Source organism: Panicum virgatum, chromosome 9N (assembly GCF_016808335.1).
Source record: "Panicum virgatum strain AP13 chromosome 9N, P.virgatum_v5, whole genome shotgun sequence".
In the NCBI taxonomy this organism is placed as follows: Eukaryota; Viridiplantae; Streptophyta; class Magnoliopsida; order Poales; family Poaceae; genus Panicum; species Panicum virgatum.
This window is the reverse complement of record NC_053153.1, coordinates 45,191,933-45,335,521: the sequence shown is the minus strand read 5'-3', so window position 1 is coordinate 45,335,521 and position 143,589 is coordinate 45,191,933. Positions and strand designations below refer to the sequence as shown.

Here is a 143,589-nt window from a genome sequence, read left to right as displayed (position 1 = left end):
ATATTCCCTTTGTCATTATCTGGTACTGCTTTTTCATGGTTTTCGGCATTAGCTCCTAATTCTGTCCAAACATGGTCTCAATTAGAGCGCAAATTTCATGAGCATTTTTTTCAACGGTGATAATGAATTGAGGCTATGTCATTTAACATCGGCTAAGCAAAAGCATGATGAGTCTGTTGCTGAATATATTAGAAGATTTGGAGATACAAAAACCGATGTTATAGTTTGGTTATTTCTGAAAAGGATCTTACCGAATTAGCTCTTAATGGTTTGAGGACTCATATTAAAGAAGGATTAGAAGGATATGAGTTTCTAACCGTTAATCAAGTGTTGCAAAGGGCTTTGGCTCAAGAAAGCCGAAGTAAGGATGCAAAGTTTAAATCCGATCGTCTTGGTATGCATATGCTACAAGGTGAAGCTTCAGACGATGAGGATAATGAGGTATATGCTGCTGAGTTTGTATGGTCGTCTAATGATAAGCCCAGCAATTGTGCTTCTTTAAAGCCGATTCCTAAAAATCGGCAAGATGAGGTTAAATTCACTTTTGATGTGATGAAGTGTGAAAGAATTTTTGATGAGTTGGCAAAGCTTGGGAAAATTAAGTTCTCTCACACTATTCCATCAACGGATGAATTGAAGCGGCGCGCATATTGTAAGTTACATAATACTTTTTCTCAGACCACTAATGATTGCAATGTTCTTCATAGACAAATACAATCGGACACAAATGAAGGACGATTGGTTGTTACTGCAATGCAAATTGATCAAAATCCTTTTCCTGTTCATACACTTGAGTTGTTAAATCCAAAAGTGTTGATTCGGCCGCATCAAGCCGAATCGGCTAAAGGGAAAAATGTGGTCATTGGTGAGGAAAGGCATGGGAAAGAGGTGCTGCAGAACAAGACTCCTCGAGTTACAGCAAAGGCTTCAACGCTCAGGGGGTAGGACTAGGAAGAAGGGGCCGACAGCAAGTCGACCGGTTGGACCGATTCAAAAAGCAGTCCGACCGGTCTGACCGGTGCTAGGACCGGTCTGACCGGTGCGCCCAGTAAGTCTGGGAGTTCCTCTAAAAGCAAGACAAGGCTGAGTTTTAAGGAACTCTTGGCCAAATATGAGAAGGAGGGGACTACTCAAAAGGGGCAATCAAGCAAAATCAAAGATATGAAGCCCTCATCGAAACATCAGGAGCAATCGGATTCTCGTTCAAGGCAAATTGATACACCATCCAATGGACCGATTACTCCGTGGTATTGCTGGTTTCCTTGCTCTTATATGCCTATGGTTTCCTTGCGCTGTAGTCTGCCCGGCAGGAGACCGACCGGTCTGACCGGTGGGCCTGATGTAGCGAAAATGACCTCTCATGCCATATTTCAATATAATATTTTGGTGATTGATGTAGACAACACAACACTTGGACTAATATGATTGTTAAGATGACCATTCTCAGGCTTTTAGGTTCAAGTGATGACAAAGAGAAGATAGGCGTAGCTAGACCCGAAGGGCCGCACCTACGGTGGTTCCAAAGTCAAAGAAATCAAGACAGAGATACTTTAGTATCACCGGTTGAACCGACGCTGAGAAAATCACATACGTCGGTGCATTGACTTGGAGCACACCAGGGATTTTGGTTTCACCGGTTGAACCGACATTAGGGAAGTTGAATACGTCGGTGCAATGGACCAGAAGCTGAGGCAAGGTCTATACACCGGATGAACCGATGATTGGGTCTTGGTGAACATCGGTGCAGTTGTCCAGAGAGTTGTTTTCAGAGTTCACAGGACAACTACACTCACCGGTTAAACCGACGCATCATCGGTTGATTGCCCGTACACGTAACGGCTAGTTTTTGAGGCGGGCAGTTTAGTATCACCGGTTGAACCGACGATGGCTATTGGAGGTGCGTCGGATTAACCGGCGTTAAGTATTTTTCTGGCAGCTTTTCTCCAACGGCTATATTTGCTTGTGCTGCCTATATATACCCCCAAGGCCGGGTCATTTGAGGTTGTTGGAGACTCTGGAAGTTCTATTGAAGATCAACATCAACTCCATCCACCATTTTGAGCTTAGTGCCACATTCAAGCTTAGAATAGCTTAGTGCTTGGGAGGACTTGATCTTGCGAGATCAACCTTGAGCAAAGTCTTGCTGCGGCAAGCAACCGTGTACTCGTCGTGTGACCCTCCGACTTGGTGTGGAGCAGCAACAACACTTTGTGCGGGGAAGGAGACCCCTCTTGGTGAGAAGCTCCAATAGTGAAGACGGTGCCATTGGTGATGCTTTGACAGAGACGGTGGCGGTGGCCTTGTCCTGGTGACTTGGCGCCACTTAGCCTTTGCTTGCCGGAAGCCTTGGTAGCGAACGCAAGATAGTGATCAAGCGAAGAGACTTGGCATCACACTTATTCTTGTTGGACAAGTGGCCGTGGACGTAGGGAGGGACTTGGTGTCCTAACCGAACCACGTTAAATCGTGTGTCTTGGTGTCTTCACGGGAGTTTGCATATTCTCTCCCTTACTTCTTTACTTACCGTATTACGTTTCCGCATTTACTCTATCTTGCGTGCCTTTACTTTCCTAGTTAGTTTGATTAGGATTAGCCATAGGTTGCAAGTCTTTTAGGGGTAAGTAGAGAGTAGAATAGATAAACCTTAGTCATAACTAGCATGTGTAGGACGTGTTAGGTTTATCTCATGCAAATAGATTGAGCCCTAGGATAGAAAGCGATTAGCGACCCTATTCACCCCCTCCCCCTCTAGGGTCGGACACCCCGGTGATCCTTACACCTGACCGGTCTAACCTGTCCAAGAGGAGTCCGAGTAGAATTAGGGTTTTTGTAGATTCGGATCATTAAAAAGGAATCCTTGCGGGATAAGTCCACCCCACCCTATAAATATAAAGGGCCACGGCTGATTGAGAGATCCAATTGATAAAAAACATATCAATATATTACTTTTCGTTATTTTGCATTACTTTTTGTCTTCCTCAAACCCTAGCTCTTCCAATCTCCATCTACTATTATTTTTGCGTCTCCGCGATGTCTGAAGGCGTTTTAGGTGGCCTGCCGATCCTAGAGCAAGCCTACACGTGCCTGCCCTGACGGGGTCCCTCCCGGGCGGGCGTTCGTTGGACTTCGCCGTTCTGCACCGGCGAACCGGTCTGACCAGTTACCCCGACCGGTCTGACCGGTCTGAGCATCGGCGCTGCGATTGTGCCGTCGCCCACCGCGCGATCAAGCGCGTTCGTGTGTTGGCCCTAGATTGGCGCCAACACATATGTAGGGAGAAAGTACATTTTGGTGGCATTTCTTCTTTTCTTTCTAACCGTTGTACCACAAATATTAATGACAATACTTGAGTTTGTTTCTTCTTAAAATAATCAAAGTATACATTGACATAGTAGGGTTTGCTTATTCTAAAAGTACACATTTTATCTTAAATTTGGATTATTTTACAAATAGTTTAGACTTTACTAGATTGATTCAGAGCACCCTTAGCTGGTCAAAGGGGAGATGAGAAGACAAACAGTGCTACTAGCACAATTGGTGTTTGGCCGACACGACTCCAACACTGGTGTATTGATTTCTCATTGATAAGTCGAGAAAAGTGCATACCCGAACAATTCAGATCCCCAAAGCTGAAAGACTCTTCATCTTCCCGCGATCCACTATAAAACCACAGGCACGTGAGCATTTCCCACATCACGCAATCAAAACAAAACCCACGACTGAAGGAAGCTGCTTCTGAAGGCCCAATTGACCCACCATGGCTTGCATCAAGATCTCCGCCAACAAGTCCAAACTGCTCAAGCCCAAGGTTTTGTAATGTTACATACTCTATATTTTTTTGACATAAAAATCTTTTGCACTAACCATAATTTATCAGAAATCTCTCTTAAGTCCCACAACAACGTGCAGGAAAATCACCTAGTACTTCTATAAAATTATATCTATATTTAATATTTCAGAGAAAACTAAGCTATTTTTTTAGTAATGTAAAAGAGAGCAACCCCTTGCGGAAAGTGTTATATTACCCTGAAATGGGAGGAGGTCCTCCCATCTGCTGGATATTAAGGTTCTGTTTGACAGAGCTCCTAGAGCAGCTTCTATGTTGAATTCAAAAGAAGTCCTGCCAAATAGTTTTTTTTAGAACGGAGCTGCTAGTGCCTGGACGTCTGATCTGGGTGCTAGTATTGGATGATTAGATAATGTAAATTTTCCAATGCATCATATAATTCATGTTCAATAATATCTAAAAAATATATACTCCGGTGCAAACTTCGAATGCATGAAAAAACCCCACTGCAAAATGTGAATGTTTCACACAACAATTCAGTTAATAATTTCCACCACGACAACCTGTCTTCTATGACAAGTTCTTGCAATTTGAATATCACCAGTTAAAACTTCTGGAATAAATGTAGCACAAAATAGATGAAAAATAAAGCTAATCCCAACAATGATCCACCGCAGCATCACCAAAAATATTGCAACATCACAGATCAACTGTCAGATATTCCAGAATAACAACCGTTGAAATATTATGGGAAAGATAACTCCCAACTAAAATTCTTCTTACTGTAACATCCAAATTACATGTTGCAACACTAGAAACCACCAATTCAACATCCTAAATCACCTACCGCAACATCCAAAATCACAAATTGCAACAAAAAACCTTGGTTCTTTGTGCCTTCTTGATAGAGGAAATAGGTGGAACGAGGATGATGTCTATGGTGCTCAACTGCACGTCTAGCTTGCCGATAGCCAGCTTGGTAAGTTGTGAAGCTCCCCTTCATGACCTTGTCTGCTCATAGTCTTACCTTTGTACGCCGACGCCACAGAGGCTCCTTGCTTTTGTGCGCCATCCACTATATATACGCATCAGAAACCTCATCACAGATTCTGAAATGATGCGTCTGTGATTACAGCACATCATTGACACATATTTCCGTGTCTATGATATGTCCACTTCAGAGACGTGGGTTTGCGCGTCTCTACTAATGAACATCAGGGGCCTAAGCACAGCAGATGCCGAACACTTGAGTGGCAAAGGAAAGCAAGACCGTACTTCTTTTGCCAGGCCTGTTCTTACATAAGCATGTGTCAGTGATGTTGATCATAAGAGACGTTACTAACTAAAATGCGTTTGTGAATCCAAGACGCGGTCGCGCCGTAAAAGATTCCACCACTAAACCTTAAGTTTTCTCCTCTCAGTCCGCCCCCTCTCCCTCTTTGGTCGTGCCACCTCCTCTCCTGGTCGCCCCTTACCTCCCTTTCTCTTCATGCTCGGCCCTACATCCCCATCAATGCACCCGGCCTCCGCCACTGGCGACGCCCCCCCTCGACAACTCCACACGCCCCCCTGCAACATGGGGAGCGTGGCCTCAACTTGACACGCCTCCCGAGTGCTGCGGGCACGGGCCGTCCATCACCACCTCCCCTACATCTCTTGCATCCTCGTCGATCTGCTTGCTGCCGCCGCTATACTTCCCATTGCGCCTGCATCCGTGGCCACAAGCTCCCTTCCCTCATCTCTCCTGTGCTCTGCCTTCCCTCCTCGATCCGTTCACCCCTCTCAGCTGCGCTCTCCCTTCCCTTCCCGATCTACTGCAAAGCCTGCATTCGTGGCCACAAAATCCCTTCCCTCGTCTCACCTGCGCTCTAGGGACGACACGATGATGTCGAACGGCATGGCAGGCGCGCTGGGGCAGTGCTGCTGGACTGCATCTGCTGCGGGAAGAACTGGAAATGGCCGGCGCAAGGGCGCGGGCTTGAAGACGCCGCGATGGATGTGGAGAAGGGGACCTGTTAGCCGCAGGTCGAAGGGGTCCTTCCACAAGGCTACGGTGGGGTCCGACGCCACGACACATGGGCCGCCGAGCTAAGCAGCGCGGGAGCCGCTGGGCCGAGCAGCACCACAAGCACGGTGTGGATGAGCGGCGCCTTGGAAAGATATCGACGCCGAGCTGTGCCCCGAGCTGGTGCACCACGGAGTACACCGGTATCCCGGTGCCACCCTACACGCGGAGGACGTTGAGTTACATTTAGCGATTCTAATTACCTCATCCACTACGACAGTTAGTGCTTCTAATTACTACAATTGTGCCCTTAGCTCTGTTAGCGAGAAGGAATTATTGGATTATGTAGAGGTGCTTAAGAAAGTGCAAGCCTAGCTTTGGCCAAATTAATGGTATGCAGTTCATTTGTGCAAGCCTTGTTGCATGTCAGCTAGCAAATTTGTTGGTAAATTTACTTGCTGGGTAGCTTCATTGGTGAATTACACACAACTATCTCATGGTGCTACTCAGTTGTTTGATGATTATAATATTGCTGGTGTTAGTTACCTATCATAGTAGATCAGCTTGTTCTACCATCGTGTTTCCCTGGTGCACCATATGGATGCTAAATTTTTCTTATTATATAGCCATGTCTCATGTCTGCATTGCTAGTAACACTAAGTTTCTTGCTTCTCTGCAAGGTTAGGACTAGGGGATAAAACAATTCTTAAAAAAACTATGGGATGAAACTTCCTGCAGCTGATCGCATTCGGTCATTTTTATGTGTAAGGTGGAGTTATTTTTCAAGCTCAAGGTATTTCTACATCACCCTCCTTGAATCCATTTACTTTTAGTTGTGTTATTTTGCTCTTCTGATGGTTTCATGTCACATCTGCTGAGTTAAACTTACATGTATCATATTTCTCAGTGGCGAAGCTAGTGTAAAGTGGAGGGTGGTGCAACAATGAAAAATGGATAAATTGTTTTGGCAAGATAAAGTAGTCCACTAATAATATTTAATAAGTTGGTGTAACATAAACAAAATAGCATTAATATAGGTAAAACACATTAATTTGACTTCAAATCTTCAACATCCATGTTTCAACAGCCTAATAAAGCAAACAGATGATTCATAAATCAATCTAATAGTATTTTTCAAGGAGAAAGAATGTTGCAAATTAAAAAATACAATCCATTACCTTTAATCTTCATCATCAAATCTACGATCTTGCATTGGTAACTTTCAACATCTCTTCTTTCTCCACATAGCAAATAAGGCAAATGCTCATGAACTTATCACCAATGCGATTGCGCAAAAATGTTTTCACAATCTTAATGGCTGAGAAACACCTCTCAACTGTAGCAGTAGCAACAGGTAACACTAGTACAAGCTTCGGAAGTCTATAAACCATAGGATAACGATTATGTTTTCCAGTCTCCATTTTATGAGAAAGCTCTACAATAGTTTGTAGGTTGGATAACCTATCATCATCTCTCACATCAGATATGTAGAGGCCAAGCTCATGGCTAAAGTCCCTCAAATCCCCAGATATCAAAATCATGTGGATAAAGCTTTGCTAAGCTCATCAATTTTTCCATATCAAAATCATGAAATGAGTCCCTTGGACTAAAAGCAGCTGAGCAAAGAAGCAGTTCAGAGCTTGTCTTATTGAAACGGCTGTCAAGCTCTTGAAGTAGCCAATCAATAACACCATTAAAACAATCTACTTTATAGAAATGCTCGTTCGTAATTCCATATTTATGCCTCCGCTTCTTGTGAACAATATATTCATCTTCCATTTCCAATTCGCTAATATCATTCTTGTCACAAAACTCATAGACATCATCTAATATTTTTCCACACTTTTCTCTTTTAAGATCATCCAATTGACATCTAGTTGCTTTCACACATTTAATAGCATTTACTACGTCTTGATCCTTCCGTTGCAATGCTAAAGACAAGCTGTTTGTGATTCCTAATATGTGGGTTTCAATTAATGGAGGAATGTCTGGCAATGGTGGATGCTAGAATCCATCGTGGAACTTCGCATATCCAGACATGGGAAGGCTAGCAATTAAGGAGAATTGCAAAGGAGGGAATGATCGGTATTGAAATGTCACTATTCCATAAGGGCACAAGATTTGACAAAACTCAACACAACTATATAGGCGGCAAATGTATAGGTTTGATCATGAGAAGCATTTTGGCCGTAGTAGAAATTTTGAACCACTAAGGAGTAGTGAGACTAAGGGTTTGGAATTTTTTTAAAAAATAAAACTCTCCAAGCGATGCTCAATCAAGAAGGAAAGAAATACTTCAATCTAATTATATCACACTTTCCAACAACTTAGGCAAGATCTTTCTAAATTGATGATCCCACAAGAATTGAGTACTAGTTATGGAATAAAACTTATGCTTGCCAACATGTGATATGGGGAGCTGTGATTAAGTTTGTGGCACAAGGTTAATTTTATCATACAAAAGAGGCTTCAACAAAAGATATGGACATTATGAAATAACCTCGAGTGGGGCGAGTAAGAAAGAAGTGCAAACCGGTGTTGATGACTTGCTTTGAGCTTTGCCATTGGTACAGAGAGTCGTGTTCACTTGTGAAGTCATGGAAGCACCTAGTCATTCAAGTTGTGTCCTCCCCCACGCTTAGATTTTGCGACACTTGGTGCCAAAAATTGAGCGCCTGAGGTTGTACTCTCTTTTGATCTTTCTGCATTTGAGCCTGGAAGTGGGTCTTTTATCCAATTGTGCAAACTCTTCGGTCATTTAAGTTCCAGCCTGAAAGGTTAGTAACAAAAACACCCGAAGGGAATGAGTCCTAGTATTCTGTCTTAAAGCTCTATTTGATTTTATTTTAATAGAAAGTAAAAATTATTATCTTTTTTTTTTATTTTCATTTTTAAAATAGAAGTGAATTTTGTTTTTTTCTTTATTTCTAAAAAAAATACGGGTTACCTCCCGGCAGTGCTTGTTTATGGTCAAAAGCTCGACCTTGGGAGCCTCGTCTTAACGTTGCAGCTAGCTTGGTGTTGTGGCTCCCTCCATCACCAGTCTTTGGATTAAGCTCATGTATCTAGCTGTAAGGTTTACACAACAAACCACGACGAGATTTGCAATATTTATTATAGACAAAATCATCCACAACCACCCTTTTGAAATTTTTCTCATAGAGGGGCAAGGGATGGCTGGACTCGGGGTGTGTGCTAAGTGCGGGAGGAGATGGGGTCTCCTCGAAGGAGTATGTATCTTGTGGTTCTTCCAAGATAAAACTCTCATGGTCATCATTGACTTCCGTATCCGGGATGGAGTTTGCTACCTCAAGAGTATCCATAGAGTAGATATTTTTAACATTATGCTCTAGCGTATAGTATTCATGAGGTGCATCAATGCCTTCAATATGGAAGTCCTTGGATTGCTCCGGGTCAAGAAGAAAAGATGTTTCCTCAGAGTCACTAAATGGGCCAAGGCATTGATATGATTCCTAGAGTTTTGAGGTACTTGGGGAGATAGGAGCTTTGAACTCCTCATCAGAAAATTCAAACTCTTCCTCCAAGAATTGGAACTCCACATTGTGGAATGGTGAATCCTCCTTTCCTTGATTAGTGTTGGGCAAGGATTCTTCATTAGGATTGGGAGTCACTACCTCAGATTCTCCATAAGCATCACATTCTTCTCTTGGTAACGATGAGACATCACCATCCACTATTGATTCATCATCGTCAAACATGGAAAAGAAGAAAGGTTGATGATCATCACTGAAGGGTTTAGGATTTGAGGTGGTAGGTTCTGGTTCGACAATCTTTTGTGGGCAAGGTGTTGGAGATTGAACAAAATTTTTTGCTCTATTAGCGGGCTCTTGAGATTCTTCAGGTAGATCTTCGTATATTCCAGTACACTCGGTATTCTTGAGGATCCTATCAAGGATGGCTTTGGCTTCGCTTACCGTTTTGTGCAAGAAGGACCCCCCGGAGGCCTTGTCTAAAAAGGTTGCACTATTTGTTCTAAGGCCATAGGCAAAATGTTGTAAGTGCATAGCCTCGGGTATACCCAAGTCTGGCCCTGAAGAAATCAGCTCGGTATAACGAGCCCATGCGGCTCCTAGTGATTCTTCCTCTCGTTGCTTGAAAGAGATAGCTTCCATATGAAGGGCAATGATCTTCCTTAAATGGAAGTAGCAGAGACAAAACTTCTCTTTTAGAACATTCCAATCACCCCCTATGCTTCCTACGGTTGTGGAGTACCAATCTTTGGCACGACTAGACAATGAGAATGGAAAAATCTTCCATTTCACAGTTTCATGGTGCATGCCTGGTATTGAGATGATAGAGCAGTTCTGCTCGAATTCATGTAGGTGAGTGTAGGGATTTTCATCCCTGCGCCCCGAAAAAGATTGTGATCGAACCATGGCTACGAGACTAGGGCAGATCTCATAGCCTGGTGTAAGGATGGGATGACATGAAGGTGGAACCTCACGATGACTACTACGGCTTGGAGCCGAGAAGTCATGAAGGGTAATGGACTCCATGGTAAAGGTGGATGATACAAGGATAAACTTGTTTATCCAAGGGATATGACGGGAGTGAAGAGGTCTAGATAAGATAGGTAGAGGTGGTCTAACGTCGTCTTTCTAACTACTCCTATCAAGAATACTTGACTTGTACTCTAGTTGCTTCGGCGGCTGGAAGAGGAAGGACTTCAGAAAGGGATGAGAGGGGAGTCTAATGGCAACCTGCAACAAATGCTATGAAAACACCCGAACGTGATGGACTATGAAGGACGGACAGGGCTGTCACCATCTGCCGCCTACCACTGTGGTTCCATGGGGTGGAACACAACCAAAGGTAACTATCAGGCCTAGGCACCGTGCCTACACTATCAAGTCACTGACTTCTGTCTCATGTTAAGGCAAGAAGAAACCCCAAATGGATAGAACTTGCTACCCACGCAGACAAGGGATCCCACAACTAGAGAGACCAAGTATTCAAGTACTAATAAAGTAAAGGAGAGAAAGTAATATTACTGACGAAAGAAGAGGAAATTATTCGAACCGGAGCTTCATTCCTCGGAGGTATAAAGTTGGAGAGGGGCCGACACTCTGGCTCCTCTCCGGACTCTCACCTCGCCTCTCTCCCTATTTTCTAAGATAAGAGGAGTGCTACGCTTCTCCTTAGACTTGCTTCAATTCTCTGTGCTTTGGAAGTGAGGTGAGGGCTGCTATTTATAGTGCTTTGGAGGTCGGTACTTGAGCCAATGCGTGGCTTGTACGCAGGTACTTCAGTTGCTTAGCTTCCACGCAAAGGATGAGCATGTGGCGTGAAAATATCAGGCCGGCCGGCCTCCCTTAGGCCGGCCGGCCTCTGGATCCACCGACTTTTGATCGAACGCCCAATATTCCTTCTTGCAACGTTGGTTGGAGCAACCACCAACTTGAATCGATCCAATCGGCTAAAAAGTGAGGCCGGCTGGCCTGGGATTTTCTCCCCAGGTGTCGGATCAACCGCCATTAATATTGTGTTTGGACGATGTGGAGTTTCTCTTCCAAGGCGGTTTCTAGTCGGTTGGCCATTATTCATGTGGAAGGTTGGCCGTTCAATCCATGTGACAAACTCATCCATCCCTCCACTTGTGTTAAGCTTCATCCAATGGTTGGCATTGGTTCCTCTTGTGTTTCTTTACATGTAGGTGCAGATGCAACCTTGGATGATCAGCCCAATCTTCGAGTGGCCACTTCGGAAGCCCATTGGAGGGACATATGAGGCCTTTCGACTTTAACTTTGCTTTGGGCATGTGTCCAAGTGTTTGGGGGTCTATTAGTGAGTCCCCAATGCAATGATACTGAGTGGAGAGTAATTTGAGGAAGGTGCTGGGCCGCCCGGCCTTGTCCAGGCCGGCCGGCCTAAGTCAGGCCGACCAGCCTGACAGGGCCGTGTCGGTGATCTTCTCGGAGGCATAACTTTTCCGTCCGGACTCCGAATTGGGTGATGCAAGTGTCTATTTTGATCATCTCGACAAGCTCTTCGACAAGATGATGTCAAAAATGTGATTTGAGTAACTTTTGTACCATTTCCAAGTGTCATTTGTACCGAGACGTCTGAATGGATCTTCATTTGTACGGCGTCGACTGCTACTTCACCAACAATGGTATTTGTGCACCATATTACCTGTATTCCTCACAAAACATGGTGGGACACAAAACTCATGGAACTCATTAGTTTAAATAGAACTTTATATCAAAACTTCTTCAAGTTCCCGCATTAATGGCAATGGTTGGCGGCCAAAATGAGCGTATAATGGCCTTCAACACTCGCTCAAGTGGTTTTTCTTTTCACTCAAGGGCCCTAAGCCACTCTTTTTCCCTATACTCTAAAAGCTTATGTGGAACTTTAGGTGGGGATAATGAAGGCTCTCTTAAGCTATGTATGCTGTCAAGTCAAAAATTGGTCCCAGCGAAGATTATGACACATCAAATTCCGATCATTGGAAGAGGAGTTTTCAAGGGTAAAGGAGAAAATGGACGCACACCTAGGAAAAACACAAGTACAAGATATGTGGTACAAATAAGTCCAACATATCACGTCTTGAGTTTTGGAATAAAATATGGTCTTAAGTATAACTCCTTATTTTTAGATGGATCCTCCCCTTGAGACACTAGAGACATGGAGCTCTTATGTTTTTTTTTTGCTCGATAGCTCTGGTGGTACCTCTCTTTTTTCTCTTTTTTTTTGAGATCTCCATGCCTCCTTTTGTAAACAAATATTGGGGAAATTTGTGGAAGGTGGATGTATGAGTGGAGTATTTTTTTTGGAAAGACCATATAAGTGGATAGGTTCAAGGAACATGAAAGAGAGAAGTATGTTTTGGGTCTGGTGGATGAATATCTAGCTAGGTGGATGCTAGAATCTGAATTGGAATTTTAGCATGGCTAGATGAGGAAAGGCTAGCAGTCAAAGATAGACACAAAGGAAAAAAGATCAGATTGAAATGTCACTACCTCATAGGGACTCAACGTTTGACAAAACTCAACTTAGCAAAAGGTAGCATTTGTAGAGGGTTTGATCATGTAAAGATATTTGGCTCTGGTAGGAATTTTAAACCATTAAGGAACTTGTATAAGACTTTAATTTTCAAAAAGAAGAACTCTGAGATTTTCCTTACTGGGATCAAAAGCAGATTTAACTCATATCTTCACTATCTCACATTCTCACAACAATCTAGACTCGGTTTGAGGCACATGCAACTCACAAGCTCAAAGAGTCTAGGTAGAATCACAACTCATGCCATCAAATTCAAAATTTCAAGGAGAACGTCGAGTTGCAACCAAGATGCTTGCAAGAAATTAACAGAGCAACTATTCATCATTTTCTTTAAGCCAGGGTATAAACAAGGTTCTAGCATTACAGCACAGGAGTGAATCTTATTTGTTGAAAACAATTCGGTTTTGGGTTTTTAAGCAAATTTGTATGCATGTTTTTATTTATTATTTTTTAATTGATATTTATTAAAAGGAAAAAAGACAACTCTTTTTTTATGGCATTGGCAGCAGGAAGCATGATAGGAATGTAAAGCACGAGGCACTTGAGGCACTTACCTAGCGGATTTTCCCCAAGCTTAGATCTTGCTGAAGATTAAGCTTCAATGGCCACCATAGGGCTCCTTGGTATTCATTGTTCCACCTTTTTACTAGGGATTCTTAATGAATATGGCAAGGTCGCTTGTGTCAAGCATCAGCAGGATCTCTTCGATTGTGAGTGAAGCTTCACCCATGAGCTTAAAATACAATCTTCCTCCTTGCGATTGATGTTGAGCTGAGTTTCTCAATCTCTATTCTTCGATCATCTTTGCGCTTGCTGTGGAACTGTCTCTCAAATATGAGAGGGTATCCATGTCCAACTGGTGCGACGAAGTGTTGCGGAATTGTCTCTCAGAGTTGAGAGGGTATCAATGTCCAACGTGACGAGGTTGTTCGCATTCGCTGTGCTTATGATTGCCCTTCATAGAGGGTTCTTTGGGAGAAGCTCTATGTCTAGCACGCGAAATCCACTGGATGAAGATATTCCGGTGTGGGGATCAAATCTTATTCCTTTAACAGTGAGCGCGATACGCAAGACACGCCGCCAAGGGATCAAATATCTTCTGCTCCTCATGGTACGAACCTAATCGTGTCCACCAACTCCAGCCACGTTGTAGTGGGGACAAAGGAGTATGATTGTACTTGATCTCGAGCAGTTTTGCCGATAATTGCTCTATGATCACCCAAGGGGTTTGCAAGCTGTTGAGATCCACTTGAGAGTAATATCGTTTGTGTCATGGATGCTTTTTTTCTCTTCTCGGATTGTGTTAGGTAGGGTTGCACTGTATTGATAATAGGTTTCCTTTCTGACATCACAAGAGGCGTTGAGCCATACTGCTGTCAGACTCACTGGGTTCCATCTTGGTTCCCGGTCTCCGGAGAAGGTTTCCTGGTAGACTTTTTGAAAAGTCAACCGTGCATAGGGTGGTCAAGCTCTAGTGATCCAAACTCTCAGTGTGCCTTGCATATCATAAGGAATCCATCTGGGTACCTTGTCGCTGTTTGAGTGCTGGCCTCAATCTAGTTCCATGTGCAAATTCCATTGAACTAAGGGGTGTTGGTGTCAACATTCTTTAGTCTTTCCTGCAAAAGGTTATTGAACTAATTCCCGAAGGTCCAAGAGATATCAGAATCTAACTTGATGAACCAGGATTAGTTGCTCCTATGCTATCCTCAAAGATTTAGTTTGCATGGTCCTTATTTGTTGCCATAATTTTCTTGGCTATCTCTTTTTATTTATTGTTCACCATTTGTGTTTCTTCTTTTTTTTAGCATATCTCAAGACAAAGTCTGAGGACAAACTGCAACAACACAAGGTATCTGATTACAAAAATGAGGGGTGTTTCCGTAATGTACTCACAGCAATATGTCTCCTTATATGTTGTGCTATGTTGATGAAGTGTGGCTTCTGACCTTGCTTTATCTTCATAGTGAATTGAACTTGATAAACTTCCCACTCAAATGAGCTTCCTGCATGGGTTAGTCCACACAAATACACACGTGACATCTATGCACGTATTTTGCTCCTAATTCATTAACAATTTTCAACTCCATGTCGAATTTGATTAAAGAAGGCTAATTAACCTAAGCACCACACTTAATTTATATGAGCCTATAAGCATACTGTAAACAAGTACACTTAAACTAGAGCAAACGAGAAAGATAAAGCATGATCATGGAAGAGCTCAACTCATATGGAAATAGAGATGAGCAAAGTTATGGCGAACCTCGGGCGACCCCCCAGAAGGGCTCAGTTTTGGGTAAAAAGCAGGACCTCTCACGTACTTGGATTTGTTTGACGCCAGCAGTCCGAGGACGGAGAACCTATCGGACTTGCTGCAGCGTTGATTCCATCTTGCATCTCCTGATTATATGGTAATTCCTCTTCTTGTGCATTGTGATCACTATGACCTTGAGACGATCACATTGAACAACCCGCATCGAAGTTCCTGCAGCTGCACAGAGGGTTTTTCATACATCCTAGACTAGGAATCATAGTCTAAGTCCAAATCATGGTGGAGTGTGATGTGTTTTTTATTTGTTTTTTTATATATATAAGGGGAGATGGTGTGTGGAAACAAATAAGTTTTTTTCTTTGTTTTTTACAAGGGGATGAAAAAAATGGGCGGTTTTGAATGAAAAAAAGTGATAATAAAAGACAAATGATAAAATAATATCCAGCTCGTTGCTTCCCCAGCAACGGCACCAGAAATGCTTGTTGGCATTTCATAAGCCTTTAGATTAATTCCGCAAGCGCACGGAACACCATTGTAGCATTTCACTCAGGGGTATTCTAGAGTATCGTATTTCCTATGGGAAGTAGTTGAGCAATGGATACTATATTATCAGTCATCTAAATGTTATCAGCTATTCCAAACAAATGGTATGGAAGGAAGGTAAAGATAATGGCACGCATCCTCACCACAAGGATATAGGTAGCCTGGAGTGAAACAAGACAAGAGTGTGGTTCCTATGATGGGTCATTCTCATGCCAAGGGGGCAGGAATGTAGGTTAAGGTAGCACTGTACGAGAGGTATAGCCACCGTGAGGGAGACGACTTGCTATAGAACCATATGGCAATAGGAATGTAATCTAGCATTATCTTTCATTCACTTTGGCGGCCTAAGAGAATGACTCTGACTGGGGTGAGAAGAGAGTCCAACGTCCGTCAGCAACTACTGCTATGAAAGCACCTGAACGTGGTGGACTACAAAGGACTGACAGGGCTGTCACCACCTGCCGCCTGCCATTGCGGTACCGTGGGGTGGAACACAACCCAAGGTAACTATAAAGTCCAAGGACCATGCTTAAGCTATCAAGTCACTGACTTCCGCCTCACGTTAAGGCAAGAAGAAATCCCAAATGGATAGTACTTGCTACCCATGCGGACAAGGGATCCCGCGAACGACAGAGAACGCTAGAGAACAACCCAGCTACTTAACTCTACAACTATTCTAGTACTAATCTATACATTAGAGAGTACTGCGGAATGTAAACAGGGCATGGAAGAGATGCGGAGAAGACCACTATATTAAATAGGAAAAGTCTTACAAGAAAGTAAAGATACAATGGAACTCATACGAAGATTCCTGAAGACAACTCCGGAACCGAAGAGAGCTCCTGACTATACTCCTGAAATAACCTTTGAATTATGTGGGGAAGCGCCACCCGAAAGGGCGCCTCCCCAAGTGGGAGAGAAGTGGTGAGGGATGGTACAAGTGAGAGTGAGGGGAGAGGGGTCTTATTTATTGCTTGGCGGTGACTTGGGAGAGTGGAGATGCTCATGGAATCCAAAGGGAACCTTCTCCTCCAATCACTCTCCTACTGCCACCTTGCATGAGTTCCACCGCCTCTAACCTCCTCACGTCGGTTACTTGCCGCCATAATAAGATGGGCCAATTCCGTGGAAAAGTTGGGCCGGCCGGCCTCACCTAGGCTGGCCGGCCTATGATTTTTGGCCTTTGTTTCGGATCTTCTGGATTTAGCTCGTGGATGCCGTCAACTTCCTGCACAAACTGGAATTTATCGATTTCGCCGAAGTTGGGGCCGGCTGGCCTAGATGAGGCCGGCCAGCCAGATTTCCACCAAATTCACCCATCCAACTCCTATTGTGTAGTGGATGGTTAGCATAGATCAGCCACACTTGGTTTCACTGAATTTGATTGAGTTTGCTTCGAGTTGTGGCCGTCCAATCCATGGTGGAAGCCTTCCGGTCATATCCTTTGTATTTGCTTGTATATCCAGTGCATAGGGGTCCATTGGAGGGTCCCCAGTGGTATTGTGGCAAGTTATAATGTGTTTGGCAAGGATGTGGGGCCGGCCGGCCTATGTCAGGCCGCCCGGCCTGGCAGGGCCGCATCAGTGATTTTTCCGGAGGCATAACTTTTCCGTCCGGACTCCAAATTGGGTGATCCAGGTGTCCATTTTGATCATCTCGATGATCTCTTCAACATGGCAATGTCAAATTTGGCATTTGACAATGTTTATGGTGGTGTCATCTTATATCCATGTTTCGTAATCCTTGCGTATGCTCCATTTAGTGTTGTTTCTTGCATATTCTGAGTATAATCCTGCAAAACACCTCAAACCACCAAAACTTGTGGAATTTGTTAGTTTAAAGAAAATAATGCATAAAAATATGTTTATACCCACTTTAATTACTGAGAAGTTGGTGGTTGATGTTGTCATTAATGACCACCAACAAAGGCATGCAATTAAGGGTGTGCAATTTTTTTAAATCTATTTGGCATTCGCAGTAACTATATCAATTGAATGGAAATGAGTAGTAAATCATAAGTAAGAAGAGCAATATATCACAAGACTAGTAGATAATAAGACATGACAAGAATACAAATGCAAAAAAAATTGACAGCCTGTCAGGCATCCTCATTTATTACTAGAAAGGTGTGCAGCTTTGCCGCGCAGGACCTATATTTCGTGTTGTAGGACTGTAGTTGATACAGACTTTAGTTCTCAAAGAGTAGTAGTTATTGTATGCAAGACAAATCCCTCGCTTTGTTATTTTCTCATAGGTGTGTAATTGTGTATATAAGTCCATTTTTGTGCTTGGTATATATTTTGGGCACTCTATTATCATGATGCTATTATTTAAGTAACATATTATTTTGGGTATCAAAATTGAACTATGATATTTTTTGCTATATTTATTATGATTAGGTTTGCTATGGTCTGCGCTATTGATTACTACTGTAATCCAGCAAAGTTTGGATCCCCATAGCAAACCACAACATTCTATATAAATACAGAGCGACGAACATGCAAGTAAGAGAACTGAGCTCACTTAAATATAAGTACTACTAGCATATACTATATCAAGTATAACACTATAAATAGGAATTATGAATGCTTACTTAAATCCGAAGAATGTAGCAACAGTTGTAGAGGTACATGCAGGGAGAGGAGTGCCGACACACCGGCACTTCCCCCGAACTACCCTCCACTCTCTATCGCTACTCTAAGCTCAAGCAAGGCAAGGCTTTGGCTTTGGAACGAGGCTCTAGGTTCTCCCTTGGCTAGTGTTGTGCGTTCGGTGACACTTGGTTGTGTGTCCTCATTTGATCCCCCTCTCATATTTATAGGTGTGTCCACCGGTGTGCCCGGCCAGAATTCAAGGTGGACGTAACCATAACCGACATTGGGTAGTGATGAGGAGCTGCCACGTGCAAGATAGAGATGAACGGAAAGTACGTCGATTTGGCCCAACTGGTGGTTCGGCCGAACCACCACCGACTCTGTTTGCACCACCCTTTGGGTGAGTGACTGCTAGATGGGCCCTCAAGATGGTTGTGGGTGATTGGGTGTTGTCCTAAGTCAGTTGCATGCTCTAGTGTGCCCTTCAATCCATGTGGCTGGAGAGGTGTTGCCTTGGATTGAGAGTGTTCCTTTGCTCCTTAAGTGTGTTTTCACCCTTAGTATACCTTCATACAAATAAACCCCTACTACTAGGTTGATATTCATCTTTTATGTATTCATGCATGAGTTGACGGTCTAAAATTAGTAGTTAAGAGCCTTCAACAACACCCCCACACTTAGCCATTGCTCGTCCTCGAGTGAAGGAGAAAGGACTAAGGTAGAACATAACTTCCAAAGATATGCAGTGAGCATAAAAAATATTCCAAGCCATACCTTCTACTTGTGAACTTTAAAGCGTCCATCACACCATCTTGGGTAGTTGAGGCATGGAATGTGTTGAATCAAGTCACTTATACTCCATATGGTGGTACGATATTATGTTTTTCTAGGATCTTATATTGATGTGTTACTTTATTTATGAAAGTTGTGTCAGTATTAGAAATGGCATATTGATATAGGGTTCATAGGTTGTTTCATTACAAAAATAGGGTCTCAGTTTGTGGCAGGTTAGTTGTGTAAGATATGAAGGTTCTTGTCAAGGATAACGTATCATGAGGTGGAGCATGGATTGACTTTATAGGAGAATCAGGCTCCTTTTGTGAAATAATGGAAAAAAAAGGGCTGAAGACTAATTTCATTAGAAAAAGGAGTCCATTTTGTAAATTGATGAAGAGAGGGCCGGGTTGGTCCATGGGTTCATTTCGTGAGAATCCGAGGTTTATTTTGTGAAATGACCAAAGACAAACAGCAGGTTAATTTCAGCAAAATCTAAGGGGTGGGGTTTGCAGAAAAAACTGAGTAGGCTCTCAGACTGTGGGTTTATTTAAGTGAAGCTCTAGAGGTTTTAGGAAAAAACTGTGGACTTGCTGGACTGCCGGTTTATTTGTAATAAATGGAAGGGCCATTTTGCAAAAAAAAACCAAGATTCGCACGAAATGGACCGTCCGCCCAGTCGATCCGACAGCCTGGAATGGCCCACGATGTGGCCACGCTAACTGGCCCTCTCTTGATGCAGGATTCGTATATAGAGATAGGTAGCTTGTAGTATTTTAGTAGATAATAATTTATCTTCTCAGCATTTGTAATGCAAAAATTTGAACAAGATCAAGCATAGCTATTATATATTCAGACCAGAATGTATACTAAGCTGATATTTATATACAATAGCATATACTTTACAAAAGTTTCTCGGAGGAAAACTAATCAAGAGCAGCTATTATTCTTAGCAGATATCATAGATAACTAAAAGTAAGAAGGAAGAGTAGCTTACCAATATGCAAAGCCTGTAGCGGGAACCAATTTTGGTAATTAGCCTATTAGTTTTCGTAAATATGCATACTCATTTTTATTTGCAGATAGCAAACTGTAATGGGCATCAAGGATTTATTGTAGTAATAAACAGTTCAGATTGAAAAGTAAACTGAATTTTCTTATAGATGCTACGATTCTAGGAAAGCTTGATGTCCAATTAGAGAAGGAGTCCTCTTCTGTTCAAATCTATCCATATACAAATCCCTTCAAATTCTTCCCAAGGCCTACAGTGCCAGATCCAACCGCCACCACAAACACGGCGCCCCAAGCCGCCGCTAACACAACCCCTCCACCGGTGCCGCTCTCCTGCCTGTGGACGGCCGTGTCAGGCACCGCCCGGCACCGCCCGGCCGCGTCCGGCCGTGCCAAACCAAGACGCACCCAGCCGCACTGCGCCAGGATCAGATCCGGCTGCTGGGGGGAGTGGATCCAGGCACCAGCCCCCGGTGAAGCCACCATCATTGTGGTGGATGGGGGAGCCAGGAGAGATAGGATGGGGGAAGGGCCCTGCCGCCACCATCATTGTGGCTACGTGGCCTCCGGCAACGCGCTCCGGCATTGGCGAGGAGCCACCAGGAGTGAGGGTGGGATCAGAGGAGGGGTTGGAGAGCATATATATACTAATTGTGCATGCGACCCATAAATATACTCTTTTTGTAAAACTAAAAACGGCCGGCGTGGCTCAGCAAATTAATGAACTCTCGACGATATAGGCAAAATAAATTTTTCACTAATCATCCAATTTTGATCTTTATTTGGAGCAGTGGAAAAAGTCTGATCTGGCCTTACAAACTTTGTAGGATGTCGATCGATCATACTTACGTACTAATAACCTTATAAGAGCCGAACGAAGGAGCTAGAAACAACATGAATTTAACTAGTGGATGTATCTCATGTATCTCCGGATGAACTCATCGATCATGAGCTTGTAGGCCTTCTCCGTGGGGTGGTAGCTGTCCCAGAACACGTACTGTGACGGGTCCGGGCAAAGACGGCTCCCGATGTTGCAGAGCGGGCCCACGGCAAAGCCCACAAAGCCGCAGCACGAGTCCTTGCCGTTGGTGAACCCCAGGTCCTTGTAGCGTTGGACCACGTCAGCGAGGATGGAGTAGAGGTCAACGTAGAAGATGTTGACGCCGCGGAACCTGCCGGCCAGCTTGGCCACCTCCAGGCTCAGCTTGCGGTTGAACATGAGCGCCAGCTGGTTGCGGTCCGTCGCGCACTGCGTCTTCAAGCCGCCGGCCATGCGCCGCTGCGAGGGCACGCACCCCACCGGCGGTGCCCCGGTCAGCGCGATCTGCCGCGCGCCCTCGCCAATCAGCCTCTGCATGCATGCGGATTGGTGGGTGATCATTCACCATGCGAAGCAAAAAAGCAAAGGGGAAATGAAGACTTGGTCGTCGTAGCAAGTGCAAGTCATGGCATGCACCTCGACAAAGGAGATGGCTCTCCCGGCCATCATGTCGGCGTACTCGGGCGAGCTCATGCTGTCGGCGAGGGTGAAGTGCTCCACGATGTCGTTGCTGCCGGAGCAGACGATGAAGAGGGCCCTGTCCGGGATGCTCCCCACCTTCGCCTTGTACTCGGCGAACAGCTGCAGCTGCCGCTCCATCGTCATGGTCGACTGCAACAAATTAAATAGGGAGATCGACCCACAATTTAGATATGGACCGGTTGATCGACCCAATGCAAACATGTACGGGTTGGGTTGGTCGATCAATATATAGGATGTCCGATCTCTACTCACCGATGTCTTGCATGTGGCATTGTTGTAGCCGCTCCCTGCCGACGCGAAACTGACACCGGTCTTGAGGTCCTCCAGGGTGAGGCTCTTGTTCAGGTACGGTGGGAGCATCTCCTTCACCCCAAGTGCGGACGCTGCAAATATATACAGGTCATGTACGTACGTTAATACAATTAGCATGTGGTGGTGTGGTCAAAATGTCTATTATAGCAAAATAGATGGTAATCACCTATGAAGTCCACCGAGATCTTGCCGTCGGAGAACCTGCCAGTGGCCTTGTGGCCAGGGTACTCCCTACCATACGGTGGGAAGTTAGCCTTGACGAGGGTCATAAGGTAGTTGTTGTTGCCGGTGTCCACAATAGAGTCCCCAAACGCAATAAGGGCTGGCACTTTGGGTCCACCTGGTGCCACCACTGGAGCTGGACGTGAAGGCGGAGCCGCCGGCAGAGGAGGTGGAATGTCTTGTTCAGGTGGAAGAAGAATAGGAGATGGAAGTGGTGCTCCCAAATGTGGGGCGGGAAGACGAGTAGTAGGAGGTGGAGCGCCTTTCCGAGGGGGAGGAATAGGAGTTGGAGCTGGTGCAACAGACCTTGGGGGAGTACGAGGTGCGGGAGATGGAGCACGCTTCGTCCTAGAGGGAGGAAGAAGGGGAGCCCGAGAAGGAGCCCCCATTCGTGGAGGACGAGGAGGAGTTGGAAGTGGTGGCCCCAACTGTGGGGGAGGAAGGCGAGGAGTGGGAGGAGGAGCTGCTTTTCGAGGAGAAGGAAGAAGGGGAGCATGTCGAGGAGCCCCCATCTTAGAAGGAGGAGGAGGAGGAGGAGGAGTTGGAAGTGGTGCCCCCAACTGTGGGGAAGGAAGGCGAGGTGTGGGAGGAGGAGCTCCTTTTCGAGGAGAAGGAAGAAGCGGAGCGCGTCGAGGAGCCCCCATCTTAGGAGGAAGAGAAGGAGTTGGAAGTGGTGCCCCCAACTGTGGGGAAGGAAGGCGAGGAGTGGGAGCTGGAGCTCCTTTTCGAGGAGAAGGAAGAAGGGGAACTCGTTGAGGAGCCCCCATCTTAGGAGGAAGAGGGGGAGTTGGAAGTGGTGACCCCAACCGTGGGGAAGGAAGGCGAGGAGTGGGAGGAGGAGCTCCTTTTCGAGGAGAAGGAAGAAGTGGAGCGCGTCGAGGAGCCCTCGTCTTTGCAGGAAGAGGAGGAGTTGGAAGTGGTGCCCCCAACTGTGGGGAAGGAAGGCGGGGAGTGGGAGCTGGAGCTCCCTTTTGAGGGGAAGGAAGAAGGGGACCACGTGGAGGACGGGGAGGAAGAGGAGTTGGGAGTGGTGCCCCTAGTTGTGGGGAAGGAAGGCGAGGAGTGGGAGGTGGAGCGCGTTTTTGAGGTGGAGTAATAGGAGTTGGAAGTGGTGCACGAAACCTTGGAGGAAGAATAGGTGCTGGAGATGGAGCACGCTTTGTCTTAGCGGGAGGAAGAAGAGGAGCACGAGCAGGAGCTCCTATCCGAGGAGGAAGAGGTGGCGTTGGAAGTGGTGCCCCCAACTGAGGGGAAGGAAGATGGGGAGTGGGTGGTGGAGCTCCCTTCCGAGGGGAAGGAAGAAGAGGTGCCCGCAGAGGTGGACGAGGAGTTGGAATCGGTGCTCCTAGTTGTGGCGTAGGTAGAGGAGTGGGTGGTGGAGTGGCTTTCCTAATGGGAGGAGGAAGAGGAGCGCGAGGAGGAACTCCCCGTTGAGAAGCAAGTGGGGGAGTAGGAAGTGGTGCCCCAAATCGTGGGGGAGGAAGGGTAGGAGTGGGAGGTGGAGTGGCCTTCCGAGGGGGAGGAAGAAGAGGAGCACGAGAGGGAGAACCTAATCTAGGAGGTGGAATAGGAGAAGCCGGGAGTGGTGCCCCCAACCGTGGTGGAGGAAGAGTAGGAATTGGAGGTGCGGCACCCTTACGTGAGGGCGGAATTAGAGGAGCGCGAGGTGGAACCCCTGATCGAGGAGGAGTTGGAAGCGGTGCCCCCAACCGTGGGGATGGAAGTGGAGTGGGAGATGGAGCTCTCTTCCGAGAGGGAGGAAGAAGAGGAGCGCGGGGAGGAGGAAGCGGTGGAGTTGGAAGTGGCACCCCTAACCGTGGGGGAGGAGGACGAGGTGGCAGAGTGGGAGGTGGAGCGCTCGTTCTAGTGGGAGGAGGAAGAGGGGTGCGAGATGGAGCTCCCAATCGAGGAGGTGGAAGAGGAGTGAGAGAGGGTACATTCAACTGTGGGGGAGGAAGAGGAGGGGTGGGAGCAGGTGCTACAACTGCACCAGCTACAACCATAGCTCCGGCGAGAATGAGGGATCCAATGATCATGAGGTAATGTGGCACCACAAGGGTAGTGCACGCCATGTTTTGTTGTGAGTTGCTTGCCGTGAGAATGCTAGGACAGTGCGGGGTGCAGTGCTAGAGACACCTCTATGAATATATAGGGCTGGCCACCTCATGCTTACCAAGTAACTCTGTCTAAATATGGCAGTTAGATCCATGCATGCAAGATTAATCGGAAGACGCAGCTCTATGTCCATGGAGAGCTCACATCTGGGAACTGATGCGGAACAACCGATCCTTACTCTATGTTGAGGCGAATACGATTTGTTGTTTGACCGATTAATCTTAAAACAGTAGTTTTTTATACTCTCTCACTTGTGTCTCTCGTTTAATGCATTGTTGTTTGAACCATTCTCCGCCATGTGCGGTCTGTGTTAGTGGCTTTGTTGGCCTGGAACCCGTGACTGATTCTATCCCCTAAAATCCTCAAATGAGCAGCACGTGTCCATCTCGTTGTCCATCTCATCTTGTTTTCATGCATGGCTTGCTGCATGCTTCTCGATCACCAATTGTCCAATTGGAACTATATTGTGTTTATTCCCAATACAACTAAAATAACAAATTGAGATTAAGAGTAGGAAGGTCAGATCACATCTAAAAATGAATTGGAATGTGAGAATGAATAGATTATTGTTATAATTGTTTTTTAATGCTAGAACAACTGCTATTCTGAGATGGATGGAGGGAGTAATATTTATATATATATGCAGAGTCATGACATCGATCAACCTCCCACTACTATTTGCCTCCCTGCGTGTACCTCCCTCACTTCACGCTTCAATACCAAATTGCTGAGCCTAGGTCCCAGAGATCAGTCGGCCGTAGCCACAAGCCAATAATAAGGCCCCAGATCTAGATACAGAGCATGGCTACCTGCTTGCCCAATAAATATCTCAACCTCGTATTGCCATGCATGTATCGTTTATTTTCTTGATGAGACTGTATATGGTGCAAGCGCCACCCGGGCTGAGTGTAGCGAAAATGGCCTCTCATGCCATATTTCAATATAATGTTTTGGTGATTGATATAGACAACACAACACTTGGACTAATATGATTATTAAGATGACCATTCTCAGTCTTTTAGGTTCAAGTGATGACAAAGAAAAGATAGGCGTAGCTAGGCCCGAAGGGCCACCCCTACGGGAGCCGCTCCTCGCGGGTCTCAGGGCAGCGCCCTGAAAGCTCTTCGGTCCAAAGGACAAGAATTGAAGAGACCGTGAAGAAAACCAAGTCAAAGAAACGCTGATTTGGACGTGTTGTACTGAAATCAGTAGCACCGGAAGAACCGATGCTATAGGCATCGGTGCATCCGATGGTTGTCGGATGATCCGATGGCCTGGCTTTTGATGCAAGTATGTGAGGCACCGGTTGAACCGACGGCTCCACAAAAGGCATCGGTGCATTGGGCATACTATGTTCTAGAGACGATGTCAAGCGCCCAGGAGAAGATCCTTCAGCACCGGTTGAACCGGAGAAGCATCGGAGCAAAGCACCGGTGTAATGACATCAGCTGTCAGGAGTTCAACGGCTACTTCGGGTTATGAGTGACCGGACGAACTGACGCTTGCTCAGCCAGAGTCATCGGTTCATCCGATGATACGCAGATTTTTTGCTGACCGTTGGAGCAACGACTACAAGACTTGGTGGCCTATATATACGCCTCACCCCAGCCATACATACTCAAGAACACCTCCAAGCCATACAAAAGCATCAAGATCATATCCTTAGCCCTTAGCACACTTTGAGAGTGTTGTGTAAAGGCTTAGCTCTTAGTGAGTGTGATTTCAAGGCCTTGAGCCTTTGTGTTGTGGTTCTCTAGTGAACCAAAACAAGAGCTTGGTGCGCCGGCACCTTGGAGCTTTGAAGCTCGCCGGCAATGTCATCGACCCTCCGACTTGGTGTGGAGCGGCGACGACACTTTGTGCGGGGGATGTGGAGACCCACATCCTTTGTGAAGAAGCTCCTTAGTGGAACCCGGTCCAAGGTGACTGTGATTGTGTTCACGGAAGAGACTTGGTAGCCGAGTAGCAATACTCTTAGTGAGTGCTACAACAACGTAGATGTAGGTGTGCCTTTGTGGTTAACCGAACCACGGGATAAACACCCGCGTCAAGAGTTTGCTATCTCCTTTCCCGCTCATTAACCTTTCGCATTTCATACTAGCAATTTGTGTGCCTTTACTTTCATAGAATAGTTTCTTGATAGGAAAGGCTATAGGTAGCTAAACTCTTTTGGGATAGGGGTTTTACACTAGAACAACCTAGTTGCATATCTAGATAGCATGTTTTATTTTAAGTTTTGTGTAAACTAGTTGGAACTAATAAGTCTAAGTTTTTATTAGTGACTAATTCACCCCTCTCCCTCTTGGACCAAGAGCACCCGATACTTTCACTGAGCGCTGCTGCATGATGAACTGCGTGTTGTTAGGCACCTGGATGAAGGTGGAAGCCCTTTGGGTCATGAAGTCATTGCAGAGACCTTCGGTGAAGGTGAAGTGATGGACGATGTCGTTGCTGCCCCAGCAGATAAGGCACGCCACCCAGCCCGGAATGCATCAGCTCCCCACTAGGCCCTGTTTAGTTCCAAAAAAAATTTGCGCAGTACCATCACATCGAATCTTCGGACACATATATGGAAAATTAAATATAGTTAAAAAAATAATTAATTACACAGTCTAACTGATTAGCACGATCTGAATTTTTTAATCCTAATTAGTTCATAATTAGACATTATTTATCAAGTAACAACGAAACGTGCTACAGTACCAAAACCCAAACTTTTTCATCAACTAAACACACCCTTACGTTATACTCACTCCATGAATGGCTGCAGCTGCTGCTCCACTGTCATGGCCGACTGCACATCCACCATAAGGCCCTGTTTAGAGCTTTACCCGTAAAACCTGTAAACACAAAAGAATGTCACATCAAATGTTGGGACACATGCATAGAGTACTAAATGAAGTCTATTTATAAAACTTTTTGCATGGATGGGCTGTAAATCGCGAGACAAATCTAATGAGCCTACTTAATCTATGATTTGCAACAGTGATGCTACAGTAACCATCCGCTAATTATGGATTAATCATAGATTAATTAGCATCATTAGATTCGTCTCGCGATTTACAACCCATCTATACAAAAAGTTTTATAAATAAATTTCATTTAGTACTTCAAATTAGTAAGATTCCAATGCAAAATTTTTACATACAAAGAACTAAACACGGCCTAAATTGAGGCCTAAATTGAGAAATTTGTCGGAGGCCTCAAAATCTGCATGGACGGAACTGCTCACCGCAGTCCATGTCGTCGTAGCTGCTGCCTTCTGATGCAAAGCTGACATCCTAACACCGGTCTTGAGGTCCGTCCATGGCGTGGAAGGGGAGCGACTCCAAATTACTCAAGTGAGATTTAGCTTTCCCCAAACTTTTGTGTGGCTGGTTATTTGGAACCTTTGTTGGACTGCAGATCGATTGAAAAAAGAGGCACGCCTCATCATGAGCGCTGCCTCTATGTGATCAAGAGGATGAAACGGCCCAGCACATCCTCACTACGTGTCTTTGAAAGACAGTTTTGGTTTGCCATTCTACAGCCTCTTAGCAAGTTTGACACCAACAAGTACTACTTTTGCTGATTGGTGCCTTGGTGGATGAAAACAAAAAGGAAAAAGTCTATATCACCCCCTCAACTATGGGGGATGTACTACATAACCCACCAACCTATAAAACAGTCTATATCACCCCCTAAACTTTTCAAAACCGATCCAATTACCCCCTAAATCGGTTTTGAAAAATCATAGTAAATCACAGAAAAATCATAAAATGGAAAATCCAATTGTGTTAGACTCCAAATGAGTAGATCTACACAGTGAACATATAATATGGTATGTTTTAGTATTTTTTTTATGTAGCTTTAGATCTATGCTTTTCTTCATAGCTGTAAAAAAATATACTGAAGCATATCATATTATATGTTCACTGTGTAGCCCTACTCATTTGGAGTCCAACACAATTGGATTTTTCATTTTAAGATTTTTCTATGATTTACTATGATTTTCCAAAACTGCTTTAGGGGATAATTTGACTGGTTTTGAAAAGTTCAGGTGGTGATATAGACCGTTTCATAAGTTGGGGGGTTATGTAGTCCACCCCAAAGAGTTGAGGGGGTGATATAGACTTTTTCCAAAACAAAAAAAAGGGTTCAGAAACAGCATAGGAAGGGGTTTAATTCCTTATGTATCCTGGGTTCTTGGACCCTTTGGAAGCACAGGTGTCAGTTTTACAAGTGCTGGACACTTTGTCCCTCGAGCTTTCCTTTTGCTTGACATGCTCTCTGAGCAATCAACCTACGCTTGCACCAACACTTAATTGTACTGTCGGTTTAACTAGTGCCTCAGTCAATTCTTCACTTTGATCGCCGTGTCAATATCCAATTGCACCGACGCCTCTCTTCTATAACATCTGTTGATCCAGCGCTACTAGCTTACTTGGTCGCCGTATCAATTCCGAGATGCACCGACCCATTACAATTTGATGCTGTCAGTTTAAATTTCTGCTGTGTAACGAACATGGCACTATTTATGCCATTTCGAGTGATTTTGGTGATCGAATGACAACACAACACTTGGACTAATATGATTGTTAAGATGATCATTCTCAGGCTTTTAGGTTCAAGTGATGACAAAGAGAAAGATAAAATAGGCGTAGCATGGCCCGAAGGGCAGCCCCTACGGGGGTTCCGCTACCCGGTTAGTGGACGGGGGTCGAGGGGGAGCCGCCCCTCGCGGGTCTCAGGGCAGCGCCCTGAAAGCTCTTCGGATCAGGAGCACCGGAAGAACCGATGCCAAGGGCATCGGTGCATCCGACGCTTGTCGGAAGAACCGACGCCATGGTACTTTGGTGCAGAAGGGAGTCGAAGCCAAGTCAGCCTATAGGCACCGGTTGAACCGACGGGTCAAAATGGGGCATCGGTGCATTGGCCGTCCTTTGTACCAGAGGCGATGTCAGTGCCCAGGAGAAGTGTCTTCAGCACCAATTCAACCGATGGGGGCATCGGTGCATACCACCGGTGTAATGACGTCAGCGTCCAGGAGAAGATTCCTTCAGCACCGGTTGAACCGGTGAGGCATCGGTGCAAAGCATCGGTTCAACCGGTGGTCTCTGCGTCAGCCATCAGGAGTCCAACGGCTACTTCGTGTTATGAGTGACCGGATGAACCGACGCTACCCCGCCAAGAGGCATCGGTTCTTCCGGTGGTACGCAGATTTTCAGCTAACCGTTGGAGCAACGGCTACAAGACTTGGTGGCCTATATATACGCCTCACCCCGGCCATTTGAAGATTGCTGGAGTTGCTGGACATCCCACACACACCCAAGAACATCTCCAAGCCATACAAAAGCATCAAGATCATATCCTTAGCCCTTAGCACACTTTGAGAGTGTTGTGTAAAGGATTAGCTCTTAGTGAGTGAGATTGCAAGGCCTTAAGCCTTTGTGCTGTGGTTCTTTAGCGAACCAAAACAAGAGCTTGGTGCGCCGGCACCTTGGAGTGTGAAGCTCGCCGGCAACGTCATCGACCCTCCGACTTGGTGTGGAGCGGCGACGACACCTTTGTGCGGGGGACGTGGAGACCCCCATCCTTTGTGGAGAAGCTCCTTAGTGGAACCCGGGGCCAAGGTGACCGTGATTGTGTTCACGGAAGAGACTTGGTGGCCGAGTAGCAATACTCTTAGTGAGTGCTACAACAACGTGGATGTAGGTGTGCCTTTGTGGCTAACCGAACCACGGGATAAACACCCACGTCAAGAGTTTGCTATCTCCTATCCCGCTCTTTAAGCTTCCGCATTTTATTCTAGTAATTTGTATGCCTTTACTTTCATAGAATAGTTTCTTGGTAGGAAAGGCTATAGGTTGCTAAACTCTTTTGGGATAGGGGTTTTACACTAGAACAACCTAGTTGCACATATTGATAGCATGTTTTAGTTTAAGTTTTGTGCAAACTAGTTGGAGCCATAGGTCTAAGTTTTTATTAGTGCCTAATTCACCCCCTCCCCCTCTTAGGCTAGAGCACCCGATCACTTTCATGCTGATCCTTGTCCAAATCAACTCAGCTGATCTTTGTTTTTTCACTATGATTTGGACACCTTGATAGCGATTTGGACATCTCGACTATAGATTGGACTCCATCCATAGGACCTAGAAGTCCTACAAACATGCACTCACAAATTTTGTTAGTCTTATTGATTATATTGTCACACAATCACCAAGATCATAACTATAGCCTAACGGGGCCATGTTTCTTAGATGCCTGGGTCTGGGATTTCAATAGATCCCTTGGGCTTGAGGAGGTTCAAGAATGGGAGGCTCTAATTTCAGCCACGAAGGGGAAATGTCTGAATAATGCACAGGATAAGGTGTTATGGGTTCTGGAGAAATCTGGAGTCTATTCGACCAGATCTATGTATAGGTTTCTCACTTTCAAGGGGGTGATCAACAAAAGAATAGAGATTTTGGAAAAATAGGCTACCCATGAAACTAAAGTCTTCATCTAGCTTGCCATCCAAAATAGGCTGCTGACTGGGGTTGCTCTGAAATCCAAGAAATGGAAGGGGGGTCATAGGTGTCGTCTTTGTAATACACCGGAGGACATTAACCATGTTTTTTTCGGTTGTTTAGTAGCTTGTTTTACCAGGTCTTGCCTGAGTTCTTTGGGGTGGGTTTCTATCCCGGCAAAACTTGATCAATTACTAGAGAAATGGGTCCCAATTGGAGGGGAAAACTATAATTTCAAACTCTTTCTCTACGTGGTTGTGGCCTGGGTGCTCTGGACAACTCGTAACATAATGATGATTTAGAGGGTGTTCCTACAATATCCAGTTAAAATGATCTTCAAAGTTACCTCATGTTTGCAGAAATGGCAACCACGATTGAAGGCTGCTGATCATGCTTGACTGGACGATCTACGCAGAACGGTGGGGAACTGGCGGGAACCCTTCTGCAATCTTCCCAGAAGCACAAACAACGCGGAGGATGTCTTCTAGTGTTTTGTTTTTGTTAGCTTTGGTGTTAGCTCTAGTCGAGTTGATCTCATTTTGCTTTGATCCTTTATTGTAAGCTGGTAACCCCAGCACGACTGAATCTGTTGTTACCCAAACAATATTGCTTTCTAAAAGCAGGGGAAACCTCTATCGAAAAAAAAAATCCCTAATGGCATTGTCTTGCCATATAAGGCTTGTAAGATGTCAGGAGATAATTTAGTTGTGCAATTCATTATTTTTTGATCGGTAAGGCCAGCTGAGGTTATTGTTTTGGCTATTTTGGCCTTGTCTCCTAATGTAATGATGTGGAGTTTTCCTGCCTGTTCAAGGGGGAAAGGTGCAATCCCAAGATGGAAAAATGGCTGCTATGTAATTAACTTTCCTATTGCACAACAAAAGGCCTAGCAGAAATTTTGAGACCCGGTCCTCAAATAAGTTTGCCAACACGAGTTAAAGGCACCACTTCTTTTTCTCAAACACGCAAAGAGAGCTGCACGTCCTTTTGTTAGAGGGGAAACACCAATTTTGACGTGAACAATTGCAAAGCGTAACTATTAAGGAGGATGAACTGTACACATTGTTTACCAGGATGCTTCCACAGTGCATTTCCAACAGTATCAGCATGGAACTCACTATATCAATTCATTGTCTGCTACATGGATCTCACCATTGTATTGTTAGTGTTCAATTGTTCTGTTGGATGCCACCGCCACCATAATACTGTTTTGTTGTTTGCCGAGAAAATTCAGCAAATGTCATCCCTTCTCTTAGCCTTGATGATAGAGGGGGAATTTTTTCCATAATATCTTGCATATGTACATCTTCATCACAAGAGCCCGCTGATCCATTACTGATGATTGAAGTCTCATTGTTATGACTAGATTGCTCTTCAGTGTCCAAACAGTAATCAGGATAACTTAAAGTTTTGTCCCATGAGGGCTGAAGGAAGACTACAAAAGTCTCACGGCTGATGTCTGTAAAACTTGTAGGTCTGCTCACAGAATGAAGAGTAGATTTCAGTTTCCCACTAGACAAGATGTCTGCTGCCTCTCCAACCTGAACAATGAAGCTCTCAGGAGAGCATTTAACAGAGAATATCTTCCTCCCATTGCATAACTGCAAGTGTGTGTGCCCATTAGGATGATGGTATTCCTGGCCGACTAAACATTCTTCTCCCTCAGAAGCACTCAGGAATAACGGTGCTGTTAAAACAGTAAGGATTCCAAAGTCATAGTGCCACTCTTGCCATAGATTTAACAGGGAAATTTCAGCAGCCTGACCCTCAACCGAGGTATCTCTAGAATTATTATCTTTTATTGCCATTACAGAAGTCATATCTTCTGACTTGATGCAGCAGGGGCACAATGATCCAGACCTCCTTTGAGAACCCAGTTGATAGGGTTTTACTGCCACTTTCTTTAATGAACATTTTCTTGTACTGCTATCCTTCTCCCTGATAACAATATTATCCAACTCAGAGTGGTAGTGAATGAGCCTTGCCTTTGCAGTACCAAAGTCAGTGATGCTCTTTTCTAACTGACCTCCACCGATAACAATGTCACAAGCTCGTGCAATCAAAATCCCAAGCTCCATCATGTACAAGCCCAGTTCTGTAACGAGCTCACCAATATTGTCCATCTCATCGTCACTGTTGGATTCCTCAGATCCATCAAAATCATGTACCTTCTCCAAACAAACAATTCCATTGCTGATGCTTTCAGTGTTGTTCACCAGCTCTAGCAAGGTGAGTTTACGTGAATGCCTTAGAAGCTTCGCAAATGATGACACAGACCGGTCGAGCTTCTTCAAAGGCACATCGCTGCCCAAACCATGCTTCTGAAATGATCCACAGAAATATATAAGCACATTTTGCAGTTTCTAGATCAAAAAAGAGAACATGGAAGAGGATGAAACGGGGTCACCTTGAGGATTTGGGAGCGAGTAGGATGGTCCATGAGGGCAAGGCGGCGGGACAAGGGGAGGAGCCGCCGTCGGAGGGCGCCCACACGCGGTACCTCAGTGATGGCCAGCAACCCGGATCCACCTCGGCCGAGCTCGGTAGCGACAGTGTCCAGGACGCGGCGACGGCGGTGGTCATCAGCTGGCGTTTTAGGAGATTGGAGGAGGAGTAGGTCAGAGAAGGAAAGCTCCGTGATGTCCAGCACTGTCGCCACTGCCGTCTTTGCCATTGGGCAGGTTGGCAAGAGCTTGGAATCTTTCGATGTTGGAGAAGAAATGCGTCGGCCGGAACGAAGTCCTGTGTAGTGTGTTTCGTGCGAATAAGGTGGTCTGTATTTTTTTACAGAAGAAACCAAAGCTCATCCTAAACCAAATTTAACAGGGCTCAGATTTGACAGAAATGGATTATCACCGCCAGCTCGTATCATGGACCGGCGGTGAAAATGGCTTATCACCGCCAGATCTAGCCACGAGACGGCAGGTGATAACCCTTTTAACTGCCAGTCTGTGTTACTGGCCGGCGGTTATTAACCCTTTGCTGAGGTATTATTTTTTCCAGCTCAATTTGCACAATAAAAGCACATTTCAATAATAAAGTTCAGTTACAATTTGTCCACTGGTCCTTACAGATAATTTCATAAGTTCAAACTCTGAATTCTATGCCTGCTAGTCAGCATCTGTAATAACTTGGGAGCATGAGTCATATGTGGGGAAAACAGTAAGGCATGAAATACAAAAGAAACACCTATTAACCAGAAGGTAAGAAAGCCAGACTACATACCTGTTCAAAGTAAGGAACAGCCTCTGAAATTTAAGATGCTGATGTAGAATTAATTTGCACTAAAAAAAATTCGAGCAATGAAAACCTGCAAATTTACTGTATAAATTCCTTTTTTTCTTTTGCATCAGATTAAATGATTCCTCATCAAGCAGCACCAAGAAAAGACAACTGAAAAACTGCTTCTGTGTACCACACATAATGCAGGAGGCTGAACCCTACAATTACAGTAGTCACACAAGCTAAGGCTTAAGAAGTTAGAGTATTCTTAATTCCAAATTTGCTTAATTCTCTACTAGTCTGCTGCAATATTTTGTCAACATAGGACAGAAATGCAAAGTCAAAGTATGATAACAATTTTTTTTTCCTTAGCATGCAGTCATTTACTATACTTTATGGACCGTGGTGCAACTATAGTTTAGTTTCCATGTTAAAATGGAAAATCTGTAATAAAATAATAAATCAGTCTATAATTTCCTTTCCCAATCTTGTAGAAATTTATTCCTGACCATAATGACTTAAAAACTCAGAAGGGAAGCCTAGACCAAGAGAGGCATGTGGTGCCGAGGAATAAGGTGATTGACTTCATGAGCCCTGCTGCTGTCAGAAGTTAATCTGCGGAGCATACATATCTATCTGAAACATGGTGCAAAATAACAGGAAATGAAGCAAACATGGTGTAAAATATCTGTCTATTGTGGTAACCAACAAAGAATATAAAACCAAAGAGACGCAGCTTTGACTTCAATAAGAATTGCAATAGCATGGCCAGTAGCCGTTGAAGCTGGATCAACTTTGTTACTTTGATCATCACAAGAAAATTAGCAAAGTAATATTCCATGGGAAGGAAAAGCAACGACCTTATGTGCATGCACCCATATTTATTCTAGCAGAACACAAGCCATCAGCGCACCAGCGGATTGGCCGCGCTTCAGTGCCCCACACATACATTTATACTTAAAAATAAGCATGCTTCAGTGCCTTACCTGGCTGAGGCAATCTGTCGAGCACTAGGTGGGCGAGGTGGTGAAGAACTCCTGCACCAGGGAGCGTCGGGGCCGGCGTCGCGGGGCGGGGAGGAGCACGACGGCGTCGCGGGCGTGCTCGGTGGGTAGGAATGCGTCACTGTCGAACGCGCGCGGCAGGCCCGACGCTTCGGGTGCGCGTGGGCCGGCGCGGCCGTGACAGGGAGGCTCGCTGGGCCGCGTTCGGGAGGCTACCGGCGGCCGCAGCGGTGGTGGTGCACAAGGGCCGGAGCTCGAATGGCGCGGGGGAGGAGTCACAGTCGGATGGGCGCGGGTGGCGTCGGGGAGGCGGCGGCACACGCAGGCCGGAGAGCAGGCGGGCGGCGCTAGCACGCTGAATCACGCGCGGGAGCCGGGAGGCCGCCGCAGGTCACGCTAAGCACGCCGGAGACCGTACTTCACCGCCGGCCCAACTGAGAATCCGGCCCAACTGAGAAACCGTACCACAAAGCATCAGGGTGTCAACAGGGTACATGCTTCCATTAAATTTCTTTATCAGGGGCTAATTTAATCTAGCCTTTGTCAGTAGCATATTTTACTACAAAGGGCTATTTTTTTTCCTGCATAGGAATCATGCTAGAATCTAATTGTTTTTTTGGCATATATCTTTTTGGCAAAAAATAACTGAAGCGTCCATTCTTGCCTACCTCATAATGATTTTCATTTTATTGTTCGACTATAGTAACTTCTTCCTATTTAAATGTTGCTTCTAACCTCATAATAGTTTTCTCTTTTCAGGTAGTCCTATTTTTGTAATTATATTGGAATCAGCGACAGTCAACCTGATCATTAACCAAAAATAGAGCTCATAATAAGCTTTCAGCCTCTTATCAGAAGCTTTGTCTCAATTTGTTTTTTATTGGGATCCATAAGACAATCTAGTGTATTGATATTTATGTGTGAAAATTTGTATGAACGGAGAATACAAGCCTATTTTCTGTTTACACTGAACTATATAATATGTACACAATGGAGATTATCGGTTGATTTTCCTCTCCCTTTTTCCTTTTTATTATTTTAGTTATTCGTCATCAGAGTCACTAAACTGTGTCACTGATGAGGGATACCAGTGACGCAGGTAGCTATCTGCATCACTGTCACTACTACGGAAAACTTTTCTGAGGGGGTACAATGGATTTACTTACTGAGGCAGTTTTAGCAACCGTTTCGAACCAAATTTTTTAGAGGTATATGGGTCAAGTGAAATTTAGCATACGGGTAGAAGACTCTGCTCCCCGCCGGGCGCCGCCGCCTCCCCTCTCCTCTCCTGCTCCCCTCCCCAACCCTCACCTCTCTGCGCGGTACGAACCGGCGTCGATCCGGCAGGTAGCGGCCTACCTCCCGCAGCTGCTCATCGGTGAGCGCATCCTCGAAGGCCCCCTCATCCTGCTGCTGCTCCGCCCTTGGCGCCTCCTCCCCCTGGCCGCGGCCCCGCTTGCACCTTTGACGCCGGCGGAGACGAGGCCCGTGCCGCCTCCCCGGTGACCACGTCGGTCGCATGCTCTTCAGGAACTGGCGGGGAGGGCCCCCGGCTCGGTCACCGCTTCCTCGTGCTAGGTCGCTCACGTGGCGGCGGCCGCCCCAAGACGCCGTGCAGGCGCGCGATGGCGTCCAGCGGCAGCGCGGCCAGGCCGGGCGGAGACTGGAGGGGAGCATGCAAGCTGCAGGCAGGGCGCCCCGCCTCGCTCCTGCACCTCAATTGGATCGCGTCTCGCTCTCCTGGCAAGTGGCGACGGATCGGCGCGTGGAGTGGAGGGGAAGCGAGTGGGAATCCATGCGAGGTCAGGCGAGGCGAATGGGGATTGGCTGGGGAACTGAGCAGAGGATGCGTGGAGTGGAGGGGAAGCGAGTGGGAACCCACCGCGGCAGGCATGCAGCGCAGCAGGTGAGCCCCTGAGCCGGTGCGTGGTCCTGGCAGCGGCGGCGCCGGCGGCCGGTCCATAGATGAAGGTGCTCTGCTCCGCGTGTGAGGCAGCTGAGGCGCGCATGCTCTGCTGCGCCGACGAGGCTGCCCTCTACGCTCGCTGCGACCGCGACGTGCACACCGCCAAAGCACGGTGCGGCCTCCATCTCTTCCCGCTCTTCTTCTCTGTTTGGCTATGGCTTGTTCCGACTCTGCTATTTTCTATTAGCCTCATCTGTCTCCTGTAGCTACTAGAAACTATAATTTTTGTAATAGAGGTAGTTGCTTTCTTATTTGCAATTGTAGCTAAACAAGTCCATGGCCCCTTATCCTTGCTTACCTGCATTGTCTCGATGTACTGATCCAGTTAGAGAAGGACAAGGCTTGGTAGAACGCATTTTGCTTGTTCAACATATCTAAACTCCACAAATAATTTGGATGGTTAGTCCTGCTTTGTTTATTCAGTTCAATCGGAGTGGTCATTTCTACAAGATAAATTATCGACCATTTCTTAATTTAATGAAATCATCAATGGATCATTGGATGTTCAATTGCCACAATAGGAAGAAGGCAGAGTTTCAGTGGAATTCCAAGAAACATGTAAACTATGCGACTCCTTTAGCTCCTTTCGAGCTCAAGCTCAATAAAGCTACAAGGGATGCACAAGACAACATTGCAGAAATGTTGAGATGAATGTGAACAAGCTATTGGGTCAAGTGTTTTTTAGTTACTGGAAAGTTCATAGAGAAGTACAGTAAATTCTCTAAATATATAAAATCACCACCTAATTAATTCATGTTTTTATTTGCTTACTCCCTCTGTCCCAAAATACTAGTCATCCTGGGATTCAAAACTTGTCCCAAAAAACAAGTCACCCTGCCCTATTTAGAAAGTGCATGTGCATGCAAGAATCAATTAGTGCCAAATATGGATAATATATAAGGGCAAACATGGTCATTTTACCTTCTTATTAATTTGTCTTAGAATTCCTAGTATGACTTGTTTTATGGGACGGAGGTAGTATATGTAGTCAAGAGCAAAAGGGGATTGATGATCGATGATGGTCATGTTTAGGTGGCTACAGGAACCAGTGGAGGAAATGGTTTGCAAGTGCCTCCTGGTGCTCATGAATTCTTGCTTGGAAGGTCATGTATCCAACTCTGATGGAACTGACTTTATGCGATTAGCATCCCGCTGCTTGCAGATGAAGCATGTGACCGGCCAAATCTGAAAGTAGTGGTGTCTGGTCTTGCAAGTCTCCAGAAATATGCTTCTGAAATGTTATCCTTGCAACTTCTCGTGTTCTAATTCCTATACTTTTTGTATGTGTTGAGAACACAAAGGCTGGTCATGTGTGCCATACATTTTAACTTGGTTTTCCTTTTGATGTCATCTAGCATGTTTCCTCGCTTAATAGTTTTAACTGAATTTTGATGCAGACTCCTTCGCACACTTTGCTGGGCATCCAAGTCCTGTTATCTGCTATCGGGAAAGCTTTTGCCAGAGTCATGAGATATTGCAGGATGATGGCTATAATGAGGATGACATGGCAAATGCTGAGGTAAAATAATTGTTTGCCATCAGAGCTTATTCCTAGGGTGCTTGTTGGTGCAACACTAATGTACTCTAATTCTTCCAGTTAATACCATTCCAATGCAAGATGAATCTAAGAGCATCCATTTACTATGGGGCATATGATGGAAACTAGCAAGTCTATGTTTGATAAGCCATGTTATAGATATATAGTGGTCCCCCTAAACTTGATGCTTATGACAAATCTTGATGACGCCGATCTGGCCTAGAAGCTCCAGAAACCTGAACAAATTAGCTTGAAATATCAGACTAGTACCAACAAGTAGATTGCATTTTTTGAAAATATTGCTACTAGTTTCATATATTTCTTGATTTATTTAAAATGAACCATTTATGATTTTTTAAATGTAAATAGGAATTTTTAATCTTCCAGAAAATGGAAAACCACCCGAGGTGCCACTTTTGCTCGGTGTTGACAACTGGATGGCTCCCAATGTTCGGAATTGTAGTTGTAGGTTGAAAATCAAACTTTTATTATATTTGGAGGGGAGAAAAAGTGGACTTCCCAAAAAAAATTTAACAACCACGCACATATAATCTGCCCATATGGACAGATGGAGAACAAATCCAACATCCAACTCGCCACCTGCATCATGCGCGCGCACGGTTACACCACCCGAACCACCGCACCACGCGACACCTGAACGGCGGAACCACCCCAGCCCGATCAATCTGAGCATGGAGCAGTTGCCATGGACCAAACGCACAAGTCACGCAGACGCGCCTGCTCTGTACACATCATGCGGCGTACGCGCACCCTTGCTTTCCAAGTCAAACGTGACGGGCCAACCGCAGCATCGCAGACGCACCCTGCTTATACTCCTTCCTTCCCCGGCCCGCCTCAGCGTACTAGCAGTTTGGTCCGGGCCCAACAGAGCTAGAGAGCTGCGCGGCGACATGCTGCTCCGGGGAAGAGCGGCTGCTGCCGCTTTGCTCCTCCTCCTCCTTGTCACGGCGGCGGCCAAAGCGGAGGAGGGAGCGTTGCTGCCGGCGGAGCCGATGGAGCTCTACTTCTCGCCCGCGGAGCTGGCGCGCATCGCCGGGTACGGCGAGGAGCCCGTTTCGTCGGTGTTGGTGTCCGGCCAAGTCGCCTGCGAGCTCTGCCTCCGTCCCGGCTCCGACCTCCTCGCCTTCGAGCTGCCAGGTATTCGTGACTGAATTCCCTGCCTTTCTGATGGATGCTGTCCTCCGATAGTAGTTTATTTATGCATATATATACGTAGTATATTCCATCCAATTGCCATTAGAAAACCACGCACAAATTCATGGCCTGATTGGTGTTGGGTCGGAACTCGGAACCGGCCGCTAGAGTGCCTCCATAAACAAACGGTCGTCGTTGTAACGTCTGAGCAGCAAGGCGTGACTCCCCATGGAGTCGTTCACAGATGGCCAGTCGTTTTCTCTGCGGCTGTTGGCCGGCCGGTAAACGCCGGCGGCCACGGAATCGGAAGGGAACTGACCATGCATGGCCACCACCGCGCGCCGCTCGTCTCGATTAATTGGGTGTACACGGTCGATCACGTCGTCTCGCCTTGCTTCTGGACCCTCGCTCGTCCTTGGTCACCAACACGGACTAATCACGAGGAGTACTTCTACAAGTCTGCTACCGCGCCGCTTGAAAAGGTCGTTAGAGGTAAAGAAATATACAGCGTTAGGTGCGCGGATGTGATGTGCAATTGTTTGCTTGCTGGGTCGCCATTGCCGGTGTGGTACTGCACAACAGCCGCGCGGGTACACAAGGAAATCCGCCCGGGGACGGAAGAACCAACGCAACGGCTCCTCCCTACCAAGATAAGAATAGTATTTCTTTTATGATCAAGAAACTCACGTATCATTGTTGTTTAGTCATTCATCCTGAAACAAAAGGGAGGTGGTGAATTACGCAAACTACAAATTTTTATCTAGGCCTTCCACTAAATTAAATTTTATACAATATAAAAAAGAACATGGTATATCTAGACGTGCAACTATAGTTCATCTAGTGCGTAATCTATCCTAAAAAGTAGTTTTGCAATTTAGAGTCAATCCTAATAATAACTACTCTAAGAATGTAAAGGCACACAAGTTCATATATCAAATGTGGAAATATAAAGGAATTTAAAAAGGCACAAAAGTTCCATATATCAAATGTGGAAATATAAATGAGTGGGTTAGAGCGACGCAAACTTGGCACGATGATTTTCTCCCATTGTATAAGTTGGCAAATACCACCTCTAGTCCATTATGGAGCTCCACCAAGGATATATATATGCTTTCAGTCACCTATAATCTCTTCCGGTCATGGTCTTCTGTCTCGCCACACTAAGGCTCGCCAAACCGGATGAGAAGTTTGCCATAAAGGCAATGCTCACCACTGTCTTCTCTTGGTCACCTGTGATACCATCTTCACTTCAGAGCTTCTCCCCCCAGGCAGTGTAAACGGCCGTTATCACCGCTCCAGGGCCGTGCCGGCACAAAACAGGGCCTGTGCAAAAATTATAAAATGAAATCTACTAGACCAGCCAAATAGAACAATCAAATATTAAATATAATATAATAAATCATATAGGAACGAAACATGTCAAGAATTGTACCTATTTAATCTTAACAACTTTATTCTTGTCGTATTCTTTGAAAATAATGCATAAGCAATCTACTCCATCTCTCAAGTGCTATCATGACCAAATCATTAACTGTGATTTGCCGGAATCATATTTTCTAGATCGATTTGCAGAAAATATGACTTCAGGAGATCTTTATATTACAAAAGATGAATGTGCGAGTGCAAGTCGTGATGGCGTGATTGTGTGAAAATGAATCGGCAATTGCCAAGACTTGAGGGCAACTGGGCAAGCTAGCAGGCCTTTTGGTTAAGGCCGCTCGTCCATCTGGGAGTTGCATTTAGGGGTGAAGGGCCTTAAAATTTAGTTTAGTTAATCTAAGGGTCGGGAGTCTGGCTTTGACCCTAAAAGGACTGGGTTTTGGCTCTAAAAGAACTGGGTTCTAATATTTTATAATTTTCAACTTAAAATCTATAAGTATTAAATTGGATTGTGAAGAAACTACCAGAGCCATGATCCTTTACCACCCCTAGTTACATTTGGACTGGTCGGAACAAGGGAGTTAGTTAATAATTATTGGACTAATAAATTGATTATGATAGGCTACATAAACCAATTTAGAGGCCCTAAACAAATGGGGGCCCTGTGTGACCGCACCTGTGGCATGCCCTTCCGCTCGGGCCTGCACCGCTCACATCAAACTGGAGGGTCGATGATTTGCCGACAAGCCACTAAAACTCCAAGGAGCTGGTGCACCAAGCTTACAAGGTTGATTCACTACAAGAACCAATGCACAAGGCACCAACATCTTGCTCTCTCTCACTCAATAGGCTTAGCACTGAACATTCTCTGAGCATATTGGATACGATGACTTTAACACTGTGGCATGGATGTCATCTTCCGTGTATGTGCTTCCTCTAGATTTCAGCAAGACCAAATGAGCGAGTACAGAGGATATAAATAGCCCAACAACTTAAAAGAGTCATTGGATAGTAGAATTGCAATAGCACCAGATCATCAGGTACTCCTCGGTTCATTTTCTTCATGCAAACATTCTTGATGGAAACTCCGATGGTAGCACCGGATCATCATCCTATACATTTGAGTTTACTAGATAAACATTTAACTGCAATTTAGTAAGCTCCGGATTATTCCCTACTAGTAGTACCGGATTATCCTCAACTAGCACTGGATCATCAGGTCACCGTACCCATACGAATCAGCTTCTGACGCTTCATGGTTTGGGGATAACTCTCTAGTCCGTCTCTAATTTCATTGATTTTATACTCTATTAAAAGTTAGTGAGTGTCTAAGTTGTACTATGTAATCTAAAAAAAACTTGTGAGATGCTCTACAATATTCTATAGAAGTTCATCCCATTTGATCATGTTTTATGTAGTGAATAAATACTCTTGGATTTTGTTCATAACTTTTCACTCGGGATTTTTGGCACCGTTTGAGTACAATATTTTGAGTACAAAACTTTTGAGTATGTCAGATCATCCTATATATCACCTTTTTCCGCATTTTGTATTTTGGTTGTATGCTGGTCATAACTTTTTTACTCGGGACTCCAACTTTGATAATCTTGGACTCTAAGAAAAGTTATTGTGCAACAGGTACTTCATAAATGTAATCTATTTGATCAACCAAAATATTTATTCATGGGACAAGTCTAATTCATTCCTCTTTGTCCCGGCTTCGGTGGCTTTGTTTGTGTTCCATCCTTGGAACCTATGAAACCCTAAATATTCATTCTTGACACACATTATTAGTTCCAGTAACTATATTGTCACTCAATCATCAAAATCATAATTAATGGTCTAATGAGATTAGTTTCCTTACCCATCCCTTTAGTGAATCTGTATTATATACTAGACGGTTAACCCAAACCAATGGGTTTGATGCGTTAGATGCTTGTGTCACGAAGTGAATGATGCATTACTAGTAAGGCGTACTCCCTTTGTCCCATAAAAATTCAATCCTAGCATTTTTTTTTAAAATCTATAAAACAGTGCAATTCTAGGAATTGGATAACAGCTGTTGCCTAATTTAGTGGTTAGGTTTGATTTACATATCAAAGTTAACCTCTGTCCATGAGTTTTAGGAAGTTTGGTTAGTTGCATGCAGTCAATAAATTAGAGTATAGAGGTCTTTCGCACCATTATTAATTTGTCTCGAAAAAAATTAGAATTGCACTTGGGGAGTAGTATTTAGATTAAAAAAAAAGCTCGGTCTACCTTTCTAGTGCACAATCGGCAACAGAACACTTGACACATGTTAATGCCACCGATCTTGCCGATCCCAAAAAATTAAGTGGTTACAAGGTTGTTGGAGGAGTACTATTATAAAAGGCTGCTTACTATTACAAGGGCGAACAGATAAATTAAGTGGCGGAAAGAATATATCACTACCAGAAAACACTCTATTGGTCCACCCGAAAATACCGGTAGAAGAAGATTCGGTACTAACACAGATCTTCTTGCTACCGGTATTTTTAAGATGAATGGAAGCCTATAATAATTTTTAGTACCGAGTGGGAACACACCACCCGGTACTAAAAGGTTTTAGTACCAGATGGTGATTTCACTCCATACTAAAGGGTCATTCCACAATAACATTGGGTGGTAAGATTAGCCAGTACTAATATGGATCTTTTGGTACCTGGTGGTGGTACTGAAGGGTGCTCTACGAATTACTTTCAAAGAAAAGTATCTCCCTCTCAATCATAGTTACTGTATAGGTGAGATAGTAAAAAAGGTACACGCGAGTTAAGAGATTGCAGGTGGCTTTTTTCTAGTAGTGTATATATATAGTGCTAGTTAAAATATCTCCTCTCTATATCTGCGGTTCCGCGGACGAGGAATTATGCAAGATTTGCAGGCATGTTGCAACTAATATTCCTAAGGTTATGGACACGGTTAGCTCGCCTAATTCTTTAGAACTTGTCATGGACACGGTTGGCTTGGCTCGCCTAATTCGTCCTCTTTGTCCGGACAAGTCTACTGACCAATAATATATCCTCAGCGGTACTGCAGAGGAATGAATGCCAGTGTACTGCAGCGGATATGGTTCGTTCACTCTTAGTGCCAATCTTGATCCATCCCTTTCTGCGTGGCACCTTTCAGTTCAAACGATGGCTCCAATTCTCCAAATTTAAAAAAAAATGAGCTATATACCCAACCTATATGGCAGGTGGCCACTGTCTGGATTGATACGTACGATGGCAATGCTATTTGTCTGGTCCAGACGCACTCCTTTTCCCCGGTGCTATCAGCACGGACTCAAAAAGCTGCTTTATTTAGATGTTCGGATACAATGGCACTACTGGAACCGGAGAAGTTTATCACGCCTCGGTCATTCTCACCTGTTACATCTTAGAACTGTTGCGTTTCCAACGGATCCAGTGACTACACGCTAGTAGCAAATTAGTATGATTTTCTACTGAAATCGGAGTGTTCGAGTATTTATTTGCAAAATCCGGTGAGAAAGTAAAGCTCAACATATTGTTCTTTACAGCAACTATATCTTGGTACTTTTCCATCGGGTTGACGAATTGTGTATTTGTCTGAACCAGGTGCTAAGGTAGCTGTACTCTGTAAAACTGACAGACCCAATGATCAAGTGGCTGACTCTGCATTTGCAACGACAGACGAGTTTGGCAACTTCACAATAGATCTCCCTTCCCAGCTCCACGCCACAGCAAATCTGGAGAGGGCTTGCACTGTGAAGGTGCTCCAGCTCCCGGCAGACTCCTCATGCCGCCTCCGACACTGCCCCAGCACCACCTATGGCCTCAGGCTATCTTCTCAGGAAGATGGCGTTCGAACCTACACCACCGGGGTGATACGGCTACAAAACAGTGATACGCCGCATGACAAGTGTGTGAGTGTAGAGGAAAGAACTGAAAGAAGATGAACAATTATTTGAAACAAAGTCGATAGGAAGCAAACAATGGCATGTGAAATTGGAGTTCACGTTTGCATCAACATTGAAGAGAAGGTGAAATTTTGAGAGACAAGTTCACTGGTCTCTAGTATAGCTATACGCAAGCGTGTATAGAAATGTACATCGATATGTGTGTATATGTATGTAATCTTAGCAAAGGCAAATGTGCAGGAACCAGAGGGTTCATCTTCAGAGAGTTCAGTGTTCACGATACCAAATTAAAGAAAGCCACCTTTTGATAAATACCACAAATTGCCTACGCAATATGTGGATCCATATATACTACATTTACCAATGGAATTGTCATTTGATACCGCGAGAATTTTAATTACATAAGCAAAATTATCTAACACAGAGTCGTATAGAAACGCCCCTTGCAAAAAGAAAAAGATTGGGAGACCGTCAACCTTTAACCCGCTTTTTGATATACACACAAGAATCTGCTTAAAGAAAATTACTTTCTGTTTTTTGTATTTAGAAAGCTAATTTGTCGTCCAAGGGGATTTAAGATTTGTGTTGCATGTGTTTATAATACATGTTCAATTGATCCCAATCAATGATCATGAAGGCAGTAATATCATACGGTCGAAAGGCTTATGCCATGGATCAAAAGACCCACGTGCAGTGAATCAACGCGACTTCAGGCTCCAAACCACCATCCAGAGGAAATCCAATGTACCGTTTTGATTCGATAGGCAGTGGAATGGACAGCTGACACTCAGTACAGCCAGGCTGGCCGGCCTACACTTGGCTGGCCAGTCAAGCTTTGAAAGAATTGTGTGCCAATGCAAATGTAACCATCATGACGGAGTAATCAGGACTATCCAAGAGGAAGGCGGTGACATGCGGGCAACAATCCCATGCCGGCTGGCCGGCCAGCCGATGAGAGGCCGGCCCCACCTCCTATCTGCACGCGTGTGTCCTTCGGCAGGTAGACTCTTCACCCGAAGCAACTAACTTAGTGCTACGCAACTGACCTTATGATCTATAAGTACCTGCCTACACCTTGATTCTACACACACCACTTTTGGAGACAAGAAGAGTCTAAGAACGAAGCTCTGGCATTTTTAGCGTAGAATAGGGAGACTGTGTGGTGAGAGGCCAGAGACGAGCTGAGTATTTTGCCTAATCTCTAACTTTGTAGCCTCACAGAAATGAAGCACCTTTGATAAAGTTCCTTATCTCTCGCATGTAACTTGCTAGCCTTTCTTTTACTTTTGTTACTTGCTTACTTGCTTTCTTTTATCTGCTAGATGCTTTGACGATGTAAGTAGCAAGTTCTACTTATTTGTGTATGCGCTCTTCCTAAGTACATAGTAGGACTAAGTGACTCGATAGTTTAGGCATAGTGCATGTGCTTGGTTAGTTACCTTAGGTTGTGTCAGAACTGTGTAGTAGGCGACAGGTGGTCGCAACCTTGTCTGCCCTTCGAAGTCCATTAAGTTCACGTAGAATCATAGGAGTAGTAGTCGACTTTTAGGAACTCCCTTCTCACCTCTGATTGAATTCTCATCTAAGGTCCCCGAAAAAGATCAAGTTAGTGTAGTTGCAAGTCTTTTGGGTAATTAGTTGGCTATCTGACATTAGACACTCTACCCACATATCTTTCTTATCTCAAATGGGTTCGGCCCAACTAGTTCTAGGGCTAGTACCGCTTATCATTCCATGGATTCGATATAGATCAATAAACTCCCTAGTGAAAGCTATATCGGTATCCGTCCATTTGAGAATTATATCTGTATAGGGTAAGGACTGCGAACATGAATCAATTGGCCAAAGATATCATTGAATAGTTTGATAAATTTACTATCTAGTCACCCTAGTTTTTGCAGGCTTATCTTGATGTCTTTGCTTTGTGATATATGCAGCACATTGCATGATCAGTTTTTATCTACCAAAAAATTTAACCTCAATCAAGAAAGAAATGGAAGAATTGTGAGATGTCGAGTCATCCCACCTCAATCAACACCATAATTCGACAACCCAATGCTTATTTATTTACTCATGAATTTGGTTTGCTTTGTGATAATTTACTTCAATACTAATGAGATGGTGAGGTTGCCCAATCTATCATCAGGATGACAACTATTGATTTGTCGACAACCCGACACAACTATCCGGCTACCAATCAATAAGACCTGAGCGATGCTTCTGACGGGCTGCCATGCGGGAGGTATTGGAAGACTTTTCAAAGGGCTAAGTATAGGCACCGGGAAAGAATGTGGGGTTGAAGTGGAGTTTCCACGATGATTTCTAGTAAGTTGATAGCGGAGAAACTGAGAGGGACAAGGCCGGGCATCCCAGATTGTGCAAATTAGCCATTCCACTTCGGGGCCATGCGTACATAGCATGGAGGTGATACCTTGTGTTGTGGGGTCAATTCTAGCTTCTAATGCGGGAGCTTCTAGCTGTTGGCTTTTAAATTGGCACTTTACTTTGAGGGCAGAACATGAATTATGTAAAGGCTTATTTGTCAAATAATATCTAGTCCTAAATGTTTTATTTTATTAACCAAAACCAACATTTCCCATACTTGCAACTAAGACCTCGAATGTTTGGAAAATGACGATTCACACTTGAAGCACCACGTCATTTCTTGGTTATCAACCATACACTGCCCGGTTGACATCACCATGAAGGCTAATCCTTGCATGCGAATTGAAGAACATAAGCAAAGGTAGTTGTTAGTGATCTAGTGATAAACAATCTATCACAATTATGCAATTAATGTCTTCTAATTCATTAGCAATCCATTTGCCTATTTTTATGATTTCTACTATTATGATTATGCTTATTGCAATGTATGATTGATAAAGATTGTGTAGGATGTTCTTGTAGTCATGACTACTAGATTTGCATGCCTATTCTATCATAGCAATACGACATGTGCCTTATATTCATGTTCTTAGAACATCTCGCTCAGAATGGTATGATCAAGATATGATCTGTTGCTTAGTAGGGTGGTTAGTATTCGTGGTTCAAACCAAATACTTCATGTTATACATGCTGTGAGCTATGACATCTGCATAGTCTGGGCTTGCTCTAGATTGGTTACCTCATGCTTGTATCTATTATCTATTTGTGTCTATAGTCGCATTATATTAGTTCTCTCATTTGTAAACATGAATCAATGCGCTGATGGTTAGTTGAAATAGTTATTGATTACTTGTTCTTGTTCTAGGGATTGATAAACTTCAGAAATAATACTATAAGAGAAAAGCCTCAATAATCTATGTGTTGTGGTTCACCAAATGATGTTCTAAGTCAGAATCAACACAAATAATCCTAATCCTATTTTAATCATCTAATGTCTAGATTTGTGCATTCTAGAAGACTTGGCAACTAAGTATATAGGAATTTATCAAGTTGACATTGGGATCGATTTGATGTAATCAACGGATTTTAAAGGTTATCTTGATGCATTGTTATCCCAAGGATATCGATGAGCCAGGCCCACATGCAAGACACAACAGGGCATCTAGAAGATCAGGAGATTTCTTGGCATTGGCGACAAGGGCAATCCCTTGAGGCAATAAGGAAGGCAAGGCCGATTGGCCTTGGGCTTTCCTTCACCCAAAAATGTTGCCGTGTGAATAGCGACCTCCTTGGAGGTGGAATTTAAAGATGCCTTAAATGAGAACTATTTTTTTATTTGTTATTTATGCTTGCAGCTACTTCATGGCTCCATGTTGCTTTTATTTGTTATCTATATATATGCTTACAATACATTGACTCTCTCTCTCTCTCTCTCTCCCCCCCAAAGTACAAACATTAAACTAATGTGCGTAAGGCTTAATGATAGAAATAGTTCTTAATAATCTATTACACGGATTGATAAAACCTTGGAACAAATATACAAAGGGAAAAGCTATGATGATCCGCGTGCTTGTCGGACAACATTTTGGTGCACTTAAGTGCCACCAAAACCGTGTGGGGAGGGAGGAGATGAGGGGGGGTGGGGGACGAGCAGTGGTAGTGTGAGCACAGGGTTGGGGAACATTGCAGCCCAAGGGGAGTAAGGTAAGTGAGAGGGCCGCAGACCAGACCCTAGGCATTCATTTATACATTTTGAGGTTTGGTTCCAACTATCAAATTCATATTAAATAGAACAAAAGCAAAGTTCCTAAAGTTGCAAGAAAAGTAAATGACCAAACACAATGCTTGTTTACATCAAATTGCTTCACCAAATTAAAAAACAATAATTAGTACAACTGCATAAGATGGCAATAGTTCCTCATTTGATAAGTTGTGGACGTTGAGTTTATTGACATGGAGCAGTTGGATCACCGACTTATACCACCAACTCTATGCGTGCCCTTGGAGGAGTTGGAACTGGTGCCCCCAACTGTGGGGAAGGAAGGCGAGGAGTGGGAGGTGGACCTCCCTTCCGAGGTAAAGCAGGAGGAGCTCGAGGAGGAGCCCCTGTCTGAGGAGGAAGAGGAAGTGGTGCCCCTAGCTGTGGGGAAGGAATACGAGGAGTTGGAGGTGGAGTTCCCTTTCGAGGGGAAGGAAGAAGAGGAGCCCGAGGAGGAGCCACCATTTGAGGAGGAAGAGGAGTTGGAAGTGGTGCCCCCAACTGTGGAGAAGGAATACGAGGAGTGGGAGGTGGAGGTGCCTTTCGGGGGGAAGGAAGAAGAGGAGCTCGCGGTGGAGGAAGTGGAGTTGGGATTGGTGCTCCCAACTGTGGGGTAGGTAGAGGAGTGGGAGGTGGAGTGGCCTTCTTAGGGGGAGGAAGAAGAGGAGAGTGAGGGGGAACACCCGATCGAGGAGGAGGAAGAGGGGGAGTTGGAAGTGGTGCTCCCAATCGTGGGGAAGGAATAGTGGGAGTGGGAGGTGGAGTGGCCTTCCGAGATGGGGAAATAAGAGGAGCACGAGGGGGAAGTCCGATCTGTGGAGGAATAGGGGGAGTTGGAAGTGGTGCCCCTAACTTTGGTGAAGGAAGGCGAGGAGTGGGAGGTGTGGCTCCCTTCTGAGGCGGAGGAATAGGAGTTGGAAGTGGTGCACCTAACCTTGGGGGTGGAATAGGTGCAGGAGCCCCCATTCGAGGAGGAAGAGGTGGAGTTGGAAGTGGTGCCCCCAACTGTGGGAAAGGAAGGCGAGGAGTAGGAGGTGGAGCTCCCTTTCGAGGGGAAGGAAGAAGAGGAGTCTGTGGAGGAGTTAAAGGAGTTGGAATTGGTGCTCCCAACTGTGGTGTAGGTAGAGGACTAGGAGATGGAGCGGCCTTCCTAGTGGGAGGAAGAAGGGGAGCGCGAGGGGGAACTCCCCGTCTAGGACGAGGAACACGGGGAGTCGGAAGTGGTGCTCCCAATTGCGGGGGAGTAAGTGTAGGAGCGGGAGGTGGAGTGGCCTTCCGAGAGGGAGGAATAAGAGGAGCACGAGGAGGAACACCCAACCGTGGTGGAAGAGGAGCAGCCGGGAGTGGTGCCCCCAACTTTGGAGGAGGAAGAGTTGGAACTATTGGTGGAGCGCCTTTCCGTGAGGGAGGAAATGGAGGAGCTTGAGGTGGAACCCCAGATCGAGGAGTCGGAAGTGGTGCCCCTAACCGTGGGGAAGGAAGTGGAGTGGGAGATGGAGCTCCCTTACGAGAGGGAGGAAGAAGGGGAGCGCGAGGAGGAGGAAGAGGTGGAGTAGGAAGTGGTACTCCTAACCATGGGGGAGGAAGAGGTGGAGTGGGAGGTGGAGCGCTATTCTTTGTGGGAGGAGGAAGAGGTGTGCGGGCGGGAGCCCTCAGTTGAGGAGGGGGGAGGGGAGGAGTGAGAGGGGGAACTTTCATCTGTGGGGGAGGAAGAGGAGGGGTGAGAGTGGGAGCTACAACTGCACATGCTGCAACCATGGCTCCGGCGAGAATGAGCAATCCAGTGATCATGAGGCGATGTGGCAGTGGAAGGGTAGTGCATGCCATGTTGGGGATGAGTTTGTTGCTGTAAGAATGCTAGGGACACTTGATTGATTGCGGTGTGGGTGCCAAGGACACCTCTAGGAATATATAGGGGTGGTCGACCACTTGCTCACCAAGTGAACCATTGTCTAAATATGGCAATTGGATCCATGCATGCAAGGTTGATCGGGAGACCCAGCTCCATGTCCATGGAAAGCTCACACATCTGGAAATTGATGCGGAACAACCGGTCCTTACTTTACGTTTTGTGGCTAATACTAGCTGAAGATTTATTGGTTAATCAAAATACAATTTTTTTATTTGATTGGTTAATCATAAAACTTCAACCTTCTAAACTCTTACTTGTCTACGTACAACACAGTGTTGTTTGAACCATTCTTCGGCATGTCCGGTCCGGGTTAGTGGTTTCGCTGGCTTTGGGACCGGTGACTGATTCTGTCCGCTGGCTATTTCTCCTCAAATGAGAAGCATGCGTCCATCTCATCTTGTTGTTCATGCATGGCTTGCTGCTTCTCGATCTAGAAGTGCCAATAGGATTTAAACTATTTTGCCAGAGGGAGTATTGTTTAAACTCTCTGGATTTCAGACCATGATATTTTTCAAGAGAATTCTAGAAGTGCCAATACGATTCATATATAGGTTAATCACTACCTATATATTGATATATACAAGCATTTGTGTGATAAAGCTGACGTACAATTTACAACAACATTGAAATTAAGAATACATCAATGCCATTGGAGACCCCCTGCCGAACAGATCAGCGACTGCGCGGGTACGCACCCCAACGGGAGCAACCCCGTCACCGCAATCTGCCGTGTGCACAGGCTCATCAGCCTCTGCGAGCCAAACGATCAGATGTGCTTGTGAGGGTCTCTCCTTAAGCGAGATCACTTAACAAATATTTTTTTTGGAAAAGAGACATTTTAGTGATTTCAAGCACAATACATCAAGGTGATACATCGTCTTGAAATTTTCCGGCCTCTGCATAACCGGCACATAGACTAAAAGAGTTTGACAAATAACCTTCCACACTAATGACTGTCAATCCTAAGACTACCGCCACCCATGTGCGCGGGCAAAAAAAAAATCCTTGGGCACCTGTGCCAAAAAATGAGATACCGCTACAATCTTGTCCTGTAACGAATGTTTCTGAAGGATAGCCCACGAACGAAGCAGTGCGTAGTTGAGTAGATAACCTGCAAAAAGGAATATTTTTTGTTATCAAACACCACAGCATTTCTGCATAGCCAAACAGACCAACACAAAGATTGCCGCTCCCAGAAGTACTAGTGGCTTATAATCTTTAGGGATCTCATTGAGCCAGCTCCCAATCATACTAGGAATATTATGAGGTTTTGGTATGCCCTAGGCCGCATAGACCGAAGCCCATACCATTCTCGTGAATCGACAGTTAAAAATCAGATGTTGTATAGTTTTATTTTCATAACAGAAACAACACTGGTGGTTCCCCTGCCAATTCCGTTTTGCAAAATTATCCTTTGTAAGAATAACGCCTCGTCTAAGAAATCAGAGGAATATTTTTATTTTGAGTGGAGCTTTTAATTTCCATATTCTCTTATTTAGGTTAGGAGTGTTCTGATTGATTAATCCCAGATAATGTGATTTTACCGAAAAAACACATGTCTAGTTTAAGTTCTATTTGAAGCCATCCCTTTCTTGGCTTAGTTCGATAGTTGATAGACGTGAGACAAGATTGTTCCACATCATCAACTTATTGCCAATTAGGTCTCTACACCAGGAGAGATTCGGGATCAGTGTATTTAGTACATCAGCCACCGTATTCTGATTCTTCCTCACTTAACAAATATATCCAACAGGTTGTAGCCGCATCTCTTTCAACGCACATGCTGCTTATGAGGTTTGAAGTCACAAGATCTTTGATTTCCTCTATCAGCCCCGTAGCTGACGAGTGGGCATGTGAATCCGTCACCTTGCCCGATCCTGACAGCACAACATCACCATTCCTATCGCGTATGATAAAGCCCCAGCTCCCACTCATACTGTTTGGTTGAAAAGAAGCATCACAATTAATTTTCAGAACTCCAACCGGAGGCTTCATCCAGTGCTCCCTCCTCGTCTTTAATTTAGGTTCCTGGTACATTACTAAGATCACCTGGGAAGTCCATGCTGATCCTGCAGCCGAAGAACCGGCGGGTGCCAGGTGGCCTTGTGCTGTGCACTATAGGAAACCGCCTATTTGTCAAGTCCGGATGTAGTTAGTGTTGCCCACTTGGTGCTCCTGTGACACTCGCACCGACCGCTGGGATCATGACTCCAGCAAGAGCCACCACTGCGGCGGTCAGATTTTTCATGCTGTTGAGAGGGAGTGAGTGGCGAGAATTGGCAGTACTGATGGATGGTGGTGTGATTGGATAAAGTTGGTCACCACCCTCACCAAAGTGACTTTCTAATTGGCAGTTCCATCTGTCGTAGATCGATCAGGAGGCTGATTTTGCAAGTCACCTTGATAGACTTTCATATTAGCGCTGCTCGTATCTTGATTATTTACTAGGAAATATGCTCGTACGTTGCAAAAATTCTCAAACACCCTAGACAATAAAAGCACACAATAATTATATATTTTCTATGTTCAACCTTCACAAGATGCATATATTTGTAATAGAAGAAGTTGATGGATATTAAGATCGGACCCATTTGTTGATAAAATGAGTTCCCACCTTAAGGCATGTTTTCAACGAACTAATTAATAGGCAAATAGTGGGATATAGGAAAATAAAAAAAATGAAATTTGTATCGAGGGTGGTTAGAACGTGTGAAACTTTGAATAGGGTACAAAATACACATGTTTTCTTTTTTAGTACAGTATAATATTTTTTAGAATAAAGGCCCACTTGTCAACAACTCAGCATCTGCCTTATTATTTGACCCCCCATCTCTGTTCACATTCATCTGTCCTTTCCCTTTCTTGTTTCTACATGGTTCACCTCCAGATGTTTGTCATTCTGTCCTCTCATTAAAAGGAAATAGGTGTCCTTGGTTGAGAGAAAATTCTCTATTTGAAATTGGTAAAGTTAAGGCTTGCTTATTTGACACTGGATATTTTGGACTTTTCCTTTTTGACACTGAGTTGAATTTTTATTAGAGATATAGCGAAAAGAGATGAACCCATTTTGCACAAAAATCATATGCAATGTTTGAAATCTTAAAATTAAAATTTACCAAATTAGGCTACTTTTGAAGATTATCGAACTTTTAGAGCAGAAAAACACTTTCCAACACTTATGCAAAAATATCTAATATTCAAAGGTATGTTCTTTCTTGCTGGATGACACAATTAAATTTTATTTATATGAGATAGCAAAAAAGGTATATGTGCGGCAAGAGGTATTGGGTTTGAATGCCACGCACCGCACGCGCACAACATGCGGGGGCCTCTTCCTAGGTTTGAAATATTTTTTTAGAATCTTTTTTGAAATACTATTTTAGAATCTTTTATGTATCTTGCCATTTAGTACTAACAACCGTTACTAAAAGGTATCTCTAGCACCGGGTGAGCGACCCAGTACTAAAAATATTGCTCAGTACCAGTCGCGCATCTGGCATACTGGCGAGAGTTTGGATATAACATTTGCATCGAAGGGTGATGGACGGACAAAATGGACCAGAAATGGAAAGATAAGGACTCGATTCACCAACCAGAAGTTGAAGGACGAAATTGAGTCCCAGACCAGAGATGAGGAACCGAATTTGATACCGGTCACAAAAATGTAGCAAATTGCTTCTATGTATTCTTGCTCCATCTATATATCAACTATGCAACTGCTTGTCTGTAATTCAGAACTTCAGCAAGAAAGTGCGTATTTCCATGGGTCCCAACTCAACTACAAGAGCTTGACTGTCAACTGGGCCACCCTTCAATGGGGTGAGACCACTATCCGTGTCCCCAGCTACCCTCCAGTTGAGCTTCTTCATGTCTGACTTCTTTTGATTTGCAGAAAGGTTAGTCTCAGTCAACTCCTTGATCTGCATTTCCACACAGAATCATAGCTTAATGGTCTTAGATAGATCTGAAAACCAAAATTGCAGAGCAAATAAATTTTACTTACACTTCTCTTTGCGAACACCTTTCTTAGTTCAACTTTTGCTATAACTGAATATTGAGGGTCCTCTGCTGCCTGTAGATCCAGCAAAGGTTGATCAGCATCATGGGTCCACTGTCAAGCTGACCAAAAAACTATTGAATAAACTATTAATATACCTGAAAAAGATGGGCCAAGCGAAGTAATGTCGTACCATCATCTAGATTCTGAAAATGTTTAGATTGGTTTCATTAATGAATTCAGATTGCTAATACAGTCTGCAAGGGGCTCACGGTATACAATCTGAATGGAGAGAGCATTATAATACCTGCAAGGTTACAATTGCAACATTATCAGGAAGACTGTAATTCACATCCATCATACTTGCTCTGGCAACATTATAGGATTTCCAATTTGTCTCATCCTGTAAGAACATAATTATTAGTTAACTGCCGAACAGCAGAAAAGCCACAAGATAGGGTGAATATACCTCATGTTCAGAGATTAAGCAATTATACCTCATGAGCAAAAGCCACAAGATAGGGTGAATATACTTGCTGGCCATATGTTCTTCGCCAGTGAGGTCCATGGCCTAGCTTGTCAACTTTAACATAGTATGTTCCCCTGGCCTGTCATTTTTATTTTTGGCAGAATTACAGGAGCTATTTTCGCATAAGTAGCTTCATGCTGGTGGAGAATACAGAGGCAACTTTATATTGTCACTAAATGTATACCGTGAGCCCCTTGCAGCTTCCATCCAGACAAACAATTTCACCTAGTGGCTCATCCACACCTTTGCCATCATCTCTTACTGTACGTCTGATAATGACATAGTTCATGGTTATTACAGAGGGTTCCAGTAAGCGCAAGGGAGATGTAACATAGTTAAGTTCCAAAAGACTATTGAATTCCTAGGGTCTTGTTTGTTCGATAGAAAGGATTGTAAGCTTTCCAGCTGTCCCATTGTAAAACTAAGTTGGCATTTGTCTACAAATATACAGCATCATGAGATACAGAAAACATACTACCATTATTATAGAGTGTGTGGCGGGTATTTCCAGTGTGTTATAAATCTTTGTCCTAAGGGCTTGGCACCGAATCCTATACATTTTGGTCATAACAGTTCCAAAGAAAATAAATCCATGAGTTGACTCCTTGCTTGAGACCTTGCATTGGTTTCAGGAAATAAACATCCCCCCCCCCTCTAGAGGACACCGTTGACAAACTATGCAGCACAAGATCTTGGAACTACTGTATCTTCCACAGTAGCAGGAAACTAAAACTTGCTCAAGTGACTTCATCAGATAGTACCTATGTAGCATAATCTCTAGCTCACCATCGTGAATACTTGATGCTCCAACAGCACGGTCGACAAGTACAGACACCTCATATTTTCCGTCTGTTACATACGCTCCTAGATTGACCTGAAAAGTTGGGATGTAAGATATTATTCATATATCATCCACACAGGATACATCGTTGCATGAAATATATGCACAAATACTTCTATGCTTAGGAGGAGGAGGGGGGGAGGGGGGACTCTGAAAATGTGAATACCGGATAGTAATTTCCTGCAACCGGTTCAGTTATTTCAAGGTTCCAATCTTCCCTGTGGTTTCTAACCTGCAAATGAAATGAATATCCATGGAAAAAGGGAGTTTAGAATCATTTAAAACTATAGTTGGTTTCCACATCAAAAACTTTTCAGTGGAGTAATAATGAGAAACATTAATTATTGAGAAGGTTCCACAATGATCTACCTAATAATGTACCGTATAATTGTCTGATTTGAAACAAGTACAGCTGATGTCCAATGCGCAAGTTATATTTATTATTACCCTTTTTAGAAAATCCCTTCCATTAGAATCAGTATAAAATGTACTGTTCGTGACCATGTTTGCTGTCAGTCGAGTGATCACCTCCTTTCCTACATCATCATCGATAGGGATTGGCCCAATCTTAGCCATTCAATAGAAACGAAATTGTTAGTTCACTTTTGAGTAATAGAAATCCCCATACATGCTAGCATCACTATAACATCATATTGATATTGTCCAACCAGTAGGTAAATCTTATTCAAACATCTTTCTCCATAGCTGAAAGTAGTTACTGACCGTGTATTCAACTTCAGCATGCTCCTCATTCTTATAGAGTCGTGTAACCTATATAAAGAAAATTATTAACAACTATTTCCCTAGTGCACTATTCAAATAGATTTTTCTATATCTTTTTTTATAAATGCACAAATGAAGAACTGTTACCAAATGGTGATTAACTTGTTAGATGTATATACATCCCTATGTATTTCCTCACTTTTATAGGGTGCTTTATGCACATTTGTAGATCCATATCTGCCCCTTTGTGGCATTGCAATAGTGTTGAGTTGCTATTCCTAACATGGTATCACATCCTATCCTAGGTTTTTTGCTCCTCATCCCACCGTCGTGTAACGTCTACAGCGAAGGCGGGAACGGCACAAGGCTCCATCGACGTGTGACCTGATTAGCTTTTATCGTTTTCATTATTGTAACCTGTGGACCCGTGATGTCGGTGTCTGATGCTCGCGCTTATAGGCCGAGCGACTCTGTACCGGGGATATGATTCATCTTCTTGAGAAACAAGTTGTTGGGACTCAAGGCTAGCCGCCCGTCTCCTCTACCCTCTATGTGCCATTCTGGATCCTCTCACGCCACGGCGCTCGCCGGCGGCCACAGGTCGTGACAGTTGTATCAGGTTCAGTCTCTCCTCGGCCGCTTCCGCCTCGTCGTTTCTATCGCCCCAATTCGGTCCGAGCTGCCATTCCGGTGACCTCGACCAGCTCCACCGCGAATTGGTCCGATTCCGGCGCCCACGCCCTGCCCACCGACTCCCAGTCGGCGGCGGCCACCGCAAATCACCGGTTAGCCGTTCCGGCGCCGTCGACCACCAGTTTTCCGCGCCGCTTAGGTTGTAGTGGGGCGATTTCCTCGTCCGTGGTTGGTGCCTACGACCTGGACGAGCAGGCCACGCGTTGAGAGGCTTCGTCGGCATCATCGGTGGTGACGACGACTCGGGTTTCGTGGACGGGCGCGACATCGGACATCTCGACGTACACTCGGGGATTCCGGTGAGTGTTTGCTGCAACCCTTCGGCTTGTGCGACTCGATTTGGGCCTCGTGTGGTGTTCGAGGTTAAGTCAAACCGGATCGTAGTCCGCTTGCTTGAGGTGCAGACGCCACGATTCCCCCTAAGCCCTCCGCTCAAACCCAGATCCTGTTGTCTGCCATGGAGGATCAGGCTACTCTGGATAAGGAACGTTGGGATAGTATCACTGAGAATTTCGATTTGCTTTTTGCTAAGGTAGAGGAAGTCGACCGTATGCAGCACAAATTGGAAGCCAAAGTTGACATCTCTGCAACTGTGTTAGATCAGATGATTAAGGATCAGCAGACCCTGGCCAAGCAGCTGGAATCCACCGGCCAAGCTGTGGCACAATTAACCCACCATCAGATGCGTAATGAAGAGGAAATGCAGAGTAGCACTGCTTCGTCTGAAACTTCCACTGTGCCACCCTTCCGACCACGTCGTCCAGGCACTTCTCACACCGCATCGCAGAGTCAAAATCCCTTTGCATCTAGGCGTGCACCCACGTTTGATCGATCTGTTGCTAAAGGCTTTGCCCCCAAAATGAATTTTCCCCGTTTCAATGGCAAGAATCCACGCATCTGGAAGGACAAGTGTCAGGATTACTTCAAGCTCATGAATATACCTGAATCTATGTGGGCCACGGCAGCATCCTTGCATATGGATGACAATGCTGAAAAGTGGCTTCAGGTGTACAAATTGAAGCATGGCTTGGGGACATGGAAGGACCTAATCAAGGTAGTAGAACAGAAATTTGGTGCTTATGATTATCAGCACGCTATTGATGAATTGCTTGAGCTCCAGCAGACTGGTACTGTTGAGGAATAAGTGTCTGAATTCGAAGCACTGCAATATCAGGTAGCTATGCATGACTTGGGGATGGCAGATACCTACTTTGTCTCACAGTTTATCAAGGGGCTCAAACCAGAAATCAGGTATCCAGTACAAGGACAAGTTCCTGGAACCATGGAAAAAGCAGTCATGTTGGCCAAAATGCAGCAGACTATCCAAGCGAAGTATAGGAGTGCAGGACCCAAATCAGCTCATTCCACTCGCTATACAATTTCCACTACTCCCAAACCTGAGTACAAATCCACACCTGCCACACCTCAACTGTCCAAAGAGAGGCAACTCAGGGATTACTGCCGTGCCAACAACCTTTGTTTTATTGCAGGGAGCCATATGATTCTTCCCATGCTGCCAAATGTACCAAGAGGCCTAAGACTCAGGTGAATGCTTTGGTTCTTAATGATCTGGATGTTACCCTCAATGATGAAGTGCTGAAGCAATTGGAAATAGAGGATGCCTTGACAGAGGAATTTTGCACATTATCTCTGAATGCCTTAGCCGGCACTGAACATGGTGAGGCCATGAAGTTAAGATCCCTTGTGAAGAACAAAGTCTTTCTCTTATTAGTGGATAGTGGCAGCTCACACTCCTTTGTCAGCTCAGCTTTTCTCCAGAAGGTGGGAATTGTACCAGTCCCTGCGCCACCTAAGCAAGTAAGAGTGGCCAATGGAGACATCTTGATTTCTGACAAATGTGTACCAGGGTTAGAATGGTGGATTCAAGGCTATTCTTTTGTTACTCCTATGAGGGTTTTGGATATGCCTGCCTATGATGCTATTTTGGGATTTGATTGGCTTAGTGCAAACAGTCCTATTACTCACCATTGGGATAACAAGACTATGTCCTTTGAACACAAAGGATTATCAATCACTTTGCAAGGTGTACAACCTATGGACCTTTCCCTGCAGGAATTACCAGTAGATAGATTGCAGAAATGGTTGGTTGGCAATGATGTTTGGGCCCTGGCTGCAGTGACTGTTTGTCCACCAGACTCCCTTCCTGAACATATACCTGAACCTGTCCAGGCCATATTGGCTGCTTATCAAGATGTGTTTGCTGAACCTAAGAGTCTTCCTCCAGAGAGACACTATGACCATGCTATTCCTATTTTGCCCAATGTTGTTCCTGTCAACTCTAAACCATACAGGTATTCTCCTTTACACAAAGATGAAATTGAGAGGCAAGTTAAAGAGTTACTTGCTGCTGGCCTGATTACACCCAGTACTAGTCCATATGCATCCCCTGTGTTGTTAGTCCAAAAAAAGGATGGTAGTTGGCAGTTTTGTGTAGACTATAGAAGGCTTAATTATATTACTATTAAGAATAGATTTTCTATGCCCCTAGTGGATGAAATTTTGGATGAGTTGGCTAGCACTTGTTATTTTTCCAAGCTTGATATGAGGTCTGGGTATCATCAAGTGAGGATGAAGAGGGGGGAGGAGCACAAGACAGCATTCAAAACCCACCATGGCCATTTTAAATTCAGGGTTATGCCTTTTGGCCTCACCAATGCTCCAGCAGCACATTTCAGTGTATCATGAATGACATACTAAGCCCATTTCTGCGGAAGTTTGTGTTGGTATTCTTAGATGACATCTTGGTATACAGTCCTACACTAGAGGATCATGTGCTGCATCTCAAACAAGTACTGTCCAAGCTCAGAGAGCACCAGTTGTTTATGAAGAGGAGCAAATGTTCTTTTGCCCAACATCAGTTAGAGTACCTGGGGCACATTATTTCTGACAAAGGAGTTTCCACAGATCCTACCAAAACAGCTGCTATGCTCAGTTGGCCCACCCCTTCCAATGTCACTGAGTTGAGGGGTTTCCTGGGTTTAACAGGGTACTATAGAAAATTTGTGAAGCACTATGGCTTAATTGCTAAACCACTCACTCAGTTACTCAAGAAGAAGCAATTCTGCTGGTCTTCTGAAGCTCAACATGCTTTTGACAGTCTCAAGCATGCCATGTCCACTACTCCAGTGCTGACACTACCCGATTTCAATATCCCTTTTGTGGTGGAGACTGATGCATCTGAAGTAGGTGTTGGTGCAGTGCTTATGCAGAAAGATCAGCCAATGGCTTTCCTCAATAAAGCTCTAGGACCAGCTCATCAAAAACTATTTATCTATGAAAAGGAATTCTTAGCCTTAATTATGGCTGTTGAAAAATGGAGACCCTATCTTCAAAGGCAAGAATTTTTGATTCATACAGATCATAAGAGTCTCTCCTACCTTTGTGAACAGAATCTCCATTTAGATATGCAAAGAAAGGCTATGACAAGGCTGATGGGATTGCAGTTTAAGGTGGTTTATCGAAAAGGAAAGGAGAATGTGGCAGCAGATGCATTGTCCAGAGTGGGTCACTTGTTATCATTACAAGCTGTTTCCGAAGCCCAGCCTATTTGGGTACAGGAGGTCCTTAATTCTTATGCTACAGATCCCAAGGCACAAGCTCTTCTAACTCGACTGACCATTCATAGTCCTGATGAAGAGGGGTACAGTCTGGAACAAGGCCTGATTAAGTACAAATCCAAGGTCTGGATTGCCAGTAACCCAGCCTTGCAAACCAAGTTGATAGCAGCTTTGCATTCCACAGCCATTGGAGGCCATTCCGGGGGTCAGGCCACTTATCACCGTCTGAAGCAACTCTTCCACTGGAAAGGTATGAAAAGTCAAGTCATAGAATATGTCAGGCAATGTCAGATCTGTCAACAGGCCAAGCATGAACTGATTCATCCTGCTGGTCTTTTACAACCCTTACCCATCCCTCAAGGGGCATGGAGAGATTGGTCCATGGATTTCATTGAGGGTCTTCCTATGTTAGCTGGCAGCAACACTATCCTGGTGGTAGTAGACAGGTTTACTAAATATAGTCATTTTCTTCCTCTCAAGCATCCTTTCACAGCTCAGATTGTTGCTAGGGTCGTTCTGGACAATGTGGTTAAGCTCCATGGTTTCCCAAAAACGATAGTTTCGGATCGGGATAAGATTTTCACCAGCACTTTCTGGCGTGCTTTGTTCTCCCTGGTGGACACTAAATTGCATATGAGTTCGGTGCACCACCCTCAAACTGACGGCCAAATGGAGCGGGTCAATCAATACTTGGAGATGTACCTACGTTGTGCAGTCCGTGACATGCCTCAACAGTGGAGATCCTGGCTTTCTTTAGCTGAATTGTGGTACAATTCTACCTATCGCTCTGCCCTGGGGTGTTCACCTTTCAAGGCTCTTTATGGGTATGAGGCCGAGTTGGGTACTATGCTGCCTGTTCCTACTGATTCCTCATCACCAGCTGCTGAGTTCCTACACCAGCGGGAGACACAACTAGCTACTCTTAAAACACACTTGGCTGCAGCTCAAAACCAGATGAAACTTCAGGCCGATCGGTCTCGCTCTGACCGGCATTTTCAGGTTGGAGAACGAGTGCTACTGAAACTCCAACCATATGTGTAGCAGTCGGTGGTCAGTCGTCCTTACCCCAAATTGGCGTATAAGTTCTTTGGTCCTTTTACAATTACTGAGAAGATTGGTGCTGCAGCATATCGTCTTAACCTGCCTGCTCATAGTTTAATCCACCCGGTGTTCCATGTTTCACAGCTTAAACCTTTTACTCCTAATTTCGCTCCTGTATACACTGACTTACCTAAGTTAGTGGATCTCAGCATTCAGGACCTGCAGCCGGAACGTGTGCTGGATCGTAGCCTAGTCAAGAAGGGCAACCAGGCTGTGCCATAGGTTCTTGTCAAGTGGAGTCATGTGCCCGAAGCTTCTGCTACTTGGGAAGATCTGTACGTCGTCAAGGCACATTTTCCTGAAGCTGTTGCTTGGGGACAAGCAACTTCTTCGACTGGGGGAGGTGTAACGTCTACAGCGAAGGCGGGAACGGCACAAGGCGCCATCAACGTGTGACCTGATTAGCTTTTATCGTTTTCATTATTGTAACCTGTGGACCCGTGATGTCGATGTTTGATGCTCGCACTTATAGGCCGAGCGACTCTGTACTGGGGATATGATTCATCTTCTTGAGAAACAAGCTGTTGGGACTCAGGGCTAGCCGCCCGTCCCCTCTACCCTCTCTGTGCCATTCTGGATCCTCTCACGCCACGGTGCTCGCCGGCGGCCACGGGTCGTGACACGTCGTCGGCGAGCCGCCGGCGAGCTGCCGGTGAGCCCCCCACCGCCGGTCGGCGAAGCAGCTCCACTCCCTCCCCCTTTTCCCTGAGCCTCCACGCGGTACAGAGCCACGCCGCCCCGTTGCGGGCAGCCCCGTGCGCCCCTCCGTGCACCCCCGCACCACCGCTCTGCGCGGCCCCGAGCTGCGCCACCCCCTCCGCGGGCCCCGAGCCGCGCCGCCCCCTCCGCACGGCCCCTGCGCATGCGGCCTCGCGGCCCCGAGCTGTGCCTCCCATCCACGCGCCCCGCTCCGCGCGCCTGCACCCGCGCGGGAGTGCCTCTACCCTGCCCCGCGCGTCCCCTTCCTCTGCTCTCCGCTCAGCATTGCCTCTGCTCTGCTGCGTGTGCTTACCTCTGCTCTCTGCTCTGTGTGTGCTCTGCTTTGTTTCTTTGCCTGCCCTTTATCTCCCTCCCGAGGGGCAGCCAACAAAAAAAAAACTGAAGAGCAGAGAGCTCAGGACGCGAGCTGTCCTGATCCTGCGCTTATGGCTTCTTCTAGCACCGTCTGCCTTGGAGCAGGAGCTGCTTACGTTGTTCCGCCGTCTCAATGCAGTTGCTTCCTCCCTTTCTGGGACTACTGCTCGTGCTTCTGGTTTCCCACCACTACCTCCTAACCCAGCCACACCATCTTCATGGTTCCTTGATTTTGGTGCTTCATTTCACATGACCCGGATTCTACCTAGCTGTCTTCCTTGTCCTCTGTCGATCACCATCTTGTCGTTCAGACAGCTGACGGCACCTCTCTTCCAGTTACTGGACGGGGTGTTCTCTCGACGTCTTCCTTTCATGTGCCTACAGTTTCACATGTTCCTAACCTCACTATGCAGCTGATATCTGCTGGCCAGATCACTGATCATGGATGTTGGATCATTCTTGAGTTAGACTCTTGTAGTGTTCAGGATCTTCGCACGGGACTTCTAGTGGGTACTGGGCCTAGACGCCATGACTCTCAGCATCTTTGGGAGCTTGACTGGCTTTGCCTTCCCTCGTCCACTGTGGCGAATCCCTCCACCTCACCTGCCCCCGTGGTTGTTGCTTCCGCCACTGCATCTACCTTTGCTCAGTGGCATCGTCGTCTTGGCCATCTCTCTGGTTCTAGGTTTTCCACTCTTGTGGGTAGTGGTGTTTTAGGTCCTGTGTCTGGTGATGCCGCACTTCATTGTATGGGTTGCAAACTTGGTAAACAGTTGCAACTCCCTTATACATCCAGTGGTTCTGTATCACAGCGTCCTTTTGATCTTATTCACTCTGATGTATGGGGGCCTGCTCCTTTTGTCTCCAAAGGGGGTCACTCCTATTATGTCATTTTCATCGATGATTATTCACGGTTTACCTGGATCTATCCTATGTCCTCTCGTGGCCAGTTTCTATCTATCTACCAGCAATTTGCCACTATAATTCGCACTCATGATGACTCTCCCATTTGTGCATTTCGTGCTGATTCTACTGGTGAGTACATCTCTGCTGCGCATCGCCGCTTCCTTGCTGACCAGGGTATCCTTCCTCAATTTTCTTGTCCTAGTGCCCATGCTCAAAATGGTGCTGCCGAACGCAAGCATCGTCACATTCTTGAGATTGCTCGTGCTTTACTACTCTCCTCTGAGCTTCTATCTCACTTCTGGGTTGAGGCTGTCTCTACGGCTGTTTTTCTCATTAATAGACAACCTTCATCCGTTCTTAAGGGTTGTACCTTGTATGAGCGCTTGTTTGGCCATCCACCCAACTACAGTCATCTTCGTTGCTTTGGGTGTGCCTGCTTTGTCCTACTCCCTCCTCGTGAGCGCACCAAGCTAACTGCTCAATCAGTTGAGTGTGTTTTTCTTGGGTACAGTACGGAGCACAAGGGTTATCGTTGCTACGACCCTGTTGCCCATCGGATGAGGATATCTCAAGATGTCACCTTTGATGAATCCCGCCTGTATTACCCTCGTTCCTCCTTCAGCTCCTCTTCCACTACTACGGAGTCTATCTCCTTCTTGACTCTTCTTGATGACTCTTTTCCGCTGCCGTCCACTCCACCATCACTACCTCCTTGCTCCCTCTACAGCTCGTCCACCTCCACCTGAGCCCTCTCAGTTGCTCTTTGGCCCCCTTTCCGTTGAGGCTCCTCCTTCCCCACTTGTGTCTTCTTCGCTGCCCCTTAGTCCCACTCCACCGCCACCTCCACTCGAGTCATCTTCCTTCCTCCTCGGACCTACTCCTGTGATGGTCTCTCCTCGTGAGATCACTCACGTCTACTCTCGTCATCCGAGACCTCCACCCCCACCTTCACACGAGTTTTCTTCCTCACTCCTCGGACCTACTCCTGTGGTTGTCCCTCCTCGTGAGATCACTCATGTCTACTCTCGTCGTTCGAGAACTCCACCATCACCTTCACCCGAGTCTTCTTCCTCACTCCTTGGTCCTACTCCTCAGTTGCCATCTCGGTATGATCTTCGTGATCGTGGTTCTCTACAACCTCTAGAGCACTATGGCTTCACTGCTGCTGCACTTGTTGAGCCAACCACTTACTGAGAGGCTGCTGTCCACCCAGACTGGCAGCACGCCATGGCTGAGGAGATTGCTGCCTTGGAGCGCACTGGTACATGGGATCTTGTCCCGTTGCCTCCTCAAGTGACACCTATTACTTGCAAGTGGGTCTATAGATCAAGACTCGCTCTGATGGCTCCTTTGAGCACTACAAGGCTCGTCTTGTAGCTCGTGGTTTTCAGCAGGAGCACGGTCATGATTATGATGAGACTTTTGCACCAGTTGCTCACATGACCACAGTTCGGACTCTTCTCGCTATTGCCTCTGTCCGAGAGTGGTCTATCTCCCAGCTTAATGTCAAGAATGCCTTTCTCAATGGTGAGCTACGTGAGGAGGTTTACATGCAGCCACCTCAAGGCTACTTTGTTCCGAATGGCATGGTTTGTCATCTGCATCGCTCCCTTTACGGCCTCAAGCAGGCTCCTCGGGCTTGGTTTGAGCGTTTTTCCTTAGTTGTCACTGATGCTAGTTTTAAGCCTAGCGACCACGATCCCGCTCTTTTTGTCCACACTTCCCCTCATGGTCGCACGCTTCTTCTTCTCTATGTTGATGATATGATCATTACTGGTGATGACTCTCAGTTCATTGAGTTTGTGAAGAAGTGTCTTAGTGACAAATTCTTGATGCCTGATCTAGGTCCTCTTCGTTACTTCCTTGGTCTCGAAGTTTCTTCCACGCCTGCTGGCATCTACCTCTCCCAAGAGAAGTGCATTCAGGATCTTCTCTCTCGTGCTGCTCTCACCGATCACCGCATAGTTGACACACCCATGGAGCTTGGTGCTCAGTTGCGGGCCACTGATGGTGGGCCTCTTGCCGATCCGACTCGCTACCGACATCTTGTCGTTAGTCTCGTCTACCTTGGGATCACTCGTCCTAACATCTCCAATGCTGTTCACATTCTGAGTCAATTTGTCTCCGCACCCACCCAGCTTCATTACACTCACCTCCTTCGAGTTCTTCGATACCTTCGTGGCACTTCCTCTCGCCGGTTGTTCTTCTCTCGTTCTAGCCCTCTTGAGCTTCAAGCATACTCTGATGCGACATGTGCCTGTGACCCTTCTGATCGTCACTCTCTCTCTGCTTATTGTGTCTTCCTTGGATCCTCCTTGATTGCCTGGAAAACCAAAAAGCATACAGTAGTTTCCCGTTCGAGTGCTGAGGCTGAGTTGAGGGCTATGGCAGCAGTGACAGCTGAGATCACCTGGCTGCAGTGCTACTTGAGGATTTCGGTGTGATGGCTTCCACACCAACTCCTCTCTCCTCTGATAGTACTGGTGCGATCAGTATTGCTCGGGATCCTGTGAAGCACGAACTCACCAAGCACATCGGTGTTGATGCTTCTTACATGAGATCGCAGGTGCATGATCAGATTGTGGCTCTTCAGTACGTGCCTTCCAAGTTTTAGTTGGCGGACTTCTTCATGAAGGCTCAAACAAAGGCGCAACATATTTATTTTCTTTCCAAACTCAGTGTTGTAGACCCACCATGAGTTTGCGGGGGGGGGGGGGTGTTAGATGTATATACATCCCTGTGTATTTCCTCACTTGTATAGGGTGCTTTATGCACATTTGTAGATCCATATCTGCCCCTTTGTGGCATTGCAATAGTGTTGAGTTGCTATTCCTAACATAACTCATTCAGATTTATAAGTTTGTAATAGTCGGAATTACGCAAGCTAGGTAGAAAAAAAGAATTTTTCTAGTACTAAGGTAACACATAACAAACAGAAATAGAGGAATGTATTCGGTAACTAGACCTAAAATGAAAAGGTATACATTGCAATAAAACCTGGCATCATCCAGCTACCTAACAATAGAGTACTACAATTAAGTCCTTATGAAGAAATTCAACACTTCTATGACATCCTCATCTGATTCCTAGAATAAACATGTCTTAAATTATTAGTAACTTTAAAAAACACATTTTTCAAATGGGGCAAGAATTTAAACAATAAGATATATGTTGATTTAAGCCTTAAACATACAAACCTTAATTTAGCTCCTGAATTGATTTGTACAGACCTTAATTTAGCTCCTGAGTTGATTTGTGCTTTATTCTGTTAAGAATATATCTTGGCCCATATACTCTAGGCCCATGTGGCCCATGTGCTCTCTCTTCATCTACTTGCTGCTGGCTGCTACTCTCCTCTCTCCCTCTTGATGGTCTCTCTCTCTCCATCTAAGGTAACATGGTATCACAGCCGAGATCCACTTTTTCCGCCGCCGTCTGTCCGCTGGCCGCCGTCCGCCCGTCGTGGTGGTGACTCCACCCGCTGGCGCCGTTCGTCCTCCTTTGCCAGCTTTCGTCCTTGCGGTCGGTGCAGCACGACGTTGCCGTCGTCCGCCCATCTCTACTACCGTCCGCCGCTGGTCGCGGCACCCCGTTCGCCGCCCGTCGCGGCGTCCATCTTCCCATTCGCGCGCTGCCTTCTGCGCCGTCCGCGCGCCGCCTGCGCACCGTGTGGGAGCCGCCTGCCCCTGTTCGCGTGCCGTGTGGGCACCGTGTGGGAGCCGCCCCTCTGTGCACCGTGTGGGCGCACCTGCCCCTGTTCGCGCTCCATCTGCGCACCGTGTGGGAGCCGCCCCTGTTTGTCGCCTGCCTGCTACCCGCCCTTGTTTGCCGCCTCCTCTGGTCTGCTACTATTTTACAGCAAGCCAGGGGGGAGGGGCGGGGTGCTCTGTTTTGTATCAGCCCGGTGCTGCACGTCTGGTGCTCTCTGCTATTGACTCCTCAATTGTTCTATACTGTTGCTGCCTTGTTGCTGCTGGTCTGCATCTGTGACGAGTACAAGTATCAGCTTTCTTCGACATGTTGCAATCCAATATTATGGCTAATGATATCAAGCCTGGTGCTGCGGTTCATACTAGTGGAACTGTGTCAATCGTTGCTGCCTCTTAGAACTTCGCTTCGCATTCTTGGATTCTGGGTTCAAGGGCTTCTTTTCATGTGACGTCTGACAAGTCTAAGTTGGTAGCATGCCAACCAGTCACTAATGCTACTTCTATCCACATTGCTGATGGTACATTATGTCATATTACTAATCAGGGTTCCCTTCATTCTCCCCATTTTTATATACCTGATGTTTCCTGTGTACCTCAGTTGTCTATGAATCTTCTGTCAGAGGGTCAAATAGCTGATATGAACTGTTTTGTTGGATTTGATGATTCATCATGTTTTATCCAAGATCATCAGAGTGGAAGTGTGATTGGGACTGGTCATCGCAGTAGAGATTATTCTAACCTCTATGTTCTGGACACCTTACATCTTCCTTCTTCTACCGCTCATGTGTCATCAGCTGTGTCATCATCAGGTTCATCTTTCGCCAAGTGGCATCATCGTCTTGGCCACCTATGTGGGTCTCGATTGTCTACCCTGATTAATGAGGGTTGTCTTGGTCGTATCCCTATTGATTCTAGTTTCCACTGCAAGGGTTACCGGCTTGGCAAACAGGTACAACTCCCATATTCCACTAGTACTTCTCATTCTGCTCGACCTTTTGATCTTATTCACTCAGATGTCTGGGGACCTACACCTTTTGCTTCCAAAGGAGGTCACCGTTACTATGTCATTTTCATTGATGACCATTCTCGATACACTTGGATCTATTTTATGAAACATCGATCCCAACTGTGTTCTATTTACCAGTCCTTTGCTCGCATGGTGCACACTCAATTTTCCACTGCTGTTAAAGTGTTTTGTTATGATTCTGGAGGTGAATACTTGTCCTCGGCTTTTCTCCAGTTTCTCACCTCCGAGGGTACTCTTGCTCAACTCTCATGTGCATGCACTCATGCTCAAAATGGTGTTGCTGAACGTAAACATCGCCATCTTATAGAGACTGCTCGCACACTTCTCATTGCATCTTTTGTGCCTTCTCATTTTTGGGGAGAAGCTGTATCCACTGCTGTTTATCTTATTAATCGGCAACCTTCCTCCAAACTTGCTGGCAAATGTCTCGGTGAGGTTCTTTTTGGTATACCTCCCAACTATGATCACCTTCGGGTTTTTGGTTGCACATGTTATGTCTTGCTTGCAGCTCGTGAATGGACTAAGTTGACTGCCCAGTCAGTTGAGTGTGTTTTTCTAGGGTATAGTCCTGAATATAAGGATTATCGTTGCTATGACCCTTCTGCTCGTCGCATACGTATCTCTCGTGATGTGACCTTTGTTGATAATCGTCCTTTCTTTTATAACCCCTCTACACAGCCCTCATATTCTCCCACAGAGTCTACGTCTTTTATGTGTCTTCCTCCTATTTCCATCACGCCTCCTCTATATGAGACACCTACACCAACTCCTCCACCTCCAACACCACCTCCTCCACCTCCACCTCCACCTCCACCTCACCCTTTTTCAAAACCACCTATCACATGTTTCTTCAATCGTCGTCCCAAAATCCCCATTGAGCTTCCTTCTAGTTCTCCCACCTCGGCCAGTCCTGACACACCTGTTGTTGATGCTTCTAATAATAATATTGATGAGTCACATATTGTTTTTGATGAGTTACAGACTAGTCCATGATATAATCTAAAAGATCGTAGTACTATTCATCCTAAAGATAAGTATGGTTTTCCTCGTGTGAATGCACTTGTTCATGAGCCAGTCACTTATCAGGAAGCTGTCGGTATTCCTGAATGGCAGCTTGCTATGTCTGAGGAGCTTGCTGCCCTTGATCGTACAGGAACTTGGGATCTTGTTCCATTACCACCACATGAAGTGCCTATCACATGTAAATGGGTGTTCAAAATTAAAACCAAGTCAGATGGTTCTATTGAGAGATATAAAGCTCATCTCGTTGCCAGGGGTTTTAAGCAGACAAAGGGGCATGATTATGATGAGACATTTGCTCCTGTTGCACACATGACCACTGTTCGTACTCTGATTGCAGTGGCTGCTTCTTGTTCTTGGACTATCTCTCAGATGGATGTTAAGAATGCTTTTCTTCATGGTGATTGTAACATCCCAAAAAAATTCACCAAATTAAATCACGCGCTAAAAATAATTTTTAAAACTTTTTCATCGCTGAGCTCGAATCCTTTCCCGTCCGAACTCCTAATCTCCCGAAATCCCACGGCAATCCGCCGTCCCGGCACCCGCATCAGTCACCGTCTAATTTTTTTTCCTGTTTCCCTCATTTCTCGTGCGTGTCGCTTCTCGTCGACGCCACGCCCGGCTCACGACCGTCGCCGCGAATCCCGCCGGCGTCTCCTTTTCTTTTTCTCCTTTTCCTCTTTTTTACTTCTCTCTTTTTCTTTTTCTCCTTTTCTTTTTCCTTCTCCTTTCTCCCTTCTCTCTTCCTCTCTCCTTTCCCACGCACGGACAAGCACAGAGCAGAGCACATCACCTCCCCCACGCATTGCACGCGCGTGCGCCTGTGCGCCCATGTGCACCACGCGACCGGGATGCCCGGCGCGCCGCTCGGCCTCTGCCCGAGCCATCCCGTCATCTACACCGCCGCCGCGAATCGCGCCGCCGCTCCGCGACTCCCCGATGAGTCCAAGCACCATTAATGGCCGCCGAGTTCGCCGGCCGGTCTACACCGCGCTCCACTGCCTTTCCTCGCCTATAAGTAGGCCTCCGCGCAGCCCTGCACCTCCACGGACCCGCCCCCCACTGCGCGCCCTCCTTCCCAATTTGTAGCACCGCCGCCACAACCACCTTCGTCGCATCCCACCGGCCACCGTGGCCTGCCCTCCACAGGCCGCCCCCGCTCGAGATAGGTAGGGGAATCGAACCCTCTCATCCTCCTCTCCGTTTTGCCCCGCCTCCCGGCCTCCGCCATGCCCCGGAGGGCCGCCACCCACGGCGCCACCTCCCCCTCCTTCTCTGTTTTCTGTCGAGGGAGGAACGAGAGGAAGAAGATGAAGGGCAAAATTGCCCTGAGCCCCCTGCCCTTCCTTCCTTTCTATTATGAGCCCTCCCACTCTCTCTATTTCTTTTTAAAGAAAACCCTCCTCCATCGTTAATAATTCCAATCAACCCTTCCACTATACAAAATAATTATACATAGGTCCTGTCCTTTTCTAGAATAGCCCAACTATTTTCAAAAATTCCAACAACGCCCCTTCCCTTACCACAGATAATTGTTAATAGGTCCCCGAATCCAGGTTTAGCCCCTAGCTACTCCTTTAACCTATCATTTCATGTGCCAAACATCCTCCGATTCTCCCAAAATTCAACCACACCTTTTCCAATATAATTTCAACCGTGCCATTAGAAAATCTCCCAAAAATATTACTCTGTCTGTATATCTTAATTGTTCCCGATTCGAGCTCAACGATAAAACCTTTATTTCTTTTTCTTGATTGTGTGCTAGCTTGTGTGCGTCGTAGATCACGGTGTGAACAAGGGAGAACCCATCGATGAGCAGTACTACGAGCAAGTGAACGAGGACCAGTTCCGCGACTCTGAACCCGAAGGACAATACCTCGATCAGGACTTCCCGGAAGGCTTTGAGAACAGCAAATTCAATCCCGCCCTTTGATGCATGTTTTGTCCCAGTTTTTATAAACACAACCTATTGGCCTGTTTTACAAAACTGCATGTGTTTTACCTACTGAAAACATGGTTTGATAGCCACCCCTTGATTTGTTATAATCATTCTTTGACCACCTAGATTAATGTCTGAATGTGATTTGTTTGGACATTAATCGCTGCTAGAACGCTTAAGACCTTAAACACGGTACAACTTGTTTTATAAAAAGAAAATGTGTAAGTGTGTGTGGGAAGGGAAAATGTGAAATTTTCGAAAGATGAGTTAGATGGGATGGATGGTACTTTTGTGTGAATTGCCGAATGGTGTGCTCGAACCTGTGTGGTTGAGTAAGGAAGGGAGATATCCATCTTGTCACAATTAAGGACCAAGCTGGTGTGTCATCTTGCCTAACTCCACTATCGTGCAAACCACTCGACCGTTGTATGGGCAACAGCTTAGCATAAACCCCACTAGTTAATCTGATAGCCATCAGGAGAGCTGAGAGCAACGGGTGATCAAGGAGAAGGGATAAGCTCTATGTGACTTATGCCCCGGTTAAACCTCGGTGATAGGTCGATGACCCCTTGGTGGATCCCGTGGTGGCTAGTCAGGCCTAGCTAAGGTGGGTAATGGCTCTGTTGGGATCTGCACCGACACAAAGGTGATCGTGCTATGGTACCCCGCTTGTGGGTAAAGTTGCACACCTCTGCAGAGTTAAAATCTATTCGAATAGCCGTGCCCATGGTACTGGGCGAGTTATGGTTTGGTCACACAACTAGTGTTTCTTCTAGGAAATGGATGGGTTGGCGTGAGTTGTTTTGGAAAAGTGTCCGGCAGTTGTGCCGTGTGCTACGGCGGACGAGGAGTCCGGTAGCAATTTAAAACTGGGATCCTGTGTGGATCAACCCCATACGGTGACAAAAGAATTGCTCTAAGAAAAATCTTTTCAAATAAACCTATGCATAAAAATTAAGCTTTCCACAAATTAAACCCTAGCCTTATCCTTGGTTTACCCTGTGCATTATATTCTATTTATACCCCCTCTGTGGGTGTGGTTGGACTTGCTGAGTACATTTGTACTCACCCCTTTTCTAATTTTTACAGAGGAAGACCCAGACTTCATTCCTGAAGATGTTGAGTAGGGGTTCCGTCCTACACCCAACCTTGCCTGTGGATAGGATCGCCCGCAGGAAGCTCCGTATGGCGCAAAACTCTGATGACCTCTTTGTAGTCAACGTTGTTGTGTGGGTTTTAGTCGTTATCCTTGCGATAGTGGCGCTTCACTGCCCATTACCGCGTAGAGTTGTACGGTGATGTACCAACCGATGTAATAAATGTGTTATCAGCCTCCTGGGACTGATATTGTATCACATTTAAGTCTTCTCTTATGAGGGGACACTTCAATGATTTACATGAGGAAGTTTATATGCAGCTTCCACCAGGTGTTGATGCACCTCCAGGATAGGTTTGTCATCTTCGTCGTGCATTATATGGCCTTAAACAGGCCCCTCGTGCTTGGTTTGAGTGTTTTGTCTCTGTAATATTGGTTGCTGGTTTTTCACAGAGTGATCATGATCCTGCTTTATTTATTCATCTATCTCTGCGTGGTCGTACCTTGCTTCTCCTCTATGTTGATGACATGTTGATTACGGGGGATGATGTGGAACACATTTCTCATGTCAAGAAGCAACTTGGTGAGCACTTTCAGATGTTTGATTTGGGTCCACTCAGTTATTTCTTAGTAATTGAGGTTTTGCGTTCTGCCAAGGGCTATTACCTTTCTCAGTCCAAATATATACAAGATCTTATTGCTCGTTTTGGCATTACTGATAATCGAACTGCTGCAACACCAATGGATCTTCACTTGCAGCTTCGTCCTAATGATGGTACACCTTTGGCAGATCCTTTACGATATAGGCATATTGTGGGTAGTCTTGTTTATCTCACTGTTACCAGACCTGACATTGCTCATGCAGTCCATATTCTGAGTCAGTTTTGTGGGTGCTCCTACTTTAGTTCATTTTGGACATTTGCTTCGTGTGTTGAGATACTTAAGGGGGACATCATCTCAGTGTTTGTTTTATGCTCGTGATAGTCCACTTCATCTTCATCATGCTTATTCAGACTCCACTTGGGCGAGTGATCCAACAGATCGTCGTTCTGTCACTGGTTATTGCATATTTCTTGGCTCTTCTCCTCTTGTATGGAAGTCTAAGAAGCAGGCAGCTGTATCTCGGTCTAGTACAGAGGCAGAGCTTCGTGCACTTGCCACTACCACTTCAGAGATTGTATGTCTTCGTTGGTTATTAGCTGATTTTGGCATCTCTCCTGATGCCCCCACACCTCTTCTCTGTGATAATACTGGAGCCATACAGATTGCTAATGATCATGTGAAACATGAACTTACCAAGCATATTGGTATTGATGCCTCCTTCACCCGGTCTCACTGTCATCAAAAGACGATTGCTCTCCAGTATGTGCCATCAGAACTGCAAGTGGCAGATTTTTTCACTAAAGCACAAACTCGAGAGCAACATCGGCTTCATCTGCTCAAACTCAATGCTTCAGATCCTCCATCTCCGCCTTGAGTTTGAAGGGGAGTGTTAAGTATATATCTTGGCCCATATACTCTAGGCCCATGTGGCCCATGTGCTCTCTCTTCATCTACTTGCTGCTGGCTGCTATCTCCTCTCTCCCTCTTGATGGTCTCTCTTTCCATCGAAGGTAACATATTCACCCTCTGTTTGTGCATTTTAGAAAATTGATAACAAAAAGATAGATCAACAAAGAAATGCTCTTACTTTAGGATACTAACAAACTAGGGACATCTAATTAATTATCCAAGACCAGAACTCACTTAGTTCTTGTGGTTGCATTGTTATACTAGGTGGTCACTTCATGGTTTAATTAATCGTGATCATTAAACAACCAGTTGATTCATAGACTCACATGTCTTTTGATTTGTTTACTGTTCTTGGTTGTGAATTTTTGTTTGTTTGTATATATGCTTGTGCCAATAAAATAAGAATAAATTCCAGAGAATTCTTAGAAAACCTAAAAAGGATAATCATATTCTAAAAGTTATTCACATACCAAAATTAAATATTTTGGGTATGACAAGGATCCACTAATCATGCAATCTATATCACATTTAACAATGATGGGTTCTAAATTGGAGTAAATTTGAGATCTGACCTGATAAATCCATGAGCTGAATTGTTGATGCACTTCATCAACCAGAGGTCCATGGATAACTTTCAGTGGCACCTAAAATGAAACTATAAGGGATCAACTAGCTAGTGCATGAAATAGGATGATGAACATGAAGTTCTAACTAGCTAGTGCATGAACTTAAGTTACTTTTTAAACAAAATATAGGTACATAAGAACTGGGTTCCCTCTCTTTATTTTACAAGAGCTGTTTGATCGCAAAGACCAAGTTAGCAAGTCTAGATGGACCTGTTTATTTGAAATAACAACAATATTGTCTTAAGTTAACCTATGCTTTATGTTTTATATGATGTACAGAATCCATGCAATGAAACATGAAAGATTGGAGTCATGATAACCAAATCACCAAAATTTTAGTTTGAAAAACTTTAATTATTATAATTCTAGTTCAGTTTTATGAAGTTGATAGACCAAATTGCACCTCCCCTAACGAAAAAGGTTCAACATGATCAAACAAAAATAATGTTGAGGGGTACACTTCTTGGAAGTCCTGTGATTAATTGTATTCTTGTTCAGGAAACAGATCAAGATCAAACAAAAATAATGTTGAGGAGTGTACTTCTTAGAAGTCATGTGATGAATTGAATTCTTGTTCAGGAAACAGACCAAAAGCTTGTGAGGTTTTACACTATGATATTCCAGACTATATCCTTCTAAGTCCTTGATGCTAAAATGCAACCAAAAGAAATACTATACAATAAACATCTCTTGTCCGTGTGGAAATACAACAAGCACCAATAAATGGTGTTATTATTAATAGAAGAAAGTTTAGCCATCTTATACAACTTAATAAAATGTCACTGGCGAGATATATCAATGGAATATGGATAAAGAATAAATACAGATCATGTGCTGTGAGGTATTACCGATGATGAAACAATGGTTGGTGAAGTACCATTAGGTCTAAATATATATGCTCCAGATGCCTAATATTAAACATTAAGTATATACATCAAAACTTTAAATATATAATGTGGCCAGATTTTATTTAACTGAGAAATGTTTCATTTCCTTAGTAAAACCTGTGAATCCACGGTATCACCATCGTTTGATATATACCAAAGAAAGCTTTGTTGAAGTAGTAAGTCCACCTGAAATAAATTGTCCAAAATTTTATATATAGTTAGTGCTAATTAACATGTATGCTAGGTTAGGGCTCTAAGGATGTGTGACACTGTAGACAAGTTCTGTATCTAGAAAAATAAATGAATTTTTAAATCTTAATGATTATTCCTGAGAGCAAAGCAGTCATATAGTTCACAGAAGAAATACGCACGCATATTTTCTTCATAGAAACATTAATAGCTACATACAGTTTTTCATGATCTAAGGTTCTTTTAACATAACATTAATGACACAATACATGACCAAAATGGAAAATTATATACAGTATCGCTGCATGTAAAGTTATGTGTTCTTATGCATAAAATATTAGATCATTAGTATCCAAAACATATGCTAAGGCTCCCCTAAAGATAGCATACAAGATTACAGTTTACAGAAAAGTCTTATGCCAACTAGTTGCAATGCCTAACTAATTCAGAGGTTAGATCCATTGCAGATAATAATGTGACTTATTCATGTATCAAGTATAAGAATCCATATAATATGATAGATCAAGTATAGACACGCATAAGTTGGAAACTGGTTTGTCAATCTTATGTTAGACACCGCTATTGAAAAATGGCAGTTTTACATTGAATTGTGTCAGATGTAACATGGAATAATGCTACATTCTAATCAATTCAACTATGACAAATTTATCTTAAGACTCACTCTAGATACAGAATTAAATATCCTCTTGAGTTGCCCTGATGCTGCTGAAAAGGACATCTTTAGCGGCCCATGTCCAACTTCAACCGTATCATTACTTGGAGAAACCATGGTCGAGACATACCCGGTATTATTGTATCCTAGACAGATTGTAGGAAATTGATCACAATCTCACAAATTAATTTGATAATTTTTTAATTGAACGACAAAGAACATTACTATCATTAGTTATATAGTAGTTGTATGACTAAAGCAGAAGAAACTGAAAATTGTCAAAAGAGTAAACTGCACCACGGGTCCCCGAACTTGTCCCGTTATATCAACCAGGTCTCTAAACATGTAAAATGCATTTCTGGATCCCAAACTACGCAAAGGGGTTCATCTCAGGTCCCAAACGCGCTACGCGAGTTTTCGCGCACACACAATTTCGTCTATCATCTTCACTCAATATCCTCGTTCCTCTCCTCCCTTCCTATCTATCTCCTCTCGCATGTGAGTGGCTGACCTTGAACAGCGGCTACCTCGCCGGCGGCAAGGCTCCAGTGAGCGGACCGGCCTAGCGAGGTCCCCCAAGGCGCGCGCACCCAGGGCACGGGCTAGCATAGGAAGATGCTGGCCGCGGACGACCAACGGAGAGTAGGCGACGGCCATGGCCGTGGCGGCGCGGCGCGGCACGCGGTGTTCCAATGCCGGCGGCATGGGGAAGACGACAGGGAAGGGCCGATGAGGACAAGAGCATTGCTATGAAGCTCACCGTGCTCTTTGATTCGGGCGGAGAGGAGGCCGAGAATGCGGTCGACGGTGGGGGTGGGAGCTCGAGCGGCTCCAATGGCGACAGTTTGTGGTGCGCCGATTCCCGGTCAGGGATCGGGCGGAATGAGTGGGAAAGGGGACGGACGGTGGAGGAGCAAGTGGAAGGTGATTGGTGGAGGAATCGAGCGGAGAAGGACAGTGGCCAGCGGATTTGGCCGGTGAGCTAGCCGGTGTGGGGGCACGTGGAAGTCACCGTTCCTCTCCTTCGCCTGTTGGAAGGGGTGCGTTTAGTTTTAAAAAAAATTAGGCAATTTTTTTTGAAAACTTTTATAACACTAATTAGGAGTATTAAATATAGACTAATTATAAAACTAATTACATGGATGGACGGGAAAATCGCGAGATGAATCTATTAAGTTTATTTAATCCATCATTAGAGGTCATTTACTGTAGCACAACATTATCTAATCATTGCATAATTAGGTTGTTTGGAACAAGAGAAAATATAGAAAAGGTACAGAAATGTGGTGTCAAACAGAGGAATGGAAAACAAAGGAACTAAGGAACTCTGCAAATATGGGTGTTTGAAACACAGAAATATAAGCATTGTAGAATATTTGAAAGTAAACATTCTATGTGATTAGAACTCTGCAAACTACAGTAGAACCAACCTGCATGGATATGGCTGGCAGAGCATCACCGGTGATGATGCCTGAGAGAGGTTTATTGTCTTGGACTTCGTGAAGGGAAAGAAACCAAAAGATAGCGTAGGAGTGGATTTTTATTTTCCTCCAAAACGTACAGGTGCAGAAAACTTTCCACCGGAAAGGAAGTGACAAATTCTTTGTTCCAAACGCTGCTACGGGAGCCAAAACATAGGAATACTGATTCTTTTATAATTCCTCTGAAAATCCTATGATCCAAACAGGGCCTACGCTTTGCTAGTTTAAGGACAGGGGCGGATCCAGCACCGGGTTTAGGGGCTCCAGCCCCTCTAGACCTGAAAAAACAATGGAGCCCCCCCTTGAGCCCCCTCCATTTTTGAGAAGAAACAAGGAGAAAGAAGAGGAGGAAGAAGAAAGGAAATGAGAGGAAGGAGAAATCAGCCCCTCCTTTAATTATTTCTGTATCCGCCATTGTTCAATGATGAAAAATGCATTTTGAGAGTTTGTGATCCACTCTCTCTGTATCAAATAAGTGCACTTTTAAAGTTTAGGTACGAAGATCACTGCTAATGAGAAATTTCATATGTTCCCCTATAAAGCTGTACTTGGAATGAGAGAAAGTAGAAAAGGATAGTAAAAGCTAAGTTGTCCCATTTATAGATTTGCATTTATTTTGGAACAATATTTATTTTGGGACGGATGTAGTTACTGATATAGTAGGATAAGTTTAGCGACACGTGGTGAATTTTACTCTTGCTAAAATAGAGTTGTCTTGTATATTTAGTATCGATGTTAAAAGTTGCTTATTTGAACCATGTCATATATATGTTCCATTTCTTTACAAATCATAAAAAGTACATCGTCCTATGCAGCTTCCACGATGAGTGCTTTTTTTTTTACCTCAGCTGCTTGTGCCCCCAGCATGAAAAGGGCCAATGAACTAGAAAAACTATCATATCATAGTTCAATCGAAATATTTAGGATAAAGATAGTTTACAAGTACCTGGGGATCTTGAAATGTAGTAAGAATTCCACCCCATTGGTGGCACAAGGGCTTGAAATACTAGCCAATACTTTGGTGGTTTTTCTGTTGTGATTCCAAGATAAGCCTTCAAATAATATTTCCTTAAGTTTCTTGTCACGTTATCAACCTCAACTAGTTGTGACTCAACAATAGTTCCATCAGAGCTTTTTACAACAAGGGTTTCATCATTCACCTAAAAATATTAAAAGGTAGTACATGAGTCCCAGTATGAGTACGTATTTTGGGTATAGTAATGGCCCTTTATTGAACCTGATCACGGGCTACCCGACCCGATCTGCCCGAAAAAAACCTGACCCAACCCGACCCGACCCGATTAATGCGTGGGTTGGGCTCAGGCCAAAATTTTTTGACATAACAAAAAAAGGGCTGCACTTGGGCCGAATTTTTTGACCCGAAACCCGACCCAACCCGAATTTTATACACCAAAAATCAGGTTTGACCTTACCCAACCTGAATTTTATACACAAAAAATCAGGTTTGACCCGATCCGACCCGACCATGTGATGGGTCGGGCTCAAGCCAAAAAATTGAGCCTGATGGTCGGGTCGGGCCGGGTACGGGCTGAAGAAAAAAGTGTCGGGTTTTTTTGACCCGATCCGACCCGATAAATGATCAGGTCTACCCTTTTTACCCTTGATCCCTGATGTCTTTTAAGTATAGTATCAGAAATTACTAAAACAAAGTGCTGAATGACTCGTTTTAAAAAAAGTGTTGAATGATGTTTTCAGGCACTTACCGGGACCCTTATGAAGTCACTACGTTCCCATCCAAGAGGGTTGTAGGCAACTACAACCTGCAGAAGATTGTATCAGTAACTGAAGTGTTAATTTATATGAATGTAATTAAAGAGATTATACTTACTAAACTCTTTACTGCTGAAATTCTTTCCTCGGTTGAAGGGCAGTAGCTTATATTGAGAAGAGGGCACTAAAAGTTGTCAATAAGAGACAAATTTGGTCAGGTAATCTGTTCAAGAACTATGAGGACCATTCAAAATTCTATACAAAGTTAATATAGTGTCGAATAATAATATTTCTACATCCAAATATTGCCCAAACAATAAGAGCTGGTCCTCCCCTTTTCCTTGTTTTGGTAAGAAGAATTTAATCGATTGCCAGCCGTGGGGAAAAATATGGACAAATGCAAGTGAAATATAATAGTGGTAGCATCACAAAAGCTGTTTCAAACAACTTACAGCAAAAAATTAAAATGAAAGCTTTTTCAAAATATTTATACCACAAAATTTAGTGCACAGTTTCTCACCTGACTAAATTTTACTACTGAGGACAGACATGTTCCATTGGAACTTGTAAGACAGGTCAGAGCAATGTTCACACCTTTCTCGACCTACAAACATTAAGGTAGCTAATAATACGTCATAATGTCTATAGCGAAAATGAAGAATATTATGACAAAAGCATTGCTGCAAGGGAAACCTTAGATGCTCCGAGAGCAAGGCGTCTTGAGTAGTCATCCGTTGTGTGTTGTTTTGCTGTACCTGATACAGCATCATGATGCTGGGAAATTCCCATCGCGTCTTCCATGCTGCTAGTAAACAATCCTAAGGAACTCCTACCCACTAAAAATTCTATTTGACGTGCGGCCTGTAGAAAATGTCAGCTTTCAAATTTTCTCTAGATCTTCTTTATATACAGAACCATACCGTTTGTAATTGTAGAGTGAAAATATCATACCAGGTAATATCCACTGTGCACTCGAACATATCGTTTGAAAGTTGGACGGCTAGTATAATACCCAGTCCAGTATGTATTTTTTGCATCAGCATAGCTACAATTTGCAGTCACCGTGGTTATTTTTTAGCATAAAGATGTTCATGTTATTCTACAAAATTAAGGACTCACGGGAAAAAATCATCATATTTTACTGGCCAAGATTTATTTGAGGCATATTTTGCATCTGTGTAGATGGATGGAGTAGAATATAATGCGTGCACTCGGCCATCCTGCAGCATTCACAACATTATCTTCAAGTTTTAAGCTATTGTTATCATATCAATTGAAAAATAGCATATCACTTAAATGCTTACACATGACTAGAGTAGTAGAGTGTTTAGGAAGATGTTGAAAACAATAACATGTATGAATAAAAAGACCATAACATGTATGTTGTTATGTTGTTAAATGAGTGAGATGCACGTATGAATTCCTGCGGGGACCATATTTCAGATAAGCTACAAGTCCCATCCAAAACAGCACTTATTATATCCTATGGAAATATATATCTACTATTGTTTGCAGAAATGCAAATGAGTAATGGTTGTAAGTGCAAAATCAGTAATACCTTGTTCACATGATAGATAAGTTTGTCCATATTTCGGAACCAAGATTCTGCATACTGATGACTAAAATCTTCCCCCATGGTCCACATTATGTGGTTTGTACGAGTAACATTTGCCTGATTATCAGAAGTTAGATTCAAGTTTGAATTGGAATTGTAATTTAAAATTGCTCTAGTGAACACTACGACCTGTGGCAACAATATTTGAAGTTTACCTGTGTTATGGCTGCAGCAACAAAATCATTAACTCGTTCTTCGACATTGTAATCAGACAGCAACAAGTCATCCTAGAAATTTGAAATTAAGATATCTACCTGTAAGGTTCCAAGAGCAAGGAACTGGTTGTGTACATGTACCTGGACAGGCATGATACTTTCATCCAAAATTTCGAAGCCAAAGCCATTTGGAGGGCTATAATTGATAGGAAATACATTTGCAAATATCTGATATTATTAAATCCTAGAATCAAATTCCCTTCAGAAACTGACAATATAAACATTCATTCTATCGAGTAGGATGTATGAAACTATATGCATAGGAAAAGAATAATATAAGAACCTGTGAAGATGAACCGAAAGTTCTTGAGCCACGCCATATAACCTCTAAGGCCTTGTCTGCTTTACGCTTTTCCTTATCTTGGTAATCAATTCTTGCAAAATGCATAGAATCAAAGCCAAGCTTTACATACAATAAAGTAAAGTGTTGTTAAATGCATATCGTTCGCACAAAAAAATGCTAATATAATTTATCAAGAAAAAGATCTGTTGTTTAAAATCTGAACAGGCATTATATTAAGGCCTATCATTTGCATGCACCATACGAACACAACAATCAGTCAAGTAACTTGACTGGCACAACATGTACCTGCAATGCCAGCAGACTGAAAATGGCAACTAAGTACTTAATGTATAGTTGTGGTTCCGTAATCTAGAAGATTATGATGGTACTGCTTTATTGATTTTGGTAGGACTGGCATCATGGGAAATATGATGTTCATATTACCTCTGCTCCAAGCAAGTAAGCTTGAACCGCAGAATGTCCAAAAGGATCAATTTGCCAGCCAGCCCTTGGAGTCTTATTGAATTGTTTCTTGATCATGCGGTGACCAAGCGTGGTTTGATCAATCATGTCAATATAATGGACTGTAGCTTCATCATGCATGCACCATCCACCATTTCTGAGTCATGATATGTAGAAAAACTTATAAAAGAAAAAAATCAGAAGATAAAATCGATGAACAAGAAGAAATTCACATCCCATACATGAACTCTAGCTGGCCTGAATCCACCAGCTTGCGGACTATTGCTTGGATGTTTGGGCTTTTCTCTGCCCACCACCTTTGGAAGAAAGCCTGAAAAAAATAAAGGAAATGGCAGCCTCAGAGATTAATATGAATATAGCAATTGCCTGAAAAAAGACACACATCTAAGCGATATACTTTGGGCGTATTCTTTTCCACACCTGAAAGTTGGAGTACATACTTTTTAACATTTTGCATATCTGTTTCGAACCTAAAATTTCAGTTCCAAATTCTCTATAAATTGTGTTTTTCTAGGCACACCCACATACATATGGCACCATAATTACATTTTCATTCTCGCTTCGTGTACAAGGTTTGTTACACTCTTGTGCTACAAATAGACCACATCTAAACTAGACCGAGATCACATACACATGCCTCAAAGGACCCGACGTCCTTGTCGGTCCAACTTCATGACCGTACAAATAGTGTCGACGTCATATGTGCCATGCATGCCTTGTGTGCCACCCGAACCCATACACATTATGCTTCGTATGCTCATGCACACACTGACTCGTATGCTTCAACCGTGAGAGGTTGGATCTGATACCAGTTGTAACACCTCATACTCGAAAAGCTACACTGTTGAGTCCTTTCGAGGGGCACACTCACTTACACATATAAGCCGACTTATACTTTCACTTTGGCTCCAGTAACAGGATTAATTTGAAGATGCTACAGTTGGAGGTCAAAGGCTTATAAGTTAGTTTCACCGTTTAGCCCATGTACACGCTGTATACACGCTACATAGTGGCTTACCATGTCCGTTTAGTCAGCCATTTATCTCGTTTAATTACTATTTAGTCCGTTTGAATAGTCGTTTAGCCCGAATAAATGCTAAACAGTAGGCGTTTAGTCCATTTAAACGTTTAGGATAACATTGCCCCTAATACGGTACTATATATGTACACGCCGCACTCATGGACCACAACTAGATCACATCTTAACTAGACCGTGTGTCACCGTAAGTTTACTCCACAACAATATAGTTTAGATACATTTATCTGCTGGTCAATGGTGTTAATTACTATGAAGGAATGACATTTATACCCAGTACTAATAATGATACTTTTAGTATCGGGTCATGACCCGTTAGCCTAGGTATAACCCTAATTAAAAAAGTAGAAAGCTTCATAACTGATGGGTAAACCAATATACTCTCCAAATCTTGACTATCCATATTCAAATTACCTCCACGTCGGATCATTTCCCTGGCGATCGGGGGATTTCTTTACCCCCTCGACGCTGCCGCTGCAATATCGACATCGCCGCCACCGCCTTGCTCGCCGGTGAGGTCATTCCGCATCCAAACAAACTCACCGGGCGAGGAGAATCGAAGCGGAGATGCACTGGAGGGCGCCCCACCTTCTCTCCTACTTTTAAGCAGCAGCAATCCTCCCCAACTCCGATGATCACCGGTTTCTCTCTCTTCCCATCCCGCCGAACCACCGTCGTGCAGGGCCATCGCTCGTGCCGCTCGCCCATGCTCCCCCTACGTCGATGTGTCGTCCAGCCATCCCACGTACCTGTCCACCACGCCACCGCTCGACCCGCAGCCTTGTCGCCGTCGTAGCACCACCCTAGCCTCCTGGCCCTCCAGTCGTCGTCGCCCCCATCACGCTACCATGCCACCGTCATGAGTTTCCCCATTTGCCTCTGCAAGAGGTCCCGGTGGGTCCCCAATGGCGATGATGGTGAGCAGGAGGATGGGCACTCCTCCAACCTGAGCAAGGAGCCCCTGCACCCTAAATCAGCGCCAATGATGTCCACCCATCTGCCGCCGCCCTCCACCATGAGGAGTGCCCCTATTCACCACTGCGAGAGGAGAAAGTGGCGGGGAAAAGAGGAGCGCGCACGGGAGGAGGGAGATGGCGAGTCACTGCCGCCGCGAGTTTCCCCATTTGCCTCTGCAAGAGGTCCCGGCGGGTCCCCAATGGCGATGACGGTGAGCAGGAGGATGGGCACTCCTTCAATCTAAGCAAGGAGCCCCTTCACCATAAATCAGCACCAAATGACGCCCACCCATCCGCCGCCGCCCTCCACCGTGAAGGGTGCCCCTATTCGCCACCGCGGGAGGAGAAAGTGGCGGGGGAAAGAGGAGCGCGCACAGGTGGAGGAAGATGGCGAGTCAAACGCGCTCGGCAACGATGCCTAGCGAAGGGGAGGGGATGTTGAGCCAGATACAAAAGAGACGAAGAAGGAGAGGCTGTTGGATTGCGTTCACCGGTGTTTTTTCATTTTTACAGATCTGAATGGATTTAGCTAGACTCTTAGAGCTACTCTAATAGATGACTAATTCTTCTAGTATCCGTTAATCCGTATCGGTTGCAGATCGGAACGGTACTAAATGCATTTTTGTTCCCATGCTAATAATCTGTTTTCTAGTTAGTGTTTTAAAATTTTTTCATTGAATTTACATTCCAAAAATTCAATTGGAACTAACCATTTGACCACAGATATGTACACGGTTAAGATTATTTATGTTTTAGCAAACCTGTAGGCTACACTCCAAGGAAAGGGACAACAAAAATGGACGGATCAAGTATTGAAGACATCGTCTTGCATTACGGAGTACTTCAGCCACTTGATACACTCAGGGGCGAAGCCAGGGCACAGGCTCACCAGGGTCATATCCATCTATCAAACGACCGGTCACCAAGCTCTATTAATAAGCATGAAGAGTAATTTTCATTGCATTTTACAAAATTCGTTGGGGTCGGCGGACCTCAGTAAGAAGCTACATCTCCGCCCATGGATACACACTACTACAGAACAGGCTTTTGTTTCAGCCCATTTGTCCCGGCTGCCTTTGAGCCCGGAACAAAAGGTGGCTTTTGTCCCGGGTCCAACGGCTAGCCGGGCAAGCAGGGGGGGACAGGGGCCTTTTATCCCGGTTGGAGCCACCAATCGGGATAAAAGTGGCGCCTTTGGTCCCGGTTTGTGGTTCCAACCGGGACAAAAGGCCTTGGCCCCCTTATCCCCTTCCCTCTCCCGTTGCCCAAGCCATTCAGCTCACTTGTTCTTGCTGTTCTTGGCTCGGGAGAGGAGAGTTATTATTCAATTCTTCACCACATTTGTGAAGATCTTTGATTCTCCCGTGCATCCATCGGCGCTAAAGGTTTGGGGCTTATTTCTCTCTTCTTCCATTGCTTGTGTAGCTCATTTCATGCTTTAGAAATAGAGAAAATGTGTAGCTCATTTCTTGGACATTTAGATTGCATATGTAGGTGTGTTTTACTTGTTTTAATTGATCCAAAGGAGTGCAGTATACTTGTTTTAGTTGATCCAAAGTGTTGATGTGATTTTACTCGTATAAATGGCTATATATTATAAATGAGTGTAGTGTATTTTATTTTAGATTTAGATGACTATGTGGATAGTAGACATTTTTAGAATGAGTGTAGGCACTTCATGTGATTTACTTATATATATGACCATATTGTGGATAGTTGATTTTTGTATTAATAAATGAATTAATGAAATAATAGAATTTTTTGTATTATGAATGGATTATTTTGACACTCTAGCCTCACATTGAAACCATCTAGAAGCTTAAAAATCTTTATTTCGGAACAAGTATACATCGTTAATCTCCAACCAACGGTGTTGGCACTACATTTCGATGATACACGATGTGCTATAAGGACGTCGCCAATGGGCTGGTCGCAACACCAGCACTTCCGTTTGATACGCACGCAGCATTTGGCGTAGTCAGTGTGGCCGTTGTTGCACTGAGAGCATATCAACAAGCAAGTTGTATGTGCCAAGTATTGCGTTCCTATCAACAGTAAATGTTGGTGCTGCAACTGGCCTATTGGTGATGTCCTTGTACCGCACCGTGTCCCCCCGAAAGGCAGTGTCATCACCGCAGGGTCGAGGTTACCGACATATACATTTTCCGAAATAAAGTTTTTTTCTTCTAAATGATTTTTGGATATTGAAAAGAGTGATGGCCTGAAATTAAAAGGTGTCAAAATAATTAGGAGTTATAGAGATTTATTTCAATTAATTAGAGATTTATTTCAAATATTTTTTATACATGTATACTTGTTACCACCAAGTGTGAACTGTAAACGAATTAGTATTGCTATTGGGACATTAGTCACATCGTGCCTGCAATGTCGCAACTTTTTCTAGACCCTTCATTATGTAGATAGGGTGAGGCCAAGAGCGATGAAGAATAAGGGTTTAGACAGAGCTGCGACATTGCACGGCACACAATGATGACTAATGCCTCAATAGCAACTCTAATTTATTTACATTTCAGACATGGTGGTAACAAGTATACACTTTAATTGTAATTGTGAGAGCAATTATTGTTTTATTGTAATTGTAATTGTCAGAGTAATTAATGATGTATATGTTTTCATGGTAATTATAAGAGTATATTTCTTGTTAATGAGTATCTAATGAGTTTTAAGTAATATTTACTTTTTTAGAAATGTCTTTGCAACATGATGCCTTTGAGCGTCGTGCGTCCGCTCGGGTGGCAGTACGCAATCAATTGAAGCGCACTGGACATTCTCTTTAGTTCCGTCCTGAAGAGCGTGTAGGTCATGTGAGCGTTCGTATTCGTCGTTGGATTAAGAAAGCGTTTTACTACTTCACAATTTCAAAAGCAGATCGCAAATTTCAGCGTGAGTTTAATGTTGAGTTGCACGGTACGGATGATCACGTGAAGAGTCAGGGTTAGCAGAATTTGACCGTAACGTGTCTAGACTTCGGGAGGCAGTTAAGAAGACATTGGTTGATAGGTCCCCTAAGTAGGATTAAGTTTTGTAATGGATTAAGTACTCATGATGTAATGGATTAAGTACTCCTTTTAAATACTCATGATGTATGGTGAATCAATTATCTACATTGTATGATGGTTATTGCAGGTCTTTTTATTATTCATGTTATGTTACATTTAATTTAATTTATTCGATACGTGTAAAGAATTCAAATCGATTTATTTAAAATGCAGATGGACCGGCAATGGATGTACAATGTTGACCGACGTTCTAACAAATTCATTGAAGGTCTGCATTATATTTTGCCTATGGCTGAGGCAAACAAGCAGAATGGTTTTATGTGCTGCACACACTATTTAGATGATACCGATAATATATGGTTGACTCACTGTAAGAATGTTGTATACATGGGTCATCGTCGGTTTCTTCCCATCAGGCATCCGGTACGAAAGAAGGGCAAGCACTTCAAAGGGCAAGCAGACCACCGAACAAAGCCGATGCACCGTAGTAGTAAGGACGCCTTTGACATGATAAAAGATCTAGAAGTTGTTTTTGGAAAGGGACTTGGTAGCCAACCTGTTCCGAACGAAAACAGAATGGTGCCCATGTAGAAGAAGTCGTCTATATTTTGGGAGCTACCATATTGGGAAGTCTTAGATGTTTGTTATGCAATTAATGTGATACACCTCACGAAGAATCTTTGCGTCAACCTGATAGCATTCTTGGGAGTTTACAGAAAGACAAAAGATACACTAGAAGCACGTCAAGAATTGCAACGTATGGAAGAACATGATGTCTTACATCCACAACAACGAGATAATGGACGAGAGTACTTAAGTCCTGCCAGCTATACTCTTAGCAACGAAGAGAAGGAAAGCATGTTTGACTGCTTGAGCAGTATTAAGGTTCCATCTGGATACTCGTCCAATATAAAAGGAATCCTAAATTTGGCAGATAAGAAATTAACAAATTTTAAGTCCCATGACTGCCACGTGCTTATGACCGAACTTCTTCCGGTTGTGTTACAGGGGATTCTACCTGATAACGTCCGGTTAACCATCGTGAAGCTATGTGTCTTCCTCAACACAGTTTCTCAGAAGGTAATTGACCCGGATAAATTGATAAAGTTGCAAAACGATGTGGTGCAATGTCTTGTTGGCTTTGAGCTGATATTTCCACCATCTTTTTTTAACATCATGACACATCTTCTATTGCACCTTGTGAAAGAGATTGATATCCTCGGACCAGTATTTCTACACAACATATTCCCCTTCGAAAGGTTCATGGGGGCACTCAAGAAATGTGTTTGTAATCGAGCTCGTCCAGAAGAAAGCATCGCCAGTGCCTACGGAACTGAGGAGGCCATTGACTTTTGTGTTGACTTTTTTTATGACCTTAAACCGATTGGGGTCCCTGAATCGCGATATGAGGGGAAACTAAATGAAAAAGGGTACATTAGGAAAGAAATCATATGTCTGCACTGATGATTTCTCATTCAAGAAAGCGCATTATGCGGTTCTTCAACAATCATCCTTGGTAGACCCGTATATCGAGGAACACAAAAAGATTCTGCTCTCCGAATTCCCGGAAAAGTCTGAGGCATAGATTACATGTGAGCACATGAATACTTTCGGCAACGGGTTGTGGAAGCATCTAATGCATAACTTGGATATAAGTAAACAACTGTTCTTATTGGCTAGAGGACCATCTTGGAATATCTTAACATACCAAGGGTACGAGATAAATGAAAACACATTTTATATGATAGCCCAAGATAAAAAGAGTAACAACCAAAACAGCGGTGCCCTAATGGATGCCACAGACAATAATGGAAAAAAGGACACATATTATGGCTACATTGAAGAGATATGGGAGCTGGATTATGGTCCCAATTTCAAGGTGCCTCTATTTCGTTGCCAATGGGTTAAGCTATCTGGAGGAGGAGTAACAAAAGATGTGTATGGGATGACAATAGTTGATCTCAACAATCTTGGGTATAGAGACGAGTCGTTTGTCCTAGCCCAGGATGTCGCTCAGGTTTTCTACATTAAGGACATGTCTAGCAAGCCAAAGAAGGGGATAAACAAGCAAAAGGATGAACCTAAGCGACACATAGTTCTATCAGGGAAGAGAAACATCGTTGGAGTGGAGGACAAGACAGATTTGTCAGAAGAATATAATAACTTTGTTGCCATTCCACCTTTCGAAGTAAATGCTGATCCATGCATCCTGCTAGCCAATGATGATGCTCCATACTTGCGCCGTGATCATAATCAACGGACATTTGTGAAGAGAAAGTATGTTACCATACAATAGCTGCTGATCTTTGATGTACTTGAATCATTTTCATGCAATAATATCGATTACTCAACTAATTATATTTATTTCATGAAATTACATTCACATTAACACACTATACTCTCACACTAACACACATAATCTCACTAACACACACTATCTCACAAACTCACACACTACTTATTAATCCCATGAAATGGCTTAATTTTATGTAAAACTCACTTTTTAAATCTTAATATCGTGATAGAACCCATTTTTTGTCGAAAAGCAATAGTTTTAAAAAATATTCACTTAATATATTTTTGCATAGTCAAAATAAAAAATATAATATGGACAAAGTTATATATTTGGTTGACCCAATCACTTGAATGAAAATTAAACATTTTTGTTGTGTATATTAAGTCTATGTACAATAAGAAATTTTGTTCCATAATTTTTGGATCCATAATTTTTTTGAACTTAATTAACAAATGAAAGCCTATTTTAAAAGAGAAGTAAAAAGAAACAAATGAAAAAGAGAAAGATTTGGCGGGAACGAGATAAAACGGACCCCTTTTGTCCCGGGTAGTAGATCCACCCGGGACTAAAGGTGGGCCGCGGGCTGGGAATTTTCCCGCCCCGCCAAAAAACACCTTTTGTCCCGGTGGAGCCATGACCCGGGACAAAAGGCCCTTTTATCCCGAGTGAAGCCACCAACCGGGAGAAAGGGGCCTTTTGTCCCGGGTCGTGGCTCCACCTGGGACAAAAGACCCCCCATATATCTTTCTTCTTCCTCCACCTTTCACCAACACTTGGTCAGTTCTTGATCTACGCCCCTTGCCACCGCCGTCCCCTGCTCTTACCGCCTCCTGCTCGCCGCCATCGTCATCCCCAAGCGCCGCCGACCTCCACCGCCATAGGACGCGTCACCCGAGCTCCCCCGCCCCATCACGTGGTGTCGTCCCCAAGCGTCGTCGTCCCCGATCGAGCTCCTCCCCGCGAGCGTCGTCGACGTCCGCCACCGTCGGCCCCCACCCGCAAGCCCGTCGTTCCCGAGCGCCACCGCACCGAGCCCCATGCCCCTGCCCCCCTCCTGAGCGCGCCATCATCCTCCTCCTCCCCGGCCCGACGCCGCGCGCCGCCACGTCGTCCTCTGCCTCCCCGACCTCCGCCTCCGGCCGGCCCGCGCCTCGACCGTTACCTGTGCGCCTCCGGGTCGCCCCGCCATCGCCTGTGCGCGCTCTGGCCGTACGTGCACCGCGCGCCGCCCTAGCCCTGCTGGCAACCCGGCCGTGCGCCGCCAGCCGGCGCCACCCCCCTAACCCTAATGTCTATTTCTTAGTGAAATTTGAAAATATGGATTACATGAGTTCAAATTTGCTTACAAATTATGTTGTAACATATTGATTATTTGTTTAATTTTGATGACAATTAGAGTGAAATCAAATTATTGATGACAACTTGAGTGAAATCATAATTGTTTAAAATATAGATTATTTGTTAACTTGTTAATTATTTTTGAAATTATATTATTTAGAGTGACATCATAATTTGTTGTGTAAATTTGAAAAAATATTGGTGCATGAATGTGAATGTGAGTTCATGTTATTTATAGTGAAATTATAATTTGTATATTTAATTTTTAAATGTATGAATTTGTATGTATGTTTGTATGTGTGCGTAAAGTGTGTTTAAATTTATGTAGATACGGACGTCGGATCGACCATTACTAAGCACTAAACCATCCGCCCTTCTTCTCGACCTCGTTCATCGACCTTCAACCCTTGCCGACATCTAAATGTAACATATATTTGATAGAACATTGCTTACTGAAATTATTGACAGAATTTCATGTATTTCCTAGACTCTGAAATTTTGTGTACATATATTTGAATTACTTAATGAAATGTCTATAATATTTCATGTATATTTTTTGAATATTGTTACTCATTGAATATTGTGACTTGTACGTTTCATATATATTACTTAGTGACTAAAAAATATTCCAGGAATTTTATTGTACTTAGTGAATTATGTCGAGAATTACTTAGTGAAGTACTTAGTAAACTCATTAGTGAAATACTTAGTGAAATACTTAATGAATTACTTAGTAAACTCATTAGTGAATTACTTAGTGAATTATATGGACAATTACATAGTGAATTACTTAGTGAATTTTCTTATATGTTTTAGTTAAGATGGACCCGCGACAACAAAAAGCAGACGAACAATTCTTGATGGATATGATTGCCCAAGGTGATGGCCAAGAAGGAAATGCTGCTGAACAAGTTGATGATGGCAACAATACTGACATATATTTGAATATGTCCAGTGACGGATGTGAGCCACCATCCGGAGATGATGACGCTGCTGCTGACCAAGATGCTAATGTACATATCACAACCGCATTACTTGTATTCAAATTATATTTACATCCAGTATTGACATGTATATGATATATATGTATGAAATTTTTATAGCCGTCTGGATCATCGTCGTAGTAGGAAAAAGACGAAGCGAGGCCCGACAAAGAAATTGGAAGGCCGATATATTATAACGAAGGTAGCTCCAAATGGTGAACCGATCGCTCCAGTAGCTGCCAATAAAAAGTACATAAGATAATCTAGATGTATTGTTAGGGACCCCATACTGATCAGCTTCAAGCTATGGAAAGCTAACAATCCAAGTGAGCAAATGGATGCGGTACCCGACAGAGAAAAGGAATGGTGCTGGCAGGAGCTAAAGAAGAATTTCACTGTTCCAGCTGAATCAGAATAGATATGCAAGCGGTGGACCCTGAGCAAGATGGCCCAACAGCTGTAGTCATTCAAGAAAACTTTGACGAAAAAATATATCAAGACCGGGACCACGCCTGTGTTTACCGGCGAGCTCGAAAAGCTAAAGGATCACTGGGATGCATTTGTGCAATACAAGACTTCCGAGCTTGGGATTGAGAAGGTGCAGAAGGCCAAAGATAATGCCTCGAAGAAAGTGTACCATCACACTCTAGGGCAAGGAGGCTACAAGCTTGCAATACCCAAATAGGAGAAGATGGAGCAGGATCTGCTTGACAGAGGTATCCAACCTGCGACCATGAACTTGTAACGAACATGGCCCCATTTAGGCCATTTCGAGTGATTTTGGTTATCGAGTGACAACGCAATCAATGGGACTAACGAGTTTTGCAAGATCATGTTTGTAGGATTCTTTAGGTCCCTTGAATAGAGTCCAAGTCATATCCGAGACAACCAATGCACCATCGAGACGAGACGTCCAAACCCCCTCCCCCTCCGAAGTTGTGTCTTTGATGCCAACGAAAATGCGAAGGCTACACGACCGATACATGATGTTGATGTCCCAGTGCGTCTTCATGAGTGGCGCGAAGATTAAAGATGATGACTTCTTTCGGGGCGAGGCCATCATATGGATTAATTGGGAAGAAGTTTACCAACTATACCATCAGGATGCCCTCGACATCTCTATGGTCGTCTTGTGGGTTCTGTAAGTGGTGTTCGTTATATTTTAATCGTTATGTATTGTACTTCATGACCTCAAGCAGTTGATCCCTTGTTTTGTTTTGTACAATGTAGAATGGAGATTCAAAATTGCAGGAGGAAAGGGCACTCCTACCTCGGCTTCGTCGACCCAATTACTTGTAATTGTAGGCTTCTACGAGACAACCCCGACGAGATATTCCAAAACTTATACAAGTACTTAGCCGTCCAGCACAACAAGTTCAAGATATTATTTCCTTACAACTTTGCGTGAGTGTTTCCTACCGGCTAACTCTTTTTAATTTTGTATAATTGAATTCTTTAAACCCTACCATGCACTTGCTCCATATAATCTTAAAGTGATCACTGGATACTACTAGTCATAATTCCCGAGTTCAGCTTAGTGATTGTTATGGACTCATTGAGGCGAGATCCACAACAATACAAAGACCTTAAGGACATGTTGAAAAGGTAATTCTAGCACTACTCACTTTCAAATAATTCTTTACTTCATTCTAATTGTTCTCAATATGCTTAGTGTTTGGAAAAAATTCATTCAAAATCATAAAGGTAATTACAACCAGACATTAAAAATTAAGACAGATTTTTCGATATGTACTTGAATGTTCTTTGCTCGTTTAAAAATCTTTTAGTATATATTCTTATAGATTCCTGATAATTTATTTTCTCTTAAAGTGTATGAGGCAGGCACAAGGAAACAATTTATGTGCATACTATGTTTGCGAGAACATGCACAAGCAAGTTGGTCCTCGGAAGAGCTTAGCAGAATGGCAGCAAGAAGTAAGTAGAAAACTTGTCAATATTTCAACTCTTATTGTAAAAAGTCATATTAAATATTCCCACTTTTTATAGGTCGACAAGATGCGCAATGAACTTATACCAGAGGAAAGGATTCTGGCAGTTCAAGAAGCCTTGTGCGGATTTATTAATGATGAGGTCCTCGACGTAAATGGCGAATTCTACTACCATGGAGAGTCGTACATCAACAATAAAAGCAAATATGATAACATTGTGTAAAACTTGTGAGGCACTTTGTGAATTTGTAATTAAGAATATGTGTATGTAAATATATGTGTATATGTCAATGCATTTCTATTCATGTGTATGCGTATATTTGTGAATTACTTTATATATGCAAACTATTTGGGACCAATATTATGCAAATTAATATATATTTACATTTATTAGTGTAATTGAAATGAAAGTATAATTGAAATGAAATAGTATAATTGAAATGAAAAAGAAATGAGAATTGGAAAAAAAATGGACTTCTGTCCCTGTTGGTAACACCAACCGGGATAAAAGGGTGCGCCAGTCACGTGGTGCTGGCAACCCTTTTTGTCCCGGTTGGTGTTAGGTTTTTTTTTATCCCGGTTGCTAGACCCGGGACAAAAGGGCACCCCTTTTGTCCCGGCCTGGCGGTCCCGGTTGGGAAACCGGGACAACAGAGGTTTCCCAATCGGGACAAATTTGATGTTCTGTAGCAGTGACATTACGTTTTGCAGATGTTCATTGTATTGCCATTAGTTAATATTTAGGTGGTTCACATATGTGCGTCATTTTTTGTACACTAACAATATACAATTGCTCTGTCCGGTTGGCTTATCAGCTAACCAGCCAGCAGTGTTTTTCTCTCACACTAAATCAGCACTAGCCACCAGCCATCTGCTAGCTAGCTAGCAGTTACACGCACCGAACAGAGCGAATATCCCGTGACCAAGCTAGAACAATGGCTTCAATCCGACGACACAAATTCAGTTACTCTTTCGCGTAGCAATAATATAGTAAACCAAAGTAGCAAATCGTTGCCTGTGAGCACTGCGCATTCAGTCTAGGCAATGCCTGTGAGCAGCATGGGGAATGGGTAGATAGCGAGAGGCTTCAGAGAAGGTGGGATAGGGGCGGGGTTACCTGCTCAACGACGACGAACTTGCGGGCGGGGTCCTTGGCGAGTGCGTCCACCACGGAGTCGAGCGTGTTCATCACGCACGCCCTCTGCCATCGACTTTCCCGAAGGTGAGCGGATCGGAGAAATGGCGGCGCGGAACAGCGATACGCTCAAGTGGCTTACCTGGATGCTGCTGTTGGATCCGAGGTAGTACTGGTCGACGGTCTTGAGCCAGCCGACGTCGTCGTGCGAGTGCGGCACCAGGTGCACCTGCAGCTTGCCCTCCACCACCGTCGTTGCCGCTCCCGCGCTCGAGTTGGACGCCACGGAGATCGCCCTCGCTGCCGATGCCCCCCTTGCCGTGGCGGCCACCGCGATCACTACTGCCAACAGCAGCGGAAGTGCTGCCGTCGCCATGGCCGATGCTTGTGGCGAATACCCGGCCGGACGCCTCCGGAGCCCGGACTCGATGATCGTAATGCAGAGTGGATCGGTCAGTCTTCTTGACCTGACAACGCGGATCACCGTACCGGGCTGTGGGCGTTGGCGATTGTTTTCCGCTGTCCGTGGCGCTCACTGTGGCTCCGTCGAAACTAGCTATATATACGCATAGTTGACCAGCGTATGGGAAATGGAGCTATTCAATTATTGAAGCAAAGTTTGTATAAAATAATAAATTTATTTTTTTATGCTTGTAGAGTTGTAGTCTATTTTTCTAGGTAAATTACCAACGGCCATGCGAAGGGGCAACGACACGGTCACTATGTGGCTTCCCACTGTAGGACGTGCTGTGGATGGTATTTTCACTTTCTCCGGGTGACGCCTTTTCTGGTCAACACACGAATGCGCTAGATCGCGCGGCGCGAGGAGGGGCTCCTTGCAGCGCCTCCTGCGTGGAACGGTTAGACCAGTCGCCGTGCAGAACGACGACGATCCGACAAACGCTCACATGGGAGTGACTCCGTCGGGGCAAACACGCATAGAGTTGCCCTAGGTTCGGCAGGCCAGCTAGAGCGTCCTCAGACGCCATGGAGACGAGAGAAGAACAATATGTTGAGATTGGAAAAGTGGGGTAACGAGGAAGAAAGATAAAAACGATAAAGATAGATTGATTTTATTGATTCGATTGGATTGTTCCCTCGATCGGCTGTGACCCTTTATATTTATAGGGTGGAGAAGATTTACCCCTCAAGAAATCCCATTTACAGATCTAAATCTATAAAATTCTCTAATTGTACTCGACTCCTCAGGGACCGGTCAGACAGGTCGGACCCATCGGTCAGACCGGTCGGCTCTTGCCAGACCGGCTACAGAGAGCAGACTGGTCAGTCCGCTTGGGTATACCGGTCAGACCGGTCGGTGCCAATTTTGGTCGTCAACATATGTCCTCCTGTTTTTTGGCAAAGCTTGCGTGCCAAAAAATAATATTCTGAACCAAAATTATCTAAGGGCGATAGTTAACAATGCATCGGCCATTTTTTGCACTAAGGACCATAAAATTTTATGGGTCATGACTAGCTTTTTTTCAAGTTAATGATGAAACAATCTGGTTCAGCCTTCAAATTTTCTCCGTGATTACTGATTTGATTTGGTTTGCTTAACCTCCACTTGTTGCTCCATCGACTCTTGCTTGCACATACGTTGCAGCCTTCTCTATTGGGTGTGAGATAAGCCCGAGGGACACCACCTCGGTTGTAAATATTTTGAATCTGGCTTCATGCTCTTCTCACTCTCCTTACTGCAATAAAGATATCTTTTTACCAGATTGTTGCTAGTAACAATCGGTCTAGGCGATACACAACTTGGATACATAGAAGGATATTGAATATAATAAGATTGCATATGCATCCTATTATAATCCAAAGGTGCGTAATAACAGGAATGTGACCAAGGCAGTGGAGCAATCAGCCCTAAATATGGCATAGTAACACAATTATCTTGACATGGGCAAAAATATGATTGCTCACCAAACGTTGATGTTGACTTTGCGTCCTTGACTTCGTTTGGCCGTCTCTTCTGCTTCTGGGCAACTCCTTCCTTCTCATATTTAACCAAGAGCTCTTTAAAGCCCGGTCTTGTTCTAATTTCAGCCATGGAGGATCTCCCAGATCTATTGGACGCACCGGTCAAACCAATCTGGAAACCGGTCGGACCGCCCTAGGGACCGGTCAGACTGCTCAATGAACCGGTCTGACCGGTCAATTTGTTGTCGATTTCTTTCTTTTTGACCCCCCCCCCCCCCCCCGCCGAACTTGATCATTGTTTAGCCATATTATTTGATGCAGCATTGCTATTGGGGATAATTTGATCAATAGAATTAGCCGATGTTTCTTCAACAGTCGACTTTTTTTTAATATGTGCCAAATCTAAATTTTTGTTTAATCGTCCATCTTTTTTGATAAGATAAACTTGTTTGATCACCTTGTATTTCTTTTTCTGCATAGACCGATTTTTCTGAACAAAACGGTCATTATGGTAGTTGATGGTTCACTAATCACCGGTTCCCTATTTTTCTGAACAAAATGGTCATTATCGGTAGGTGATGGTTCACTAATCATCGGTTCCCTATAGGTAATATAATTTGGGCAGAAATATGTAGGGAGAAACGACATATATGAGTTATGGAACCATTGTGCATGACAATAAGGCATACCGAAATAAGTCCCCCATGGCACAATCATGGGTGATCCGTATGATGAAAACGACATCGATGTAGGAAAAGTATTCCATCGCCGATTCTGATCATAGAATTTCTGTTTTGGACCAGATTTAGCTTGTTTGGAATTTTTAAGCTGACTAGCATCATTGACATTCATTTGCCTTTTGAATCTAGCCGGAAGTTCTCCATGGATATATATGCTTCACTTTTCCTTTTGATACTTTCTACGGCCTTTGGCTTCAACTAGGGCTGGATATCAAGCTAGCTCGGCTCGTTATAGCTCGGCTCATTATGGTTCGACTCGTTATAGCTCGTTATACAAACGAGCCAGAAAGCTAGCTCGGCTCGGCTCGGCTCGTTAGTGGCTCGAGCTAGCTCGTTTGGCTCACGAGCTAGAGTATAAAAATATTTACATAGAGATGATAACCGTAAATCTGTAAAAAAAACACATCATATGCATATTTAAAGTGAAATAAATAAAATAATATGAATGTTACAATGAAAAATATAAGTATGTTGTCATCCATGACCATGATCAATCATTATTCGTTGATTGTTTCCACTAATTCATATAATATTTGTTATTTATCTTGGCTCGTTATGGCTCGCGAGCAGCTCACGAGCCAGCTCGAGCTGGCTAATTATAAAGCGAGCTGGCTTGTTATAAAACGAGCTGGCTCATTATAAAACGAGTCGAGCTCGAGTCGAGCTACTAATGAGCGAGTCGAGCGAGCTAGCGAGTTACGAGTTTTTCGTCCAGCCTTAGCTTCAACTATTTTCCAGATACCAATCTCTATTTTTTCGGGTTTAACCATCCTCAGTTTTGAGTTGTTTTGCAAAACCCTAGATGAGGTGGTTAGATCGGTCTTGCAACCGGTCAGACCGGTTTTGTCACAACCGGCTTCTTTATCTTTGCCTTGTTTCCCCCCGAGCATAGAAGTACTAGATATAGTCTCTGTGCTCTTTCTAGCAAATTTTGGATCGACAAATTCGGTTTGAGATGGCCGAATTTCATCTTGATCAGCAACATTAGGCAAAGTTTTGCAAGGATTAGTAACCGACTTTTGAACAACAAGAGCTTGAATTGAACTATTTGTTTGATCAATCAAATCTTTGACAACACTAGATAGAACATTAGATAAAGTACAAGAGGATCACATCTCCATTAATATTTCAATGGTGGATGGGATCTGACACTCCTTTATCTTCTTGACTCCTTGCTCAGTTTTATGGCAGTGGGACAAGAATAACCTTTGACTGCTCCGTCATATTCTTGCTTATATTTCTCAAGTAGCTTATCACGTGCTGCCATCTTGCTAGGGTTTGACAAATCGGCCATGATGACCTGATTCTCTTTCCCAGCGGAGTCGCCAATTTGTGTTGACGTCTTTTCTGGTCAACAAATGAATGCGCTAGATCGCGCGGCGCGAGAATGGGCTCCTTGCAGCGCCTCCTACGTGGACTGGTCAGACCGATCGCCGCGCAGAACAACGATGATTCGACAAACACTCATCTGGGAGGGACCCAGTCAGAGCAAGCGCGCGTAGAGTTGCCCTAGGCTCAGCAGGCCAGCTAGGGCGTCCTCAGACACCATGGAGACGAGAGAAGAACAACATGTCAAGGTTGGAAAAGTGAGATAACGAGGAAGAAAGAAAAAATAATAAAAATGGATTGATTTTGTAGATTCAATTGGGTTGTTCCCTCAATTGGCTATGACCCTTTATATTTATAGGGTGGAGAAGACTTACCTCTCAAGAAATCCCGTTTACAGATCTAAATCTATAAAATTCTCTAATTGTACTCGGACTCCTCATGGCCCGGTCAGACAGGTCGGCTCCTGCCAGACCGGCTACAGAGAGCAGACTCGTCAGACCGTTTGGGCACACCAGTCAGACCGGTTGGTGCCAATTTTGGTCGTCAATATCTCCCTCCCACACTGCTTGCATGAAAAGATAAGTACAACTAGATGACATCATCACATGCAAAGTGGTTTCAAAACTAAGAAGTTGTTGATACAAAATTTTGCAATTATAATTTTTGGCAGAGAGAATTGAGCTGATGGAGAATTTTACAAAAAGGCCATGGCACATTGGGCCCAAGGTGATTTGGATGCCTGGTCAAAGTTGGAGCCCGAGTGTAGTCAAAGGCATGACCGTACCAACTCTACAAATGGTTCCACGCAAATAAATTCTTAACTTTTTTATATGATCTCTGATAAAGTCAAACTTTATATCAAAATTTTCGAGGTTGATAAGACCTAAACTTTTGTAGTTGATAACTTTTTCATTTAAAATTAGCTAATAGTCCCAAAAATTATTATCTAATTTTAATATCTAGAAGTTTTGATTTTTCGAACAATCTGGCATGTAGAGTAGCTCCCTATTAAAGCTGTAGTGTAAGATCTAAAATATTATAGTTTATACATTATTTATTTAAGATTTTTTAGAATCATAAGATCATTTAATAGTTATGATGTACACATGGCTACGACTATATAGTATCTCATACGACTCAAGTCATATTTTGATGTTTCCACAATTTTAATATTTATATGTAGTAAAATATACTTGGCATATTTTTTTCAAATATCTATAGTTCACAATAACTATAGTGCATAAGTTTGACTTTTTTATTTATTTTTCAATATTTAAAGATTTAAATACATTTTCAGAATAAAACAAAAGAAACATTTTCAGGAGCGGGGGTGGCATATTTTTAGGGGCGAGTGATGGCATCACCCGCCGTACAAATCGACTTTAGAGTTAATAAAAAAGAATCACATATCTCATAGAGTAACATGTGATTGTCTAGTGTGGTGGAGAGAAGAGTATGCGCGAGGCATGTAGTAAGTGGTTCGAACCACTGTTGAGGCAAGTGTACATATTTTGTCAAAAAGTTTTCTATGACAGCCACAAAGGCTAGATTGTGTTTTTTACCACTTTAGCGATGTAATGGTTTTTTTTATTACAACTTCAAACTAATTATCCATGAGGCTCCAAAATAGTATCACCTTATTTTATTTGTTGGATGCTTCACATCATTTCAAATATTCCTAGAAAGAATATAGCTGCTTCATATTATGAGAAGTACCAGCATACTTTCCTTGAACACATATAATGTTTATATGAACAAACTTAGTGTGGGCGTGCCCAAGTTCAAAGTCCTAGTTAAGGTTTGATTTGGGTGTTATCCTTCTCTTTTTTTTTTCATAGTAAGGTAACAAAACCTCTCTTATGTTTTTTCAAAAAAAAAGAAGTTTTATTAATTTCAAGTAAAGTTACATCAGGATGATATAACGAAAATCCATATAACAAAAAATTGAAAGGCTCCCGACCTTTGCCTGATGGACACACAACCTTTACATATAAAAAAGAAGAAACAAACATACTAATGACTATCAATCCGCAGACTGTTATCATGTGCCCGTAAAAACATTCCTTGAACTTTTCTAGGCGTATTTGTTTTCTTATATACATCATATATAAATGCAATTAAAATTTCAGCAAGAACGTGCGTATCTCCATGGGTCCGAGCTCAATAACCAGAGCTTGACTATCAACCGGGCCGCCTTTTATTGGAGCGGGACCATTTTCAGTGTCCCCGACAACCTTCCAGTTGAGTTTCTTCATATCTGACTTCTTTTGATTTGCAGAAAGGTTAGTCTCGGTCAATTCCTTAATCTGCACATTGGAACAACATTATTCACAAGGTTACAAAATTAATCTGCACTAATTAGTCTCTGACTTCTTCTGTTACAAAAATATTTTTGCAACACAATCTTCTCTCATTCTAAAACCTGGGCTGCAAGAAAAAAATTACTTACAGTTCTCTTCCCGAACACCTTTCTCAGATCAACTTTTGTTAGCACTGAATATTGAGGGTCCTCAGCAGCCTGCCGATCCGGTGAAGATTAATCAGTATCTTTGATTCATTATCATCAAGAAGGAACAGCAATATGTAACAGTATTGACCAAATTACTAATATACCTGGAAAAGATGGGCCAAGCGGAGTAGTGTGGTACCATCATCTAGATTCTGAAATGTTAAGACATGCTCGGTTAAGGAATGAATGTATATTCGGTAGTGCCATGCATGGGTAAAGGGTGGAAGAAGGGGAGTACAGTGATACCTGCAAAGTGACGATTGCGACATTATCAGGAAGACTGTAGTTTGCATCCATCATGCTAGCTTTAGGAACACTGTAGGATTTCCATTCTGTCTCCTCCTGCAAGAAGTGCTCACTCTGAAATATGATAAAAACACAAAAAACTAGAGATTTTTTGAGAAAGCAAGCAAGTATACCTCATGAGTAAAAGCAAGGAGGAAGGGCGAATAGACTTGCTGGCCGTATGTACGTCGCCAATGAGCTCCATGCCCTATCTTTTCGACATTGACATAGTAAGTGCCCCTGGCCTGTAAATGATTTGGAATAATTACAATAGCTATTAGCAAATGAACAGAGAGAGAGGGAGAGAGAGCGCTCTTCAATAATATTGTGACTGTATCTTTACCGTGAGCCCCTGGCAATCTTTACCCACACAAACAACTTCATCTAGTGGTTCTCCAACACCTCGAGCATCATCTTTAAGCATACGCCTGATATTGATAATGTTCAGGGTTAGAGAGACTTTCAGTATTCAAGAGATGCATAAAACATGGGGACCCTAAAACATGATATGCAGATTTGCGGTTGACTTCAAACTGTTCCAAACTACTTCACAATTACTTGCTAATTTGATCATATCAAACAACAAAACTGTGTACAAAACACGTAAGTTCGACAAAAAAATTTCAAAATTGATAGGTTCAGTTATTTGACCAAATTTGTCAGCTATTCAGCAAACCTGGGCCTGTCTTTGTTTTCGAAATAATAACAGAATCAAATTTAGATAGTGAAAATAAAATAGAGTTATAATAGTGTGTAATGGAAACTTATACACCACAAGACCCTCGTGTTGGAACGACCTCACACCACTTTTGCTAATACCTGTGTAGCATAATCTCTAGCTGACCATCCTGGATACTTGATGCTCCAACAGCACGATCAACAAGTACAGATAGTTCATAGTTTCCATCGGCTATATACAGTCCCAGATTAACCTGCAATCTTAATGTGTTAGAAATCAGCAAGCCTAGTATATTGTCTAACCCAAACGATAGCATTTTGATATACATGTTGCTCTGCTCGACTGAAGATCTGTAGATGGTTTCATTCTGAAAATGTGAACTTTTCCTTACCGGGTAGTAATTTCCTGCAACAGGTTGAGTAACTTGAAGATCCCAATCTTCCCTGAAGTTTCTCACCTGCAAAAGAAGAACTTTGTGAATCCCCATGTAAAAGGAGATCTCCTTTTGGAGAAATATTTCAGATGGGCTCCCGCACTTTCCCCATAAAGAACATGTCCAGATATAGATCAGAATATTTGGAAAGATCTATTCAATACTCCACTAGAGAATTGTGTGATTTTCATCCAGATAATAACCTCAAACATTCAAACAACAAATTACATATATAATTACCCTTTTGAGGAAATCCCTTCCGTTTGAATCAGTATAAAATGTACTGTTCGTGACCATATTTGCTGTCATTCGTGTGATAACCTCCTTGCCTATGTCATCATCGACAGGGATTGGTCCAATCTTTTTGACGTATGAGAGAAACAAAAATTGTTAGTTCAATTTTGAAAAATAGATATGCCAAAATGTGGTAGCATCACTGGTACATGTATCATGTTCCACTAGCTATAAGTATCATGTGTGTCTTTTTCTAAAGCTGAGAAAAGTGACTACTAACCGTGTATTCAACTTCGGCATGCTCCTTATTCTTGTAGAGTCGTGTTATCTATATAAAGAAAATGTTAATCACTATTTAGGACTAAAATAGAACCTCCTATTATTTTTCAAATGTGGAACTTATACTCTGGACCAATGAAGAATTATGCTCAAATGATGGTTATACAAATAATTTGCTAAGAAATGATTTCAGGAGGGGTAATTATTCTTCCGATGTAAACATTGTTGAAATTCTTGATGCTAAGAAATAAGGAATGCTTCTAGTATGAGATTAAGAAGAATGAATAAAAACAGAGGATGCAGTTTTTTTTGGAACGCATGAGAGCTCCATATCATTGCATTAATATAAGATGGAAAATTAACAATATCAGGATTTATATAAGCCGTGTAATAAGGCAATACAATTTAACACTTAACAACAAAACTCAACAACTCCATGAGCTCCTCTTGTGATTCCTAGAATTGAGATGTCTTGATTTTAATTAACTTATAAAAACACACTTTTTTCAAATGATCTATCGGTTGATTTTTCCCCTTCAATGATAAATAAACCTGAATGAACACCTAAGTAGTATTATCCTTCAATCACTGTTTTGTGCATGTTAGCATAATAAACAAAATATTCATATTTTAGGCTCAGCTGATGATTAAGTTAAGTCACATTTACTTTTATTGGGCTCTAAATTGGAGCAAGTTAAGAATTGACCTGATATACCCATGAGCTGAATTGTTGATGCACTTCATCGACCAGAGGTCCACGGATAACTTTCAGTGGCACCTAAAAGGAAATTAGAATAAATATACTCCATGACATAGAAACATGAACTGTAAAGTTCTATCTACCTAGTGCATGATCTAAAGGTAGATATCATAGGAACTTCAGTGTCCTCTCTTTTATTAACATGAGATATATATTGAAGAGCAAAGATCAAATTAACCCATCACTTTTCTTGACTATTTCTTTGAATATAACCAGAAAATTATGCTAATAAGTTTTACCTATGCATTCTGATGTTTTTTAATTTGACATTATATTGGGGTGTTTGGTTTGAGGATGACGAGTTCCATCATGGATTGATCCTTGAAATTCGGTGGGATGAACCTATTTTCCATGTTTATACTAGTTATCATGGAGATCCATCATGCATATGAGGTGGTAATGAATCATCACATCCCATTTATTCAAACCAAAGAAGAATTTGAGGTGTATGAAAATGATGGACCATCTCATTCCTCAAACTAAATGCCCCATTATAGAGTCCATCCACTAAAACATTCATGGACTAATTAATACCAAACTACTAGAATTTTTCATTTAAAACTCTTTAATACTTTCACTCTGACTTCCCACTATTTATGAAAATTTTGATATGCAAAATACTACTTCTGCCATATAGTAAACGTTCCACAGTATCAACTAAATATTCGAGGGGAGTATAACTTTTGGACTCCTTTGATGAATCAAATATAAACGCTACAATTTCATCTGCTCTATTAGTGTAAAGATCAAATGTTGTGAGGAATAACACCATGCTATTTCAATCCATGTCTAGGTACTTCATGCTAAAAAGATAAAAAAAAATAGATACGATAACATTGTGAACAACTCCGGATCCATGCTTTCATCAGCCAATTTGTGCAATATTATTTTGGGAAATACAACATGGGCCAACCAATAGAATTAACATTAACACAAAATTCATTCTCGTAAAATTTAGTAAAGTGTGGAAGGGGAGATTGATCAATGGAATACCAGTAAAGAGAAATGGAAACACAGAGATAGGCCTTAAAGATATTACCGATGATGAAACAGTAGTTGGCGTGTTACCATCAGGTCTAAAAATATAAGCTCCAGATGCCTAACATAACATATATATATATATATATATATATATATATATATATATATATATATATATATATATATATATTAAAACTATTAGATATGTGTGACAAGATTTTCTTCAACTGAGAAAGAAAGCTCAGTTCCATAGTAAAACCTGTGAGTCCATGGAATCACCTTCACTTGATCTATACCAAAGGAAGCTTTGTTGAATTGGTAAATCCACCTGAAACAAATTATGAAAGAAAAATATGATAGTGTTTCCCTATAAAGAAATCCGAAGAATTTCTATAGGTAATGAAAAATGTAATGAATTTATTTCTTTCAGATCCACCATAAAATAGTACTGTATTTCTATCAAGTCATTTAAAGATATATGCTTATATTGACACTCACTCCTGAGATGGAATTGAACATCCTCTTGAGTTGTCCAGATGCTGCTGAAAAGGACATCTTCAGAGGCCCTGGTCCAACTTCAATCGTATCGTTACTTGGAGAAACCACCGCAGAGGCATACCCAGTACCGTTGTATGCTGGACAGATGGTAGGAAATTCATGTAACTCAACTCTAGAAAATAATAAAAACCTGACAGATTAATCAGAAATTTTCGAATGGGCCTACCACAGAGCATTACTATCACCGTTCATATTGTAGTTTCAAGCACCACTACGGTTATTTTACCTTATTAGTGACTACAGACAAAAACAAAGTTAGCCTAGCTCAATTGATTGGGACAGGAGGTGTGGTTGTGCACCCCAAGCACCAAGATTGGAGTCATTTAACTTGAATTTTGGTTATTTTCTTCTTTATAAGAATCATCTGGTTAGTTCCTCCAAGGTTGGGTCTCGTTTGCAAATCAATATGGTAGTTTTGGGTGACAATTCAAGCTAGTTCTGAGATATGTGATAAGCCATGTCTTACTCAGTTATCTTAACAGTTAATTCTGTTCTTGGTAAAGCAGTTTGATGCTTCAATAACAGCAAACGATTTGCTGGGTCAAAAAACAGTAGTATTTGCACATGGGGTATCATAGTTGCAGTTTAATCCAAATAAATATGATTCACCTGCTCCAGTGGGTTTCGAAATATAGTAAGAATTCCATCCCATTGGTGGTACGGAAGCTTGAAATACTAGCCAATACTTAGGGGCCTTGTCTGATGTGATTCCAAGATAAGCCTTCACATAAAACTTCCTTAAATTGCCGGTCACGTTATCAACCTCAACCAGTTGAGATTCAACAATAGTTCCAACAGAGTTTTTTACAGCTAGGTTTTCATCATTTACCTGAAATCAATAATTAAAGAACACATAACTATAGAAGTAAGGATTCAAAGGAAGGAAACAAAAGGAGGTGGAAGCCTCATTGTCAAATTTATCCTGGAACTTTTGAAAATTAGGCTATGGCTACTTAACAAAGAAACCATGATTCTTGATCTATAACATTCTCTTAAAGAGCACCCAAAATTACTGACAAAGTGTTGATTGAAGTTTTCAATCGCTTACAGGAATCCTTATGAAGTCACTACGTTCCCATCCAAGAGGATTGTAAACAACTACAACCTGCAACAGACCATGTCAGTATCTAAAATATTAATTAGTATACAAAATTTGAAAACAGATTGTACTCACTAGACTCTTTGTTGAGGAACTTGCTTTCTCAGTTGAAGGGCAGTAGCTTATATTCAGAAGTGGACACTAAAAAAAGTGAATCAATAAGAGAGGCTGTTTGATTAGGTAAATCTATTTAAGAACTACTTATGAGAAACTTGGAAAAATTGAGTTAATATATAATACAAAACTTAAAACTTATATAACCAAACGTATCAAAATTGTAATAGCTTATCGCTTTTTGTCCTTCTGATAAGAAGAATTCGAATGCTCATTGGCAAAAACATAAAAAATCATGTGCATATTTTCTCACCTGTTCAAATTTTGTTACAGATGACACACATGTTCTGTTGGAGTTCGTAAGACAAGTCAGAGCAGTGTTGACACCATTTTCAACCTGAATGATAAGAGTAGCTAGTACATCACAATTTCTTTGACAAACTGGAAGGGAATTGTAAGAAAATCTGTAAGGGAGATTGTAAACCTTTGATGCTCCAAGAGCGAGCCGTTTCGAGTAGTCATCAGTTGTGTGCTGTTTCGCAGTACCTGAGACTGCATCATGATGCTGGGCAATTCCCATTGCATCTTCCAAGCTGGAAGTAAATAATCCTAAGGAACTTCTACCCACCAAAAATTCTATTTGACGAGCAGCCTGCCAGGACATGACACATGATTTAAGGTCTTTCAAGAACTTACTAATACATGGTTTAGATAGCACAATAATTCATATACTTATAGAGTTGTAGTCTGCAAATATTATACCAGGTAATACCCACTGTACGCTCGAACATATCGCTTGAATGTTGGACGGCTTGTAAAATACCCAGTCCAATATGCGTTTGTTGAATCAGCATAGCTGCAATTTGCAGTACAGCAAGGCCACCCATGTTTACTTTTGTTAGCATAAATTTTTTCATGTTATACTAGGTTTGAGAACTTACGGAAAATAATCATCATATTTTACTGGCCACGATTCATTTGATGCATGTTTGGCATCTGTGTAGATGGAGGGAGTAGAATACAGTGCGTGCACTCGGCCATCCTGCAACGTTCAGGACATTAGTCTCTTTTCAAATGCAGTACTGACAATAGTTAACCATATCATGTCAATCAGAATTCAAAATGATTGATGTGCTTTGGCATATATGTAAAAAATTCATAATGTATATGTTATTATTTTGATGAGCGAGATGCAGTCTGGCAAGTCCGCATGCCTGTAATCAGCTGATCTAAAACCACGTGAGATGAGTGGACACGTCCAAAATTGGCACTTATCCTTTTACAGAATATAAAAAATATAAAACTGTAACAATTTTTTCGCAAATTGTCAAAAATGTGTATCGAAGCTTGACATGATGGATAAAATCTGTTATACCTTGTTCACATGTTCAATAAGTTTGTCCATATTCCGGAACCAGGATTCAGCATACTGGTAGTTAAAATCATCCCCCATGGTCCACATGATATGATTTGTACGTGTAACATTCGCCTGAACATTGAAACATTTCAGAAGTGAGTTACAGGTTCAATTCAAACGTAACTTCAAAATCACTCCATTCAACCAAGAGCGGTCGCAGAACGGGTTACCTGTGCTATTGCTGCAGCAACAAAATCATTCACACGTTCTTCGACATTATAGTCAAAAAGTGACAGGTCATCCTAGAAAATGGTTGTATGATTAAAAACAAAAGATTCAAGGAGCGTGGAATCTTTGTGGGATTGTTTTATATGGATATGCACCTGAACAGGTATGATACTTTCATCCAAAACTTCAAAGCCAAAGCCATCTGGTGGGCTATAATGGACAGGAAATGCATTGGTGAAGATCTGCAATTTGATTGTACAGTTAAACGGATCCACTAAAAGTCAATTTAGTCCATCATGCTAATAAATGGGATAGTGATTAAAAAAACATTTGTACGGAAAAGAACCAAAATTACCTGTGAAGATGAACCAAAAGTTCTTGAGCCGCGCCATATGACCTCTAGGCCTTTATCTGCTTTCCTCTTTGCCCTATCTTGGTAATCAATTCTTGCGAAATGTACAGAATCAAAACCAAGCTACGATTGCAGTAAAGTAAACAAATGTTAGAAGAAAAAATAAGGTTCATCTTTTTTGTTTTTTGCAAGTGCATTTACAGTGCTTTTGGAGATTTCTATCTTCTATTCAGCGAACCTAGGAATTTATACTATTACCTTACTTCATTCCTGAAAAAACTAAAGTAGTATTATACAACTACTGTTTAGATCTTCCAGGAACATTGACATGATTGCAAATATGACGTTTACAATACCTCTGCTCCAAGCAAATATGCTTGAACTGCAGAATGGCCAAAAGGATCAATTTGCCAGCCAGCTCTTGGAGTCTTGTTGAACTGTTTCTTAATCATCCGGTGACCAAGTGTGGTCTGATCAATCATGTCAATGTAATGTACAGCAGCTTCATCATGCATACACCACCCACCATTTCTGAACAAAGTATCCAAACCAAAAGTTTGAGAAGAAGAGATGAAGCCAAGATTAAGGGAATACTTAAGGACAATCACATGCCATACATGAACTCTAGCTGACCCGAATCGACCAGCTTGTGGACTATGGCTTGGATTGTCGGGCTTTTCTCTGCCCACCACCTTTGGAAGAAAGCCTGACAGCGAAGAGGAAAAGTTAATCTCCAAAGCTTAATATGATTCAACATTACCAGTAAAACACACATACAGAAAAGTTCTTTTCCACACATGAAGCTTTAAGCGATATACTTGTCAACTCTGTCCGGTGATCACTGATGTCAGTGATCTAGAAAGCAATGTTTCAACCTATGGTCCAAGTCTTAAAATCCACTTTCAGAAAATGATTAAAGCCTAATGATGGCAAGCTTCAGATGTTACTTCTCTAAAACATGTATTTGATTTATGGTCTGGTTTTAAAAGGTTTCAACGACAGATCGATGGTCTGGTTTAAACAGTTTATTCCTTAAAAATTAGTCAACAATCCAATATCCATGTTGCAATTTTTTTATGCTACAATTGATAATGGCATGTGGCAAACACCATTTTTCAGCCTCAATTTTGCCAGAACCCAACTTTTTTTTTTGAGGGTGAGCCAGAACCCAGCTTTGGCTTGTTCACAAACTGATTACCACTATTTCCCTGAATTTGAAACTTCCTGAAATAAAAAACGGTTGGACATCCCTATCTAGGAGTGGAAGGTGGTCCACATGCTGGCCCCTGTTGTAGCACATGTACTTGATAGCAACCCCACAACCAATAGTTAGCAGATGGCAGTGCACTCTTTGGATTCTTTTGGTGTGCAATAATGCAAACTCTTTGCTAGTTGTATTTTTTTCAAAGAGTGAGCCATCAAAACAAGTTCAGTGATATTGCATTGGATATGACTAAGGCCCATTATTGGGCATGATCGCAAAGTTGAGGGGACAAGAAACGACTTATCCCACCGAAACAAGTACAGTCATCAGGCTTAGGCCTTTTGAACTAGCTATTTGGCCACACACACCGTCAAAATTAAATGATTCATGTTTTAGCTAGGCAAACATTAAAAACTATATAATCTAATTACAGGACGAGTAATTCAATTCAGAAACTATATAATACCATGCCACAAGCACAGCTGTTCCACGACCCAGATAATAATCACTTAATCAGTATTGAAATCCAACTGAAGGACGGCTCAATTCAATTTAGGAGCTGTACAAAGTGTTGCCATCACTATGTGGGAGTGGAAGGGTGGCTCACTGCTGTACCACTGATGCAAGTAGCCCGATACCAATCAAGCTAGATGACACTCCGGTGGAACCAAAGGATAGGGGACATACTGCACGCTCTGCTGGTCCCTTTTCTAGCTACTTGTCGGCATGAACCTCAAAATTGTGTGGAATAGTGATCACCATCTCATACTTACATTACAGGAAACTATGGAAAGTACATTTGACACTAACAATTGGTACGGTATTTTTTAGGAAAACTAGCACTGTAGTATATATTGGAGAAATTTTCAATGACGTTGCTTCTGCGGAATATCTAACAATATTGCTTGTCTGGCCGCTGTTGAAATGTCCTGCAACAATGCACACCGGCCGCGCTCCATTTGTCTACTCTCTCATGTCACCCAAGGCGAAAATCTCTCATAGCAGCAGACGTCTGAAGGCAAGCTAGACCCCGACCCAGAGAGCAGGGGTAGGTACTGACCTGCTCGACGACGACGAACTTGCGGGCGGGGTCCCTGGCGAGCGCGTCGACGACGGAGTCGAGCGTGTTCATGACGCAGGCGCCCTGGATGGTGTTGTTGGAGCCGACGTAGTACTGGTCGACGGTCTTGAGCCAGCCGACGTCGTCGTGCGAGTGCGGCACCAGGTGCACGTTCAGCTTGCCCGCCACCACCGTCGGCGGCGGCGCCGTCGCGTTGTTTGACGCCGCCGCGAACGCCGACGCCGACGCCTCCGTAACCGCGAGCGCCGCTGCCAGCACCACCAGCAGGAGAAGTGCCGCCGCCATGGCGGCCGACCGCCGATCGATGGTCCGCGGCGCCGGCGAGAGAGCTAGCTGGGCTAGCTAGCGCGGAACGGTGGGCGATGAGCGGAGTGAGGTAGAGCCGGGCCAGCCGTGCCGGCCGGCCTGCAATGCGTTTGTTTTGAACCGGGCGGTGTGGGGCTCCGTCAAAAGCAGCTGTGACCACACTCCAGATGCCATGGAAATATATATATATATACGCCCGTAGGTGGCATCGACCTTTGTTGGTGGGCTAGCTAGCTCGCTCCTGCGGGCAGCCAAATTAAAACATGGATGCGTGTGTTCCATCTTGGCGTGTTCGTCCACATGCTCGCGCGGCCGGATTTATTGATTATTATTTGTGGGTTGTTTCCTTGTGACTCGTGAACCGGCCCGGGGGGGGGGGGGGGGGGGGGGGGGGGGCAGGCAGAGGAATGCCTGGCAGAGTTTTTATTTTATTTTATTATTGTGTGGTCTGCACATGAGCCATTATTCATTGTATTATCCGATGGGCAGTTCGTCGTTGACCATGCAACAAATTAAAATTAAAATTTAGTAGTATGCTGCACAGTAAGTTAAACGGCAGGACGCGCACGATTATTGGATTGGCGTTGGGGTTGGGCTCGCTCGCTCGGTGAGTCGCCGGACCTGCGACGTCAGGTCGCGATACCGGCGGTCCGCCACGGACGATACCCGGCGCAGCGGCTCTCGGCCCCGGGCGTCCATCCACCTGCGATTGGACCGTGTAAACCCAGGATTAGCCACTTAGGTCTGTGTTATTTTTTTTTTTTGTTTTTGACCCACTCATTCTTTTTGTTAGCTTAGATGGATTGGGTGGGTTAGTCGGGTCCAAAGATATATACTGTATAATGCGAATAAAACTACGTTGTTGGTGTTTGAACTATTATGTAAATCTACTGACTTTTTTAACTTGAGATATCTGAATCCTAATCAGAACCTAAACGGATGGCACATGCACCCTAGGCTGGTGTAGACGTACTCCCTCCATCCTATTATATGTGCATTTGTAGAGCTCAAAATTTATCTTAAAGTAAGTACATCTTTATAGGACAAACAACTCAAGTTATCTTTTTTAGTTTCTCTTCACTCGAGGTGCAATGATTACATCTTTATAGGGATATACATGTGTGTAATTTTACACTAACATTGATCTCTTTTCTGAAATTTTAGAAGTGCATTTATTTTAGGATGGAGGAGCTACCACCGCCTCCGGCTGGACCTGTACCCCTAGTCCTTTCATCCTGGAAGTTGAAGTCCCGCACGGCACACTGCTCCACAGCTCGTCCGCTGCCCTGCCCCTAGGCGCTCCCCGACGGCTGGGCGACGGTGCCATTGCGGTCTTGCCCTGGTGCGTCCTAGACCCAGATGGGTAGACGACCAGGGCGGCAAAGCCTAGCCCACCCACTCCTAGCCCGTCTGCGCGGCGCCTTGTCCACGACATCTTGACGTGTAGCTTGCCTCAACCCTACTTTCTGTCGGTGAAGTGGTGAGCAGCTCTACCATCTAATTTGTTAGCTAATTGTTGTTGTTAGATTTACCATGATGTATAATTCAATTGGTGTACCTTATAGATGTATCTAGTAGAAATTAGGGATGTATTGCATTGGTTGTTTACTCACATATTTAGTTCAATTGATTTACATATTCGTTATTTAAGTTTGTGTTGTTTATATTATAAACTATTAGTATATTGTTTTGAACTATTTGTATTGTAATCTAATATTTGTTATACCATTTAGTAATTGTGTATCATATTGCAGGGAAATTTTTATGAAACTTTACCGAATTGCTAAATAGTTTTTACCGGTTCGCATATGAAAATTTTGATTCGGCATACCCCATGCAAAAATACTGGCTAGCAATGAGGTACTAGTCAGGAGGGTGCCAGCTGCTAGTGTCTGGTCACTTGTTATGATGGACATGATAATTCAGATCACACTGAATATTTATATTTGGAACAAGTAGTTCTTGTATATCTGAACTGAGTGCTGGCTGGGAGGTTCTCAAATCCCACTATAAGCCTTTCACCAGCAAAAATGGAATCAGTGTGGCCGGCACCTATTATGAGTCTCTACAACAGACACAAGGGACCGATGATTGAGCTGTTGCAGATATGAGGTACGGTGCAGATATGAGTTTCACACATATTATGAGTTTCTAACTATTTTTCTTGGTGAGTATAAAGTTATTAACTGGATGCACATAATGTCTCATATGCACCAACATGTGCCTGTGAGTCGTAGGTGATGTTCAGTTAAATACGTTCACTACCAGAAAATCGAAATTTCATGACGGTGCCCTATTTTCGTGAGAGGCATGACCAAACCGTCACAGAATTAATTACTTTCGTGAAGGTGCTTTAGAACCTGTCACGAAATCGTATTTTCGTGAAGGTGCGACATACAGTCATGGAAATTTACTGTTTTCATGATATAGTTGTGTAAACCGTCATGAAAATTAGGTGTTCCAGTCATGAAAAATGTTTTAGGCCAATCAAATTGTGCCATGTGGCAGATGATCTAAATGAAGAACATATAAAGAGCTAGCTCTCTCTTTTTGATCCAGAATTAAAACTTGTAATGATATTTCTCCATTAATACTCCAAATTTGATGATTTTTCTTTCTATTTTTTTTTCTAAAATCATGCACTTTCAATAAATAGACTTTAATATTGATGGCTATTTGTGGTTTTGTTTTTCATATGGCTTGTTTTCTTCCACCTATATAGAGAATAGAAAATATGTTTTTGCATATAGCAATTGCTAATGTAACTGTTGGCTCGGAAAATAGCGAACTATCAAACTACTCAATTGCTAGTGTGTCGTGCGTTGGATTGGATATGGTGTAGCGCACAATGACTCGAGAATTTAGACTAGTTCATGCCGAAAAATGCCCTATGTCCAGTATGGGGGTGGTTCTCTTGCTCTATTGCTCCCGAGCCCAGGTGCTTAAAGTTCAGAGGGGAGCTTACAAGCCTTCAAGCAGTATGTTCTCTCGAGCTTAAATCTCTCGGAGTCGAACCCTCTCCTACGTGGGGGGGCTTCCCCTTTTGTAGTTCAAGGTGGGGCCCCTGTTTACATATATCTATCGAGGTGTCTTGATTCCGCCCGGGGGTCCTTCATCTTCGTCAGTCGGCGGGCCCCGCCCGGTCGGTCGGGAGTGGAGAGGCTTGTGTCAGGTTGGTTTTCTTGGATGATGGGTTGTTTAGCTGTTGTCCCGTCCTTGGTCAGTCGGGGTGGCTTCGCCACTCGATTAGTCGCTCGGCGGCCGTCTCCTTTCTTGTCCGTCCGTATGGGCTCCTCCGTCCGTACCGCCACTGCACGTCCTTCCTTGCGTGGCTTCTACCCGAAGGACGGCACACTCATTGAGGGGCGCCCTGCCATGGTCAGACAGTGCAGCCCTGTCATAGTCGCTGGCGTAATGGAGTGGTGTTCAGAAGAAGCCATCATTACGGCGTGCGGGATGGAGCTCGTTGACGCTCTCTCCTGTCTCTCATCCGTTGCGTAGCCTCTGTCAGGGGGTCCTGTGGATCACGCAGGCGTGGCGTGCGGAGGGAGTGGGCAACGTGTGAAGCCATACGGGGACTGGCTTGATCGGCACGCCCGTCGTACGGGGTGGTGTTCTTGGAGTGCACGGTCCGGGTCGCTTGGTACTGCGCTGACCCGGGGAGTCTTAGGTCAGGAGGCCTCCACGTGTCCCCCCGGGGGGTCGGCCTTCAGCCGGGCCGGGCGTTGGAGGCCGGTGTTTGTTCGTACCCTTTTGTGGGCTTTGCCGGAAAGCGCTTAATAGTATGTTGGGCCGCTATTGCTTAAGGCGGGCCTGCTAGGGACCCCGGGTTTATGCCCCCATCAGAGGCCCCTGAGTGGCTTTGCGATTTTTTGTAATCGTGAAGCCGCTGGACTCGGTTTGATGGTTCCGGTCGGGGCATCCCATCCGTCAGATCGCGCTCTCAGCTTTCGGCGGGTTGCAGTGCTGGCGTGATGGAGGCGTGCCAGTCTTACTGACCGGCCGGAGGGCTATCTTCATGGAATCTCAAGGTCTGCCGGCGCGTCCTGTCACTGCATTGTGGACGCATCGGCTTCTCCCCCGATGGCGGTCGCTTCCCATTGGTGGGTCGTACGGCGGCGGTACCCCGACCGACGCGGCGGTTGCTCGGCACGCTGGGCCCGATCCTCTAGCATTGAAGGAGGGCATGCGGTTTGATGAGGACTTTCGGTGCGCTATGTTTGACCGGTCCGTTGGGTGCCGCGGCCGTTCGTGTCCATGTTTGCCTATAAATAGGGGCGTCGTGGATGCTTGGTTCCGCATCAAAGAACACTCATGGAGATCTTCCTAGTAGTTCTCTTCCTCACACCTCGTGCCTGTCCTCCAGACGAGGGCGGGCCTGCTCTATGTCTCTGGTGCTTGAAGAATGCTTGCGAGCGGCGGAGGATCCTCCTCAGGAGTGCGAAGGCTGCTTGCCTGAGTTAGGTAAGCCAGGCCACTGGTCTGCATGCTCCCTTGCCAATCAGGCAAGGGTGTGCCATGACTCTGGTGGCCTTCTTGGTCTCTCCTTGGTGTCGGTTCGGTGACCCGGTGGCCTTGGACCTGACCTGCCATGGGGGTTGCCCCTGTCCGTCCTACTTGCTGGTGCCGCTCCCCCGAGGCTTCGGGTGGGTGCATCACGCGGCGCTAGCGCGGAGCTGCGGACATGCTGCCTCATCTTCCAGCTCCATCTGGAAGGCGGCGTGGTTTGGCGCTACACTTAGTGGTAGTGGGGACAGATAGGAGCCCCTCTCTTAGCTGGCAGGGTGGTCTTGCATCTAGGACGGGTCTCCGCGTCTCCGATCGGAGACGGGAGGTTTTCCGAGTGGCGACTGGAAGGTCAACGGCTCGGGCAAGATGGCCCTGGGCCGTCTTCCACGTCCTGAGGAGGATAACAGGGAGCTACATCGGCGAGGAGTTCGGCCCTACAACAGCTTCGAAGACCATCCTCCCCCCCCCCCTCCCCGAGATCGAGTTTTTTTAATCATTATAAGTTATAATTTTTTGTTACTTATATTTTTGAACAGTGAATGTATTTATATTATTACTTGCTTTTTAAGGTCGACGCCTCATATACTGTAAGAAAAAAAAAGGTGCATGTGGATTAGGCATAACCTTGCCAAATAAGCTCCTTTGAAATATACTCCCTCCATCCAATTTTGATGGATATATTTCCATATGGCACAATGATCAAGGGCACCAAGTGTGCTTATCAATCTAATAAATGCAACATAGATTTTTTTGTTGGTCCTCCAATGTTTTAACTGAGAACTTCTCGTTTCTAGTGCTATTTATTACCACAGTCCATGCCAATAGCAAATATAGCTATCATTTTTGAACATTTGGATTTTTGAAATATATCTATCAAAAGTGGATGGAGGGAGTACTATTAAATGGAAACTGTAATAATTCCATGAACTGGATTACATTTAATATGTATCAGGCTGGATCATTCCGTTGCAAAGCTAAAGAAACTGTAACAAAGGATTTCCAGTACCACTTTATTATAAGATACAAAGTAAAATATCTCCATTTCACCTAAACAAACCATGTATGGCATTCCCTTGTGAGATGTTGGTATTATGAATGTAAAACATATAGACAGAAATAGCTTTTTATGACAAAAATTTTCATGTATTTAATTTGCACCTATATTCTGTTGAGAAGAGTTGCTTGCTTCAACTTCGAGTTCAGTTTCATTTCCGTCTTGTTCTGTATCCGCAATAATTTCCGGAACCTCTTCAAGGCGACGCATCCTTTCAGATTCGGTGCTTAGCAGCTCCAGTTGCTGCATTAGTTCCTCAAATGTAACAGAACAAACAGTCAAGGAAGAAACATTGAGGAACTTTCTCAAGTAGTCCAAGAAAATGTACTACGAATAGTATAAAAGGAAAGCAAGATGACATCTTAGAATTAAAACATTATACATATATTAACATGAGACCACAACAGCCAATCGGCAAAGGATATTCTTGTTTCCACCCTTTTCTATTTGCTCTTTCAATCGCTCTTTCCAGTCTCACAACTTCTTTGTCAATCCACTGAAAAAATGGAAATTTGGTCAATAGGAATGGATACACACTAACATATGGAAAGCAAGGATAGATTACTAAAATGGTAAGACTAAAGAAGTTATGAAGACTCGCAATTTTCCTTTCAGACTTCAAGTTGTATCTAACAGCGGAAAGAAGATTAATATATTTTGAAAGTACCATGCCCACTAGGACCAATTGAAATTCCAAAATTATTTTTGTTTGCTATAGGACTAGATTAGAATAAATTAAAGTGAACCTATATTGATATTTCAAAGAAAAAGAGGGCACCAATAAATTATGTATACAAGTTTCAGAGCAAACTAAGGTTGATATCGAAACTCCTAAAGAAGTTCCGGAGTCTTTTGAAATATGCTAACTGCTTTTGATTATTTGGATAACAAATTACTAATTAAGTTTTTCTCATTTACCCATATTCATGTATCAAAATAATGGCATCTATTGATTTCTGAGTGCACTTACATGATTTTCTATGTCCTTATGTACAGTTGCCACCTCTTCCAGTGCAGCCTGTCAAAAAGAGAGAACTCAGAGCACTAAATAGGAACTCGGCATATGAAAATCAGGACCTGTACATTGGTGCAATCTTACAGGCCATCTCATCAACAATATTGAGACAACTTAACAGAGAACCCCGAGTAATGAATAAAGTAACATTCATGTAAAACTCAACATTTTCTACCCTTCTATTGAAAAAATGTATGGATATCCTGGCCAGCATATTATTGAATTTCCTTTCTCTTAATATTCTGGTTTGTTCTTCCTCCTAACTTAGTATTTCAAGGGTTTTAAATATCCAAGAGAAGAGCAACAAAAGAAATGCAAAGGGCTATCTAATTACACGTAGAGTATGAGGAAAAATCCTCCTGATCTACTTGTTTATGAAATATCAATTTAGACAAGAATTGGAATATGCTAGAGGAATTGGTGACTGTTTTGACAGTCACAAAGTAGCTAGTAATTGGCCCAGTGAATTTCATATCATGGGCACAATAAATGGATACATACATGCAGCACATGCAGATAAAGAAAATATCCTCATCGGTAGAACAATGAAAATGATAGTTATAAGAAATATTTTTTTTAAACAGCATGGTAACTCTTCTCATCCAGTAAATCACATGGTAAGGAACTGAATTAAGGAGAACAAAGGTTTCGAAATGTGATCTTACAATTGTAGGCTTTTCCAGAAGTCCATTTTTCACTGAAGAAACAAGATCATTACATTCCTCCTGTAACAAAGGGAATTGACGAATCAATGTTGTACAAACTATTCTATTTAATACTGATAACCTACCATAAAACTGAGGTAGAACTATTTTTTCCCCGTCAGAAACAATTAATACTCTGGATTATGAAAGTAATACCTGCGTAAAGTCCTCATCGGAGAGCATTGAGATCTTGACATCATCCCACAAACCAGTAACACATAAGAGAATATCGGTACATGTGTCTTTCATCTTGTATTCTTCTGAAGATTTCTTGATGCCTGTAATGACATATTATAGGAGTACGTTAGAGAGATGTTTGCAAATATGGGTCATGCTTTTACTAATATAAATATTCTGTGCTGCTCAACAAATTAAGGAAACTAGACCATCGGGGATAAGAAAGAATACTTGCAATTGACCCTTTTTTTTTTACCTGTCACCAGCCCAAGCTGGTATGGATTTTTAGGCATTTCGTACTTGTGAACTATGGGGGCATTCTTGACTCTGACAAAACATCCAACAACTTTCTGATCAAATGTGTCTGGATGATTCAAGAGATCGATAACTAAAGATCTTCTCAGATAAATAAGCTTTATGTTATTCTCATTAAGAGATGCAAAACATCTCTTGTTTCTTTGTGAAAACCTCTTAACAATCTTCAAGTCCATACTATTTCGAGGTTTCTTTTTCATAATAAGACCATCATCATCATCATCTTCAGAACCATCAACACGAGGTTTCTTTTTTGTAATTGGAACATCATCATCTTCAGAACCATAAAAAATTTCATCCTCTGAAACAGAATTTGCAGCTAGATGAACTGCTAGAAACTTACGGATACTTTCGCAACCCACTTTTCTTCTCCCAAACAAAAGGTGCAACTTTTCATCACACAAGAAAGACTTTTTCTTATTATTCTTGAACAAATTCTTCTTTTTGATGTACGCCATGATAACTCCAACAATTTCATCTTCATCAAGAGATTTTGATGTGTCCTTTCCAGAACTTGACAAGAATCGCATTAACTCTTCAGAACCCCAACCAGTATATGTTTTCTTGTTTGACTTGTCCTTCAGTGATGTGATCACTTTATTCTGTTCTCCCTTAGAGTCCAAAGGAATTGTTTTTTCAATGGCAGCATTTTCAGCAAATATATTTGTATCTGACATGTGATCTTTATCTGGAAATTTCTCTGAATTTGATCTATTAAGGTCAAGCTTTTTGTTAAGAATAAAATGAGCTTCTTCCAGCATTTTCAGCAATTTCAAATGTTCTCTGTCTTGAACGTCTTCCCAGTAGTCTTTAAACAAAATTTCTTCTATCTCTGCCTTGCTGAAATCACTCTGTACCTGGAGATGAACATGAAATTTGTCAGAGAGCACAAAACGAAACTATATGTTGGAGGGGTAAAATCGAATTTTGCTACTCCCTCTGGACCGTTTTCTAAGGCGTCAAGAGAAGTCCACATACCAAGGAAAGCCTCCGATCCGTGTGCATGCTAATTACTCCAATCTCATTAACCTCCTTTTGCATGGCTACATGCACCAACTACTCCAGAAAAATAATTTAAACCAGGCTACTTCACCAATGGTTTAATCATGCATGCATGCATAACTGTTTCGTTTTCCTACCCGAGAATTAATTACCGTTATTGGAACAGACACACGCCTAACAAACTGGCCAAAATGAAAAACCACAGTACGCCTAACATATGGGTCCGGAGGGAGTATGAATTCTAAACAACCTTGGCATCCTTCCTAAAAAGACAACACAGATTACACAGGGAAATAACTACAAATAGATATACAGTAAAATTCTTTGCAGAATCGACTAATGGATACTCAATACAGTAATGCAAAAAAAAAGTTTAGTATATGCATACACTTACCCAACGAGGATCAATATCAGTATTCTTCTCAATCAGGATAGCCTTGTTCAAGCAGCTGGTGCAAAATCCTTTTTGCTGCATTCTCAACTCGACAAATCCAACTTTGCCAAGGCAGTCATGGCAAACCGATTTAGGACAGCACAGACACTGAAAATGTGAACTCTGTCTGCAGTTGAAACATATGTGCCAATCTGTATATAACAAAAATTAGGCCAAAGTATTAATAGCATTAGGGGTCACGTAGTATTAGATGTCTGTACGCACAATAAATCGTAAGCCCATAGCTTGGAGCACTGCAGAGCAACATTTGAAGAAAGACTTTCAAGATCATGCAAGTCTAAGTGCAGAGCTACTGATTATTTGCGACCATTTAATTACTGTCTAGATTATTAGCCATTTTGCATGATGCTGGAACAGGTAGCTAGGTATAACCCAGGACGATTAAAGCTTGACGGTCCAAGAAAAATATCGTAATTCCAAGAAGGAAAAAGTTAACCCTGAAAATCCATGCATTCATGACAGGAAAAGTAAATAGGGCATCACAAGAACGCTCACCACAAATGAGTTGCTCGCTGTGACTAGAAAAAGAGACATGTTTATTCTCCAAACAGCGCAGATGGCAGTTCCTGTAACGAGGCAAAGTGAGGATCAGTTGGCAAATATTGGCTCGAAAATGATGATGAGCCGAATCAACGAGATGTCAGTCATTCATTCATTCCCAAGCCAGCAATGACGTACTACAGAGATTAAGATTCAAGACTGAAGTAGTTAATACACATGCGATTCCCCAAGACAAATAAGAAAACGGACCGATAATTCGTATCAAATTTTCCATGCAAAAAATATATGCAAATTTCAGCCTGCACGTCTCAGTTATTCGCCTTGCCTTTGCACACTTGGGCGTGGACGCACTGACGTAAGGCAACCAGCCGCAGTGCGGCGCTCGTTGCATCCCCCGTCCAGGCGTCCACGTGCCGCGGCTCATCCCTCGCTGGTTTCGCTCTGCCCTTCCGCCGGCGGTGTCCGGCCCCGTCCGGCGGCGGCGAAAACCCAGCAGAACAGGCCACGTCGCTCGCGCGTCAAGTCAGGCCCTCGCTTCTCTCCGCGAAACGCAAGTGTTTTCCACCCGTGGCCTCTCTCCCGGCCGGGCGGCCGAGCCCCTCCCTCTCGTGTAGGGTTTCGGCACCGAGCGCCGCCGCCACCACCGTCGCCTCCCCGCCGGCATGATCCTCAGATCCTGACAGCGCAGACGCGCGGTGGCCTCTCTGTCACTCCCGGCGGGCGCGGCCCAGCAGCGCCGGGCCCAGGCCCCAGCACGACCTCGCACGGCTGCGACATCGCCCCCACAGACGGGCCAGAAAAAACTGAACGCTAACCGACAGGCGGCCCATCAAAAATAACCAAAACTCGCGGCCCATAACGGCAGCTACAGGCCCATAAGGCTACAATGCTTCGCCAGCCCAGCTAAAGCTTTACGCTTCTTCCTCCTCTCGCCGTTCTCTATACGCTGCACGCAGCACCGCCTACAGGCTACAACCATGTCAGAGCTACACGAAGCGCCGACGAGCACGAAAACAAGCCGGATGTCTGGAAAAATCCAGAAGCTGAGCACACGCAAAAAAAAAAAAACAAGCACCGAGGATTATTATACCGGCCGGACCGCACGTTCACCAGCGCTACACAACGACAATCCCCGCGAGGGCTTACCTGAAGTCGCAACGGCGGAGGTGGTCTCCGTCGTCCTTGCACACGAAGCAGCACTGATCCGGCTTGCCTCCGAGCATCTTCCAGCTCCCCTCTGCCTCTGCTCTGATATTCCCGGCGAACGGAGCCGGCCCGCGAGCTAAACTAAACCCTCCCACGACGAGGCGTGCCGCGGAGAACGACGATGAAAATGGGCGGCGGCGGCGGCAGGAGAGAGCTAGCCGGTGTCTGGACGACGTCCGGTGGATCTGAGCGCGACGGGGAAAGGACAGGCGGGGGGCGAGTTTTGCAGGGCGCTGCGACGTGGGGTGAGGAAACGGAAAGGTGGAGGCTCCTCGTCGGCTGCTCTGGGCACTGCGCTCTCCCTCGTTTCCTTTTGCCAGCCAGTGGAACGGAGGGGGGAGCCTGACATGCGGGCCTAGAATGTGGCCACGCTTGTCATGCAACCCTGACTGGAAACGGCTGCGGGTTTGCCGGGCCCGGATGGCTCATTTTTTTGTTTCTTTTTAATTGTGTACAGGCAAGCAGTGCGGAATTTTCTTCATAAATTTAATTGATTCAGAATATATCTCTAGGCTATATATATCTCTAGGCTAGTATTCTATCTGCATACTACATATCTAATTATATGTATATCTATCTGTAATCTGTAGCTATATATGTATATCTATATATACTACTACGGTACTACTCATGTGAGAAATTTGGACGTATCTCTTCTCTATCTACTCCTAAAAATTCCCTATTCTCTATCTACTCCTAAAAATTCCCTAAGCGGGACGCCGCTTTGCGTCGTACGTCGCTGGGTGCGACCCCCGCTTCGTCCAGCCTCGGACGGTTCCTGATCGCCTCTTCGAATCCACGCTCGTCCGTTTGAATCCCTAACCACCCGTCCGCTTCAAACGACCGATAATCTCGGCCCCCTACCGTACCACGCTCCGCCACCAGAAATCATAAAGCCAGCACCGGTTGTGCGACGGACGCGCCGCCGCTCTGTCCCCTACGCAGCAGCGCAAGCACGCCGGAGAAGAAGACAGCCGCCACGGCACCTTCAGCCACCGAATTGGAGCGCTACAACATCCGTTTTGCCGCACCCCGCCGCCGCCTGCCGTCCGCGGGAACATCGCCGCCACGAGCAGCTCCCGAACCCGGCGCCGGCGATAGGATTTCGTCCGTCCCCGTCCTGGTCCGCCGTGGGTGAGCACATCCCTGAGTTCCCTTCGCCCTGATCTTCCTTTCCCCCACCTCCTCTCTCCTCCCCTGCAATCCACCCTCCCAAATCGCCGGCCTGCGCGCTCTGGCGCCGCCGCTCCTGCGCACATCCGACTGGGACCTCTCCCCGCCGCGCCCCTGTGCACCGCGCGGCCCCCGGCGAGGATCACCATCAGCATCAGGAACGCCTCAAAGGTGGCCCGCATCACCTCTCGCACCGCCACCGGCTGCGCCCGGTCCTTCAGCACCAACACAAGGTGACCAGGAACGATAGGTTCTGCTTCAGCAGCCGGAGCGCCGGGCAGATGCGCGCGTCGCCCACGCCGCGGGCGTAGAGGCCCTGGTAAAGGGAGTTCCGCGAGTCAAGGAAGATGAGCCGGAGCGCGATGACCTCGGCCACGGCGAAGGAGGACGAGGACGAGAGCGAGGCGTCGAAGGCCTTGATGTGGGTGAGCATGTAGCGGAGTGTGTTGAGGTGGACGTAGATCCGCTGCGTGCCTCGGTTGATGGACGGCCGCGGGATGTGGTGCGAGCCGCGCGCCGCCGCGTGGGCTGCCCTCCAGGCTCTGGCGCCTGGCACGTCGGCAGCGCCGCCTTCTTCCACAGCCGGAAGAAGCTCGAGTCCTGGTTGCACCTCTTGTCGGCGGCAGCGGAGAGAGGTAGCTGTGATTCGACCCTGTCGGACGCTATGCATGGTAAGCTGCTGCACCAATAAAGCTACCATTGTAGTGTAACATTTCAGTGATTGCTTGCGCCTCTAACTAATTGACTCTTTGGTGCAGTGCCCCCCTTGTGCTTGATTGATTGTGTCACTGGTGTCGCTGTTGATGTTGTTTGCTCCGCTGCTGTACCGTTTCATTGTTTGTGCCCGCAAAACATTTGATGAAATGCCTTAATCTTGCCTATGTGTTGTGTGAGGTCTGGCCAAAGGAGAAAGGTAGAAACGTACGGACAAGTGAATGCGTGAAATACTAAAATGCAATTTAGATTGCTCATATTGTCTCTTTCTCTTGACAGCTTGTGCATCTAACTTTCGTAGGAAGCTTTCGGTTCAGATCTCCAATTACTATAGTATGTCTATTTTAGCCTTTATGTATGTAGTACGATCTAGATGCTGTTCAATTTGATATTCACATATGCGTATATCTTTTGGCCGGGACATTGGACGGGAAACTGATGCATTCACTACTAAAAAAACATTAATTATGACCTTTAAAAAAAGCCCTCGGAGGCGAGCATAATTTTAAACCGCCTCGGTTAATGCTTACGACTAATTGAAGCGGTCATTTTTCATTAATCGAGACGGTTAAAAAAAATCACCTCGCAAAAATCGATTAACAGAGACGAACGATTTAAAATGTCTGTCTCGGTTAATAGACATTAAATCTATTAACCGAGGCGGTTTTTATAACGTAAACACCTCGTTTAATAAATTAGCCGAGGTGGGGATTTCTATAAGGCCTGCCTCAAATAACACTGGCCCCATCTCGGAGCCCAAATAGCCCATCTCGACTTGATATATCACCTGGAGTATATAAACACGAGTTAGTGTTTCCCTCCCCGCTCACTACTCCCTCTCGCAGTCGTTTCTCTCTGTCTCCCAACCCTCTCTCCCTCTCTCCCTCAGGCGCTCCTCTTCCACGGGCATGACACCGGATCAGGCGGGCGGCGACGGCCGCGCGGGCGGCAGCGGTGGACGATAGGCTCGGGGGATCCGTGATGGGCTCGGCAGGCTTTTTCCATTTTTTTCTGTTTTTTCTATTCGATTAAAGGAGGTGGGCAGGCAACTGCCTCTGAAAAATGTAAAAGTAACATTTGCTCAAAGACGGTTGGATGCCTCTGAACAAACTAAGGTAGGTTGTATTTTATCGTAGTGGTTCATATAATTGAAATTTGTATTAGCTTTCTTGAACCAAAAAATTATCCATGCTAATTCTATCATGTAAATATAGAATTATACAATGCAAATTGGAGTGACAGTTTTTACCCGTTGCAATGCATGTATGCATTCAACTATATTCTTAGAAAATAAATATGTGATTAGACTGTCATCAAACCTGGACCTGAATGTACTAGCTAAATTTTTAGTACGTCCGCTAAGGTTTTGGTTTTTCGATAAAAAAATTATTTACATGGTGCCGAAACAACGATCTGTGTATGTATGTTTTTTTTCTATTATTCATGATAGCATTGAAGGACTGTATTTTTTTCATGGGTTTTGAATGCGAATTAGAGTGCGGCTATGCAGATTTAGTTCGTAGATGGATAGTTATGCGCAACATACCTGTTGTTATTCCTGCACTATAAGAGTGTATTGTAATATAAATCTATCGTATCCCGTAGCAACGCACGGTCATGAATCTAGTTAAGTAGAAGAAAGGGAAATAAACTAGCTTATATCACCACCATATTTTCATGGCAATTTTTATTTTATTCTATTTTTGCGGCAGTAGTACGAGACCGGCGTGAGAATTGCTCTTCTCTGGTGGAATCATGAGAACATAAACAAGCAGTTGGACCAATCCCTAGTTACCAAATCAGAAACCCTATATTTAATCTAATATAAGTTGAAAATATTAAACACATTTAATAATTAATAGTAGGTTTAGGCCTGGGCATTCGGGTAATATGGGTAATTCGAGTCGGGTAATTCAGGTAATTGAAATTTCGAGTAATAAAAATTGCTACCCGAAATAAGAATTACCCGAAAATTCGGGTACCCGAAAATTCGGGTTCGGATATCGGATAATCCCATTTACCCGATCTGTGATTGCAATCTTCGTCGAGCACTCGAGCTATTGCCAATGGTCGGGGTCTTAGGCATGGCGCCGTCAAGCCCTGGATGCGCAGGTGCGGTGCGGTCGTGCGGAGCAACTGGCCGGCGAGGGGCGCATGGCGTTGCGAGCTGCAGGCTGACGCGCTGGGCGAGGGGCAAGGCCGTGAGGGGCGCTGTCGGCCTGCCACGCAGCCACGCAGGGCCAGGGCGGCAAGGGGCGAGCGGCGCTAGGCAACGGCAGTCATCGAGTGGCCGCGCGGCAGGCTAAGGGCGACGAGCTGCAGGCGGCGGTAGCGGTGCGTCGGCCGCTCGGGATCCTGCTGCTGGTGGTGGCTGGGTGTGCGGAAGGGTTGGCCTGGTGGGGATACGTCTATGGCTGGACCTGGGTGGTGGTGGTTGGCTTTGTGGGCTTCACTTTAGGTCTGGCTACTGGGCTGCCGATTGGGGATGGGCTACAGTCGTGGGCCACTTGTTTATTTCGGGTAATTCGGGTACCGGGGATGTATACCCGAATTACCCAAATTAAATTCGAGTTTCTCAAAGTCCTACCCAAAATAGAGATAGGGTATTTCAGGTTCGGGTATTTCAGATTCAGGTTCGGATTTCGGGTTCGGAAAATTATGCCCAGGACTAAGTATGTTGGCGGAGACAGCCAGCTGGAGTCACTCGCACGGCGCGGAGCCAAAGGGTGAGCGCCGGCCCACCCACCTGTTGGGCTCAGCATAAGTGGTTGGGCTTAAGCTGCTGCTGGAGCCGGCTGAGGCCACTGGCGGCGAGTGACAGGTAGAGCGGCGAGACAGTTCTAGTAGAGCTCCAACCACTTATGCACAGCCGAACAGCTGCAGGTATTTCTCATCCATCACTGCCCGTCTCTCAGTCTCTCCATCTTCGAACCCCATCTCAGCGTCTCGCACTTGGCGGTTGGCGGCAGCAGCTCGCAGGGTCAGTCCGCAACGCCTAGGCCTGCGGCTACAGTCTACCCTGGTCTACGCCCGCGCTGGTTTAGGGGCAGCGCCGCGGTGGCCGGCGGAAGCAGCTGGAGCTAGCTAGCTACTATCCGCGTCTGGGAAGTTGGTAGCTACCGGCTGCCGCCATCGTCGATCTCCTCCGCCGTTTGTTGTTCAAATAGCCCATCAAGGTAATTAGGCAACTACTCCATCCGTTCTAAATTATAAGTCATTCCAAGAATCTTGGAGAGTCAAAATTTGTCAAGTTTGACCAAATTTATACAACAATATAATAACATTTATGGTACCAATTAAATATCATTAGATTTTTTGTTAGTTATATTTTTATAGTATATTTATTTGATGTCATAAATCTTTGTGTTTCTCTCTATAATTCTGGTCAAACTTTGAGATGGTTTGACTCTTCAAGATTCTTGGAATGACTTATAATTTGGAATGGAGGGAGTAGCTTGTTGTGTTGCACTACATGATAACATCATTACAAATTTGCAATTCGTAGGCTCATAGCTACTAGTTTTAGATTGATAGCCGATTAACCATGGTAAGATTAAGAATTACATATTTCAATTTATAACTTCTTGCATCATTTTATTGCAGGATTTTTGAAAGTTGAGACATGAAAAGATCAAATAGGGAGATATTGCGCTCTTTTCGGAAACATGAAGCGAAGAAGAACGATGCAGCGGTAGCTAGGCCTAGTGAGACTGGGTGGAGCGCTCATTACAAAACGGTTGTCAATATTATTTATATGTATCCAACAATCTGTGATGTACTCATACGTCTTGGGGAAGATACTTCACAAAGGGTGATTGGCCGAAAATACACATTATGGTCAGGGTGTTGGAGTCATTAAACTTTGTCTTCGTGTACAATTGATGGTTACAATTCTTACATACACAAATGAGTTGTAAGAGTGTTTGCAAAGAAGAGATCAAGATTTTCTCAATGCAATTTCACTTATTAGTGTGGCAAAAAATAGAATGCAGCAGTTGAGGGCAGATGGGTAGGTTGCATTCCTTCAAAGGGTCACTTTATTTTGCAATAAACATGGCTTAGGCCACCTTAACTTCGAATCCTGGATTTGCCCCCTGGTCACTGGTGTCATCTTCATTGGGACCCGCTCACTACAAAAAAAAAGATTTTATGAACGTCTAGTTTTTTAGCGGTGGATCAATGTAAGTGCATTTAGCCCCCTAAGTGGGTTTTGATGATAATAACACACAATTAAGAAGGTAATGCGTTTATTGAGTTATGAGCAGTAGTTAAAATCATTGAAATAAGAAAGAGCAATTAACGACACCATATTTGCTAAAGAGACGTGGTTGAGCTTCAATGAGGATCTTTTATAGTTTTCTACTTTGAATTTGCGTATAGGATCATCGTACTATTAAGAGGGACACGGAAAGGTAGTGTGGAGATGCTCATGTGCTTGGAAGAATTAACAAAAATCTTTCGAATCACAACACTCACTCCACAGCCTTTACCCTGCAAAAATTGCATGGGTCGGAAGTTCCTACATGGGGTCAGAAATTCCGAACCCCCCCTCGGATGTTCACTGTTACTTCCGTGAAAACCCTCTCGGCCAGCAGATATTCACTCTGTCGGAAGATCCGACGTGGGGTTGGAAGTTCCGACCACATTCGGAACTTCTATGATAGTTCTGTCAAAGGGCTCTCGGGCAAATTCCTGTCTAACACATCGGAAGTTCCGAACTAGTGTCGGAAGTTCCGATAAGTGCATAAAACGCCCAGTAACGGCTAGTTTTTGGGGCTCGGGTATTTATACCCCCTCAGCGCCCCTTTCATTTGTTGCTGCTTCTCCCGACTTGAACACACTCTTGAGCCTCCAAAACCTCTCTCCATTCACTCGAGCAAATCCTTCAGTTGATTCAAGTTAGGGCTTGGATAAGAGCAAGATTCGAGTGTGAGCTTGAGCTTTAACTTGTGTGAGCAGCCACCACCATCTTGAGCACATTAAGAGCATCTCCATTCTTTCGATTCATGTTTGTTACTCTTGGAGCTTGCTCCTAGACAGTTTGGTGTCGCCCGTAGAGCGCCCTCTCGTGTGTGAGCGCCTCAGGAAGCTTGTATCACCCCGTCCTTTGTGGACACGTGCTAGTAAGTGCTCAATCCTCCTAAGTGGTTGATTGGGTGAGGAAAAGGGTTATAGGGCAACCCGGCTCTTTGTGAGCTCCTCAATGGAGACGTACCTTCCTTTGTGGGGGTGAACTTCGGGAACAAATCGTGTGTCACTCGTTCTTCATATTCATATCTTGCTCTAGTTGACTCTTGTACTTGTTTTGTCCCGATCTACTCTTGTGTAGTGTTTCCTTGTACAAGTTCACTTGCGGGTTGCTCCATGACATATTTGTGAACTTTTAGTTCAAACACAATTCCATATTTATCTAAAAACTTTTGAATTCGTTCAAATTATTATCCTTGTCGGAACTTCCTTCATAGGGTCAGAAGTTCCGACAGACTAATCCGCTGCAAAGAATTTTTAGGTTTTTCAGGTTCGTCTATTCGCCCCCCCCTCTAGGAGTCACCAAGGTCCTTTCAATTGGTATCAGAGCCTAATCTCTTGATTAAGGCTTAACCGCTAAGGGATAACGATGTCTCAAAGCGGGGACGGCGCCGACGCCACCATAGTTGCTGCGCAAGATGTGGCGACCATTCCGCCGGTCATCAATACCGGAGCTGCCAGAAGCTCCTACAACCCCTTCTCCGGAAGCCTGCCTCCCTCCATCCATGATGTGGCATCAAGCGAAGAATCAAGCTCAAGTGATGAGGATAAAGGCGAGATGTCGGAAGCTAGAAGGAGAAGAAAAGAAAAGATGAAAGAAAAGATTGAAAAGAAGGCAAGGAAATTGATGAAGAAAAGAATGAAGGAAGAAAAGGAGAAGCACCCTTTCTTCGACATGCATCAAGTTCCTCACAACTATGAGCAACAACAATATTCCTCTTCTCAATTTCAATCCATCAACTTAGGACGTGCTCCGTATTTTGATGATACGGACTATCCGAAGTGGGCCTTTGATATGAAAATACACCTCTACGGGCTTCACCCTTCGGTATGGGAGGCTGTGTGTGTAGGTGTGACTCCACCCGTCAATGGTGTGCCTACGGCCGAACAAGCACAAGACTACTTCCGCAATGCGCAAGCCGTAAGAGTCATCATCGGCTCACTTTGTATCCAGGAATTCAACAAAGTCCGTAATGTTGAGATTGCGAAAAAAATTTGGGATACATTGAAGGAAGCTCATGAGGGAACGGATCAAGTCTATGAAGGCAAGATGGATTTGTTGCAAGGAGAGGTTGAGCACTTTGTCATGAATGACGATAAGACCGTGACTCAAATGTATGAGAGGCTCATGGTTCTTGTTTCGGATATTGCCAATCTTAGAAGCACCGAGTGAGATGATCATAAAGTTACAAAGAAGTTGCTTAGAGCATTCACTCCAAGAAATCCAACCCTTGCAACGATGATTTGAAGAGATCCAAAATTCAAGACAAAGACACCAAATCAACTTCTTAGTGAGATTCTTCATCAAGAATTGGTTGAGAGAGATGTGGCAAAATCACTTAGCCACAAAGTGACCAAGAGTGTTGCACTCAATGCAACCCCAAGCATTCTGGTTGAATCAAGCTCCAAGGCCCTCAAGTCAACCAAAGATGATTCAAGTGATGAGGGATCAACCCATGAAGAAATGGCACTTGTCATGAGAAACTTCAAGAAATTCATGAAGAAGAAATTTCACAAGAAGGATGGGTATGACAAGAAGAAGCCAAACCATAGAAGATGCTATGAGTGCAAGGAGTTGGACCACTAGATCGTCGATTGTCCAAAACTCAAGAACAAAGAGAAGGAAGAGAAGAAGTACAAGGAGAAGAGCAAGGACTTCAAGAAAAGATATCAATGTCATGCTCATGTTGGCGAAGAATGGGAGTCAAGTCATGAAGGCTCCAACAAGGAAGGAATGGCATCTCTTGCCATACCTAAGACCACAAGATGACTCTTTAACAAGATCTCCGATGATGAGGATGACACTCACTTTTGCCTCATGGCAAGAGGCAACAGGGTACAAGCAACATCCTCCTCCTCTTCTCATCCTTCCTCTACATCAAGTAATGTAGAAAATGATTTTAAGAATTAAGAAAAACAACATGAAGATTATATGATCAAAGAATTTGGTAAGAAAGGTTTTAAAGAAATTAAAAAGCTTATGGAGAAATTGGAGAAAAAAAGAGACACTCGATAGGCAAGAAGACTTGCTCATCCAAGAACATGAGAGAAACCTTGCCTTAGAGAAGTCCCTTGTCGAGGAAGAAGCTAAAATAGAGAAGTTGTCTATTGACTTGTCTTTGGCCAATGACTCTAACAAGAGGTTGATGAAGGAGAACACAATGGCTAGTGATTCTCTAGCTTCCCTAAAGGCCACAAATGGTGAACTTCAAGATATCTTATCAAGCTTGATGGTCAAATACAAAGACCTTGAAGTGAACTATAATATCCTTGGGAAAGCACAAAAACCCATTCCAAGGCAATTCCCAACTCCAATGTCTCCACAAGTGAAGGTTGCTCAAAATGTTATAAAATTGATGTACAAACTTGTGTTGCTAACTTGGCAAAGCTAAAAGAATTGATCAAGGCCAAGGTTTGTGAAATCAAGAGGCTCAACATGATAGTCAAGAATGGCTATGAAGGTAATGTAAAGCCCAAGTCCAAAGCCATCTACAAGGATGGTAGATATCCTACCATAAAGGATGGGTTTGGTCATTACAAGGGAGCAAAGGTAAATGAGAGAAAGGAGGTCAAAGGCAAGGAAGTCTTTTCTTTCACCAAGGGTGGTAATCTTGGTGAATTAATGGACATAGCACATGGATTGACCCTCTTGATCTCTACTTTAGCCAAGAAGAAAGTAGAGACTCCCATCAAGCACAAGAACACCGTGCATGAGCCTTCACCAAGCTATACATCGGATTACATGGTGACAATGGACCACAATGGTAAAATCGTGGTCAAGTATGTTGGTGCCTACACAAAGAAGAAGATTCTAAGGATTGTGTGGGTTCCAAAAATGTATCTATCTAACCTACAAGGATCCAAATCTATTTGGGTACCTAAATTCCACGCATAATTTGTTTGGTAGGAATATTCCTCTGGTGGCACCACTTGGTTGCTTGATAGTGGATGCTCAAATCATATGACCGGAGAGAAGAATTTGTTCACCTCGATTGAATATGACAACATTCCAAAGGAAACAATTGTCTTTGGAGATAATAGCAAGGGTGAGGTAATTGGATTGGGTAAGATTGCCTTAGCTCATGACAATTCAATTATCAATGTTTCTCTTGTCGAAACTTTGGGGTACAATTTGTTGTCAGTTTCACAACTTTGTGGAATGGGCTACAATTGTCTCTTTACTAATAAGGGTGCGACCATCTTTAAAAGGGAAAATTCCTCTATTGCCTTTACGGGTCAATTGAAGGGCAAGGTCTATATTGTAGACTTTTCAACGGAAAAGGTTGAGCCCAAGACTTGTATGGTGGCAAAATCCGACATGGGTTGACTATGGCATCGCTGACTAGCCCATATTGGAATGAAGAACTTGGCCAAGCTTCAAAAGAAAGGGCACATCCTTGGGCTAACAAATGTTGTTTTTGAGAAAGATAGGTTGTGAAGCGCTTGCCAAGCCTGAAAACAAGTTGGTGATCCACATCCCGCCAACAACATGCTAACCTCAATAAGGCCTCTAATGCTTCTACACATGGATTTGTTTGGACCTATCGCTTATATAAGAATTGGTGGTAACAAATATGGTCTTATAATTGTTGATGATTTTTCCCGCTTCACTTGGGTGTTCTTTTGGCAATATAAGAGTAAAGCTTAAGGGATAGTCAAGAAATTCATTAGAAGAGCCCAAAATGAATATAAAATGAAGATTAAGAATGTTAGAAGTGACAATGGCTCGGAATTCCGGAACACAAATGTTGAAGAATTTCTTGATGAAGAAGGAATCAAGCATGAATTCTCCGCTCCATACACTCCTCAACAAAATGACATTGTGGAGAGAAAGAATAGAACCTTGATTGAAGCTGCAAGAACCATGCTTGATGAGTACAAGACCCCGGATAGTTTTTGGGCCAAAGCAATCAACATGAGTTTATGCATATATATAAAGTCCCAAATTGGAAAGCTTGCATATGAGATTGAACTGAGGATTCAAATTGACAAAGAAGATTTCATGCATGACATAAATCAATGAGAGTTCAAAGTGGACGGCTAGGATAAAGGTAGAAGACCGAGAGGCGTGTTTCAAGAGGCTACGCAAGCGACGGCTTGGAGGAGCAAGGAAACCGATATGGGTCAAAGGTCGGAGATCCTAGAGTCATGGAGAGCTCTATATTGAAGAGTGTTATTACTTGATTAAAGAAGGTGACTTGTGAATCAATAATGGATTTCATTTCTATGCAATGGAAGATTCAAAGTCACTAGCTCAAAGCGGGTATGCTCAATGAATTGAAGAAGTTGATGCTCTTAGGGTATTGGTTGACGAAAGGTCGGCATGATCATGATGAGAAGCTCAAAAGGTCGGCATGATCATGATGAGAAGCTCAAGTGATGTTTGTATATTTTATTTTTGCACTTCAGTATAGGTATGTACTATCAAGGAGGATGCTCATAGCAGTCCCTAGAGAGTGTAGCCTAAGAGAACTAACTCTTGCTAAATTCAAATTGACCGGTATGACCGGTCTGGTACTGACAGGGGCAATGGCTAGTTTTTGAGAGAGGGGTATTTATACCCCATGACTTCACCCATGCGTGGGTGCTAATGCCATTCCATTCAGAACATCTTTCAGAGCCTTGTGAGCACTAGTGAAGTCCTCCCCAACATATCTTTGTGAGAGTTGCTTGATTCTTGTTGAATCCTTTAGTTGGGTTCAGTGAGACCACTCTTTGAGAGCATTTGAGCAAGAGAGAAACATCCCTAGCTTGACCACTTGTGGTTGCGTCGGCCAACTTAATTGAAGCATTTGTTACTCTTGAAAGTGAAGCCTCCTAGACGGTTAGGCGTCACCGGCTAGCTCCCAAGATTGTGGTGAGCAACGACAAGTTTGTTGCACCAGCGATCTTGTGCCACGAGGGCGCATGGTCATATAGTGGAAGGAGGAGATAGCTTGACCTTGCGGTCGCCATAAGCTTCCTCAATGGAGAGTAGGATTCACACGTGGGTGCACAGGGTGAATCCGAACTTCAGTAAAACAAATCGCTGTGTCTTCTTTGCATCATCTTCATTTCAGTTTTGTTGACGCGAGATGATCACACACCAAACCCAGGAGCCCCGTACGCCAAGCCCGGACTGCACTTGATTTGAACCAAGGCGTGCCAGTCAATTTGACCTGTAAATTGACAAGGAAATAGCAAACCGTCAAATTCAAGAGTGTATCGGCTGGATTTCCGAATCACTCTTACGCGGAGTATCGGCAAGGCCCTGCCGATATAGAAGACGACGATAGATCGGGCATGATAAATGTGTAATAAAATCAATCTACGAAGGATCTGCAATGAGCTGTCGATGCCGATAAGCAAATAGACGGCTAGATCTAAAGCCGACACGTGCCAGATAACAGTGTACAAACCCACGAATGTATAGATCTGGACAAAGCTAAGCTTATGATCAATCTAATCGGCTTTACAAAGTTTGTCGTGATAAACAAAGAGCTTACAGCCGATTAAATAGATCACTAAGCCGGATAGTTTGTGAATGAATCTAAATGAGAAAACAGCGATGCGCCCGAGATCAAAGCTTAGATAAATTCAATAAATTTTGAATAGATCTGAACGAAGCCACAGCGATGTGCCCGAAAGCTAAAGCTCAGATTTACTCGGTAAACGAAGACTTACCAGCAAACCAAGTCGCTCGAATGTGAGGCGTCCTTGATCAGCTTGAAAGAACTCACGGAAAAGAAAAAGATGGCAAAGCCGCTGACGAGAAAGTAAATTGCAAGTAGAGTAAATTTGTGTTTGTTGGATGTGTATCAAACTTTACAATAACTGGGGGCTCATATTTATACCCCATGCTAACACAATCCTAGCCGATTATGGCAAAGCACGATTCTATCTTAGGAACAAAAAGTATTCTAAAAATAAGATAACTCTTACCAAACCGAAGCCAAAATATCTGGTCAACTTCCTCTTCTACGGTCAGCAAGATCTTTGATCGTGGCACACGATCTCCTCTCCAAATCCAACGATCGTACGATGCAGAACCTTTTCTCCTTTGCAACACTCTTCCTTGACACGTGCCAAAATCCGGTGTCAACATATGCCCCCTAATTTCGGAGTAAAAACATCCTTTTTACTTTGAAATTAAGCCTTGTCATGATTACGCTGCCGAACGGTCTCTTCACTTACTGTCGTCTCGCTTCCCACGCGGGTGGCGAATGAAAATCTCTTCTTTGCCCTCAACCCTTCACCTTCCATCTTTTTACCCATATGTCCCTCAATTAGACCCAGGAGTAAAGGCTGCACCGGCGCACGCAGCCGATTCATCTCCCCCATCTTGGGCTATAAATTACCCCATCGACACTGTAGTTTCTCTATCGGCCAGAGCTCCCTTTGCCTTCTTCTTCCTCAAGCTCTTCCAAAAACCCTAGCCTTTCCTTCCTCTCCCGAGAAAATGGCCAGCAACAAGCGCGCCGGCGAGGGTTCCTCCGGTGCTCCTCCGCCGCTCCGTCCTCGCCTCGGGTAAGACATCGTTCCTTTTTTGTCAATGCCGCATCTCAGATCTGCTTCTGACCATCTTCTCATCTTCGCAGAGACACCGCCGTTGAGCTCCCTGCCAACTTCCAGAACCTGGATGAGGGCACCCAGGGTTACATCCGCAACCTCCTCCGCCAACTCGCCGAAGCCCGCTATGACCTCGACCGTGCACAGACGGATCAGGTCGTCATCCGCGGCCATCTCACCAACGCCGACACCAAGGTCGCAAGTGAGTCCTCTTGGCCATGCCTCCTCTGGTGAGATTCTCCAAGTTTCTGCTCTAATCTTTCCACCTCCCAGACTTGGAGTCGCAGGTCCAGACCCTCCTGGAAGCCTCCCGAGTAGCTATAGACTCGGTGAACGTGAGGGGAAGCACCATCGCCGCACGCCTCTGGAACGTCCCGGCCCGCATCACGGAGGTCACCGAGCATGGGGTCCACACGGGCGCAGCCAGGGCCATCGCCGTCGTCTCCCACATGTCCGGGGCGGACTACCGAAAGTGGGAACCGGTCTTCCCCGAGCGGGGTGCGGCGCGGGACGCCTTCTATGAGCTGGTTGATGACCTCAGCCTTGCCGCCGACACCATTGTGGCCGTCGTGAGCTTGGACGGGGTTGTCAGCAACCTCTTCGGAGTAGAGTCGGATTAGGTTGTAAAAAATGTAACAGCCTATCCGGCTCATTTGTAAATATAATCAATGGACTGGCTTCCTCCGCTTCGCTTCTGCTTTCTGTCTTCACTGTGCTTTGTGTTAATTTTTATCTTGCAATCATTGCACTGAACAAACCAACACATCTTCGCGATCCAAAATCGAACAGAAAATGTAAATCAAATTCGAACCATTGTTCTAAATTTGATTTTTGATCTAAGGGCGATACATGTCATATCGGCCACTGTTGACGCTCCTTAGAGCGCCAATTTACGTACCGCAAGCGCACGGATCGTCTAGTTTTTCCCTTAGAGTATTCCCCCAAGGTTTATCAATCCACAGAACAAGTGTATTACTATGCTTAACTAAGCACTAATGATGTTGGTAAAAGATCTATATTGAGTGATCGAGTGTGAAATAGATCTAATCTAACTAATCTAATCTAGACTAGTGAGCAATGATGGATGTGTGCACAAGATATGAAGAGCATTTGTCCATAGGGTCTAGGATCACTAGAGATGTAATCGCCAAGCAACGAAGAACGGATCTAATCTACCAAAGGTGTGTTCCAAGATCAAAACCTTTCCCTCCCGCATACTGTCACTACACGAGGACAATCGGTAACGAATCAACAAGAACACGATAGTTGATGTAATCTAAGTAAACCATGCAAGAGCAAAGCAAACCCAAAGCCAAGTCGCGAACTATTAAACATCAAAGCATCATCAACAAGAATCGTGATAGATCAATCTCATAAAGGATTCGGCAATTACAAGTCAAGATCTCCTTACAACCCCATGAACAAATGAGGACTTTACCCCATGAAGCTAGGCGAAACGTAGTCGATCATGGTGATGAAATCTCCGGCAAGGGATGGATCCCTTGCTATCCTCCAACTTGTAGCGGCGCCGAGGGACGATGAGGCCTCCGATGTCGCCTTTCTCTTGTGTCTAACTCGAATGGATCTCTGGAAATCGTCCCTAGATGCTTCCTCCCTGATCCCCCTCTCGATTCTCCTCTTTGACGGTGGCTTCGGGGTATTTATAGGCGGATATGGTCGGTGGTTTTGGTAAAACACAGGCTAGGGTTGACGAATACTTCGCGCTGAAGAAAATTGAGGCCGATTGGGCCTCGGAACGGGCTAGGTCGGCCGGCCTAAAGGGCTCCAGGCCGGCCGGCCTGGGCTCTTTTTGGCCCCTCTCGGCTCCATCTTTCGCGTGCGGGTTCTTCTCCTTATTCCTCATCTTAGCCCAGTTGTGACCATGCGTCGAAACATCTCCGAAAATGTCCAATTTCCTGCCAAAATACAACATGCTCCAAAATCCAGGACAAAATCGAAAACGGTCAAGTTCGGGTGCCAAGTGGCGGGTTAGTACATGAATCATCCCGAAGAATTTACCAAAACCTCTCCTAATTGTATAACAAAATGGGTACTTAAGGAGTGCCAACATTCCCCCCATGCTTAGCTTTTGCTCGTCCTCGAGCAAATCAAATCATCAAGTCCTTCCATGGGTTGCTCGAGAGTTCTCAAACTGCAAAATTTACTTATGCAAACAAGTCTAACAATATTTCTTCAAACAATGGTCAGAGGAGCAGCGAGGATAAACATATCATGGGTGTTTAAAACTCATCTAATATTACTCCACGACTCTTACCTTTAACCGGCAACTTGAATATTGACAACACTTGCTTTTCTTGCCATCCTTGGAGGTTTTTTCCTTTCTTTTTTTTAGTTTTTAGAAGCAAAATACCCTGCAACAAAGGTTAGACCAAAAATTCTTGCACAAGTCCTTTCATGTCTCTCGATATAAGTGGCTATCCTATTATTATTTCAAACTCTCATCTCCCAAAAGTCTCTCAAGTATAAAGTGGGGCTATAGGTGAGGCTAGCAAAGTATATACATATATTGTCAAGTTAAAAAAACCTTCTAATGATTGCTTACCTTCCGAGCCAATGATCATGAGAGTTTCTCCATAATGTAAGGGGTTCAAGGGTAAGAAAATTTAGAATGGTGGACATGTGCAAAGGCATACAAAAAGATTGACTTCAAGGCACAAGCGTCGTCCTCGTTGTCGGATTGCACATGGTTGGAATTGAGGATATTGTTCAAATAACAAGGTGATATCTCTTTGCACTTCTCTAACCATAGAATCCCTTCATTTATTCTTTTCTCCTCTTCTTATTTTTTTCTTTTCTTTCTTTCTCCCGAATTTTCCTTCTCTTTTCCGAACCTTTTCATAGGACACTTTCTATAAAACATAGATACGCAAATCTCCAAAGTGGCTCCCTGAATTTTTGGAGCCCGAGCCGAGGCCACAGGGGCCTAGGCCGGCCGGCCCAAGGGGTGTAGGCCGGCCGGCCTGGGGCTTTCCCAGGTCGGATTCGGTCCGTCTTTCCAGTACTCCTTCCTTTCTTCATCCCAAAATTATTTTTTATACAACTCATGCGCAGGAACAGAACATATCCTCATAATTGGGTCGTGGTCAAGGAAGAGGATAATAAACAAGATAATCTCAGGTTTGGATTTTGGAATCTGGTAGATTTCATGAGTTGTTCCAATGAAGAATTCTCATTATCGAATATTGACGGGGCTAGCAATTCAGAGATGAAAAATACGGACATGATCATTGCTCGAAATTACCCAAGAGAAAGAAATCCTAACTCAACTCAATGCACATCCAATGCTTATGGTGGAACGAATATAGCTTTTGGATGATAGGATTTTTACTCTCGACTTGTCAAGAACTTGATCAACCTTATGTTTGTAGGGGTTTTATTATTTTTATGAAATTAAAGTCCTCCAAATCATGCCTTACTCGCAAGCGTAATCAAAACCAAGCGCTAGATCAAAGCTCAAGTGTGGGTATTAACATGGACGAATAATTTACTAAGCTCCACAAATAAGAATTAATTTGCATGACAACACTCATGAACAATTGCTTTAAAGAAAATAAAGTAAAACTGAATGAATAAATAAAATTGCACGATCCAACAAAAAACAAAGACTCTTTTTATTTTGTTTTCATGACTCAACACTAATTTAAGACTCACTCTCACACATGCGAAAAATAAAGCACACAACACTAGAATATGACTCTCACACAAACAAAAATAAAGACATCCACACGACGAACTTTCGTCTAAACAAAGACTAACAAAATTCAATCTACGAGCCGTCACACCTCTCCCCCAAGCTTAGATTATGCGGCGTCCTCGTCGCAATGATATAAAAGACGGGTGTGACGCTCGTCGGTGTTCTCAACGGCACCTAGGGCAATTGCATCTAGGGCGCCCTCCTCCTCCTTGCTTTTGTAGATTTCCGACCATCCCGAATAACTTCCTTATGTCGCAGAGAAGGAAGTTGTAATCTCTTTCGACCAAGCGCTCGATGACGTCCATCCTTCGATCCATTGCAACGATTTGATCGTGACACCTATCGATGGTGGCGTGGAGATCCATGATTTCATTGCGGCACTTGAAACAGCACCCGAAGTGATGGCCGCCGTGGTTGGGGTCGTCGTCCTCGGGCTCGTCATCGTCCTTCTTCTTCTCCTTGCCGCTGTCACCTCCGGAAGGGTCGTCATCTTCCCTTCTCTCCTCTTCGGATCACCCCGGCCAATCATCATCGTAGTCACGATCGGTAGCGCCCCATGAACCGGGGCTCATGTAGCTCTCCCAATCGCTGTCCCCCGCATAGTCCTTCGGCTCCGGGGTGTGCTCGATGTATTTTTTTCCTTTTAACTCCGAGAAGGCGCAAGGAACACCTAGGTGCGGGTGGCTCTTTATCTTGTCGCTTCTCGCCCTCGTCTTCGTCGCTGATGACGACGACCACCCTTTGGGCTTGAGCTAGCTTCTCCTTGCACCACAGAGGGCCCTTCCCTCCAACGCTCATCCATGCTTGGGTATTAAATTTCTTCGGAGGGGCCTTCGCTTCACATCGCTTTGCTTCGACAAGGAGGGGCGGCGCACTGGTCGTCGAGATGGGGCTAGGCATCCGCTGGTTTGGCGTGGGGGTGTCAGGTGCCATGCCCCTCTCCTTGATCTCCATTGCTGCAATCATGGCTCTTGCGCTCGCTGGTACGGCCATTATTGATGTCTCTCACGAGGTGGTGGTGTAGATTGAAAAGTATGAGAGAATAGATCTAAATTGCGCCCTATTTAAGTCCTGAAAAGACTTGGATGAGAAGTCCAATATCTCTACGTCTTTGGCATGCGAAATCTATAAGACACGGGTTTAAAATTTCCTTATCTCGTACCTACCAAAAATCGAGACCGAGACGCGCACGAGGAGGCTCAGGCCGGCCGGCCTAGGGGTGTTGGGCCGGCCGGCCCAGGGGGTTTTTCGGCCCCCTGGACTCCAACTTTTTCCGAGGTGCCCACCAACAAATTATGAGCCTATGTTTTACTCAAAGTTCGTCCAGAATAAAAATAAAACTACAAAAATAAAATCTAAAAGATAATATTTACAAACTTCCCTTGCTTAACGTCGTTAGGCTTGACGTTCCGGTTCCTCATCCATGGTATATATGTCGATGTAATGAAGGGGCACGACGTCGGGCTCCAAGAATACCTTTAGTCGCTGTTCGTTCACCACATATTGGTCGCCTTTCACATCCATGATTGTCACAGCTCCCGTGGGTGAAACCGAGTGTACGACGTATGGTCCATCCCATTTTCTTTGCAATTTTCCTTTGCCAAAGAGTTTGAATCTTGAATTGTAGAGTAGGACCTTGTCTCCTTCTTTGAATTCCTTGTTTTGTAATCGCTTGTCGTAGCATCTCTTCATCCTTTCTTTGTAAATTATTGCACTATTGTACGCTTTCAATCTTAACTCCTCCAATTCTCTTATTTGGATTCTCCTTTTAATTCCAGCGGTTTCCGCATCAAAGTTCATCTCCTTCATCGCCCAATACGCCTTATGTTCTAGCTCAACCGGCAAGTGGCATGTTTTTCCATAAACAAATAGATAAGGAGTCATACCAATCAGGGTTTTGTGTGCCGTACGATATGCCCATAGTGCATCATCTAGTCTCTTCGACCAATCTTTTCCTCCTTTTATCACGGTCTTCTTTAAAATATCCTTCAATTGCTTGTTCGAAGTTTCCGCTTGTCCGTTTGTTTGGGGGTGATAAGCCGTGGACACTCTATGTTCAATTCCCAATTTCTTCAAGCATTTACCAAAGTCTTTGCCCGTGAAGTGTGTTCCTCCATCGCTTATCAAGATTCTCGGGATGCCATATCGAGGGAAGATAACTGATTTAATCATGTGTGTGGACTCCTCCGTTGATGCCTTCCGACATGGCATAGCTTCAACCCACTTTGAAACATAGTCCACCATCACCAATATATGCTCAAACACATGTGAGTTCACGAATGGTCCCATGAAATCGATTCCCCAGACATCAAATAGATCTATTTGCAAGTTGTAGTTCAACGGCATGGCATTCCTTTGCGAGATATTCCCCGTCCTTTGGCATTTCGGACAAGTCGAAACAAATATTTTCGTGTCTTCATGCATCTCGGGCCAATAGAATCCACTAGCACATACCTTAGCTTGAGTTCTAAAGTGCCCATAATGTCCTCCATATCCCGACGAGTGACACTTTCTTAGAATTTCTTCACGTTCCTCCCTCGGTATGCATCTTCTTAGGACTCCATCTTCTCCATATCTATATAAGTATGGTGGATCCCAATAGTATTTTCTTCTTTCCGCACTCACTCTTTTCTTTGTATTCTTGTTCAAGTGATCCAAGGGCATCCCTTTTATTGCCCTTATTATATCATTCATCCAACTTTCTTGGTCGAGAATTCTGTATAGGTGATCATCTCTCATTTGGTCGTCGATAGGTTCTTTTCCATCATCTCCATGGTTCATCCTTGATAGGTGGTCGGCCACAACGTTCTCTGCCCCTTTCTTGTCCCTTATCTCCACATCGAATTCTTGTAGTAATAGGATCCATCGAATCAAGCGTGGCTTAGCATCTTTCTTGGACAAGAGATACTTGATTGCTGCATGGTCGGTATAAACTATCACCTTTGAATTTACTATGTATGATCTGAATTTTTCGAAGGCGAATACCACGGCAAGCAATTGTTTCTCCGTTGTTGCATAATTAACTTGGGCTTCATTGAGAGTCTTGCTTGCATAGTAGATAGCATTTACCTTCCCCTCTTTCCTTTGTCCAAGAACGGCTCCTACGGCGTAGTCGCTTGCATCACACATGATTTCAAAAGGTAGATTCCAATCCGGAGGTTGCATGATAGGAGCACTTATGAGAGATTGCTTGAGTGTTCGAAAGGCGTGAAGACAATCACTATCGAAGGTGTATTCCACATCTTTTTGGAGAAGTTGTGTCAATAGCTTGGTGATTTTTGAAAAATCCTTTATGAACCTCCTATAGAATCCGGCATGACCGAGGAAGC

The 143,589-nt window shown here is 44.0% G+C and overlaps 6 protein-coding genes and 1 long non-coding RNA gene across 8 annotated transcripts; 2 read left to right on the top strand and 5 right to left on the bottom strand.

The window, feature by feature from the left end:
• Positions 1 to 20,750: 20,750 nt before the first annotated feature.
• On the bottom strand, positions 20,751 to 23,207 carry LOC120693423 (anther-specific proline-rich protein APG-like). Its single transcript, XM_039976848.1, has 4 exons — positions 22,013 to 23,207; positions 21,787 to 21,917; positions 21,469 to 21,663; positions 20,751 to 21,363 (listed from the first exon to the last, which is right to left on the bottom strand). Exons 1-4 carry the CDS (start codon positions 22,833 to 22,835, stop codon positions 20,917 to 20,919), a joined length of 1,596 nt encoding a protein of 531 aa, XP_039832782.1. The 5' UTR covers positions 22,836 to 23,207; the 3' UTR covers positions 20,751 to 20,916.
• An 8,376-nt stretch (positions 23,208 to 31,583) lies between these two features.
• LOC120690838 lies at positions 31,584 to 35,334 on the bottom strand. Of its 2 annotated transcripts, none has more exons than XM_039973679.1 (3): positions 33,897 to 35,334; positions 33,079 to 33,413; positions 31,584 to 32,992 (listed from the first exon to the last, which is right to left on the bottom strand). In XM_039973679.1, exons 2-3 carry the CDS (start codon positions 33,343 to 33,345, stop codon positions 31,841 to 31,843), a joined length of 1,419 nt encoding a protein of 472 aa, XP_039829613.1. In that variant the 5' UTR covers positions 33,346 to 33,413; positions 33,897 to 35,334; the 3' UTR covers positions 31,584 to 31,840. The 2 variants fall into 2 exon arrangements, with proteins under 2 accessions (XP_039829613.1, XP_039829614.1); XM_039973680.1 differs by having other exon boundaries at positions 34,880 to 35,334.
• Positions 35,335 to 39,184: 3,850 nt separating this feature from the next.
• LOC120691427 lies at positions 39,185 to 45,145 on the top strand. Its single transcript, XM_039974497.1, has 2 exons — positions 39,185 to 39,558; positions 44,532 to 45,145. The coding sequence occupies exons 1-2, from the start codon at positions 39,312 to 39,314 to the stop codon at positions 44,870 to 44,872; spliced, it is 588 nt and encodes a 195-aa protein (XP_039830431.1). The 5' UTR covers positions 39,185 to 39,311; the 3' UTR covers positions 44,873 to 45,145.
• A 9,356-nt stretch (positions 45,146 to 54,501) lies between these two features.
• LOC120689031 (alpha-mannosidase-like) lies at positions 54,502 to 95,910 on the bottom strand. Its single transcript, XM_039971377.1, has 29 exons — positions 95,677 to 95,910; positions 95,517 to 95,600; positions 83,043 to 83,131; positions 82,783 to 82,957; positions 82,339 to 82,458; positions 82,137 to 82,223; positions 81,996 to 82,067; positions 81,784 to 81,897; positions 81,345 to 81,445; positions 81,177 to 81,270; positions 80,919 to 81,086; positions 80,746 to 80,829; positions 80,344 to 80,409; positions 80,219 to 80,275; positions 79,441 to 79,654; positions 77,023 to 77,159; positions 76,269 to 76,337; positions 76,113 to 76,172; positions 75,211 to 75,282; positions 56,980 to 57,027; positions 56,704 to 56,823; positions 56,423 to 56,488; positions 56,177 to 56,289; positions 55,600 to 55,684; positions 55,384 to 55,494; positions 55,194 to 55,289; positions 55,045 to 55,092; positions 54,893 to 54,961; positions 54,502 to 54,809 (listed from the first exon to the last, which is right to left on the bottom strand). Exons 1-29 carry the CDS (start codon positions 95,908 to 95,910, stop codon positions 54,621 to 54,623), a joined length of 3,042 nt encoding a protein of 1,013 aa, XP_039827311.1. The 3' UTR covers positions 54,502 to 54,620.
• A 5,478-nt stretch (positions 95,911 to 101,388) lies between these two features.
• LOC120690295 (alpha-mannosidase-like) lies at positions 101,389 to 112,083 on the bottom strand. Its single transcript, XM_039972894.1, has 28 exons — positions 111,599 to 112,083; positions 109,952 to 110,040; positions 109,691 to 109,865; positions 109,338 to 109,457; positions 109,138 to 109,224; positions 108,985 to 109,056; positions 108,773 to 108,886; positions 108,339 to 108,439; positions 108,160 to 108,253; positions 107,882 to 108,049; positions 107,711 to 107,794; positions 107,419 to 107,484; positions 107,293 to 107,349; positions 106,854 to 107,073; positions 106,185 to 106,321; positions 105,946 to 106,014; positions 105,745 to 105,804; positions 104,652 to 104,723; positions 103,947 to 103,994; positions 103,673 to 103,792; positions 103,391 to 103,456; positions 103,140 to 103,252; positions 102,664 to 102,748; positions 102,455 to 102,565; positions 102,282 to 102,377; positions 102,140 to 102,187; positions 101,976 to 102,044; positions 101,389 to 101,832 (listed from the first exon to the last, which is right to left on the bottom strand). Exons 1-28 carry the CDS (start codon positions 111,902 to 111,904, stop codon positions 101,644 to 101,646), a joined length of 3,036 nt encoding a protein of 1,011 aa, XP_039828828.1. The 5' UTR covers positions 111,905 to 112,083; the 3' UTR covers positions 101,389 to 101,643.
• Positions 112,084 to 118,434: 6,351 nt separating this feature from the next.
• Positions 118,435 to 121,715, bottom strand: LOC120689030 (uncharacterized protein At5g08430-like). Its single transcript, XM_039971376.1, has 6 exons — positions 121,651 to 121,715; positions 121,096 to 121,286; positions 119,641 to 120,556; positions 119,364 to 119,485; positions 119,169 to 119,228; positions 118,435 to 118,506 (listed from the first exon to the last, which is right to left on the bottom strand). The coding sequence occupies exons 2-6, from the start codon at positions 121,174 to 121,176 to the stop codon at positions 118,435 to 118,437; spliced, it is 1,251 nt and encodes a 416-aa protein (XP_039827310.1). The 5' UTR covers positions 121,177 to 121,286; positions 121,651 to 121,715.
• Positions 121,716 to 123,580: 1,865 nt separating this feature from the next.
• On the top strand, positions 123,581 to 125,006 carry LOC120691797. The gene is made up of 2 exons (XR_005682381.1): positions 123,581 to 124,706; positions 124,794 to 125,006. It is a non-coding gene; the product is annotated as an uncharacterized LOC120691797 (long non-coding RNA).
• The last annotated feature ends 18,583 nt before the right edge of the window (positions 125,007 to 143,589 follow it).

Excerpts from the sequence above, each read along its gene's own strand:
- LOC120693423 (XM_039976848.1), bottom strand. The coding sequence starts at position 22,835 with ATGGGGGCTCCTCAACGAGTTCCCCTTCTTCCTTCTCCTCGAAAAGGA. Across the intron at positions 21,918-22,012 it reads GATCTCGGTGGACTTCATAG|CGTCCGCACTTGGGGTGAAG; the intron begins GTGATTACCATC and ends ATATATTTGCAG. Across the intron at positions 21,364-21,468 it reads GAGCCATCTCCTTTGTCGAG|AGGCTGATTGGCGAGGGCGC; the intron begins GTGCATGCCATG and ends GCATGCATGCAG.
- LOC120690838 (XM_039973679.1), bottom strand. The coding sequence starts at position 33,345 with ATGGCAAAGACGGCAGTGGCGACAGTGCTGGACATCACGGAGCTTTCC. Across the intron at positions 32,993-33,078 it reads CTCGCTCCCAAATCCTCAAG|AAGCATGGTTTGGGCAGCGA; the intron begins GTGACCCCGTTT and ends GGATCATTTCAG.
- LOC120691427 (XM_039974497.1), top strand. The coding sequence starts at position 39,312 with ATGCTGCTCCGGGGAAGAGCGGCTGCTGCCGCTTTGCTCCTCCTCCTC. Across the intron at positions 39,559-44,531 it reads CCTCGCCTTCGAGCTGCCAG|GTGCTAAGGTAGCTGTACTC; the intron begins GTATTCGTGACT and ends TGTCTGAACCAG.
- LOC120689031 (XM_039971377.1), bottom strand. The coding sequence starts at position 95,910 with ATGGCGACGGCAGCACTTCCGCTGCTGTTGGCAGTAGTGATCGCGGTG. Across the intron at positions 82,068-82,136 it reads AAAGTATCATGCCTGTCCAG|GATGACTTGTTGCTGTCTGA; the intron begins GTACATGTACAC and ends TCAAATTTCTAG. Across the intron at positions 80,410-80,745 it reads CAGTAGTAAAATTTAGTCAG|TGCCCTCTTCTCAATATAAG; the intron begins GTGAGAAACTGT and ends GACAACTTTTAG.
- LOC120690295 (XM_039972894.1), bottom strand. The coding sequence starts at position 111,904 with ATGGCGGCGGCACTTCTCCTGCTGGTGGTGCTGGCAGCGGCGCTCGCG. Across the intron at positions 106,322-106,853 it reads TTCGAAACCCACTGGAGCAG|CATACAACGGTACTGGGTAT; the intron begins GTGAATCATATT and ends CCATCTGTCCAG. Across the intron at positions 102,749-103,139 it reads CTAGAGATTATGCTACACAG|GCGTATGCTTAAAGATGATG; the intron begins GTATTAGCAAAA and ends TATCAATATCAG.
- LOC120689030 (XM_039971376.1), bottom strand. The coding sequence starts at position 121,176 with ATGCAGCAAAAAGGATTTTGCACCAGCTGCTTGAACAAGGCTATCCTG. Across the intron at positions 119,486-119,640 it reads CCAGCTTGGGCTGGTGACAG|GCATCAAGAAATCTTCAGAA; the intron begins GTAAAAAAAAAA and ends ATGTCATTACAG. Across the intron at positions 119,229-119,363 it reads CCGATGAGGACTTTACGCAG|GAGGAATGTAATGATCTTGT; the intron begins GTATTACTTTCA and ends CCTTTGTTACAG.